Raw genomic sequence first — 144,179 nt, forward strand, 5'->3', positions numbered from 1 at the left:
CTGAGTGATACTCGTACGTTCTTCTGTAGTGCTCTATTACTGACCCTTGTGAATCAACCTTGACATTTTTAAACTGGGAGCAACATGGGAAGATTCACAGAATATCCCTAAACAATTAATGCAAGAGGTAAGGACTGTGCACTCTTTACACTCTTACTAATAGGGAGCTGGACATTTCAGGGCCAATTCTCACAGGCAATAAGAGTAGGTAAAAGGATAGTCCCTCTGTTCTACTTCCTGTACTCATAAATGCTTTTATGACTGGACCACATGGAGTACAAAGCTGCACACTGAAAATAATTTGGAATTTAAAGTACATTTGCATATTGAGTCTAGGTGTCATGGAATTGGAAACCTAGAAGTAGAATCCCTTGAAACACATTTTACATGAACTGAAAGAGCCATGACAGAATCACACTGAGTCCTTGTGGTTTTAGGTGTCAGGTAAGCCTTGTTCAAAGCCACCACAGATAATAGTAGTTGCACCTAGAACATAACACTATTAGGAAAAAAAATATCATCCTGGATAAATGAGTTATTTTGAGCATAGGAACAATCTGGAAGTCCAAGTAAAAATAATGTTGGTATGAAGAATTTTATAAGAGAGGCTAAATGGCAGGATAAACACCACAGATGAAGATCCAGAAATGAGGAATCCATTGAAAAAAGAGGACCTGTAGAGATCTGAATCCATTCCACTTCTTAAGTAGAACATTGTGTCCTCTTTAGAACAATAGAAGAAAAAGCTTGACCTTCAAAGCCTAACGCAGAGTCACATCAGATAGATTTAAGCATAACATACTTAAAATGATGGATGAGCAAAATTAAATTTCTGCTCTCTTGGGAGAGTAAAATTACAAGACCTATGATCTTCAAAATATTGTTTGGCTGAGCATTGGATTCCTCCATGTCTCCCTTTCTCCCTTGAAAATGTTTTCAGGAGAATTTTCCCCCTAAATATATAGGTACCCAATGTTATTTCGTAAAATGTTACAAGCTTCGTAATTTTCCCAAACTTTTCAATGGCAAGAAAAAGATGAGGTGGTAGAGATGCATCTGCTAGACTACATATCACTTAGCATCAATAATATTCATTCAGAAGGTGATGTATACTCTTTCCTAATGAAGTGATAACATACATGAAATATATACAAGTAAAAAACTGCATTAAAGTTAAATATTCTGTCAGTATAGATATATAAAAATAAAACGCCTGACGAGGTCCTACATTTCAAAGACATATTTTCCTCATCTCATATAAAGTACAATTAATTACTACAGAGTACTAGTAATATGAACTGGTTTTGAACCAACAATATATTATTTGAGACATTGATAACTATATATCATGCAAGCAAAGGAGAATATTCCCTACATAAAAAGTAACAGGAGGTAGAGTGACTTACAATAAAGCACTAAAAACACATCATAATCTAGATCTAGGCATGCTTGCCTAATCATCAAATGATAATGGAAACAATTATTTTTATGGTAACCTTAGAAATTGATAATACAAAGAAGCAACTTGCAGCAAACACCACTTTAAATGCACCAAAGACTGGGCCATTACCCATGGTCTATAATATCTATGGCAAAGTGAAGGATATGCTACTGTGGTCTATTAATGTGGTGACAGTACGGTCGAAGAGTAGCATACAAAAATACTGTTTAGGGCTTCAAGACAGACTAATTTTTTTAACTCAAAGTTGTCCATTTTTATTTATTGTAAGCAACATTGGTTTATTTGGACATCAAGAAAACCTTGCATGCATCTGCTGCTTCTGGACCTGCTTCGTACCATCCAGTTTTAAGTAGATAAGCTGATGTAGGGGTATTCTATAAGAGGGACCTCAAACATGCCATCATGATGGTTGACCCAATGATAACTGGTTAATGTCAGAAATGGGGAAACAAATTGAGGAGGAGGTATCCTGTCAACTTATTAAACTCACCCCATTTAGGTCAAAACACAGTTCTGAGAGAACCTCCTCTTAACCTCGGTAGCTATGGCACAAACAGAAGGCAAGTCCCAGAGTAGTCCATGCCAGGTTCAAGTTGTGCCAAGAGTTTTAAAGTAAATAACACAACATAATAAATATCCAAAACCTATTTAGAAACATAGAACATTTTATTGACCAGAAAGAAAGGAAGACCATCCAAACAGTGTAATGGGAAACAGAGATGTGATTTATTTAAGGCCACAGCAAATATTTCAAGAAAAGGTAAAGCATGAATCAGAAGTCAAGTACATGGCTGACCAGGACCTAGGTGTCATTTCAGTCTTACGGTAATGGAGTGGAGGTTGGATACACCAAGCGAGTCATTCCAGTCAAAGATTTTCCCTTCTGAATCAGTCTCTGAAATAGAAGTCCACATTTTCCAGTGAAAAACAAAAGGAAAAAATGATGGACGGAATGCTGAAAAAATCAAACATTCACCCACAGTCACAGATCTGGTTCAATCCATTGATTTTTTTGCTCACCACGCCACCTCAGTTTGGACCCAGCCATATGCAAATCCAGTTCCCCATGGGAACAGTCCAGCTCGAAAAGCCACATTTTCCAGTGAGGGCATCTTCCAAGGCTGTAGTTGGCTAGGGTCCTACAAAGTCGAATAACACTTCATTTAATTCCAGGTGAAGCTGTTGGCTTTGGCGTTAAAAGACTCCAAGCAGAACAATCCTGGCTGTTTTAGACACCAAGAGTGCTTTGGCGATCAGATTGAATTACCGCCTTGGTTTAAAGTTTTAACTTTGGTCGGAGTCACTTGTTTGGAAGCCAAAGTCCACCAGCTGGGCACGGGTGAAAGCCATAACTAGGCAACGCTCCATTATGCTGGTACCTTTGCTGCGAGCTCACTCTGAACCAGTTTTCAGCACAGCATAAATGGTCTAGTCCTTCAGACATACAGAAGGTAGCATAAACACTTTCAATCCTGTTAAATTTAAATTTGTCATGTTCCACTGTCACCCATGTACAAATTAAACAAGTCTGGCTGGAAACAGGACCAATTTGAAGACAGGCCTATGCTAATTGCTATCCTTACATACAATTGGCACATTACATAGTCTCTTCCTTTGCTTTTGTGTGGCCCGTTGGTGTCCTCTCCCCATCCTTTCTTATTTCTTAGATAAGGTTCTGTTCATGTTCCTGTTATTAACATCATCTTGTCTTCTTGCCAATCATCTTCCACAAGCAGTTGTACAGAAGATCCTTGGTTCTTTAGGCTATACCAGATGTTTACACCTCATCTAGGTCACCTCTGGATTGGGAACATGCAATAAATGTCACTGTGTGAAGACAGGGCCTGCCAGGAACATTTTATGAAGCTATCGTCTTTAGATGACTGCAATGTCTTAAAATCTTCTTTCTGCCATTCATAACAAAAATCCAAATTAATCAAGAATTTTAATTTAACTAGGAAAATGTAGCAATGACAGATTTTATAGATAGTGTTTTGCTACCCTAAGTTATGCAAATATAATGTTTATTCTTTAACAAGGCCTTCATGAAGGAGCACAGCTGTGCAGTAAAAATCACTTTTGATTGTTTTACTAAGCTTGCACGTCTGCTTCACACTTGGTAAGTATCTCTTCCACCCATTATTCACATTGAACTTTATAGAAAGAAAGCCCAGTTTGAAGGTGACTAAAATAACGTTAGAAGCAGGCTTTTTAAACATTTCATAGATTTCTTTCACATGTAGTTGCTACAGCTTTTGGCCTACAGCAGCTCAGGCTCCAGAGATAGTTCTAATGCAATATATTTAGATACTCCATGTGAGTGGTGCTAAGCCACACTGCATTCCACAGACGGGTATTTGACTTGGATCCCGCTCATACACCTTTGTGTCCCAGTTCAGAGAGGTCACAGCCTGGCAATTCGGGCTGGAGGTTTTCCACTGCAGCAGGGTCAAGACTGATTTGCATAAGGCTGGCTCGATACTGAGGAGGCATGGTGTGCAAAATAACAATGGACTAGGATGCAGCCTGAGTAATTTCCAGTGGCTGAGATTAATTCAAACATTCCATCCATCACTCTTTACATACTGCAATGTTCAGGGTTCAGTGCATATGGACCAAGAGGTGTTTTGCAGCCGCCCTGGGTCTAGTGCCAAAACAACTGCAAATACAGACAGTAAAAAATGAGAGATTATCCAAATAGCTGCATTTTCATACACACAAAAGATATAATTTACTGGGTCCAAACATTTTTATGTGATTGTTCCTAAATAGCAGCCCCCTTTCCATTTCAATCTGATCATACATTGTCACATACTGTGAACTTCGGCCATCTTCACTATCACTGATATTTTTTAACATCTACTTGAGATCCCTGAGATATTAATTAATGTGTGTCACCACTACATTACTGAATTAATTAGATTAATGATCTATTTCAGTTGATGAGACTCTATGCTGAAAAATGTTTTTTTAAATTATCAAAATGACAAAGATATCCAGGTGTGTGGATAGGAAATGTATAGTTCTCAGTAATTAATCACTCATAAGAACTGTGACACATACATGTTGGTACCCAGGCTGCAAATGAAATCCAGGAACAAACCTATTTTGATGATGCATATTTACACTAGGCTGCAGACGTATGATGTTCAGAATGATCATGAATAGGTTCTTTATGTTGAGCCTCATTTTTTACCTGCATCACAACATCAGAAGCATGTTAGAAACACTGTACATTTTGAAATCTGTAAGTATAAATGAGCAATATAGAAAGATCTACGTATTTCATATTCACCTCCATAATCACCATCAGCAAATGCTACTTTTTGAGGAAATTGCACATTAATACCAGAAACCCTTGATCAATCCTTGGTGATCTTCTGTAGGAACTAGGAACCATTCATATTCCTATCATCTCTAGTGTGGTTCTTTGCATCAGATGATTGCTAATGGTGCTATTTTGAGCTCCTTGTGCACTACTGAACTCAGTCCAGTGCCATCCTGCAAATAGAAGGCTTCACACTACAGCTGACTCCCACTACCCCCACTTGAATCTAGATATGACTCAAGGGCGATGCTTTGTTATCAGGAGTAAATAAAGGTGGTTTCCAACTTTTAAGACCAAAGGCGTTAGGCCTAATTCAAAAATAAGAAAATAACCTCAACTTCGTAAATTTTTGAATCACACAGTTCATATAAATATAGATGTGTGTTTTACCATTAAAATACAATTTATGACGGGGGTATGGTCTTGCCAGCACCAAGATGGCTGAGCGCTGAGTGAACTCTGCCGGCTGAGCAAAGGAAATCTGCCAACATCTATAAGCAGTGAGGAGCCACAGCTGCACAGCTGGCTGACCCACACCGCTAATTACCACTCGCATCGGCACTGCTGATCCCAGCGCTCCGGGGGCCTGGGAATGCCGAGAGACTGAGCCCTGTGATCTAAGGGAGAGTGCTGCTGAGACCATGCTGCTACGCCAGCCCAAGAGAGGAGCTACACGTCCTGGCAGAAGACATGGACCGGGACCCGGAGACTGGGCTGAGCTGCCTGCCTGGGCTGACCTCTCCTGCCTGGGGTCCAGTCGCCGCTGCTGTCCATGGAGGGAGTGCAGCCCGTGTTGGGGTGAGCGGATGACTCGACTCCCCGGCGGAGTGGCCTAGCTGTGCACGCGGGCCCGAGGCCTTGCGTGAACCTGGGGCAACAGAATTCAAGATCCACTCCACTTTGGGACGACTGAGCGGGTAAGAGCCTGCGGCGAGGGGCGTTAAGCGCCCTACAACACCACAAGTAAGGCAGCGGTGCGAGGGGAAGGTGGACTGCTAGACCTCGGTGGCCCCCCAGCTGGGGCCTCACACCTGTGTCAGTCACAGGCCGGGGCGGATGCGGCGCCATGGCTGACCAAGGCTCCGGGACCTGGGTGCTGCGGTGCTGGGTGGCGCCATGACACGGGCGGACTCGCTTCCCGATTGCTGGCTGGCTGGCATGAGTGCGACTGGGAGGCCAAACACCACCCTGGGACAATACCCGCAGCTCTGTACCTCCCCCGTACACCTATGCTTTCTCCAGTGTGAGAACAGAGTTCCCCCTTCTCCCCTTTCCATGATCGCAGGCCCTTTAGTGCTGGACTTGCCAGCTTGCTTGACTACTGGGCCCCCCACCGCGCAGATCCTGCCTTGGCCAACACCAACCGCGCAGATCCACCATGCTGAGCCCATATTGAAGGAATGGTGAACCACGGGGCGGTACTTTACTGAATAGGGACTGCCGGGCTAGTGCTCCCTCCCTGCTGCCCCATGATAGCTGTGCATGTAGGGTGAACACCGACTGCTAGGTGACCCGCACATGCTGTGCGACCCCTAACCCAGGAGGGAGGTGGAGGTGCAAGAGGACCTGATGGGTGCACCGCACTGATCTTGTGCTTGCTTTGCAAATAGTGTACGTCGACATTGCTACCAGTCCCACCTGCTGATAAACCACCCTGAAAGCAGCCGCGATGGGAAATGTGGGGTCCTTTAATAGCTCGCCTGGTGAATTATCACGATCTTGACTCTATTCTTCGAAAAGCCAGAGAAATGGGCGAGGTCAGGCACCTGGGTAACACACTTTTGTTCTACCCTGACTTCACTCTAACTCTTCAAGCGGCCCGCAGAGACTTTCTTCCCAATAAACAGCTACTTCAACAGCTGCAATTCACATATGCCTTACTATATCCTGCGAAGGACCACATTGACTCGGGTGATAAACCCAGATTCTTTACGGACCCGAAGGCCGCTCTGACATTTACCAAGCAACTTCAGAAGTCCCTCCCTGTCCTGAACTGTCTGAAGATGGCCGCACCAGCGATAACGATTGACTCTGTGGGCTTGCATGCGATGCTACAGGTGTTGTTTGGTTTATGATTGGCCTTGTAGTTAATATGTAACAGTGACTTGACCACATCACATTGTCTTGCCTCTATTTAACTGTTGTTGCTCTAAATAATAATCATTCCTTCTCACTGCAAACTTTAATGTCCGGCCACCCTGTCTTATTGGCTATGGGGGAATCTGGGTAAGCCCACGCACCCCATAGAGATAATTCCTATGTCAGTTTGGCACTCTCCAAGTTGAGAGTCCTTGGGTGGGGTTTGGCATGTTGTTCAACCTAGTTGGGGGGTTGGAGTAGGTGGGAGAAGGGGGCGGGTAGCTCTTTTGGGGTTTAGCGCAGGGCACCTAGGCTCTTGGGCTTTGTTAAATGGTTACATTTGTTTGACTGCGAATATGATGATGATTGCATTCATTGAAAATCTCACTATGCTATATGACACACTGATCCCTGGCACGACTATGGACAATGGACAGCACAACATTGCTCCCCCATTGAACCTTTAGCATAACTGAGGTGACCTTTTTGACATGGAACATCAGAGGGATGAACGCCCACCATCAAGTGCATCTCATACATACATATCTCAACAGACATAAGGCTGACGTGTGCTTTCTTCAAGAAACCCACATGACAGTCACCAACACTGCCAAATTGTGTTTGAGATACTAGGGGGAATCCTACTCTTCATTCTATTCCAATTACGCTCGAGGCGTCACCATACTATTTAGGAAAGGCCTGCCATGGTGTGCTACGCAAACTTACATTGACGCTGAGGGTAGCTATGTGGTACTGGCCAGGATTCTTTATGCCCAGCCGGTAATTCTGCCAGCAGTTTATGATCCAAATACTGACGACCCGGAATTCTACACCCATATGTGGAGATTAATCTCCTCCATTGGCCCCCTCCCGCTAATACGGGGCGGAGATTTCAACATCGCACCCCTGGGCGCAATTGATCGCTCAGGCGCTTGCATACAACACCCCCAGGCCACTGATCCACTGTGCACACTTATAGAAGACAACATTCTGATTGATGCCTGGTGACGCACTCACCCTGACAAACACAAAGGCACTTGTTTCTCCACCACACATGGCTCCTGGTCCCAAATTTATCTGTGGCTGGTCAATTGGGATGTCGCGTCCTGGGCCGCGTCCGCAGACAATCTGGCATGTACCCTATTGGACCACTCGTCGGTGCGTTTGGTTCTGCTAGTCCCAATGACCCCCCCACCGCATGTTTGCATGACACCTACCCCCTCAAGTGCTCTGCGACGCAGCATTCAGAGAGGAACTGCTCGGTGCCATTGTTGAATTTTTTATGTTAACACCAGCTCGGTGGAGTTGCCCCAACCCTCTGGGAGACCTTTAAGGTCGAGATCTGGGCGAGAATGAATTGTTAGGCAGTCTGAGGTGCTCAAACCTATCAGAGGTACCTTTGAACGGCTGGAGTCAGAAATCAAGCTGCTGGAACAACGACATATCTTAGACCCTAAGCCTGCTACACTTGCATCAGATTAAAGTTGACCAAAAAACCAAGAAGAGGCCAAGAGAGAGATGGCATACCTTGGCAGAGAGGCACAGGCCCACTGATATGGGGAAGGCGACCACCCTGTGAAAACTCTCACAAATCTATTGAGGAAGGCGCACGCCTCCTCATACATAATGGAGCTATGTGATGACACTGGGGGAAAGACCACGTCCCAGAATCTTGACGTTCTATTCTCAATTATACACTGCCGGTGCTGAGACACCCCGCGATGTCATAGAACAATGTTTCGACTTTATTGAGCTCCTGTGGCTCTGTGACAATCACCACTAATACCTTGACGAGCCATTTACCATCAAAGAGATAGCAAAAGTTATTGCTGGCTTCTCAGGTGATAAAGCACCAGGATTGGACGGGCTGACTCCTGTGTTCTACAAAGAAAACGTGCCTCTTCTCATCCCCCACCTCGCCGAAATGTACAATGAATCTGTCACGCTCGGCAAATTTCCCCCCACTCTCCATAAGTCATTGATCACTCTTCTTCTCAAACCCGACAAAGCACCTAAATGTTGCCACTCGTATCACCCCTTTTCATTAATAGTCACAGATAATAAGATATATGCCAAACCATTGGCTAACCGGCTCCTCCCTCATATACCTCTGGTGAACCCGCCCAGACCAGTCTGGCTTTATACGAGGCTGTTTCACATCCCTCAAACTGTGCACCATCTGTTCTATATTGCACCAGACCAACCCTGCCTTGCCAGCGGTGGTGGCCCTGCTGAACACCACCAAGGCATTTGATACATTAGAGTTGCTCTTCCTCTTCTCACTGCTCTGTTGTCTGGGCTTCAGCCCTGCCTTCCTTAAAAAAATTAACCTACTCTATCCAATGCCATCAGCTCGCATTAAAATTAATGGACAAGTCACAGATCCCCTAACCATTATCAGGGGCACCAGACAGGGTTGCCCATTATCTCGGATGCTATTCGCTATTGCCATTGAGCCTTTTGCTGCACTGCTGCGATAGCACCATATGCAACATGGCATTGGCTTCTCGACCCACAGCTTGGTAATCTCCATGTATGCGGACGACGTCTCATTGTATACACGCGAACCACAAGAAAATCTGGCTTCGATGACCTACTCTGAGGTGCAAATAAATTTGCATAAATCTATTCTTTTTTCCCACACCGAGGCGACACTGCCCTTCCCCATGGAATATCTGATAAAATGGGCCACGGGGCTGACCAAGTATCTTGGCATATGGCTGAGCAGAGACATGGAAGAACTTTGGAAAGCAAACTTTGGTAAAACTATGGAGTGGGTTGAAACCAAGGTACTGGAGTGGAAAAATCTTCCACTCTCCCTGGTGGGCCGAATCGCAAAAGCCAAGATGATTGTTTTGCCTAATTTTCTATACCTGTTTTTAAATATCCCGACTCCACTCACCTTGCACTTTTTAAAAAAAGACTATGCTCCAAAGTGATCACCCTGATCTGGGCCAGCCAACTACCCTGCATTGCCGATGAAATTCTGACACTACCCTTTTCTTGCAGAGGGATGGGAGCTCCAAACTTTACGTGTTTATGCACTCTGTGATCAGGCCAGCTTCCTTCACTTCTGGGTACATCCAACGACCTTTCAGCCACACGTGGCGGTTGAGATGGACCTTTCCTCCCTGTGGCCATTACAATCAGCACTGTTTCTGCCGTACAAGGCCCCTTGAGTTGAAATCAACACAGTGGAGTGTATGCGCTGGGCGTGGGAGGGGATACAAAAACACATAGGGTACAAAGGCCTGTACGCACTGGCGATGCAACTTGCAAATAATCCCTCCTTCCCACCACTGCAAACTGCTGGTATGGAATGCCGGGCTGCAACCCTGGGCAAACAAACCAACCTAACCTCTATTCCAACAGTAAATTCATCCCTCTCCCCGAGAACACACCACTTAACAACCTGCTATATTAGCAAATCAGAGCGACCTGCAGAAACCTTCATGACACATTTCCGGACGCTCCCCAGCTGAATGCAGCACTAGAATACATCCACACGGCGCCATCCTCAGGCAAGCTCGTCACTAGGCTGTATGCATTCATATTAGCGGCTTCCCCTGTAGACACTGAGCGTGCTCGCTGTGCATGGGAGGCCGACTTAGCAGAGGGCCCTTCACCAACATAGTGGCAATACTGCTGTAACCAATCTAAAATACTCTTGCCCAACTACCGGCTGCGTCTGATTCACTTCAAATTTCTACACCGGCTCTACCGCACCCCAATGGCACTTCATAAAATGGGTCTGTCCAAGGATTCGAGATGTGCACCCTGCGAGACACCGGCTGCAACATTTACACAGCTGGCTTGGTCGTGCCTAAATGTAGCGAACTACTGGCAAGACATGTGCAAAATGATTAGTGACATAACCTCTGAAACCATCATGCCTGACCCTCTCACTTGCTTACTGGGACACGTCAAGGACGTTTCCGATGCCAGTCGCAGAACTGGTTGCTATGCTGCTGATTTTGGCCAAAGGCAGGGTGGCGATACACTGGGGCCGCAGACCAGTGCCACAGTCCAAACATTGGCTAGCAGAAGCAGCGTAATGCCAGACACACTTAAGTGAATATTGGAATTTAATGCCCATGGTGAGTAGGCCACATGATACTTGCGCTCCCCTGGTCTTATACCTCCACCAAGCAGCTAGCTCTGAAGAACCCACCGGCCACGCCTTGAGCCCTGCGGCCCTGGTCACGGATGACACCCTAGACAGAGACAGTCCCACTAATGCACGACAGGGTGATACCATCCCTTATGCATAAGCCAGCGGAAACTATTGTTTACATGCCAAGAGTAACGCTATGATCCATGCATTGTATATGTGCCGATGAAACGTTAATATCTGCCGGAATCTAGTTGTCAAAGTGTATAACTGAAGGCATTTTTGTACCATGCTTTAATTTCAATCAACAAATTAAAAAAAAAAATACAATTGATGACAAGAACAATGTAAACCACTGGCTATCAAAGGTCAGGGAAAGCGGTTATGTTGCATTGATCAACATCTTTTCTCACTTTTCTCAATATGATCTGACAATCGAATAGACCAATTAAATGCATTCATAAGTCAAAAACATAATGTGACCACCACCGTGATAAACAGCTGCACTCAGAACATTATTCTATTAGTAAAAAAAAGTCACAGTGCCAATTGATATGTTGCAACAACATTTCTGAATGTTGTTCAAAGTATCAATTACATCACCAGCCAATGCAGCACCCCAATTGTTTAATGATATATCAAGCCTTTCCTTCTGTTCCCTCCTAAGCATTGTCCTCAGGGCTTTAAGTGGGCCGGGTCTTGCCGGTGCTGAGCAGTTCTTAAAAGCAGGTGCCGAGACAGGTCACTATCAGGCTCTCCCTTTTTGCCCTCAACATGAAAAAAATAAAACTTATCTTTGCAGCACTACTACTCTTCACTGCCTTTGATGTAACTTCAAAGAAACACATGATAGTTCTTTCATAGTCCCACCTTTTCAGAACTGAAGACATTTCAAAATGCTATACTTTGAAGGGATGGTTGCTGCTTATTTATCTTATGCAACTTATAACCATTGACAAAGCCAATAGTACTGGCTTGTTGTAAGTGTAATGTTACTTGCTGTATTATATTTGTGGATGTAATGACAGAAATAGCAAAATATCAGTGGGACAGCACACAAAACTAAGCATTGATTTTCAGCATAAGTGCTTTTAAGCCACACCCTTAATTACATCAGCCACGCCCCTTTCAGACACCCTCCAGTTTTTTAACCCCACTTAAGGCCCTGTTCGTCCTTGAGCATCAAGTGTAGGATTTGCAGCTAACTGTTAAAGCTGCAATAGGCAACTTCAATAACCCCTGTTTTATCCCAAATTGGGCTTGGTTGTGTTTTAGCCCACCTTCCCAAGGACAATCAAACCTACACTCATCACATGCACTTTTTCGTCCTACCAAGCACTACATAACTGCGCGTCTCTGATAGCAAGCTTATCTTTATCAATACATACAAAAAATATAGCCCAACCTCAGAATTGCCTCTTAGTTGACTTTTGCACTCGTACCTCAACTCTAGACGTGGTCATGTGTCTGACATGGATGATCTTAGCACAAAGACAACACACAAGATATTTTCTTCTTCACAGGGACCATTTCCTTTCCTTGTGATGGCTGAACAATATGAACTTAGATGGCTTCTATTCCTGTCTTTCATCAGCCACTGCAATTTCTCATTGACCGCTCTCTGTTCTTCAAGAATCATATCAAGGAACAACTCAAACAGAATGGATTTAGCTTTCCCTGATGAATATCACAATTTCCTTTCTTCAATCTAACGAATATTTACTCCACAGTACAGTCACTTGTTTTATGAAACACTAACAAATGTAATTAACTGCCCAATATACTCCAAACATCCTGACAGGTAAGCAGTTCTTTCCTTCACACAATAGTGTTACTAATTGCTAACCACAAAAGGAAGATTAGATGCATCTCTGAAGTGAGGAACCACATTGGTTTCTAGTCCATGCCAGAAGCCACTTCAAAGACTGTTGGGTGATGCATAAGAAACAATATTTGAGTGAACCAGGTGACATTAGCTCTAAGTGCAGCTTGTCAAGTGGTGTCTGTATTTCTAGGGACACATCCATACTAGACAAGAAATCTGCACAAGCAAACAAGAATGCTTTACATTATTACCCAAGGCTGGCATAAACTCCCTTTGCACCTCATACTTAGGGTATGATTTAGAGTTAGGTGGACTGGTACATCCAATAGCACTTGTAATATGGCAGATGGGATATCCATCGTGTTTGTGGCAGAAAACTCTGTCCGTCTAACTCTGAATCAGGCCCTTAGTCCTTTGTTGTTAAACAGGAAAAGTCACAAAACCCTTCTGATAAGAATCATTCACCCATTCTAGAATTCATTCCTTCAATCTCCCATCTCATTGTGATGTATTGTGATGTATTGTCATGTGTCAAATCATTCTTGATTTTAACAAGGGGAGAGAATGTGGTCTAAGGGCTAGGGTATAGACCTCTGAGCTAGGGAACCAGGTTAGAGTCTCAGCAGGGACGCTCAACATTCTGTGATTCTGGGAAAATTGCTTAATCTCCCTGTGCCTCACACAAATGAATGTGTCCCTCTGAAAGGTGATTGGTGCTCATGTAAAGCGCTTTGATACCTTCGGGTCTAGTTAGCGCTATATAAAACTCTACTAAAAAGACAAACAAGCACGGTAGCATGACTTACATTGCAACATTTCCTTCCCGAAGACCAGCACCTTTAAAATCATTACTATTGACAAACCTCGATAAAGACCTGGTGCACAGGTAGGGAAAGTTTATTTCATCCATCACATCTAACAGAAATTCCCCGGTCATCCAAGTGAAATATTTTGTAAGAAAACAGTGGTCGTCAGCTAGTTGGTAGCATTCAGGGCCTGAGGAAGAAATTAATATTAGAGTATAGCCTTATATGAAAACTTTCAGATGTGGTTAAATACATAAGTGGATATTTCCACCAAGTGTAAGGATACAATCTACTTAAGAATCTTAAAGTAGGTGCTTACAACATTATGGACCGATAACCCCACAACAAGTTGGGGCTTTGCCAATGTTTAGGGATAAAATGAAGTTCCCATGACTGAAAATCTGAGAGAGAAATTATCTACATATAATTGGATAAAACAAAGAAACTAGTCTCTGAGAGGTCACACATTGAATGTGTTTTAAATCTCTCATCTTTTATCTAGCTCAAAGTTGATTTCCTAACACCAGAGGCTCTAGTTATGATGCTTGCATCTATCCATAAGCTTATACCTGTCTGTCGGTCACTGTGTATATTTGTGTGTTCTCCAACTCTATGCAGGATTTAATGTGTGTTTGTCTGTGTTGTATGTGTCTGTGTCTGTGTCTCTGACAGATTGATATGTGTGGATGCATAGAACTATATCTGTTGATCAGCATGCATAGAAAACTGTAGGTCGGGTGGTTTGAGTGGCAGGTTACTTACATGACTGGTGGTTGGTATGGATAGTTGCAGAGTAAGTGTATTAATCCGTGTTGTTGTTTTTGTCTATAGGAATGTTTGTTCTGTCTGCTGATATTCATATATAAGTGAACTAGGTCAAGCTTGCACAGAAGGGGGCGTGGCTTGGCGCCCGATGTGGATGGCAGCGTTCGTGTGACGCTCAGCGGAACAGGCTCGGATATCCACAATGTTAACCTCCCCTGCTGTATTTGGTGAGTGGTCTTCGAGGTTGGAGGATGTCCTGACCCTCACTGACTGCACTCCATGAACTTTCTTTGCTGTTTTCCATCCATAATTAATGCGACGCGCTCGGCTTTCCTGAGGCGCCGAGCGCGTCTGCCATCTTGGATTCATCGTCTGGCACCTGAGGAGAAAATCCGGTGAGGAGAATACTCGGCGCTTATGTTCCTGGCATTTAGTTTTTTTTTCCTCTGGCATTTTGGGCAATAAACACCATGCGGTCAAAGCACTTATTGAGCCTCTTGCCCTCTAGTACTTGCCTGTGATGATTTGTTAATGCCATCCATGATTCTTTTTAGCTTCATTTCTTCCAACTCACGTTCTGGTATTCAGTTTATGGTGCAACGCTGACTTCCTCATTCCGCTGGTTTTGAGGTTATCACCATATGTGTCGCTTTTTAGTTGGACACGGTTTTTGTTATTCTGCTCTCGCTGCTGCGTCACAACGAAGCCCAGGCAATTGTTTGAGGAGAAATTTATTTATTTGATATGTTTTCAAGATCATGGGCAGGCCTACTATATCTGGAGGAAGGAAAGCTATAATTGTCAAGTCTCTCATGGATGGCAACTCGTCTCCGTTATTTTACAGGGTTGAGCACAATATACTTTTGTTGTGGTTCATATGGAAAGACTGAAAAAGCTGGGACCCTCCACATCCCATATAACACACATGTTCATAAAATATTCTAGAATTTTCTCTGAATTCGCCAAGATGGAAAACTCGCTGAACACCGCGCCTAAGGCTTCTCCTCCTTAGAATGCGAGTAACTCTACAACTGGTAAAGTCACTACCAAAAGCCTTGAAAGAGATCCACCTTCCCCATCTAATGCTTCCTCGCCTGTTTCCTTGGAGGTTCTGTTGGAAGAGATAAGGACGCTTCGCCCTTTTATGGAAGATACCTCCACCAAGTTGCAGTTTTTAATAGAAAATTGGTCTCAGATGAACAACCGTCTTACGACAAGTGGAACAAAGTGTCTCCTCCTTCTCTCATACAAATGAGAAAGTCAATACTCTCCAGTCCCAGATTGTGCCACTGCAGCAACAAGTTGAGGATTTGCAAAACAGAAACATAAGAAACAACCTTCGTATTTATAGTCTGCCAGAGGGTTCAGAAGGTTCAAACCCTTTATCGTTCTTCAAGTCTTTTCTTCATAAGTTGCTTCATTTGCCTGAGGGAACTTCACTTAACATTCAACAAGCCCATAGACTTGGTCAACAACGCACTGACACCTCCTCTCGTGCCTAAATGTAGCGAACTACTGGCAAGACATGTGCAAAATGATTAGTGACATAACCTCTGAAACCATCATGCCTGACCCTCTCACTTGCTTACTGGGACACGTCAAGGACGTTTCCGATGCCAGTCGCAGAACTGGTTGCTATGCTGCTGATTTTGGCCAAAGGCAGGGTGGCGATACACTGGGGCCGCAGACCAGTGCCACAGTCCAAACATTGGCTAGCAGAAGCAGCGTAATGCCAGACACACTTAAGTGAATATTGGAATTTAATGCCCATGGTGAGTAGGCCACATGATACTTGCGCTCCCCTGGTCTTATACCTCCACCAAGCAGCTAGCTCTGAAGAACCCACCGGCCACGCCTTGAGCCCTGCGGCCCTGGTCACGGATGACACCCTAGACAGAGACAGTCCCACTAATGCACGACAGGGTGATACCATCCCTTATGCATAAGCCAGCGGAAACTATTGTTTACATGCCAAGAGTAACGCTATGATCCATGCATTGTATATGTGCCGATGAAACGTTAATATCTGCCGGAATCTAGTTGTCAAAGTGTATAACTGAAGGCATTTTTGTACCATGCTTTAATTTCAATCAACAAATTAAAAAAAAAAATACAATTGATGACAAGAACAATGTAAACCACTGGCTATCAAAGGTCAGGGAAAGCGGTTATGTTGCATTGATCAACATCTTTTCTCACTTTTCTCAATATGATCTGACAATCGAATAGACCAATTAAATGCATTCATAAGTCAAAAACATAATGTGACCACCACCGTGATAAACAGCTGCACTCAGAACATTATTCTATTAGTAAAAAAAAGTCACAGTGCCAATTGATATGTTGCAACAACATTTCTGAATGTTGTTCAAAGTATCAATTACATCACCAGCCAATGCAGCACCCCAATTGTTTAATGATATATCAAGCCTTTCCTTCTGTTCCCTCCTAAGCATTGTCCTCAGGGCTTTAAGTGGGCCGGGTCTTGCCGGTGCTGAGCAGTTCTTAAAAGCAGGTGCCGAGACAGGTCACTATCAGGCTCTCCCTTTTTGCCCTCAACATGAAAAAAATAAAACTTATCTTTGCAGCACTACTACTCTTCACTGCCTTTGATGTAACTTCAAAGAAACACATGATAGTTCTTTCATAGTCCCACCTTTTCAGAACTGAAGACATTTCAAAATGCTATACTTTGAAGGGATGGTTGCTGCTTATTTATCTTATGCAACTTATAACCATTGACAAAGCCAATAGTACTGGCTTGTTGTAAGTGTAATGTTACTTGCTGTATTATATTTGTGGATGTAATGACAGAAATAGCAAAATATCAGTGGGACAGCACACAAAACTAAGCATTGATTTTCAGCATAAGTGCTTTTAAGCCACACCCTTAATTACATCAGCCACGCCCCTTTCAGACACCCTCCAGTTTTTTAACCCCACTTAAGGCCCTGTTCGTCCTTGAGCATCAAGTGTAGGATTTGCAGCTAACTGTTAAAGCTGCAATAGGCAACTTCAATAACCCCTGTTTTATCCCAAATTGGGCTTGGTTGTGTTTTAGCCCACCTTCCCAAGGACAATCAAACCTACACTCATCACATGCACTTTTTCGTCCTACCAAGCACTACATAACTGCGCGTCTCTGATAGCAAGCTTATCTTTATCAATACATACAAAAAATATAGCCCAACCTCAGAATTGCCTCTTAGTTGACTTTTGCACTCGTACCTCAACTCTAGACGTGGTCATGTGTCTGACATGGATGATCTTAGCACAAAGACAACACACAAGATATTTTCTTCTTCACAGGGACCATTTCCTTTCCTTGTGATGGCTGAACAATATGAACTTAGATGGCTTCTATTCCTGTCTTTCATCAGCCACTGCAATTTCTCATTGACCGCTCTCTGTTCTTCAAGAATCATATCAAGGAACAACTCAAACAGAATGGATTTAGCTTTCCCTGATGAATATCACAATTTCCTTTCTTCAATCTAACGAATATTTACTCCACAGTACAGTCACTTGTTTTATGAAACACTAACAAATGTAATTAACTGCCCAATATACTCCAAACATCCTGACAGGTAAGCAGTTCTTTCCTTCACACAATAGTGTTACTAATTGCTAACCACAAAAGGAAGATTAGATGCATCTCTGAAGTGAGGAACCACATTGGTTTCTAGTCCATGCCAGAAGCCACTTCAAAGACTGTTGGGTGATGCATAAGAAACAATATTTGAGTGAACCAGGTGACATTAGCTCTAAGTGCAGCTTGTCAAGTGGTGTCTGTATTTCTAGGGACACATCCATACTAGACAAGAAATCTGCACAAGCAAACAAGAATGCTTTACATTATTACCCAAGGCTGGCATAAACTCCCTTTGCACCTCATACTTAGGGTATGATTTAGAGTTAGGTGGACTGGTACATCCAATAGCACTTGTAATATGGCAGATGGGATATCCATCGTGTTTGTGGCAGAAAACTCTGTCCGTCTAACTCTGAATCAGGCCCTTAGTCCTTTGTTGTTAAACAGGAAAAGTCACAAAACCCTTCTGATAAGAATCATTCACCCATTCTAGAATTCATTCCTTCAATCTCCCATCTCATTGTGATGTATTGTGATGTATTGTCATGTGTCAAATCATTCTTGATTTTAACAAGGGGAGAGAATGTGGTCTAAGGGCTAGGGTATAGACCTCTGAGCTAGGGAACCAGGTTAGAGTCTCAGCAGGGACGCTCAACATTCTGTGATTCTGGGAAAATTGCTTAATCTCCCTGTGCCTCACACAAATGAATGTGTCCCTCTGAAAGGTGATTGGTGCTCATGTAAAGCGCTTTGATACCTTCGGGTCTAGTTAGCGCTATATAAAACTCTACTAAAAAGACAAACAAGCACGGTAGCATGACTTACATTGCAACATTTCCTTCCCGAAGACCAGCACCTTTAAAATCATTACTATTGACAAACCTCGATAAAAACCTGGTGCACAGGTAGGGAAAGTTTATTTCATCCATCACATCTAACAGAAATTCCCCGGTCATCCAAGTGAAATATTTTGTAAGAAAACAGTGGTCGTCAGCTAGTTGGTAGCATTCAGGGCCTGAGGAAGAAATTAATATTAGAGTATAGCCTTATATGAAAACTTTCAGATGTGGTTAAATACATAAGTGGATATTTCCACCAAGTGTAAGGATACAATCTACTTAAGAATCTTAAAGTAGGTGCTTACAACATTATGGACCGATAACCCCACAACAAGTTGGGGCTTTGCCAATGTTTAGGGATAAAATGAAGTTCCCATGACTGAAAATCTGAGAGAGAAATTATCTACATATAATTGGATAAAACAAAGAAACTAGTCTCTGAGAGGTCACACATTGAATGTGTTTTAAATCTCTCATCTTTTATCTAGCTCAAAGTTGATTTCCTAACACCAGAGGCTCTAGTTATGATGCTTGCATCTATCCATAAGCTTATACCTGTCTGTCGGTCACTGTGTATATTTGTGTGTTCTCCAACTCTATGCAGGATTTAATGTGTGTTTGTCTGTGTTGTATGTGTCTGTGTCTGTGTCTCTGACAGATTGATATGTGTGGATGCATAGAACTATATCTGTTGATCAGCATGCATAGAAAACTGTAGGTCGGGTGGTTTGAGTGGCAGGTTACTTACATGACTGGTGGTTGGTATGGATAGTTGCAGAGTAAGTGTATTAATCCGTGTTGTTGTTTTTGTCTATAGGAATGTTTGTTCTGTCTGCTGATATTCATATATAAGTGAACTAGGTCAAGCTTGCACAGAAGGGGGCGTGGCTTGGCGCCCGATGTGGATGGCAGCGTTCGTGTGACGCTCAGCGGAACAGGCTCGGATATCCACAATGTTAACCTCCCCTGCTGTATTTGGTGAGTGGTCTTCGAGGTTGGAGGATGTCCTGACCCTCACTGACTGCACTCCATGAACTTTCTTTGCTGTTTTCCATCCATAATTAATGCGACGCGCTCGGCTTTCCTGAGGCGCCGAGCGCGTCTGCCATCTTGGATTCATCGTCTGGCACCTGAGGAGAAAATCCGGTGAGGAGAATACTCGGCGCTTATGTTCCTGGCATTTAGTTTTTTTTTCCTCTGGCATTTTGGGCAATAAACACCATGCGGTCAAAGCACTTATTGAGCCTCTTGCCCTCTAGTACTTGCCTGTGATGATTTGTTAATGCCATCCATGATTCTTTTTAGCTTCATTTCTTCCAACTCACGTTCTGGTATTCAGTTTATGGTGCAACGCTGACTTCCTCATTCCGCTGGTTTTGAGGTTATCACCATATGTGTCGCTTTTTAGTTGGACACGGTTTTTGTTATTCTGCTCTCGCTGCTGCGTCACAACGAAGCCCAGGCAATTGTTTGAGGAGAAATTTATTTATTTGATATGTTTTCAAGATCATGGGCAGGCCTACTATATCTGGAGGAAGGAAAGCTATAATTGTCAAGTCTCTCATGGATGGCAACTCGTCTCCGTTATTTTACAGGGTTGAGCACAATATACTTTTGTTGTGGTTCATATGGAAAGACTGAAAAAGCTGGGACCCTCCACATCCCATATAACACACATGTTCATAAAATATTCTAGAATTTTCTCTGAATTCGCCAAGATGGAAAACTCGCTGAACACCGAGCCTAAGGCTTCTCCTCCTTAGAATGCGAGTAACTCTACAACTGGTAAAGTCACTACCAAAAGCCTTGAAAGAGATCCACCTTCCCCATCTAATGCTTCCTCGCCTGTTTCCTTGGAGGTTCTGTTGGAAGAGATAAGGACGCTTCGCCCTTTTATGGAAGATACCTCCACCAAGTTGCAGTTTTTAATAGAAAATTGGTCTCAGATGAACAACCGTCTTACGACAAGTGGAACAAAGTGTCTCCTCCTTCTCTCATACAAATGAGAAAGTCAATACTCTCCAGTCCCAGATTGTGCCACTGCAGCAACAAGTTGAGGATTTGCAAAACAGAAACATAAGAAACAACCTTCGTATTTATAGTCTGCCAGAGGGTTCAGAAGGTTCAAACCCTTTATCGTTCTTCAAGTCTTTTCTTCATAAGTTGCTTCATTTGCCTGAGGGAACTTCACTTAACATTCAACAAGCCCATAGACTTGGTCAACAACGCACTGACACCTCCTCTCGGAGAATGAGAGGGGTTATAATGTACTTTCTCGAATATACAGATCTACTTAAGGTGCTCTCGGCTGGCAAGTCTATCCAACACATTTCTTGGTCAGGTTCTACATTATTCTTCGTTCAGGATTATCCCACATCTACAGCTAATAGACACAAAGAGTTTTTGAACATGAGGCCTGCTTTACGTTCCATGGGCGCTAGATATGGCCTCTTCCACCCTTGCCTCTTCAAAGTTACTTGTAACAACAAAACAATGACCTATGAAGATCCTGTCAAACTGCGGAGTTTCATCAACTTTAGCGAAACCGAGTCTATGGACATTTCTGGAGCTTCATCTTCAGAAGCTGTTTAATTGGTTCTTATGTTTATTGAATTTAATTTTCTTATTGGTTTTCATGGTTCCAGGCGTTAACATCAATCATATCTCTTTAAAACATTGGTTTGTCCTTTGCCATTTGTCTAGTTGACTCTTTTTTTTTCCTTTGTGTTTTTCTCAAGGCATTTTATCTACATTGTGCTTATCCTACTTTTCTTTTCTTTTGCAGTAATAATTAGTGTTACCCCTTGTTTTTTTCCCTCAACAGGTCCCTGGATGTTTGCAATCATTATGTACCCTCACCTTATTTGATTTGCTGTGGCATGTTCCCGTCCTCGTTCCGTTGAGTCTGGACGTGCCATTCTTACCTCGTGGCTTCACCTACCCCATCCCTTTGTGATATCTGTTGAATTAGGTAAGTTGTCTCTCCTTTATTTTTCATCCCTTTTCTCCCTCCTTTCTCTTCTCTTCTCGTTTCCTATCCTTGTATTACATCTTCTTCTCTTACTCCCCTTTTTTGTCTCCGCTCTTTTCTGGTTATTCATCTTATCCTCAGACGAATATCTATTTTCTTTACTAACCTTCTCTCGGTGTCTTTCCTACTTACATAACTCTCCTTTGTCCTCTTTTTTTCTTTTCTCTTTCTCCTTTGTTTTTCTTACTACCTTTATTCTTCCCACTTAAGTCTCTCACTTCTTCCTTTCCTCGGCTTCATTCTATTTCCTTCCTTCAACATATATTGTTCTTAATTTTTCTTTATCATTGCATTTTGTGCTCATGCAGTTGGAATGTTACGATTCTCACCTTTTATTCTCCAATGGTCTTTAGTGACCTCTTATTCCTGGTAATTTTATTGTTGATTCTATGTCCTTGAAAATCATATCTTGGAATGTTAGAGGTCTGAATTCTCCCATCAAACTACAACAAGTTTTCACACATTTATCTAAGTTAGGAGCTGACATTGTTTGTTTGCAGGAATCCCATTTAAATGCTACTGAATCTTTGAAATTAAAAAGAAGCTGGCTCGGAGATGGGTTTTTTTCTCCGGGTGACGGTAAACTTAATGGGGTTCTTACTCTGGCATAAATCATTGAATATTAATTTGCTTTCTCAACAGTCTGATGATGAAGGTAGATAGTTATATACTAAACTACAAGTGAGGGGTATACCGTTATCTTTGTCTAATGTTTATGCACCCACTAATGGAGATCCTCTGTTTTGGTATTCTTTATCTCAGCAAATTTCCTCTTGTATTGATGATAACTTTACCCTCGCTGGGGATTGCAATCAAGTGTTGGATCCCTTCACAGACCGAAGTTCATTGGTTTCCTTCAAACCACACAAAGCCCATAAATTATTTGTTCAAACTATTCAACAATATAAACGTGTCGATGTCTGGAGAATTTGCAATCCCACTACCACAGAATTCATGTTTTTCTCCCCAGCTCGCCATATCCAATCCAGATTGGACTATTTTTTTGTCTCGCATGATATATCTCAATCTTTAAGAAGTGCCGATATTGGTTCTATTTTAATCTCAGACCACGCCCCTATTTCCAATCAATTCAATATAGTTCCAAAATCCAACTTACCTAGAAGATGGAGATTTATTAACTCATTTCTTCTTGACAAAAATTTTCATTTCTCTTTTGTCTCCTTTTCTAATGAATATTTTTCATTAAATCAGACTGACAATCTTCCCTTTTCCGTTGTTTGGGATGCATTTAAAGCAGCCGCCAGGGATTTAAAAATTTACTTTGTTTCCAGAAAGCGTAAAAATGCCCGTCAGATTACCAATGATCTTTTGGCTGAGATAAAGAGGCTAGAACATTCTTACTATTCTTCAAAATCCCAAAATTGTCTCTCACAACTTATTGACAAAAAATTTCAATTTAACAAGGATTCAACGGATAACGCCTCATTATATCTGTTGAAGTCTAGTGCAAAGTACTATGGTGGCCAAAATAAGGCAGGCACACTTTTAGCTAATTATTTAAAAATTAAACACAACAAGTTTGATATTGAAGCTATTTTTGATGATCATAATATATTACACACCAAGGATCCAGAAATATTAAATTAATTCCTTCTTTTTTATAAATCATTATACTCTCCCGAGACAACACCATCAGACTCTCATATTACACATTTTCTTTCAGGTGTACACAAGTCTTTTAATATTCAAATTGATTTTACCCCATTAGAAGCTGACTTAACACAACAAGAACTTCTTAGTGCTTTACATTCACTTAAGAAAGACAAAGCCCCTGGTCCTGATGGATTTACAGTAGAATTTTTTACTCACTTTGCCCCTATCCTTCTTCCTAAATTACTCAGTCTTTTAACTCTTTTTACACAATCTGAAAAATCTTCAGGATCCTTTTAAGAAGCTCTTATTTGTCTAATACCCCGCACCGGCCCCATTCTTTAGCTGCAATAGCCTTAAATGCAGAAAAGGCGTTCGAGCATGTGAATCTCTTTCATTCATTGAAATGGTTGGGTTTTGGCCATTAAAATATTTCTTTCATTTCTATCCTTTATTCGGATCCTCGAGCAGCCGTCTTTGTTAATGGTATCTCATCTCCGTATTTTGAGTTAAAAAGAGGGGTGCGTCAAGGTTGCCCATCATCTCCATTCATTTTTAATCTAGCATTGGAACCTTTTTTGTCTAGGATCCGTCAGAATGTTGACATAAAAGTATTTGAATTCAAAGATATCCAAGTTAAGTTATCAGCTTATGCTGATGACATTTTATTAATTCTTTCTGAACATCAGTCATCTGCTCCTGCTTTTTTAGAGGAGGTAGAACTTTTTTCTACTGTCTCTGGTTACAAGCTCAACCACGATAAATGTGAAATATTGCCTCTAACCAAATATACATTCAAAGATGACTTTCGCTCTCCTAATTTCACCTGGAACTCACAGCATATTAAATATTTGGATCTCCACTTTACTCCTTTAATTTCTCCAAAGCTATCTCTTTGCATGGAAAATTGCTTACAAAAAATCTGCTTTTTGACTACTAAATTGCACTCATTATACCTCTCCTGGTGGGGTCGTTTAGATACCATTAAGATGATGCTGCCTCCATTAGTTTTATTCACCATTTCTAATATCCCTATTCCGATTCCTGTCAAACTTTTTACAAAAATTAATTCTATATTATCATCTTTCCTGTGGAACAAAAACCTCCACGCATGTGCTTGTTGTGCCTAATAAAACCTAAAGAAGAAGGAGGGGTTTATTATCCCGATTTCCCCACCTATCACAGATCTTTTCTACTTCACCGAGCTTCGAGATGGCTCTTTGATTCTTCATTCGATTGTCCTATGTGGGTTGTGCTTGAACGCTCCTTTCTTTCCCCTTTTTCTTTTAAAGAATTGTGTTCCTTTACTCGTGGACCATCATCTTTATCTACTACTATTTCCAAGTACACATAAACTTTTGGGTTTCTCTCCACCTCCATCTCCCATTGATCTGGATTCTTTTCTTCACTCTTCTTTATGGCATAACACTTCTATTTTAATTGGTGGGAAACCTTTTTATTGGGAGTTTTGGAGAAATAAAAGTCTAATCTGGACTTATCAACTATTTTCTCAAAATAAGATCTGATCTTTCCCCTAGGCTAGACAAAAATTTCACTTACCCCCTTCCTTCCACTCTAAATATAATTTAATCTTGCAAGCCCTTTTAACTGCTTACACTCATATTCAAACACACCCAATAACTCCCCCGGTTAACAGTTTATGTTCTTTTCTACTTACGTCTCCTAAAGCTTCCAGTACCTATGCTCATATACGATCCTCGCTGCCCGTTAGAGCAAAGACCAAAGTTGAATTGTCTTGGGAAGCAGATCTTGAGATTGATTGGCCTTCTTCCCTATGGAACAAACTATGGTCTAAAATTAGGAAAACGTCTAGAGCGGCAAATGTTACACAGACATTATTCTTTATCTATAACAGGCTTTTGCTACATCCAGCTGTACAACACAAATGACATGTCACAGTACCTGACACCTGTTGGTCCTGTTCCTCTTTACCTGCTGATTTAAAGCACATGCTTTTCACTTGCCCTCACCTACATAATTTTTGGATATTCATTTGGGATCAAATCAACTCTAATTTCAACTCTAATTTCCCTTTCTCTGTCACACACATATTCCTGGGTAGCTTATCTACTATCTGGGTAGACCATATTTCCAACATTAAGATTGTAGACTTGTTGTTGGCAGTTGCATTTCAACATATCACAAAAAATTGGAAAAACTTTACAAAGCTATCATTCCAGGCTTGGTGGTATGCACTATGCTACCATCACAGGTTGGATACAGCATGTGTTCATCCCATTCATTTAGCCATGAAGCACTCCATTATATGGTCACCTGTTACACTGTTCTTTGATCGTAGTGCTAAACGCTCCTTCTCTTTATCTCCTACTCTACAAGAGGTTGCCCGCCCTCCATGATGTTCCATATCTTTGACATTCCTATTCTATGATATGCTATTATATTTTGGTTTAAGCTATATTGCTGCATGGTTGCTATCTGTAATTCAATGTTATTTATATATATATATATATATTGATATTTTAATGCCTTTTTCATTCCAACCTAGATATGTTTATATAATACATTTATAATTTATGTTTCCCTACCCCCCCTTATATTGTATTGTACTGCATCACCTGTTTTCTTAATAAACTTACTTACTGAACTAACAAAAAAAACCTTTGCACAGAAATCGCTCTGCGAATGCACTATTCAAAGGGCAAAGCTATTGGCTTTGTCAACGCTTGCTTTCTGAAACAATTTTCATTGGGGTAGGGAAGGGCTGGGTCACCTTTGCGGCGGATGATAACTTGACAAGTAAATGGATTGACAGATATTGATGGACAATCTTAATATTACCTACTGGCGGTCGCCAGTAGGTAGTTATAGTTAGGACCCTGTTTCCATAGGAAATCCGCAACATTCTATTTGGAATAACTTTGGCGCCGGTCGACGAATCCTCGCGAAATTTTCAAAATAGGTGGGGCGCTCCGCTCCGCTCCTACCCTGAAAGTCTCGGGGGGATTCGTCAAGCAGGGGCCGAGAAAAAAGGGGGGTCCCAAAACGCGTTTTCCCCATGCATTTTTCCATAGGACCTTTAGACACAGCTACAGCCCGAACGGCTGAACAGAATTACTTGAAATTTGGCAGAGATGTAGCCATAAGGTCAAGGAAGTGCCTTTTGCAGGTCTGGTGTAAATCTGTTCAGTATTTCCTGAGAAAATAGCATTTAAAAGCATATATATATGTGGGCGGAGCCTAACCACACATCTCATCCTGAGATCTGATTGGCTGTCAGCACTTCATCCAAGAAGTGTTGGCAGCCATCTTGGGACCAATATACATGATAGCACCTCATTAAAAAGCATTGTAGTTAATAGAAGGTTTTAAGACTTTAGTTACATTATAAATCATTTGTTGATGGTACCATACTCATTTTAGGAATTGTGGTATGTTCTAAGGTGATTTCACCATGTGAAAAAGCCTTCTGCTGGGATATCATGATTGAGAGAAAAATATTTTCTCATGCTTTTACCACAGAGGTTTGGAAGGTGATCTATAGGCTAAACTGAGAGCTTATTTTCTGTAAATTCACATTATCTTTCTCAGTCATGTGAGAATGAAGTCTGACATTCTCAGTAAAACATGTACATCCAACAAGGGCAGAGACTGTCAGTTGATTCCTTTGTGTTCTACTGCAGCTTCCCAGAGTGTTCCAAAGAACTACTAGAGCGCTAACAGTCCTACTTATGATAAACGTATGGCACACCTGAAGCCATCTTGCTTGGATTAAAGTGGTAACTCTTAAAACATTTAATTTAAAAAGGAACAAAATGAGGGGGTTCATTTTTCCATAAAAAGTACGATTAGTGCTGCAGAAAAAAAAATTAGGGCACATTTTGAGTGACTTCTCAAATCCTCTTCTATTTCATTAAAACATTCTGACATGCAGACTGAAACATGCACTTTCAATACCAGCAGCAGTTTTCCCTGGTGAGCAGTAGCTTTACTACAGTGATCTAATGAGCAAAAAGAGTGCTAACATTCTGAATTTATGGCAAATGTGTGACACATCTGAATGCCTTCTTGATGGAATCAAAGTAAAAAACTGAAAGTATTTCCTACTGAGGAGACTGCAGTAAATGAGGAAATTAGGAAACTTCATAACAAATAAGTCTCCCAAGATGGCCACCAGAGACAAAAGAGCCCAAATGTAGCCCAAATATCACCCAGATGTAGCCCAAGTATAGCCCAATGACAGAATGTCCCAGAATGTTCTTAAAAACAACTAGAGCGCTTACTGTCTTCATTATGACAAAAGTAAGGCACACCTGAAGCCATCTTGATTGGAATAAACTGGTAACACTTAAAACATTTAATTTAAAAAGGAACACAATGAGGAGGTTCATTTTGCCATAGAAATTATGATTAATGCTGAAGAAAGAAAATGAGGGCACATTTTGAGTGACTTCTCAAATCCTCTTCTATTTCATTAAAAAATTCTGACATGCAGACTGAAACATGCACTTTTAATACCAGGAGCAGACTTCCATGGTGCAGTAGTTTTACTACAGTGATCTAATGAGCAACTAGAGTGCTAACATTGAGAATTTATGGCAAATGTGTGACATATCTGAATACCTTCATGATGGAATCAAAGTAAAAAACTGAAAGCATTTCCTACTGAGGAGACTGCAGTACATGAGGAAATTAGGAAACTTCATAACAAATAAATCTCCCAAGATGGCCACCGGAGACAAAAGAGCCCAAATGTAGCCCAAAATCACCCAGATGTAGCCCAAATATAGCCCAATGACAGAAGTGTGCAAAACACTTATTATTTTGTGTTTTTGCAGTGTTATATAGTGCAGACTTGTCAGGTATTGGAGTGCTTTACATGAGCATTGGTTACATCACACAAGAACAAATTCATTTTGGTTGTAGACATGGGGAGACTAAGTGATTTGACCAGAATCACAGAATGTCGAGCTGAAGCAGAAACTTCAACCTGGTTCCCCAGTTGCAAAGTCCGCAGTTCTGGAAGTAACACCACATCCTCTCCCCTAAGTGCAACATTTAATCAAGTGGTCAACTGGATAAAAAAACATAAAGATAACAAATAATTTAAAAGTGCTTTGTCGCTATTTGAAAACTCTGAAAATATGTCCTTATTTTAGTCTTTTAGAGCACTAACCATAATTTTGATGCCAATAAGACCCTCTCATATATGTAATTTCTAAAGGAAATGCTCTAGGTATTACAGTTTTGATTACATCAAGATGATGTCAGGCGTTCCACGCTTTTGTAATAAATATAGAATGTTAGCAATCTAGTTGTTCATTAGGATACTGTTGAGAGGCAGAGGCCAGGGGCACGGACTCTGAAAATTGAAGGCAGGTAGGAGGGTGCAAAGGCAACAATTTAACCACACTGAGCAGGCAGGAAGGGCCGTGGAAGCACAACAGACTATGGAGGGCAGTGGAAAGGGGGGCAGGGGCAACAAACCAACAATACAGGACTTGCAAGAGAGGCTGTTGGAGGGAAGATCTATTACGGGTCAAGGAAGCTAGGGGCGGTCCCCAGATCCCCGGGAGCCACCACAGAACTGAGCAGGAGAGTGAGTCAGGGACAAAAGGGGCACCTTAATTTGAGCCGGGGTGCCTAGGAACGCTCGCTCCAAAAATGAAGAAAACAGACATATGAGACATGGAATTGGAGGCAGAATACAATGGCAGTTTAATGAGAAGATGCAACTTCAAAGAAACCGCAGAATAGAGACATAAAGTACAAAATACAGAATCCAGATAATCATACAGCCGTCATAATATTCTCTGTATCTCAATTAATGTACTGACAGAGAGAGAGAGAAAACACATCTATAAATGCATCATGAGAAACAAGTTACACCAAGGAAAATGTTACCTAGGAACACTCACGTTTACTCTTAGAGCAAGCATTCCTGCAATTACAATACAAAATCTTTTAAATGCAAAAGTAAAGAGAACAATGGTTAAACATAACATGACATTTCATATAGGTAAAATAGAATAAGATACTTCAAGCAAAGCAGAGCAAGACATTTTAAGCAAAGGAAGACAAGAGCTCCCAGCTCTTGGGGAAAACCTGCACTGCCTGTTAACCTACATACAGACGGCGAGGTAGTCCGTCGATATCTGTGGGTGCTCCCTTTTTATATCATTTTGTGGGCTCCTTTGCACGCTACATCTACCTACGTATGCTACCCAAAAGCTTCGTCTGCAGATTTTACCAGACATTTCGTCATTTACCCACTTAATGCTGACAATGGACTGGGTGAAAAGGTCAGTCTCTCAGGCCAATCGCTTATCGTAAGTTCCATAGAGCAAGCAGAAAATAATGGGTATTGTACGGGAATTCAATATATTCATGTATAAAATCTCCTCAGTTCTCCTAACTTGACGCTCTGCGGTTGCCACTTCCTTAAAAGCGGGAAACCTGCCCAGGAAGCAAGTACCAGTCCAGGATGCAGCCTACTGTATGTCGACAGCTTCAGGGGGATGTTGAACTTTGATACCGAGCACGGAGCACTCGGGTAGGGTGGGGGCTACTAGTTTGGATCAGAAGGCCTCGCAGACCTGCCTTCAGACTGCTATACACTAAAATTGCAGAGCTATGGTCAATTTAACAAAGAGGCCTACATATTGAACAGAAGGGCCTACACAGGGGTTTTATGCTGGCTGAGTGGTAAGGATGTCTCAGGATAATTATATAGCAACATAGGACCCGCTGGTCAATTTAATACGGCCTACAAATGCAGCTGGCAGGGCAAGGACAAGGGTCTCATACTTCAGGTGTGGACAGAACGGGCCAGGGGCCCCCTGTGATACAAAATCTACCCTCCTTCAAGGCTGTGGCAATGTAATAGACCATTGTGGGCAGAAGGAAGAGGCAATGGTAGTACAACCATACATGCCAACAGACCCGATTCAGCCAGGAAACGTCCAATGTTTTTAAGCTCAAATGGGCTTTATTTGATCTGTCTCCTGTCTACAATATCCTCTTTTTCAATGTAACTCAAAGGGGAAAATCAATACCCCAGTTTTTTTTCAAAATCTCCCTCTTACCAAGTTCAAAATGTTCGCAAGTATGGTACATTGGATCATGGAAGGAAATGGGATAGGGACATGGACTTGGATAACAGAGGACAGGAGGGACATGGAGAGGTGCACCAAACTGACCCTGCAGGGCAGGCATCAGGGTTTGCAGCAGCACAATACACCACACAGGGCATGCAGGACGGGAGTGCAGCACAACAATCCATAGAAAGCAAGAGGGAGGGGACAGGACCATGCACATGGACAACAGAGAACAGAGGGGCAAGAGGCAATGGTAGCTAGCTGACCATAATGGACAGACAGGAGAGAAAGCTGCAGTATAACAGACCATAAAGGGCAGGAGGGACGGATCAGGGGCATTACAATGGAACAGACAAGCCAGGAGGGAGGGAGTAGGGATGGGGGCAAGGGGGCAGGGCAGGAGCAGCAAGATAGCCATGGAGGTCAGGCAGGATGGGCACTAGAAGCAAGACACACCATGAAGAGCAACAGTGAGACTGTGATGGCATACACACAGACCATGGAGGGAAGGTGGGAGGGGGTCAGGGGCAGCTAACTGACCACACAGGGAAGGTGGGAGGGGCCATGGCAGCACAGAAGACCATGCATGGCAAGTGGGAGGGTTAGTGGCAGCACAATGGCTATGATGGGCAAGAAGGAGGGTGGAGGGGCATGCACAAAGGACGATGGAGGATAGAAGGAAGGGTCAGGACCTGTGCACAGACAAGAAAGTTCAGGGGAAGGGACCTCACAACAGACCACACGGGGCAGGCAGGAGGAGCAGTTGCAGCACAACAGACCAGGGAGGGCAGAAGGGTGTGGCAGTACAATGGACCATGTAGGACAGGAGGAAGAGGATAGGGGCATGGCATGTGGACAGGCAGGGTGGAGGTGGCAGGGACAGGTTACAGTCATCTGACAATGCTAGGCAGGTGGGAGGGGAGTGGCAGCTCAACAGAACACTCAGAGTAGATAGGAGTGGCAGGTCCATGGGACATGGTGGGCAAAAAGGATGGAGCAGGGGCATGCACAAAGACATCGGAGGGCAGGGGGAAGGAGAATAGGGGCAGCAAGCTAAGCACAGAGTTTAAGCAGGAGGTCAATGATGGGGCATAGAATTGGGCAATGGAGGGCAGGAGGAGTGGACTGGTACATCATACTAAATTGAGGGCAGTGGCAGCACATCAGACCATGCATGGCAGGAGGGAGGAGGCTAGTCCATGGATTCACACAACAGAGGATAGGGAGGAAGGGGATGGGGCAGCAAGCTAACTGTTCAGAGAAGGCGGGTATTAGGAACTTTATTGTTTTTAAAACATTGTGTCTGTGCGAACTACTTAAAATATGAACAAGTATGCAGCATAATCTCACTTTTATTCAGGAAGAAGAGGACGTTTGTGACTGTGACTCCGGGCTCACTTGGCAGAAACACCCCCTGACCCTCCACCCCCTATCGCAAAATGTAATGCCCGTGAAAAGGGTAGGTGAACACAGTGTTATATAGAACATAGTCCTGAGAGCACGATTAAAAATGAAAACTAGATATAGTGTATGGTATAAACTATGCACCAAAAAGTGTGATATAAGATGAACCGGGCGTGAAATATAATATGCAATACATTGTGCGCAATGACAGATTCATTGGAGAGCGCGAGATAGCACAGGCACTAGCGCGTGCTATGCGATATGCGCCTTGGAGTGTAATATGCACAGGGCAGTGTTGTGTAACCTAACTAGTCTCTAAAGTTGTAATATAAAATATGTGCTGGGGAGTGTAACGTTGCATATGCACTGTGACAAAGATATGGATCCCAGATTGTAATATGTATGGCATAGCACTGTGCGTTATAACATAGGCATCGAGAAAGGCACGTTAGATGGGGCAATATAACCCGTGCGAAGACAAGTGTGGCATGACATATTCACGGGGTGGTGTTACAGTGCACATGGGCTAGAGAGTGTCATAGCATATGCACTAGCTAGTGGAATACAACACAGAGGTGTGTGGCACTCGGCAGGCAATGGTGGGTGTAACACAGCATTGGGCTCTGTCAGGAGCACGCTGTGACTCTCAAGTGATGTTCGTCCCCTTTCCAGAGAGTAAAATAAAAAGTATTACACATCCGGCAGTGGATGTGTGTTTTATTAACCGTGAGGGGGGTTTCTTGCATAGTTTTGGTCGAATTTTTGTCGAATCCCCTGTGAATGGCTTGGTGTGCATGTGTATTAAATGTGCCCGTCAATAGCTACCCATGTTTGTATAAATAAACGACAAGGGTGTCTACCAGGATTAGGCACGGTAGGGCATCAGACATGTCAGAGCTTCACTAGTGGTGTAAATACATTCCACGTGGATTCATTGCATGCATAGTCGCCTTTTAATGAATATCACGCAAATCGTCATGGTGATAGGTACGTACGGTTTGTCCAGCATGTCCTAGGTGTGTCTATAAATATATATTTTTTAAAAATAATAAAAAACAGTGGCCGGCCCTGGGGATTGGGGTCAAAAAAATATAATTAGGAGACTGGCCCTGGGGGATGGGGTCATCAGGGCCAATAAATTAGAATAAGAAGGGGAACCAAACAGCCCCCCTTCTTAAAAAACTAAAATAAATAAAAGACTGGCATCGTGCCGGAGGCCATGCCCCCTCCGTGCAGCACTCTGCAAACGCGCCCCCAACAGGCATCTCCAGTATGCGCCAGGGAGCTGCGCTGCAGCCAGGTGTTCTGAGGCCAAGCCCCTTTTTACACCTCTCTGCAACGCAGCTCTGTGGCGCTTACTGGAGGTACCTAGTGGTCTAGTTTGACCCTAGGGACCCTTAGGATTCAGGGGGACTTAATCTCTCAACTTAGAACAGCCACAGGGCGCGTTTACACAGTGGTGAAGGGAGGGGACGGGGCCTGAGGTGACGTGTGCAAACACGCACTATGGCACGTTTTAAATTGGGGATATAATTTCCCTTCAATACTGAGGGCCCCTGGGGGCTAACTAGCCCACCAAGTGCTTCCAGTAAGCGCCACTGAGCTGCATTGCAGAGAGGTGGTCCAGGCCGTGCCACTTTTTACACCTCTCTGCAACGCAGCTCTGCGGCACTTACTGGAGGTACCTAGTGGGCTAGTTGGACCCTAGGGACCCTCAGGATTCAAATGAACTTAATCTCCCAACTAAAAATGGACACAGGGCGTGTTTACACAGTGGTGAAGGGAGGGGACGGGGCCTGAGTTAACGTGTGCAAAAACGCCCTGTGGCCTGTTTTAAGAGGTAGTTTTAATCCCCATGCCCTATTATACACTAGGGGCTTACAGAGGAGGTCATGCTAATCACAGGGGGACCCCAACGCATAATGTTCCCTAGTGTATGTAGGTGTTTTCACTGTATTCTAAGTGTCTTTTAACATAGCACTGGCTCTAGGACTGGTTAGTCAGACTCAGTTACCACCAGTATCCGTCTGAAAAAGTTGAGGGTACAGGATGATTTTGCAACAAGGCTTCTTTCTGCTCTTCTTTTTGTTCTTTCTGCACGTTATCCTTCTTCCTGCACTTATCTTCGTATTTGAGGACTTCTGTTGCTTCTTTCTGCACTTCTTTTGTTTCTTTCTGTGCATTTTTTCTTCTTTCTTCACATGTCCTATCTCTGTAGGCATAGTTAGAAATTAGCATTTAAAAAACCTTTGAAATTCACAGAAAAAACCATAGGTTTCAGGCACGTTATAGTTAGGAATTAGCATTTAAAAAACCTCAGAAATTCACTGAAAAAACCATAGGTTTCAGGGGTGTTATAGTTAGCTGGACTTTTCACTTGTACAAAACCATTGAAATTCCCCCGTTATAGTTAGTTCAGCTAACTATAACTCGCACGCCCGCAATGCACTGCTGATGACGTCACATATTACATCACTCATGACATGGTCAGTGACATCACTCATGACATCACTGATGACATCTCAAATGACATCACTGATGACATCACTGATGACATCATCCAGTGAATGTGTGTTTTTCTGAAAATTAAATATGTTTTATATATGTATATCTCAAGGTCGATGGAAGAATAAATGGGTATATAAGTGTCTAAATGGATGATTTGTTTTTGAAAAATTGATTGTGTAACTGACTGATTAAGTGTATCATAGTGAATACATGGCTTAGTGAGTAATGTTTAAATATGTAAATATCTGTATCAGTCTCTCACTTTGTGTATAAGTGGCTGCATGGGTTGGTGAGTAGCTACATGGGTGTCTATATAGGTTATTAGTTGGTTTTTTGAGTATCAGTCTGAGTGTCTGCATGGTTCGGTGGGGGGTATTACGTAGTGCATAGGTGCATGAATGAGAGACTCACTGTTTGTATGTGTTGAACACAGCATGTGTGCAGGACTGTATGGGTGGATGAGTGTGTGTATGGGTGTGTTAGTGAGTGAATGACTGTCTCAATAGTGTCTTTATGAGTAACTACATATGTTTTAAACTAGTATATGTGACTATTGGTGTATATATGTGAGTATATGTGAGAGATTGAAAGAGTTCCTGTATGAATAAGTATGTGTTTCTATAAGTGATTGTTTAAAAGACTAAGTATGTGTAAGTTTCCGTAGAAGTAAGTATGGTGGTGTGTGTATAACTGTATATGCAAGTAAATGTATGTTTGATTCTTTATTAGCATGAGTGACTATGTGTGTGAGTAACTCTATGGATGAGTGGCATTGTGTAACAGGATGTATAGGTGTATGAGTACATATGATGAGTGAGTACATGTATGAGTGACTGTATAGGACTGTTGGTGAATGAGTGGATGTGTATGTGGATCTTACAATTACTGAAGAGGTTGTTGTAACTGGTATTGGTATGTCCATTGTTTTGAAAATTTTAGTCTCTATTTTTGAATGTGTGTATCAAAGGTTATATTAGGGTGAGAGGAGGTCTGCCACTCTATCACAAGGATGATGTCATCAGTGATGTCATCAGTGATGTCATTTGAGATGTCATCAGTGATGTCATGAGTGATGTCGCTGACCATGTCATGAGTGATGTAATATGTGACGTCATCAGCAGTGCATTGCGGGCGCGCGAGTTATAGTTAGCTGAACTAACTATAACGGGGGAATTTCAATGGTTTTGTACAAGTGAAAAGTCCAGCTAACTATAACACCCCTGAAACCTATGGTTTTTTCAGTGAATATATATATATATATATTATCTACTGGCGGTCGCCAGTAGATAGTTATAGTTAGGACCTATTTTCCACAGGAAATCCGTAACATTCTATTGGGAATATCTTTGGCGCCGATTGACGAATCTTCGCGAAATTCTCCAGACTTTTGGCCAGCTCCGCTCCGCTCCTACCCTGAAAGTTTTGCAGTGATCTGTCAAGCGGGGCCGAGAAAAAAGAGGGGGTCCCAAAAGGCGTTTTCCCCATGCAATTTCCCATAGGATCTGTTGTCGCAGCTACAGCCCGAACCGCTGAACAGAATGACACCAAATTTGGCAAAGAGGTAGTCCTCAGTTCGGACTCGTGCCTTTTGCATATTTGGTGTGAATCTGTTCAGTAGTTCCTGAGAAAATTAGGGTAAAAATGTTAGTGATATCTAACCCGCACCGTAAGCGCACCCTCCCCAAACGGAGCGCGCACCCTCCCGATCGCGCACTGAATGCTAATTGGCTGTCGAGCGTCTCTCTACATTCGAAACCAGGAACTGTTGGCGGCCATTTTCTGCCTCGGTAGAAGCGAGGCTGAAGATGGAAGGGGAATAAGTGTGTAAAAGATATAAAGGGGGCAGAGTGGAAATACTCTGACCCTCTAGATCTGCTTAGGGGGTCCCAGAAGGACCCCCTGTAGCCCCCCTTTTTTAAAAAAAAAAAAGCGGCAAAATGCGCGCAAGGTGTGCGCATCCTATCGCGTTGGATGCACGGATTCTCTCGCGGTGGGTGCGCGGATCCACAGCAACGTTTTTTGAAAAACAACAAGAAATCATTGGTTGTATAACAACTTTCTACACTGAAAGGTAGGGTGTATATTTTTGTTTTTTAAAGGTATGATTGTTATTGGTTAACAAAAACAGATTGTAAGGAACATTATATATGATAAGCTGATATGTTGAAAAGTCAAGCACACTTCCTGTCTTGTGTAGGAACATTGTGTGCTGAACTTGTGACCTGTGAGCTCAGTGCAGTGTTCCATGACCTGTTTCTATGGTAACAGGCAGAAGGCAGATTGGGGGAAGGGTTGAAATGTATTTCAGTTGGAAAGGGTTGAAATGTTTAACCAATAGAAATGTGTGTTTGCTTTTGAGTTTATGTGCGTAGGATTGTGATTTGATGTTTACATGTATATGTGTGGAAAATGAAAGGGAAACTTTTCCATTCTTTGCTTTTGCTGAGAGGTGCACAGTGCAGAGATTCTGTAAAAGAAAATATGGTGAGTGATTGATATACTCCTTAATCTACAAAATAACTTGAAAGATGAGTTATTTAATTGTGAGGGGATGTATGTAGACTATTTTGATTTTAATCAGACTAATGTATTTTTCCTGCTGAAGTGTAGGGAGTACTTTGAGAGAAGCATTTGGTAATATCGTGTATTTGCTGACAGATAACTGTTTTAAAACCAGTCAGGTTGTCAAGTTTTAGTAGCATTAGAAGACAGTTATGGCTTATGCTTTCATTAAATGAGTGAGGCATTGACAGTAAATTGCAGTCGTGAAATATGTAGATTGTGTGCAGTTCCCTTACCACTTGCACTGTAGTGAATGAGTTTTGGTATCATAGGGATAGTGGTGCTTGTCTAGAATCACACTGTGAGTTAGTGTGTATTTGGGATCAGTGTGAGAGAATCATTTGGTAACATCATGTATTTGCTGACAGATAACTGTTTTAAAATCTGTCATGTTTTGAAGTTTTAGTAGCATTAGAATCCAGTCTTTGCTTATGCGTTGATTAAATGAGTCCTGCTTTGACACTGATGTGCTGTACTTAAATATGTAGATTGTGTGCAGTATCATTATCTCTTCCAGACTAGTGAATGAGTTTTGGTAAACTCCTAGGATAGTGTTGCTTGTCTAGAATCACATTGTGAGTCTGTGTGTATTTCGGAACCACTGTGAGAGAAGTGTTTGGTAACATCGTGTATTTGCTGACAGAAAACTGTTTTAAAACTTGTCATGTTGTCAAGTTTTAGTAGCATTAGAAGCCAGTCTTTGCTTATGTGTTGATTAAATGAGTCAGGCATTGACACTAAAGTGCAGTCGTGAAATATGTAGATTGTGTGCAGTTCCCTTATCACTTCCAGTGTAGTGAATGGGTTTTGGTAAACTCCTAGAAATACTGGTGCTTGTCTAGAATCACACTGTGAGTCTGTGTTCATTTGGGAACCACTGTGAGAGAAGCGTTTGGTAACATCGTGTATTTGCTGAGAGAAAATTGTTTTAAAACCTGTCATGTTGTCAAGTTTTAGTAGCATTGGAAGCCAGTCTTTGCTTATGTGTTGATTAAATGAGTCAGGTATTGACACTAAAGAGCAGTCGTGAAATATGTAGATTGTGTGCAGTTCCCTTATCACTTCCAGTGTAGTGAATGAGTTTTAATAAACTCCTAGGGATACTGGTGCTTGTCTAGAATCACACTGTGAGTCTTTGTGCATTTGGGAACCACTGTGAAAGAAGCGTTTGGTAACATTGTGTATTTGCTGACAGAAAACTGTTTTAAAACCTGTCATGTTGTCAAGTTTTAGTAGCATTAGAAGCCAGTCTTTGCTTATGCGTTGATTAAATTAGTCAGGCATTGACTCTAAAGTGCAGTCGTGAAATATGTAGATTGTGTGCAGTTCCCTTACCACTTCCACTGTAGTGAATGAGTTTTGGTAAGCTGCTAGGGATATTGTTGTTTGTCTAGAATCACACTGTGAGTCTGTGTGTATTTGGGAACCACTGTGAGAGAAGTGTTTGGTAACATCGTGTATCTGCTGACAGATAAGTGTTGTAAAACATGTCATGTTGTCAAGTTTTAGTAGCATTAGAAGACAGTTATGGCTTAGCTTTCATTATATGAGTCAGGCATTGACAGTAAATTGCAGTTGTGAAATATGTAGATCGTGTGCAGTTCCCTTACCACTTGCACTGTAGTGAATGAGTTTTGGTAAACTCATAAGGATAGTGGTGCTTGTCTAGAATCACACTGTGAGTTAGTGTGTATTTGGGATCACTGTGAGAGAAGCATTTGGTAACATCATGTATTTGCTGACAGATAACTGGTTTAAAACCTGTCATGTTGTGAAGTTTTAGTAGGATTAGAATCCAGTCTTTGCTTATGCGTTGATTAAATGAGTCATGCTTTGACACTGATGTGGTGTACTTAAATATGTAGATTGTGTGCAGTACCATTAACTCTTAAGGATAGTGTTGCTTGTCTAAAATCACACTGTGAGTCTGTGTGCATTTGGGTAAGGATTGTGAGAGAAGCATTTGGTAACATCGTGTATTTGCTGACATATACCTGTTTTAAAACCGGTCATGTTGTGAAGTTTTAGTAGCATTAGAAGCCAGTCTTTGCTTATGCTTTGATTATATGAGTCAGGCTTTGACATAAAAGTGCAGTCCTGAAATATGAAGATTGTGTGCAGTTCGCTTACCACTTCCACAGTAGTGAATGATTTTTGGTAAACTTCTAGGTATAGTGGTTGTTGTCTAGAATCACACTGTGAGTCTGTGTGCATTTGAGAACCACTGTGAGAGAAGCATTTGGTAACATTGTGTATTTGCTGACAGATAACTAATTTAAAACCTCTCATGTTGTCAAGTTTTAGTAGCATTAGAAGCTAGTCTTTGCTTATGCAGTGATAAAATGAGTCAGGGTTTGACACTAAGGTGCAGTACCATGTACTATTCTGTTCACTGTGGCAGAACTGAAAATTTAAAAGTTTTACCTACGCACTGTCCTAGAAGTAGTCTGATTATTTAGTCAGTTTCTAAGTATCAAATAGATTGCTTCAAATAAAAGTGTTCTGACATACTATACACTTGTCTTTTACACCTTCAATTCCCTAGTCAGTATCCATACACTTCCAGGAAACATCCTGTCACTTCCTTTGCAGTCCTCTAGAGACCCATTCAACAGCATGTACTAATCCATTGACTGTGCCAAAACTCAAACACTTATAAATTCACCTAGACACTCTCTTTCCAGTACTCTAATGATTCAGTCACTGCCTAAGTATTCATGCACTGAGCCAGGTTGTAGCACATGGACTACGTCAAACCCATATCCACAATGTATGCAGTCCCCTAACCACCTACACACTTGTCTTTCACACCTTCAATTCCCCAGTCAGTATCCGTTCACTTCCAGCAAACACCCTGTCACTGCCGTTGCACTCCTCTAGTGACCCATTCAGCATCATGCACTAATCCATTCACAGCGCCAAACCCTAATAAATTCTCCCAGGAACTCTCCTTGCAGTACTCTAATCATTCAGTCAATACCCAAGTACTCATCCAGTGACCCAGGCCTTAGTATATGGACTGCTTCAAACCCTTATCCACTATGCATGCAGTCCTCTAACCACCTACACAATTGTCTTTCTCACATTCAATTCCCTAATCAGTATCCATACACTTCCAGGAAATACCCTGTCACTTCCTTTGCAGTCCTCTAGTGACCCATTCAGCACCATGTACTAATCCATTCACTGTGCTAAAACCCAAACACTTATAAATTCATAGAGATGCTATCTTTGCAGTACTCTAATCATTCAGTCAGTGCCTAAGTATTCATACACTGGACTGCTTCAAACCCCTATGCACTATGCATGCAGTCTTCTAACCACCTAGACACTTGTCTTTCACACTTTCAATTTCCTAGTCAGTATCCATACAGTCCAGCACTTCACCCTGCCTTTGCACTCCTCTAGTGTCCCATTCAGTACCAAGTACTAATCCATTCCCTGTGCGAAAAGCCTAGCACTTATAAATTCACCTAGGCACTCTCCTTGCTGTACTCTAATCATTCAGTCAGTACCCAAGTAGTCATGCAGTGAGCCAGGCCTTAGCACATGGACTGCTTTAAATGCCTATGCAGTATGGATGCAGTCCTCTAATCACCTACACAGTTGTGTATCACACCTTCAATTCCCTAGTTAGTATTCATACTCTTCTAGCAAACACCCTGTCAGTCACCCAGTGTATCTCCTTATAGTACTGTAATCATTTAGTCAGTTAGCATGTAGTCTTTAGTGATGTAGGCTTTAGGGCATGAACTGCTTCAAAGTAGTATGCACTATGCATGTAGTGTTTTAACGATCGTCACACTTGTGGCTCATGGCTATAGTTTCTTAGTCAGTTTTTATATAAAATGTGTTTGTACAGTAATGGAATAGTATAAATTTGAAAGTTATTAATATACATTTATTTGTGATTCTTTTTTACAGATACAGAACAGGAGTGTTTCTCATCTGTTTGCACTCTTCTCGTGCAAGATTGTTTGGATGAAGGGTCCTTAGGTGTTTCATCATACTTGCTGTGCCGCACGAGTATTTTTTGTTAGGATCCCCTCGTAACAGAACTCTTTGGCAAATCTTGCGAGTGAAGAAGGTGGCATTGGTCTTTGTTTGCTCCTTGGAAAAAGTGAAAAATGTCCTCACCACTGAAGAAAAACATTGTTGGTGTGGTGCCTTCTGCAAAACATTTTCTTCAGATTCGGCAAATATTTTAAAGCGGCAACATTTACAGTTTTTGTAAGTTAAACTTATAACATTTTGTTAGCTGTATGCATTTTATATATCTGTGATTTGTTTCTTGTGGTATTTTGTTGAGAATACCATGTTGTTTTTTTTTTAACAATCTTTCTTATTTTCCAGGTCTGTCGTCGACATCCATTGTCCCCACAGTAGTGTTCAGTCTTGTTGTTTTTTGTTATTGTTGTTACAGTTTGTTTATTAGTTTATTGTTCATATATATGTTAATAAAAAAATAAAGTTTGAAAATAGTTTGTTGTTTATATATTTATTATTATAAAAAATAACGTTTGAAAAAAAAATTAATAACGTTTTTGGTTGTTCTCTTAACTGCTGTGTGACTCTTTCTTGTTCTTATTACTGTTATTTGATGGAGTCCACCATGGTGTTACATTTTGGGGCACTTATCGCTGGAATACTGGTGATATCTGCAGTTTGCACCAACTTCTGAATAGTGTGTTAGATTTATCTCTACTTTACTTCCGTTAAAGTGCTGATAATGAAATGGAGAGTAGCCGTTCCCGTGCAAAAAGACACGAGGTGCACCTTTGCGATTTATTCTAAATACTAAAATCCTGTATTGTATTGCACTGAGGTATTGGCTGCACTTACAGTGTACACACAAAATCTATTAAGAAATCTCATTGTATTTATATTGATTGGGAATAGTGCGTCAGGTGCTGGATCTTGACGAGATACACTGCTCAGTTCGTATATTGTTGTGCACACGAAAAAAATCACATCACAACTTTCACACCAATTGCAATGAAACAAATTCCGGCGATAAGACACGATAGCACCAGGGATTTTACACCTGCTTTCTGCTGGTGTTAAGCAGGACAACTACCTGCACCATGAAAGGGAACACAGCCAAGAGCCACACCAGAACACCCACAGGTGCCATAGAGTCAATGAGCATGATACAGGGATACCCATGAGGGCCAGAAGACTCATCTCAACAACTCCAGGACCGCCAATGCCCCCCAAACCCACATCTTAGTAAGTGTGTCCCTGTGGTCATTGTCTTAGCATGATAGGCACGAGCCCTGCAACATCACAGTGTGCTGTCACCTCAGCGTTGGCAGTGAGCCTGGATGTGTAGCTATGTACGCATCCTCCTGCATGCACAACTGGCGTGTGATGGTCTGTTGTTCACAGGTCAGTGCAGGGGTGTGCCTATCTGGCAAGGGGAACGGGGTGTCTCGGACATGTCCGTGTACAGGAAGTGCGGTAAGTGTGTCTCTGTGTTCTGGTGTGGCCTGTTACAAGAGCCGCAGCAGTCGATGTTGTAAAGTGGCATGCACCACCTCCAAACGGCACTGTGATGTTGTAGTTGGAATGTAGCAGGACATGCGCAAATAGGCATTACAATGGCGTGCCATACGAGTGCACGAAATACAACAGCTCATCGTACAAAAGTGTGGGGGCTTGTGGGAGGGAGGAGCAGCCGTTTGGCAACATAACACACAGTTAACTCGACCATGTGTCACATGCTGGGCATCTCATCCATGATGACCACGGTCGCAGACATCCCACAACACCAACGACTGGCCTTTGTACACATCCTGTATGAATGCAGCGTGGTTTTCACTTCTATGCTCGTTCAGTGGTGTGATGTTGGCAGGTTGTGTGACTTGTGCTCCTTGTTGGTGTGTTTCATTTTGGCCATTGTTAGTCTATATGTGTGTTATACTTAATTGTGCATGTGTGCCATTCTGCCCATCTCCCCCTCCCCCCACTCCCTGCTTCTTCCTCTTCCTAGTGCTGTTGTGTCTATAATTTTGTTGCTGCACACATAAATACATGTAAAGAATAAATTAGAATAGTTCCTTGATTCTTTTAGGTTTCAAAACTTCTCTATTGGTTTCTTTTTAATTTTCCATATGAACCGTTTTTTTAAATATTCAACAACACATAGAAGTCAGAAGTGCAACGTATTCTATCAACACACTTTCTAGAACATTCTACAATACATGCAGGTTAAAAGTTCATAAATTTTTTAAAACTTTACAATATTTTTTTGTAACATTTTCTTGAACATTTAACGACACGTGCAGGTTAAAAGTTGATGATTGTTTTAAGTTCGAACAGTGCCTTCCAAATGCAAGTAGCAGGTGTGGTTGAGCTGAGCAAATTTTATCCTATGATATATACTCCACGTTGAAACTGCTTTTTCTTAACCAATCACAAAGATGCTTTTCACAAAACTAATGTGCACCCTACTTTTAAAAAAGAATGGTTTTCATGATATCTTCAGAGATAAGTTATAGATAGGAATTGGCATTTAAAAAACCTTAGAAATTCACTGAAAAAACCATAGGTTTCAGGGGCGTTATAGTTAGCTGGACATTTCCCTCGTACGAATCCCTAGAAATTCTCCTGTTATAGTTAGTTCAGTTAACTATAACTCGCGCCCCCGCAATGCACTGCTGATGATGTCACATATTACATCACTCATGACATGGTCAGTGACATCACTGATGACATCACTGATGACATCTCAAATGACATCATTGATGACATCACTGATGATGTCATCCATGTGATAAATTAGTGCATCTTCTCACACCCTAATATAACCTTTGATACACCGACTCAAAATTTCAGACGGCCATTTTGACAACCAAAGATACTCCAATACCAATAACTACTCACCCACTCATTGACTTTTAGGTCTACAGACATGCCCACTCACTCACCTCTACAGTCACTCATACTTACAGTCACTCTGTACATTTATACACCTATATAGACACTCACACACCGCCAATCATCCATTGAGGTACTGACACATCTAGTCAGTCATGCAAATAATTAATCACAGTCCAATTTACTCACCTATACAGTTAAACACACTCAAGTTCACTTACTCATAAAAATACTAACAAATTCTGTGTCTTCCTGAAGAAAAAACAAACAGCACATGACACAGATATCCTTGCACTATGGCGTATACAGCCACTCCCAAAATCTCACACACTCAGATATAGATAGTTATATACTCTTATACACATATACACTGCGTTTCACATATGTAGTTACTGACACATGTACAACTGAGATATACATTCAATCACTAACACACCCATACATACACTCACCCAACCATACAGTCCATCACAGATGCACTCTCAAAGCCATGCACCCAGTGAATCACCCACTCACTCATCTAGTCACAGAGTCACACACACCCTACCCACACAAACACTCAGGCACCCATACAGATACTCAGACAACTAATCAATAACCCATATAGACACTCATATAGCTATTTACAAAACCATGCAGCCACTTATACACCAACACACAGACACATACAGACATTCACACAGTTTAGTCACTAGTCTGCAGTAAGATACATTTAATGACTCACTTATAGAGTCAGTTACACACCTAGAAAATCATCCATTCACACACTTGTACACCCACTTATTCTTCAACAGGCCTTTCCCTATATATATTAAACATAAGAAAACTGTTCAGAAACACATACTCAATGGATGATGTCATCAGTGATGTCATCAGTGATGTCATTTGAGATGTCATCAGTGATTTCATCAGCGATGTCACTGACCATGCCATGAGTGATGTAATATGTGACGTCATCAGCAGTGCATTGCAGGGGCGCGAGTTATAGTTAGCTGAACTAACTATAACAGGGGAATTTCTAGGGTTTTGTACCAGTTAAATGTCCAGCTAACTATAACGCCCCTGAAACCTATGGTTTTTTCAGTGAATATAGATATATATATATATATATATATATACTCAGATAGATAGATAGATAGATAGATAGATAGATAGATAGATAGATAGATAGATAGATAGATAGATAGATAGATAGATTAAAAAAACATGCGTGAACAAAGAAGGAAAAGAAGGACAAATAAACAGACAGGCTGACTTACTGACAGACTTTGCAGTGAACTGAGAACAGAAACATAAAATTATTCCTACAAATTATTTGCATTGTGTGTGCCTCCAGGAAGTACTAATTCTGTACACTCCAGTAACGCCATCCTAGCAACCTCGGCTCCAAAGGTCACTTAGAAACTTGAAAGTGCGCTTGTTCTGTCCACAGAAAGAAATCTTTGAACCAGAAGTAAGTAATCACTTGACAGACAAAGTACCCTGACTTGTTTGATAACCTTAATTAGTGTTCCTGTAATTGGGGATCATGTCAGTTGTCATGTAACTCCCAGCATTCAGGAGCAGCACATCTGAATCCCTATTCTTTCACCCTGTCTCCAGCACTGCCATTCATCTAGGTGACTGCTCATGCATAATATTATAGCCCAGGGGTGCAATTAATTTTAGCTGTTGAACAACTTAATAAGAAAGAAGCATTATCGAGCGCGCACCGAAGGTCAGATGATGCCACAATTTACACCTTTGTTGCGAAAAATGAAAATGAGCAATTAACACAAATACACTGATTAACATATGGATAGTGTGGCCTGATGTTGTGACGTCTTTAATAATATTTTGCCATATGGAAGCCTGGGAGTTTCTAATTGTGTTTGAAAGGGGATTACCAATTGTATCCAAGCGTGCCCTGTGACTTGGGTCTTTCACGGCCAGAAGGGATCAGAATGAAGCTGTTCTGAGTTGCTGACAAGTGATTTTCGATAACATTTCTTCTTAGGGAAAAACTCTGTCTTTTGTATTCATCTCATGCATTTGCTAACATGAGCCCGGGAAGAATCAGAAACAGGATATTATTTCCAGCGACCGTGGAGTGTTTAATCTCTTAGCCAGGGGGACGCACGTGATTTGATTTCCCTTCTCCCCCCTGGTCTGTGTACACGCGGCTCAGGCTCTCTTTGAAAGAATTAAAGGGCCCTTCACTCGCCTCAGTAATATACGCTGGCCCACCACACCCCTGCATTTGCCTCAATGGTTCCTGCTACCTATGATCTGCATATCAGTCTTAAAGTGTGTTCATCCTTTTCACTGAAGCCAACCTACAGGTCTGCGGCACGTTAACACACGAATGCTGCACTATATCGCAGGAGAAGGCATGAACAAATAGATGTGCATGCATGTAAGGTCAGCGTATCATCTGCCAGCATATACATCCTCTGCAGGATCTAGAAACAAAAATGTGCGAGTTTTCTGGCAGGCCATACCATAGTAATTAATTGTGTTCTCCCTTTGAATGGGATTACTTATAGAGTGTAGCATAACGAATAGAGCGAATAGGACACGCTGGGGAATACAGCAGAAATATTAGGTGGAACAAGCCCCCATAGCACTTAGGTGGTACGTTCTCAGGTGGTTTTAAAATATGAATTAATAGTTTTGAATACAGGATTTAAAAATGTTTTTAAACTTGCATTTTTGATAGAGTTGTTATTTTATAATACTATGTATGAAATGAGTAACGTGTTAAATTGTAAGTTTTTATTAACCGAAGAATAAAAAATCTTCTTCTTCTATAAACCACTCACCAAATCTAGTAATCCACGCTACAGACTTGATGAAGAACGATGTGTCTGTGCATAGGTTGTAATTTACTTCTAAGTTACAGAAGTCACAGTCCATCAAGGAAAGATGGTTTGAGAATCGGCCCTATATAGAAGGCTATAGACAACTGCATGTCACCAAGTAAACAATGCCCCAATCTAGCTGTTTACTTTTACAAATCATTGTTTTTGGGTGTGTTTTTTCGGTTGGAGTAACTGGTGTGGCCCAGGACTACAACTCCCATAATACATTCCTCGTTAAACAAAAACCTAGAACAGGAATACTGCATCCTAAGTGACATGGAGCCATTAGGGCAACTGTAACTAAATTATTGGATTCGCTTTAAAAACGGGTAACTGCAGTAAATTCTACAAACCTGACCCTGGCATGCTTGCGTCAGTGGCACAAAGCACAGTAAAATATCAGACGAAAAAGGCACAGTTCGAAATCAGTCTATGACCCTCATTACGAGCATCCTTGTTAATTGTGACATGTGAGTCAATTCCGCACTCGTAAAAAGGCAGAGAGGACAGTATGTCCAGGTCCTGCTAGTCCACGTATTGTAAGCCTTGTTCTTGTGAAACACTTGACTGTGCTGTTCTCACCCAGCAGCAGAAATGAAATAAGACCAATTCACTTGGATATTAACGACATCTCTTATTTGGAGTGCTTAGAAACTTCGGAAGCGAGATGTGCAGCGCTGCACAAAAATATTGATATAATTACTAATATTACTATAGTGCTTTCTTAATATTACTGTCTCTGAGTGCCTGTAAGACTGTTGAAGGGCCACTCGTGTCAATTAAACTTGCCTATTAATTTTGAAAGATGGCTGATGATTCCCACTAATGCCCCTTAGGATTTGCTAGGCAATGATCATATGTACTTTAACCCCTTCGATGCTGCGCAGATTCCGCCGCTGTGCTGGCGGAATCTTGCGCGGGCGTGGTCATGACGGAATGGTTCCGTCATGAGCACAGCTCAACCGTGGGTCATGACGGAACCATTCCGTCATGAGCACCGAAGGGGTTAAACCATCTTTGTGAGAAAAGCCCATCCGTGATCAAAGGGTAATATCAGCCGAGTCTTTGCTAAGGGTCTGGTCTGAAGAGGTGCTTCTAGCACATTCTTCCAGAAACACTACTCATACAGCTTGTTTTGGGTGTGCATCCGATGTGTCCACTTAGAAGACTTGTGAAACAGTGCTTGTTGGTAAGCCTGGACGGAGTTCGCAGAGTTCTGCTACGCGGAATTCCGCGAAGTGCAAAAAGAAAAAACTCCACCGTGCTACACGGAGCTCCACAAGCGGCGGAGTTTCTTTAGATAAATACCGTTCACGGTGATTTTCAGTGCCAGGTGCTTGTCCACACTGCAAAGATCGCGAATGGCACCATGCACAGTGGGAGCTGCTTCCTTTCTGCCACTCGGTGTAGATTTTTACTCGAACTGCAGCTTTCGCAACTCGAACGGACGGTTTCTCAACACGAGTAGTAGCAAGCATACACGACCACTCGGAATGAGAAATCTGACCGCCTGCGTTGAGAAATCTCGCCGGGAGGTTGATTATCTATGTTCGCCCTCACCAACTTGATGTTGACAATTGCGAACGAGGAAAATTCTCACCAGGAGGTGAATATTCCACGCTCGCCAACTTGACATTTATGAATGCGAGTGAGGATAAAAACTCTGTGAGCTCCGCATAACTCGGAGTGCGGAAAACTCCCAGACTTACTTGTTAGCAGTGACGTCATATGAGCCAGTCCTGAGCAGGACATGTAATTTTTCACCATTGCCCTAAATCTTACATAGTCAAAGCAAGAATTGTCAGTGCAACCGGGTGCAAAGTGAACCCAGCTGAGCATTGTGTGTAATATGCCAGTTTTGCTCTAAGACTTTCTCAGTACCTACAAAAGAGCCCACCAGTAAGTTTGCTACATCATTCTGAGGACACACATCCTTCTTTGACCTGTGGAAGTTCCCAATCTATTCTAGAGCATATATTCATTTCAAGAGTTTTCACTCTAAGCTTTTACTGAGCTGATCAAGGATTTGGCATCATTCTTGGACACTTGGCCTTATTTCCTGCTTCACTAAAAGCTGCGGTTAAGCAAATCTAAGACCCTTAAAATCATTGCAGGCATTCACTGTGACCTGATCCCACATTAGCGAAATGACCTCCAGAATTTCTTTGAAGTGCAATGACAACTTTTCATATCATCCAAAGGCACACAGAGATATAGAGGGTCTTTTTCTATTATTACAAAACACGTTCAATGGGTGCTCAATATACTCTTTCCAGCAGGTCCATAACCAAAGGCCCTTCTGTACAGAGAACAAAGAGGCCTTTAGAAAGCCTTTGACTTTTAGAGTTGTAGAAGTGCATTAAATCCCGAACTCCTCTTTTACTCATATCCTGCCAGTTATTTATTCCTTGCCATAGTTAGTAGAAGTAGGTCACATAGAATCACAGAAAAAATATTTGTACAAATGGTTCTAGCAAAATGATTTGCAGTAAATGAATATTACAGAAATATAGAGTATTAAGAAAAAATGATCCAACGCGAGTTTCATTGTATAGTGAGCACTTAGGTCCTGATTACAAGTGCCCTTGAGGTAAAGCTGGAATATATTACACCCAATGAAATCTGACATCCTGGGGTTCGGAATTTACTTGGTGTGATAAAGTGCACCAACTCAGATATTTTGTGGAATAGCTTGAACATTTCTGAACCGAAACCTACGTTATGATAAATTCTGAGCCTTTTTCCCCAGGTTTGACATGCCGAAATTTAATGTAAGGTGTGAACTTGGGTGTAGAAAATATTGCACCAATTATAATTGCGATCTCTGCATAAACAGTTGTTTGTATACATATTGCAATTTAATCGGCTACTTGTAATCAAGCCCTCCGAATATTATAATTTGAAATTAGGTAGTGTGGATGGTCGAACAGCCTACCACTTAGAGCTGCAGGATTGCATTGCAATTGATATGCCTTCAAATTTGCAACCACGCATAGGGAATGTTGAAGAGTTGTGATATCAGATCATCTGCTCAAACTAAAATTTGTCAAAGAAAAATGATTTAGTCTATGACACACTGGGGCCAATTCACAAACTGTAAATTTATAGAACTACAATAGCACTACAAATGAACTGCAAAATGCTATCACAAATGTACGTGCAGAGTTTCCACCTCTACCTCTCCTATTTTTTTCTGTGAGATTTCCACCCATAGTGTCACAGCACACCTGGTAATGAAATGAGTGATCATTCTTAACTCCACTACTCATCTAGAGCAGAATCTCATTTTAACAGCAACCAATCACAGGCAGGCTTATCACATTAGAAAGAAACCACACACCATATCTCTTTTCTTGCCTTTACTATGTTGGTGGACATCTTTTAGTTTACCCCTTCTTTTGAGGGGAACTTATTTGAGCAAGAGGAAGGAGAGGGTTTGCAGGCAAAGGATCATCACCTTGGTAAGTCCAGTTAAGCTGTCATAGCCAAATACTACTTCTCACCTGATGTAACCCTGGAAAATGTTGTTGATTGAGAGCTAGAACTGGAGTCACCTAAAGTCCTCTCTCAGGTAACCTCAATCAATGTTAAAATACTAGCTGCACTCCATTTCATGGCCACTGGATCCGTCCAGAGGGTATCGTATCACAATGGTGGTATCTAACAGGCAAGCCAGCTCAGACGCTTCCATTAGGTACTGAGACGCATCAACAGAAAAGTGCACCCGTTTATTATCATGCCACAGTCACTGGCAGTAAGGCAATGAGTGGCAAGGTGATTTTATTGTTCCATCATGTGCTAGGTGTAATTGATTGAACGCTCATGACTCTTCAGCCACTTTACGGCACAGCTCTCCTTTTCTGCAACAGACACTTTTGGCACTCAATCAAGATGCAGACTGTCTGCGATGCCAGGGGCTGCTTCACTGCTGATATACTGCCATTGTTTGCATCACACACAAAAGTCACATGGCCCGACAGTCACCACTTGCATGTAGTTTGGTTGATGGGGATTTTGGTGGTATGTGACTACATGCTTACACTGGAGCTACATTTGTATCTGGGGTTGCATCACAAACATAATCAAGAATAACTACAACACAATACACATTACCCAGGCACACACTGCATACAGGTAGTCATGATATAGTAAAATAGATGCCCCTTTGTTAAAACAATCACATTCCTTTTATGCCTGTTAGGTTTGCTGATAATTGAATAGAGTTTTAACACTGCGTTCTATGTGTTTTTACCCGTTTAAAAAAAAAAATGTGTTCTGGGAGCTTTGAAATTTACATTTTACTGTTGGGAGTGTGTTATTCTCCTCGTAGCAGAATTGCACCTTTGCAACTTTAACTTGTTGATCGCGGGCGGCCACGTGTTCTTGGCTGGTTAGCGCATCCGATGCGGATCGGATGTGCAGCGCCTGCTAGGTTTGCTGATAATTGAATTGAGTTTTAACACTGCGTTCTATGTGTTTTTACAAAAAATTTAATCTGAGTTCTGGGGTCTTTGAAATGCACATTTTACTGTTTGGAGTGTGTTATACTCCTGATAGCAGAATTGCACCTTTGCACCTTTAACTTGTTGATCGCGGGCGGCCATTTTGGGTTGCTACACGTTCTCAGCCAGTTAGCGCGCCAGCTTATGCACGCCGTCCTGCCATTATTCTATATAATGGATGCGGATCGGATGCGCAGCGCCTGGCATGTTTGCTGATAATTGAATTCAGTTTTAACACTGCGTTCTATGTGTGTTTACCGGTTTAAAAAAAAAACCCTGGTCCGATCAAGAGGACTCCTATAAGGTATTCTTACAAGCAGCTGATAGATCTTAATAGTGTATTATCCCCCGGCTGTGAGCTACTTAACCCTTAGTTGATGGTTTTTAACTGCCCGTGCTGTAGCATTACATCTGATATACACTCATATAAAGGATGCAGCTCTCTAACCACTCCTCCAAGGATTGATAAGGTCCAGGGCAATGTTCCCATTAATCTTTATAAATCTTTTGACAAAGATTATATATTTTTTAATATCAAATGTCGCTCACTCCCGAAATACAAGTCAGACATTTTTGACCTTTTGGTCAATGAGCAGCCTGACGCTATTTTTCTCACAGAAACCTGGATGCAGGAGTGGTCTGGACCTGATATTTCATTTGCGTTACCTTCTAATTATACGATAGTTAAGAGAGACAGGAGAATTAAAATGGGAGGAGGTATTGCAATCATTACAAAGACTCCTATACATGCAAATTTGAAGATTTTTCTTTTGTGGGTTGTGAGTCTGCATTGTTTAAACTTACCATAAGCCCACAGGTCACCTTTTCTGGCATTTTGCTGTATCGCCCCCCTGGGCCCACTGGGGTATGGGCTGACTCTTTCCCTGATTTAATTGCTCCCTATCTCCTGGACGCTGCGAACATCACCATACTGGGTGATGTTAACTTGCACTTTGATGACCCGGCATGTGCTACTAGTGTTGCACCCATCTTAGATCTGGCAGCTATGAACAGTTTGCTTTGCAATTCGGGATCTACCCACGCTGCTGGCCATGTATTGGACCCTATCTTTTCTAATTTGCCCAACATCAGCTGCCTCTCAGCACTTCCAGTACTCTGGTCTGATCATTTCCTGGTGGGCTTTCAGGTCAAAAAAGACTCAATGAGCATGGTTCCCTAACATGTTTGGCCACAAGTCAAATTTAAGAAATTGGGGTAAACTGAATATTGAAACCTTTAGTAAGCTCCTATCTAAGACTGCCCCTATCTCCTGCCTCCTATCTCCTGCCCAATTTCTATAAAGGAACCGGATGCCATACATATTTGGATACTTAACTCCATTGATGTTTGTCTTCTGTCTTCTGTTAAGAAGGTGAATAATCACCGGCCACCCGCCCCTTGGTTTTCCGAGAGTTTAAAAGCAGAGAAAAGTAAATGTAAAGCGTCAGAGAGACGCTGGAGAAAGAACTACGCTTCAGATACAAAATTAGCCTATAAGAAGGCAAAAAGAGATTACCACTCACTTTGTAAAGCTGCGCATGCGGAGCTTGTGACCTCTACTAGTTCTAAGGCACAGAACAACGCCAAGACAGTGTTCAAGCTTGTTAAAGAACTATTGGGTGCAGCTTGCCTACCTAAATCCCCGGATCTCACTGAATCACAATGTGATGATCTCGCTATGTTCTTTCTCAATAATGTTGAAAGTATATATTACACACTTAATAAATCCCAACCGGCTAATGGACAACCGCAAATGAAGAATTTCTATCAGTCAATTAAAAGTACGGAACCACAGGTTAGAACATTCTTGACACCCATTAGCAATCTAGAAACTTGGGAGCCCTTAGAAATTAATTCAATTAGGCGAATTCTGGATAGTCTTAGATCCGGTTCTCCTAGGGACCCAGTTCCCATTACTGTGCTCCAGAAATTCTAAGAGTCATCTCTGTTGTTAATTATGGAGTTGCTTAATGCCTCCTTAATGGATGCAAAGGTACCATCTGCTTGGAAGAATGCGATGGTTCTTCCACTTTTACAAAAAGTTAACGCTGACCCCGTGCAACTGTCTTACTTCTAGCCCATTTCTTTGCTTCCGACCTTTTTAAAAAATTTGGAAAAACACGCCAACATCCAACTGACATCTTTTGTTGAATCCCAACATTTTTTGCATGGCTCACAGTCTGGCTCTAGACCAGGTTTTTCAACAGAGACTACGCTGCTTGGAGTCACAGAAATGTTACGTAACAGTGTCGATACCGGGGATACTGTGGCTCTTATACTCCTAGACTTAAGTGCCGCGTTTGACACGGTTTCTCATACTCTGCTCTGGTGTGTCACTTAATTGGCTTAAAGATTTCCTGGCTGATCGCACATTCCAAGTCTTCTCTCCTACATCCAGTTCAAACACTTATTCCTCACCCTACGGGGTTCCTCAAGGCTCGATCCTTAGCCCTCTATTATTCAACATCTATGTCAGGCCTCTGGCGTCATTTGCTGAAGATTCTGGGTTGTCTCTTTTTTCCTACGCTGATGACACCCAGATTGTTTTCTCTTTATCTGCTGAAAGGGCGTCCAAACCATCCTCTCGTCAGTCTGGGTTGAGGAATATAGCAGGCTGGATGCAAGCCAACCTGCTTAAACAATGGTTAAAAGACAGAGGTGATGACACTGGGCAAGAATAAAGATCTGTGGGGCCCTCAACATTGGCCACCTGAAATGGGCACCTTGCCCCAGCCTAATCAGCAGGTCCGAAACTTAGGTGTTATAATCGATGACCAGCTTTCCTTGAGGCAACAAGCAGTGAAAGTGTCTTCCACCTGCTTTGCTATCCTCAAATGGCTTAGGAAAAATCCTCTGGATGTTGGCTTTGTCTACGTAACGTACCGTGGCGCATGCTCTCGTTACTTCAAGGCTGAACAACGGCAACATTCTGGTCTTAGGAGCAAATAAGCATGTGGCACGGACATTACAGTTGGTACAAAATGAGGCGGCTAGGTTGCTCTGCAAGGTCCCAAAAACAGCTTCCATCTCAGGCGCCCTCAGAGATCTTCATTGGCTCAGGGTTGAGAACTGTATGAAGTTAAAAACCCTGAGCTATATGTTCAAAATCAAATTTGGTAAAGCGCCCCAATATCTGAATGCTTTAGTTCACCCCAACCTCCCCGCACGTTCCTTACGTTCTGCCACTCAGGCGAAGTTTATGGTGCCCAGGACCAGGCTGTCACGTGTAGGCAGTCGGTCCTTCTCCTGTCTAGGTCCCTCCTTTTGGAACTCCCATCCCATGTCACTTCGGAGTGAATCATATATGAGAATTATCGTAAGTGCTTAAAAACCTGGCTTTTTAAGAAGTAGAATTTAATCTTCTCTCTGATGGGCGATGCCGGGAAACCCTTGGGTAGCTGTGCGCCATATAAGACTAAAATAACAAAAAAAATAACATGCAGGTGAGGCTGAGTAGGCTGTCTCGCCTCATCTCCTTATACCCTACAGAGTTCCAACCCAAGTATATCTGCAGAGGTACAATAGGGCACGCATACATTCACAAGCCATTATTGACTGCACCTTTGGAGTCCTCATGTCATGATTGAGATAGATTGTAATTGTATTGTAATTGCATTTGTATAGCGCTTACTACCCCTGACGAGGCGTCAAAGCGCTTTTTCGGCAAGTAGCACGCTACTCCGGGACCCATAGAGGATTAGTGTTGAATTAGTATAGTGAAACATGCAAGTACATTTTAAGTGGTGGATAGGTTAGTCAGTTATTTGTATTCAGAAGGATAAAAGAGGAAAAAAGGTTTCTATTTATGCAGCGTTTGTTACCCCTAATTGAGTGTTGAAGCACGCTACTCCGGAAACCCCTAAAGGATTAATGGTGAATTAGTATGGTGAAATGTGAAAGTAATTTGAGTGGTGGATATTAGTCAGTTATTTGGAGTGAGAAGGATAGCAGAGGGATAGAAGGGGAAGAAAGGTTTGCATTCATATAGCACCTGCTACCCCTGATGGCTGTTGAAGCTCTTTTCTGGCGAGTAGCAGGCTACTCCGGGACCCATAAAGGATTAGTGTTGAAAACTGGTATAGTGAAAGATGATGTAATTTAAGCGGTGGATATGTTATTTAGTTATTTGGATAAAGAAGGGTAGGTGGCGGGATAGAAGAGGGAAAGAGGTTTGTATTTATATAGCGCTTTCTACCCCGATGGGGTTGTGAAGCGCTTTTTTGGCGAGTAGCTCGCTACTCTGGAACCCATAAGGATTAGTGTTGAATTAGTATGGTGAAACATGAAATTAATTTGAGTGGTGGATATGTTAGTCAGTTATATGGATTGAGAAGGGTTGGGGAGGGGTAGAAAAGGTAAAAAGGTTTGCATTTATATAGCGCTTGTAACCCTGATGATGTGTTGAAACGTTTTATTTAGCGAGTAGCACGCTACTCTGGAATCCATAAAGGATTAGTGGTGAATTAGTATAGTGGAATATAGAATTTGAGAAGTGAACATGTTAGTCTGTTATTTTGATTGTAAAGGATAGTGGAGGGATAGAAGAGTGAAGGAATGTTTTTTTTCTTTTTCTTAGGTCATAGCAATAGAAGGAGGCTTTTGGATGAGTAAAAAGGGTTTTTGGAGGGGACGAGTCAGAGGAAGTTTAGGAAGGTTTGTTTTAGGAGATCAGCATAGTAAAAGAGATGTCAGATGATGCAAGGAGGGGTACAGTAGGAGAGAGTCTAGAAATGATTATTTTGGGGATCATAGTAGTTTGAGATGAGTCAGAAAGTTGGGCTAGAAGATATATTGAGAGAAGTATAGGTTGAGAAATAGGGTAGTGCATTGGAAATGCCAAATTAGAAGAAAGTGATAAATATATAGATCCATAAGTACATTGAAAGTATACAGATGCATAAAGGAGGTAAGTATATGTAGATTAAAGATATTGATAGAGGTACAGGATAGGGGTAGTGCATTCAATATGCTTTTTCATGAGAAAAGTAACAGACACACAGATCCAAGTACATGGAGGTACAAAGATGCACAATGGAAGCAAGTACATTTAGATCAAAGATTTTTTTAGGGGATTATTTTTAAACATAATTATTCTACATCTTTATACAAAGCAATACATAAAGATAGGTACATATCTACAGTGAAAATAAATGCTTATATACAGAGGGATATGCTGTAAATTTCTGTTTGTGTATGGTGCTTATGTGGGGAAGAGCCAATTCTTGGGTAGTTTTATGAGGATAAGGTGGTTGTTGGTGGAACTTATGTTGTGGGGTAAAGAGTTCCATAGTTTGGCTGCTTGATTAGAGAAGGATGTGCCACCCATGTTTTTTACTTGTATCTTGGGATTTTGAGGCCAGATGCCTCTTTAGGGCGGAGGTTCCTTTGTTGAATGTGTTTGGTGATTTTATTCCTGATGAAGAGCAGTCCCATTCCATGTATTGCTTTGTGGGTGATACAAAGTAGCTTGAATGTGGATCTTCTGGCAACCGGTAAGGCAGGTGAGATGTGGTCTCGTGGTTTGATATGTAAGAGTAGTCTGGCAGCTGAGTTCTGAATCCGTTGTAGTCTTTTCATGGTCGTTAAAGGTGATCCGTGGTAGAGGCTATTGGTGTAATCGATTTTGAACAGAACAAGGGAGATGGTAGCTTGGACTTTGTGTAGAAATCCCAAATGAGGGAAAATTAGTTGCAGCTTTTTTTATAGTAACAAAGCTTGATTTTGCTAGTTTGTCCACTTGGGCATTCATTGACAGCTTGGAGTCCATGGTCATTCCGAGGTTTCTTCCTTCCTTCAATACTTTAGGCGGTGATCCCAGTTCATCAGGCCAGGTGGCAAGCGGGTCATAATGTTTCCAGTTTGCCACACGTGAGTATTTCCGTTTTGGAAGCATTCAATTTGAGATTGCTCCAAGTCATCCACTGATCCACGGCTCTGAGACAATTGAAAATTGAGGATTTTCCAATGTCTTTGGGGCATTCCAGTTGAAGGAATATTTACGTGTCATCTGCATAGTTATAGCATGTGAGATGAAATTGATTGATCAGTTCTGGTAATGACTTCATGTGGATGTTGAAAAGCATGGGCGAGATGATAGAGCCTTGAGAGACCCCTGCTTTTGTGGAGTATGGTTTGGACGAGAAAGGTGGGATATGGATGACATTAGCTCTGTTTAGTTCTGTTTAGAAGGTAGGACGTGATCCAGTCTAGAGCAGTTCCCTCTATGCCGGCTTCATAGAGTCTTTGTTTCAGAGTGTCATGGTCAACTGTGTCAAAGAAAGGCAGCTGAGAGGTCCAAGAGGAGTAGTGCAGCAATCCTGTTGCGGTCTAATGTATTCTTCAGGTTTGACTGTACGGGTGTGCTTGTGTACTCCCCAGACGTTGTCTGCAAGATTGTTGCAGACAACATAGCTATACAACTAAGCTCACATATAGAAACTGACCCTAATCTATGGCCATATCCAGGTACCCAGGGTGGGGTACTGAACAGAGGTCAATGTATGCAGGTGCCGGGCTGGTGGTCAACTAATTTTTCTCTCGAGCTGCTATTTTTGCTGCTGCATTTATGTGGTTGGACAGTCTCTTGTCAATGATTAATGATGAACAACTAACACACTGTCCATACATAGGATGCTGGGACAACTCAGGATAGTTTACATAATGTCACCAACTAACATTTACTGTTCATTTTCCCAAACATTGTGACCATTTTCAAGACCAGCAGGTAATTGCACTATCTCACATACTACATTCATATTTTAGGGCAAACATTATAAAATCATAACTTTACACATATATATTAGGTACACAAATTATCCTGGCTTTGATTCTGTCACTGCGTCAAATTTGGAGTTCTTGTAGTACATGCAGGGTTTCTTTCTCCTGCATCAGAAGCCTTCCCCCTGAGTAAGGAGGTTCTCCTTTTCACGCAGGGCAGAGACTCTGCACTCAGGTTAGAGATCTCTGTTGGCCCTCAAAAAATAGGAAATTACATACAGTAAGATGACGTTTGGCCATTGTGTTTTCATTCTGAGCCATCCTCTGCTGCAAACACCTTCGTCCTCCATGTTTCAGACCCTTTTCGCAATCTTGCCCTCAACCTAGCTGAGAGACTTGACATGAAAGCCACCACCCTATTTTCAGCAAGTGAATTGTACATCTTCACTGAGGGGGTGCATTCACACATATCTCAGCTTTATGGGGAACCTGATAGACAGCTGAGCAATGCAGCTTGGGTTCAAATCTGTGGGGCATTGCCATATGCTGTAGAGCAGTGGGTTCCCACACCCTGCAGGGGAAGCTATGTTGTAAGTGCTGAAAGGACCTTTGCTGCTGGGTTCATATTAAAGCCCAGGATTTTATGGGACTGTCCTCCCAGCCACTTGTGCAACACCCCCACATGATACCACTACACCAAAGGGCCCTGAAAGCTGCCATGCCAACCCTCCATGCTCAGGTGAAAGAGTCTAAGCAGCAGATAAATAATAAGTAAGTGTATATTAGTATTTGGCATGTGCTGTTTGAGAGCAATGTCCTGTCAGGTGTTCATTGTAACCTTTGTCATAACCTTACATATTCTATTTAACATGTTCTGTTGTGATATGAAACCACTGAAAGTTCAACTTCAATTCTGATTTCGGATTTTCTTTGCCTTGGCTACTATTCTGATTTTGACTTTATGGAAATGCGGAGTACCTGTAGACTGCATCGGTTAAAATAGTTTTTCTCAAAAACCTCAGCTATTACCAACCCTTCACCTTCTTTGAATGTCTGATTCCACAACTATATTGCGAATTTTCAATGTTCAGAATTTTGAATTATCAACAATTAAGTATGAAAACACAGTGTAGTGAGAAGTTTCTAAACGTTTCTACATTATCAGCACTTGTACAATCAGCAAATTATTTCCTTTTAGATAAAATTATGCAGATTATTGACCAAATGAATTAACAATGTCTCTTTTTTTCACTTCTCTGTTCAGCGGACTAGGCTGGCCAACAACCGTCACTGCAGAGCACAGATCCTGGGCTTGAAGATGGACGTGCTCACTATGCACAACCAGCAATCAGGTGAAACCTACCTCCAGTAGGGGTAGTGTGCCTGCCAAGAGAATAATAAAATCTGACTCTAGGAGTCTTTAGATGGAGGCTGAACAGTCACCTGGTGGGGGAAGGAATGAAAGTGAACACCACCACCCAGGGGGAAGAAAGTCATGGGTCTCCTCCTAGCCTTGAGCAAGACCAACCTGTGGTGTCCCACGAGCATGCACCATCAACATTTGGCCTTATACCCGACCCCTCCTTACCTGCTGAGACTCCTTTTTCATTAATGCATCTAGCTGCAGTTCTTGCCCATGCATCACCTTTTCCTCTCAGTGCCTGTATATTCATCTACCCTTGTATGAGAATGAGTAACCTCAGCAACTACTGCAGTCAGAAATGCAGATTTGGCAGCTTAACCCGCCAAACAATTCCCTACAACGTGTGTTCCAACACGCTGATGGCTCAATTTATGAATAACATGAGCTAGTGGTAACCTATCTTTAAGGTCCACCAACTTCACCCAAAGCAATTTATTCTTTATAGTGTTTCCTATAGAATCTCTCAATCCACTCTGGTGCCAATGAAGCACATTGTCATTAAAAGACTGGACACAATAATACGAATCACACAATATGAGTGTGGGAAATTCAGGATCCATATTTTTTAGTGCAAGAATTAATGCTTTCGGTTCAGCCAACAGTGCAGTCACCTAAGAACTGTGTACAAGTTATTTGTGGCTAGAATTCACCATCCAACATTACACGATGAATAGAGGCAAATGCAATTGAATATTGGTGTTTGGTGCCTAAAGCAGGCTGGGCTGAACCATCCAGAAAAACAACATATTTATACTGCTCAAAAGGCAAAAGATTGCTGGGAATGGTATATATATGTTCATATTGGAGAAATTATTGTGTTTGTAGAGGTGGGTCAAAGACAAAGTCTACGTCCGTTGCCATTAAAGAGGTTGCCCATTGTATCCAAGAGCTTTAGCATTTGGTACATTGGCTTTTGTGACAGGCTTTAAGGCTGGAATGGGAGTGACAACAATAATGTGTTTCCCTTGTGCAAGTGGTCGCTCTTTGATGACAGCCATCTGAACTACAGTCAGTATTTTTTCAGTGGAAGTTAAATAAATTTATGCACTGAATATAAATGTGATTTATATGCTATCAGCACTGTCTCACATTCATTAAAAGTGACATATGTAAAGCCAATGCACCCACGATTATACGGATGACCAGGTTTGTTGTATTGACAAGTGTATGTAAGTTTTGCGTAGCAAGCAAGTCAGATTGTAGTGATCTGAGTATGTTTGTATGGCCTGATGTCCAGTATAAGTTAGAAAAGTCAGGATACATGAATTTATATAATGGTTTAATGCCATTATACATAATCTGGGATATATGCTCTGCCAAGATAAGGGAATCCTTATAAGTGTTACAATTTTTCAAGTGTATTTGGTGGTTGTAGCATAGCACACTTTTCTAGGAAGTGTGATGCAAGGCTCTTTTCCTAATGGCAAGTTCATATCTAAGAAAAAGGACACTTAGAAATTCTATATTTGATTTCCTAAAGTTGTATTACTAGCCATGTTCAGCAAATCTCAAAATTATGAGATCCAGCCTCGCTACGTCATCATCTGTAAGGTAGATATCATCTATGTAGGATAATGCAGCAGAGTCAATATCATGTAGAATTGGCACAATGCATGCATAAAGCAGCTCAGGACTGTTCTTATACCCCATAGGTAGTCAGCAAAAGTGACAATGCAAGCCTAGCGCTAAGAAAGCAGTCCAATTTCTGCTTTCAGGTGCTATATATTGGCAGGAGACACCACTGGAATTATCCAAGATTGTTTTATATTTCTTATGGACTGTATTATTGGTAAGTGCTGTATTCTGTGTATTTTGTATCGTAAATGTGCATGTATGACTATTTGAATGTCTATAGTCTAAGACTATATGGTTTGAGCACTGAAAAAAGAGGATTATTTATCTGGGAAACACAGGACTCAATGACTCCCTGGTATTCTAATTGTGAGAATATTTCTCTGGCAGGTGCTTTAGCATCTCTATTTAATGGGTCATTGTGGTTGTACTTGTGGGGACGGACCGTATGGGTATGACACGATGAACAGAATCCTTATCCTAGGCGACATGATTGCATTATAATACAGGGGCCGGTAAAGAGCCCATACTGTTGTGTAAGCTTGCTTGACTTATTCAGGTACAAGCACAGAAAATGCTGGTAATATCACATCCTCAGCTTGGTGGGATCTTCTTAGTAACTCTGGGAGCCAATCGACTTCCACGAAAAGAATTAAAAATGTTCGCAGAATATTACCTGAATGGTGTGCAGTATGTCGCCCTCAATTTGTATATCCAAATTATATAATCTGCCTGAAGGGCTCACACGATGGTCTGGGATTTCAACTTCAATGCATTTATTAGTTGCTTTCACCACCAGAACCTCCTGGAGATTCTGGTGCACTGTAGTGCTCTCTGCTACGCTGTTGAGGAGAGTCACCACCCTCCTCCTGTTCAGGAATAGAGTTTTCAGTGTTTGAGGCATATCCTGTGGTAACACACACAACTTGGGGTTTAGGTTGCTGAAGGTTTTTGTCCTTCTTTATCATCCCGTCAGATAGATGAGCGCTGTGAGCCTCTTTTCTGTTTTACACACTCATCCTGTCTGCTTTCAGAATACCTTCCTTTCTTGTATAGTTTATTCGATGAGTACTGAAAGGAACGATAAGGACGAGTATCAGAATACTGATGCTGATCTGTTTTTTCAATTGTGTGCAATCATGCAAATTTATTTATTTTATTTGCAGTTTTTGTAGAGCGCAACACTCATCCCAGGGGATATCACGCCACTTATACCAAGCAGAAACTACTAATGACTGATACTGAAAAGTTTAGAAATTGGAAAGAGGTGGGTTTTCAGCTTTTTCCGGAACAGGAGATAATTTGTGGTATGTATTAAGTCGATAGGAAGCTCATTCCACCTCTTTGCTGCCAAGTAAGAAAAGGAACAGCCACCTGTTTTAACTTTATAAATACGTTTAGTCCTAACCAATGCCGATTGAAGAGATCGTAGGTTCCTAGTAGGGACATAAAATTCGATCTTCCCTTGAAGAATAGTGGGACCAGTCTTATGCAGAGCCCTATGAGCATGGCTGAGCAATTTAAAGGCAGCCCTCTGGCGCATCGGAAGCCAATGAAGTTTCTTCAAATGTTCCGATGCCGAGTCTAGCTTGCATTTGTTGCAAATAAGTTTGGCTGCCGAATTCTGCAATACCTGTAGGCGAGAGAACAGATGTTCATTCGTCCCTACAAACAGTGCATTGCCATAGTCTAAACGACTAACCAATAGGGCCTGTGTGACCGAACGTCTACAGTCCAGAGGTATCAAGGGAAATAACCTAGCAAGACGTTTTAGGATGGCGAAACCTTTGCCACAGAGGGATCGCACATGCTCCTTCATGGACAAGGCGTCATCCATGATGATCCCCAGGTTCCTGGCATGTTGTTTTGGAGTGGGGGCCAGACCCAATAAGGGTGGCCACCACGAGGTATCCCATACCCGTTTGGCGCCACCAAACAGAAGAATCTCAGATTTTCCTGCATTCAACTTCAGGCAGTGTGAATGCATCCACTGGGCCATTTCTGAGAGGCAGTCATGTAATTTGGTTTTAGTGATATCGGTGGAGGATCTGACACTGTCCGACACTGCCAGCAACGTTGCCTCGGTGCTGTTGTTAGCTCTGAAGCCCGTCTGGGAGGGATCCAGGAGGAGGTTGGTTTCCAAGTACCTTGTCAGTTGTACATTGACCAGTTTCTCCAGAACTTTGGAGAGATAAGGAAGCTGGGAGATGGGTCTATAGTTCTCTGGGTTGAGAATGTCAGATCCAGCTTTCTTCAAGAGGGGGATCACCGAAGCGTGCTTCCAAGCATCAGGGAAAATGGCAGTTCTTAGTGATTTATTAAAGAGTTGTGTGATCAAGGGACAGAGCGTGGACGCAATCTTTGAGAACACAAAATGGGGGCAGGGGTCCAAGGGGCAACCGGATTTGACTGTGTTCATGGCTGCTAAGAACTCGTCCACTGAGAGTGGTTCAAAGCCAGTTAAAAGGGGTGTAGTTCCCGAGTCTGGCGGGGCTGTTGGTGCTTCTGTTATGATCGCAGTGTTGGGGGGTTTATCTGTGTTACTGTGAGCATGTTGGGGGTGAAAGTAGAGTAGATTATCTTAATTTTCGCAGCAAAGAAGGTGCTAATACGGTCACAGGCCTCAACCGAAGGTGTGAGTGTTTGAGAAATGCTAGATGGTTTGCTAAGCTCCTTCACTATTTTGAACAGTTCCTTAGCTGAGTTACTGTTTTCTTGAATGCGCTGGGTAAAATAATCTTTCTTTGCATTTTTTACGGCAAGGGTATACAGTTTCCGATTAAGGACATAATTTAATCTGGCTACACTATCCTTGGACTGTCTCCAAAGATGTTCAAGTTTTTGACATTCCCTTTTAAGATTTTTTAAATGGGGGGTGTACCATTTCTCCGTGATAGCTTTTTTCCTAGGTTCCCGCATCGGGGCTAGTTTGTTTAACCCCTCCCCTGCTCATGATGGAGCCATTCCGTCATGAGCCACGGTTGCCGTGTGCTCATGACGGAGTGGTTCCGTCATGCCGTGACCGTTGGCGGCCGCTCCGCCCACGCGGCGCTGTTTCCCCGCCTGTGCGGGGGGACAATGCAACTGGGCGGAGTCATGACGGAACCACTCCGTCATGAGCACAGCTCAACCGTGGCTCATGACGGAGTGGCTCCGTCATGAGCACAGCGCCACCGCGCTGCCCCCGAACTCCCCCCAGCGCTGCGGCGGAATTCCCGCCGCAGCGAAGGGGTTAATATTTGCAGTATTTCAGTGTCTAGTAAGGTTACATCAGTACAGACAGAGGAATCCTCCGGGAATTTAAAATTGGCCTCTTGAAAATAATTATCGAAATTAGGTTCATTAACTAACCTCCAGGCTTGTTTAGAGATGTGGGGGCCTGCTTTCGGTTTCAGAGACTTGCAGGGAAGGTCGAGTGAGAAAGCTATAAGGGAATGGCCCGTCCAGGAAAGAGGCTGGACCTCACGTATGTTAGTGGATTCAATGTTGGTAAAAAGTAGGTCCAGTGTGTGGCCAGCTGTGTGAGTGGGGCCCACTACCCACTGCTTAAGGTTAAGGATCTCCATATCATATTCCAATTGGGAAGCTCCCAGAGCATCTATTTTCTCATAGTGAATATTGAAATCGCCAACAATTAGGTAGTTTTTATATTTTAAACAGAGTGGCAGAAGTTGGTTGAGTAATTTAGCGCCAAGATTGGCTTGTTGTCCAGGGGGGTTGTATATTACTGCTCCAGCTAAGATGGTGAGACCCTCATGGAGTACTCTAAAAGGTAAGATCTGATGTTCGTTGTGGGCAACTATTGGTTCCGCAAAGCATGCTAAATGCTCCATAAATATCACAGCGACCCCCCCTCCTCTTTTACCAGATCTATCTTGCGTAATAATTTTATAATTAAAGGGGAGGGCGTTAGCTAGATCCGGGGCATTAGTATCGGATAGCCAGGTTTCAGTAATGAAAACCAGGTCCGGGGTCTTGGATGTAAGTAAGTCCCAAATGTCCAGAGCATGTCTAGGTAGGGATCCGGCATTGAGGAATAAACAGTTGAGGTTCATGTGATTGTTAACATGGATTATGTGATGGCCTAAAGGAGAATGATCCATGCTAGACCAACGACAAGCGAGGCAGGAAATAGGTCCATAGGATGATCCTGGGCCCGTTTGAATACATAGCCTTTCATTATTGCGCTTTTTATCAGCATAGGCTAGCAACTCGCTACGAGAGTAGCGGATGGGAGTGGAGAAATTTCGAATGAAATCAGCAGGGGATATGGCCCCTGGTCCCGGCTGGTCGCGGACGGGCGCAGACGGGCTTACCTTAGGCGCACCTTCGGCACGCCATTTACGCGCCCGCTGCGCCCATCCGCTGTGCCTCGGCCAGCACATTGGAATAAATAGGGGGGGGAGCGCGGGCTCCTGACTCCGCCCTCTGGCTCGCAGAGGCTGACCCCTGATTGGTCTGCCGGTCTGCCTAACTCCCCTTTGGCTCTCCACGCAATCGGCACTCAGCCGTGGTGGAACGGAGCCTGGGGATTGGCAGCCAGAATTTTTAGGGGAAGAGGAGCAGCCTAACTCGCTGTCGTCCTCACAGTATTCGTGCAAATCAGAATTTAAAATGCGGGCAGGTTCGAAATGCGGGCAGTGCAATAAACAATTTTAAAAGTGACCAGAATCGGTGCAGGTAATCAATTTTAAAAATACGAGCAAGGTCAGTGCAAATATACAATTATAAACAAGCATATAAACAAACACAGCCCTGCAGCTACAGTAGCGATTCCACAGAGGTATGCTGCGCGACTGCTGAGGACTACAGTTAAATAGGGGTAAGCGCGGGCTCCTGCCGCCGCCCTCCAGCTCGCAGGGGCTGACCCCTGATTGGTCTGCCGGTCTGCCTAACTCCCCTTTGGCTCTCCACGCAATCGGCACTCAGCCGTAGTGGAACGGAGCCCGGGGATTGGCAGCCAGAATTTTTAGGGGAAGAGGAGCAGCCTAACTCGCTGTCCTCCTCACAGTATTCGTGCAAATCACAATTTAAAATGCGGGCAGGTTCGAAATGCGGGCAGTGCAATAAACAATTTTAAAAGCGACCAGAATCGGTGCAGGTAATCAATTTTAAAAATACGAGCAAGGTCAGTGCAAATATACAATCATAAACAAGCATATAAACAAACACAGCGCTGCAGCTACAGTAGCGATTCCACAGAGGTATCAAATTATAGCATCTCTCCGAGGGTTTTGGTTGCGGAGAACTTCCCTGAGAGCTAGCTTTTCTTTAGGTTTCGGTTCGTCCCATGTCTTTTAGCAAACTTTGTGTTGTGCTTGACATTGTCATTGTCGGAACTAGGCTTGCCAAGTTGTGGTTTATTTGGTCTAGCCACCAAATTATTGCATCCTATAGGGGTATATACCTCAGCAATAATTATAGGTAGCACACATCCCTGATCGACTGGTGCAACCTTTGGAAGCCTTTGGCGTATAGCCAAAGCTGCTGCTTCACCCTTAATGTTGACTAGAATAATTGAGGATATGGTGGGAAAACTACCAGTTAGTTTCAGGCCCAAATCCAGGGAAGAAGCTTCCCTGTGTTCATTTTGTATTTCTTTGAAAACCTCTCGCAAGACTGCATAGATGGTGTAACATTTTTATTTAGAAATCTGTTTATTAGAGTTGCAGCTGTAATCATACAATACATCTTGTCTTAGTTTAGTGCACATTTACAGTCAGAGCATGGCATAGATTCGTAAGATTGTACAAATAATTGCAGTACTCTGTATCAGTGTAGTGGCATGCAGCATTGTCTAAAGCGGTAGGCTCATTGACAAGTGAAATTACTCCTGTATCGCATGTTTTGATGGTTTACCCCATGTAGAGATCATAAAATAATAACCTTGGTTACTATACATGTGCTCTCCGGTTGTTCCAGCAAACAGATAACCAATTCTTTTCAATAACCCTTCTCTGGAGTTGTCTCCTCCACAAATTAGCAACTAAAAGAACAACAGCAGCTCTCAACATGTGTCTAGTTGCCCCCCCTCCCCCCAACTCCCCTCCTACTGAGCTCCCCCCTCTCCCACCCCTCGCCACAGAAAGTGTCATGCCTATGATGGCCTGCGTGCTCCCATGGCTCACCACCTGTGTCAAAGCTGCAGCACCCAATGTCATGATACCCCACCAGGCACATTAGCCCTTCAACGCCTAACGCAGCTCCCTCAACTCGTCCCTATCCTCCGCCGAATTTGCCACACCCAATTGTATCAGGGCTTGTAGCATCTCCCCTCATTGTGATGCGATGGGCGTCATCCTGAGTCCCAGTGTTTCCTCCCTCCGAAGGGCCACCTCCTCCCCCTTTGCCCAGACCAGGAATGAACTACGCGACGCTCGCACATGTGGTGGGGTGTCCGCCTTCCAGTGCTTAGTGAGGAGCCATTTCGCCACCACGATCTCCAGGTCTATAAAGCGAGAGGCAACTTTAGCGGAGGACGGTCTATGGAAAAGGTGCAACAGATAAATAGTCCACTCAGAGGGAAGCTCCCGACCCGTGCACTTGCGAAGCTCCTCTCGTATTGCCTGCCAGTAGGTACCCAATGCCGGACAGCCCCACACCATATGAATCAAGCCAACATCCGCCTCCGCACAACGGGGGCAGCACGCGTCCGAACGATGGAAATATCTATTAATAGCGGCCGGCGTGAGGTATGCCCTGTGTAGGATGAAAAATTGTATTTGGCGGAATCTCATGTTCCTGGGTACTATTCTCGGACCCAGTAGTACCCTCTCTCATTCCGTATCAGTCAGAGGGCGAGCTAGATCCCCCTTCCATTTCTCACGCAGCATCCCTAGACTCAACGCTGCATGCGTCCGTAACGCTGCGGCAAACCATTTAATCAGGCGACTCCCTCGTCCCATGACATGAAGATACTGTATCACTAAGTGTTGTTCCGGCTCCTCCCGCAGGTCTCCCCAGTGGCCCACTAGTGTCTCCACTAGGGCCCGATGACGGTGAAACTGGCCCCGGGCTAGCCCTGTCTCTTCCGCAAGGGTCACGAATGGTAGAAGAACTCCATCTCGGTAAAGATCCTTTAAGGTATAAATATCAGCTGCATGCCATTCCCTCAGTTCCACAGCCCCAAGTACTCCCTGCCCACTGGGGGAGCCCTCCAAAGGAATGGCTGGTGCATAGGGGACTCTCGATCTGGTGAGTCGGAGACTTCTGCGATAACATTCCCAGGCCACTACTAGCAGCAACGGCGCCGGCCTCATCGAGCCCGTCGCCGGGTGAAACATCCTAAGTAGCTCAGCCAACGACAGTGGGGGGTCTGATGCCGTCGCCGTATCATCGCGGCTCCTGACTGCCAGCCAGCGAGCTATCCACTGCAATTGCGCCGCCAAATAGTAGTGCTCAAAGCATGGCATTGCAAGCCCACCCTGGCCTATGGGGAGATTAAGTTTGGGCAGTGCGACCCTGTGTTGCGCTGTTCCCCATATAAAGTCACGAAGGGAGCGAGTGAAGCCAGAGAAGAAGGATGCCGGGACGTATAGAGGCAAATTGGCAAAATAGTACAGCAGACGGGGCAAGACTACCATCTTGACCAGTGCTACGTGGCCGGTGACCGAGAGGGAAAGTGTGCACCGAATTTTCATCTGAGACCTGATCGCCGTTACGGCTCTTCCCAGATTGCCCTCAATCAGATCTGTCGGTCGGCGGTATATCTGGATTCCCAGGTAGCGAAAGGTGTCTGGTTGCCACTGTACCTGCACTCCTCCTAGGCGGTAACCGGGGTCCGGAGCGTCTGCTCCAAATGCGTATAGGCAGGACTTAGCTGCATTTACACGAAGCCCCGAGAGCGCTGCAAAATCGGACAGAATGCGTTCCAACCGCACAGGAACACAACTCAAGTCTCTGACAAACACCAGGAGGTCGTCTGCATAGAGGGACACCTGGTGTGTCGCATCCCCCAGTGGGATGCCATCCGCCAACTCTTTACGGATCGTCGCCGCCAGCGGCTCCATCGCAAGCGCGAACAGGAGGGGTGACAGCGGACAGCCCTGTCTAGTGCCACGGCCGACCGGGATGGGGTCAGACATGTACGGGCCATTTTTCACCCGCACCGTGGGGCCCTTATACAGAAGAGCCGCAAGTTGGAGAAAGCCAAGCCCCAGCCCGAAGTGTGACAGCGTCGCCACCAGGTATCCCCATTCCAGACAATCAAATGCTTTTTCCAGGTCCAGGACCAGACAGCCCGCTCTAGGCCACTGCTGAACACTGTCAGTCGCCACTCGAAAAAACCTCCGCAGGTTAAGAGAGGTGCTGCGCTTAGGCACGAAACCATTTTGGTCGCTGTGAACCAGTGTTGGCACCACTGGCGCCAACCTTTCCGCTAGTACCTTCGCCAAGATTTTATAATCCTTGTTGAGCAGGGCAAGCAGACGGTAGGACCCCAACTGGGTGGGGTCCCGTCTAGGCTTAAGTAGGGAAATCAGATAGGCCTCGCGCATCGACCCAGGCAGAGCACCCTCCTCCAGGGCGGCTAGATAAAGAGTATGAAGTTTAGGTATCAATGATTCCCTGTAGGATTTATAGTATTCTGCCGGGAGGCCATCCGGGCCCGGCGCTTTCCCCGTAGCTAGAGAGGAAATTGCATCCCCTATCTCATCCGTAGTGGGGGGACACTCCAGAGACTCGTGGTGTGCCACCTGGACCTCAGGTAATTCCACGGCCTCTAGGAACTCGTCCAGGTCACATGCCCGTCTCCTTCCCGTTGACCGATACAAGGAGGTGTAATGTGCCGTCAATGCCTGGTGAAATTTCCATTGCGTGTATACTAGCGATCCGTCAGGTCCACATATAGCACTTATGGGGGCATGAACAGATTCCCGCCGTATCAACCAGGCCAGTAATCTCCCAGTCCTATCCGATGTAGCATGTATTCGGGCCGAGTGGGCCGCATAGTTATGGCATCGCAGCCGGTCTAGCAAGTCGGCATGGCGCGCCCGGAGCTCCATCAGGCACTCCGAGTCCGATCCACCACCTTCTCCATGCAATTCACAGGAGAGTAGACGGGACTCCAAGGCAGCGAGAGCACCCGCCAGCTGTTTGCGAATGTTCCACGTCGCACCCAAGCAATGGCCCCTAATGCATACCTTGTGGGCGTCCCATTCTAACAGTTCGCTGTCTGTAGAGCCCTCATTAAGGTCAAAATATTGTTCTATCGCTGTACCCAAGGAGGTGCGAAACTCCACATCCTCCAGGGACGCCGTCTCAAGGCGCCACGTAGGAACCGGAGGTCTGTCAGGATGCCAACGGAGTCCCAAAATGAGAGGGTTGTGATCTGAGTGTGTCCGGCCCATGTACTCTGCACGGATCACCAATGGAAGCAGTGAGTGGGTACCCACCACCCTGTCTAATCTAACATGGAGGCCGTGTACTGCCGAGTAGTAGGAGTATATACGGTCGTCGGGGTGCAGAGTGCGCCACATATCTAGCAGAGCCCAGTGTGTCAACCAGGTGGTTAGAGCTTGTGCATTTGAACCTACCTGTGTACCCTGGAGTGGCGGGAAAGATCGGTCCATGTGTACGTCAAGTACCGAGTTAAAGTCTCCCCCCAGGAGCCAAGGAAGACCAACGTATGGCACTAGCACCGCAGACAAACTAGCCAGGTATGAGGACTGCTCAACATTCGGCGCATAGAGGGAACCCAACAGCACCTGCTGTCCATCCAGTCGGCCGTGCACTAGGGTATATGTCCCGCCCGGGTCAGCCAACGCCTCCAGACAGATAAACGGAGTTCCCTCCCTCACCCAGATCAGTGTGCCCCTGGCATGTGCTGAACAGGTAGTGCCATATACCTGTCCCTTCCAGCATGTGCGCAGCCGGTCCAACTCCCTCGGTGTCATGTGTGTCTCTTGCAGGAGAGCTACGGCCACTGTGTGTCTTTGTAAATATGCAGAGTATCTACGCGCAGGGGTATAAATACCTCAGACATTCCATGTGATTATGTTTGTAGTGGCCATGCGAGACTTTTATGTTTATACCTGTGACAGTGCCCAGGGATACCCACCCAGGGCTGGGAGCAGGGGGAATTCGCAAGGCGATCCAGAGAGCTGCATTAACTAACAACAAAACAACGATGCACAAACATGAGACCGTGCATATGAAAGAGTCAAAAGGGCCATTATAACTGTCGGGGAAAACCCCATTACGGGTATTCGTCCAAACCATGAGTCAACGCTCACAAAGTGTGACTAAGCCCAATGGTGGCTAGTGGGGCTAGCGTGTGCTATTAGCCGTGTGGGGGTGCTCCCTAGCCATGGTGCCTGTGCATATGTAGTGTAAGGGACTCCCTTAACCGAGACCCAGGTCAGGCCAGAGGGGCGATTGGGCTGTGGTATGAGCCTACGTTGAATAGGGCACTTGTACCTCCCCAGGTAACTACTGCCAGGCCCTCCTCCCAGCTTCTCATTTCTTTCAGTCCCTCAGAAGTCCACCCGCAAAACCCTTTCTCCCCTCATCTCACCACTCCGCCATTCTCGCAGTTCAGAGTCAACAAGTGTCAATCTTCAGCTTCCAGGGACTGTTTTCTGGGAGCTACGTTCCGCAGCGAGTACAGGCCCATCTTTGGTTATATGTTACATTATATGTTCCGAGGTCGGGGGGGTCACCAACGGCATCAGCTGGTCATCAGAAATTACAGTAGACGGGGAAGACGAGCCACTGGTCTCCGGGTCACCCCGATCCTGGGTGATCTCCCCTCCCGACCCTCAGGAGATCTGAGTGTGGCCACCGCTGCCAGCGCTTCCTGGCGTTCCAGTCTGATCCTCTCCGAACTAGGGGCCACTCCCAGTCTCGGTCCCTCCTCTCCTCGGGGTCCTCTTCCTCGTTGCCGCTGAGATCTCCTGCCTCGCTGTGCGATTGGCTCCACGTCTTGCGGCCGCTGGCCAGCGCTGCGTCCGGTCTCCTCCAACCAGTCCCATACCTCTGACGGGGTATCAAAGAAGCGGGTTCCTTCACTTACAGCCACTCGGAGACGGGAGGGGAACAGCAGAGCGTACGGGATCTCCAGGTCGCGTAGTCGGTGTTTTACCACCAGATAGTTGCTCCAGCGCTTTTGCACCATTGCGGTGTAGTCCGGGAAGAATTGCACTCGTCCGCTGCCCACTGTGATTTCCCCCATCTTCCTGGTCTCGCGGAGTACCACATCTCTGTCCCGATAGTTAAGAAGTTTAAACAGGAAGGGTCGGGGTCGGGCTCCCGCGCTGGGCCTCTGTGTTGGAACTCTGTGGGCCCGTTCCACTGCAAATTGCGGAGAGAGTTTCTCGGATTCCAGAAGGGATCGTAGCCACCCCTCCACATATTGCTCCGGCTGACGCCCTTCTTTGCCTTCCGGCAGGCCCACCATGCATACATTACTGCGCCGAGAACGTCCCTCCGCATCCTCTGCGCGATCTTCTAAGGCATGGACACGGTCTATTAAGTCTTGCAGAGCGGCTGTGTGGGTATTCACTATAGGCTGGACTTCTTGAAGGGTCTGCCCTTGTAGGGTCACCTTGTCCGCTAGTTTGCAGTGATCCGCATGTAGCAGGGTGAAGTCCCCTGTTACCTTATCGATGCGGGCCTCCAATGATGACCTCGTCTGATCAAACGTGGAGCTAATCCGCTCCACCGCAGCCAGCACCGAGTCCAGTTTAGCTGCTAACATCTCGGTTTGTGGGGCTGCACCAGGCTCTCTGGTCTCTGGCACGTGGCCCGGGCTGGAGACCGGCGCCTGGCTGTCCCTCGACGCGTTGCGCAGCCGGCCCATGACCAGCTGCTGTGCCATAGGCATCCACCAAGAGTCAGGGCCACAGGTAGGCAATCCAAGTCCAGCAGTTATAGGCCTCCACCCTCGCCAGCGCCGGCGTCACAAGCCCTCTGCCGCCCTCTCGGATCCGAGGTCAGCCGGAGTAACAGTTCGACCCCGAGTTTGGGGTGTACACCCTTTATTACTCCCTGGCCCACTGGGCCACAGCAGCCGCTAAATGTCACTTCCAGCGCGCCTCAGGGCCTTGCCGCGGCCCTGCTCCTCCGCACAGGCATTGTCGCAGCCGCGGCACCAGCCGCAACCTGCGTCCCGCAACACTGCAGTCCACAGCTCGAGCTGCTGTCCCATTTACTGCCAGTTGCGCCGCAATACCTCCAGTCGGTCTACAGCAGCGGTCCTCTCCAAGCTGCTCCTCAATGCCAGGTGCGGCAGGATTTCCATCAAAATGGTCGCTGTTTCCGGGCTCTGTATATCTCGCCACGTGTGGTCCCCCTCTCCGCCACCTCAACGCACCAGCCGATGGTCCGTGTAACCGAGGGTCAGGCTTCTTCCGCTCCTATGCGCCTAGTACTCGCATTCGTCTCCACGATGCCTGGCGCCACAGCCTGGGGTACGTTACCTCCTCCACCACCCCCAGGGATCCGTATTTCTACCGCCTCGTGCTCCAGGGCACTTCTGGTTGGAGAGACTGGGGGACCCACTCCGTTCAGGTCGGGTCGGCGTGCCCTCTCTCCGAGGCCGACCGCCTCCACCTGTGTATGTTGCAGGGCACCGCCCTCTCCACTCCTCCACCAAATACGGGCCGCCTTACTGGCACTGCATGGACTCACGGGGCGCAGATCGCCTCAAATCCGCAGCCTCGTCTCGGGGGTTCGCTCACTGCTCACCTCCGCGCCACCCGGAGGCGAGCTGGTCGCATCCTAGCGTTTCCGCTCCCGGCATCTCAGTCGCCGCGGCCCAGGAGTCAATCGGGAAGCCGCGGTGTGTAGTCCTTCGCGCGGCCGTCTGCTGTGCTCCTACGCCGCCCCGTGGTCACCGGTCACAGCCGTCTTTCAGTGGCGCCGGCCCGCACATCATTCGCGCGCGCTGATTTTTGCACCGCTGCTGCGGGGGGTGAACAGACTACACCTCCTCTGGCTCACAACGCCCCTTGCAGGATAAATGGCAGGAGAAAGGCACCGGCCAATCGGAGCTTCACAGGCTCGTGGCCATCTTGCTTGCGCGCCAAGCCACGCCCCCTGCATAGATGGTGTAACATGTTATGGTATAGACTGCAGCAAAGGCTGTGCACAAAGTCACTCTTTCACCTATTTGGGGAACCATCCCAAAGGGTAAACACAAAGTTTATATACTATGTTTGTCTTGTAGTCCACTAAGGGGAAACACAGCTCCAAGTTCATTAATCCGTTGAGCCATCCAAAAAGGAATTTTGCCACTTTTTGAGGGAATTTGACCGTAGTTGCCCTGCTTGTGCTGCCCATGTGGGGACAGCAATCACGGTGTGTGAAAAATACTGAGCTAAAAGTCTATATAGTCTTACTAGACCATGATATAGTGTCCGCAGCTCGTTAGCATAGAGATTTTGTCTATTAGGGATTAGTGTGTGACCAAGTAGTGCTGGCCATGTGGCCCCTTCATTACTAAGGGGGTCAAGGTGTACAGGTTTTAGCAGGTGTATTAGGACACATCTTAACCAAACTTGAGGCTCACAAACAGAATTGTAGTCTTAAACCTCCAAGAAGAAAATCGAGCTTCTAGACCCGTGGCTGATGTTGTGGACACTCAAAGACCCTCAAGGAACCTTTCAGAAGGAGCTCTGCAAGTATGAAAACTTTTTGACAACTTTTGGTAAAATATCCAGAGCTCATCGTCATTGACGATGAAGACAAAGACCCCCAGGACTTACCGAGGCATCACTCTGCTCCAGGCCACAGCCGTCCCACTGAAACCCAGATCATTGAAGTCGATTGCTTGAGGTCAAGAGAAAAAGCTCCACAAAAGTGACTAAGTCAGAGGGTAAAAATTTGCCCTGGCCATACCGCTCATCATAGCTGACCCATGCTCCATCGTGGTCAGCATGAAATTTTGACTTTGTCCTAGTCCAAGGTGACCAGCTAGTCGGAGTTGGTGCTTTCAATATTTAGGAGCTAGAAAGCTGAATTTTCCATTTAAACTTTAAAAAAATCATATTTCTGGTTCCCTGTATTGATTTCTGTCCTTTTGATGTCATTTTAAAGATAAACATATTTTCTATTATTAAAAATTGGTGTTGTAGTTATATTGTGCTTGATGTCTTACTTATTTATGTTTTGGTGACATTACACCTGTCTCCCGAGCTGGTTTGTCAGCCAAGCTATCAAGGGTTGGGCAAGGATTCATTTATTGGGACTTTGCTGGACCTTATTTCTGATTTTGGTATTATCACTAGCTGTAGGTACCTACCTGCATCTGCTAATAAACCACTTACTAACAAGTGTGCACTGCTGTGGTGTCTGGTATTCTTTTAAAGCCAGGCCTGCAAAGCTGGCTGTTCTTAAAATAAAACTATGTTTAAATTCGACTTTGGAATTAAAAGAATTCTGAAAGTCCAAAACTACCTTTTTATTATTTATAGGTCTGCCCTTGGTGCCCCAAGGGTAGGGTTCATAGTTATAAAAAGCAAGGACAATATAAAAGATGATTTAGGAGACCTAGTAGGGAAAAACAGCCGAAGTCGTTATCCCTATTGTAGGGCTAATAGCACAATAGGTTAACATGGGGGAGGCTTTCTTAAACATAATAGTTCTAACTTTTGATTGGAGCTAGCTAGCAATCTGATTCAATGTATCCAAATAATGTTTAGAATAAATCCAACAACTTAACAATGTCGGATTTATTAGAACTATTACAGGAAAGTTGTTTTAGAACTCAGTATCCTAACTAACTAAAGCAGCACTGTAGCTGCCTCTTCTGATTGGCCAGCCTTTGACAGCCTGAGCCAAACTGTTCCCTGAATAGGTTTGAAGAGGCCTGGGGTTGAAACAAAACAACAATTTGGTGGAAAGAGATTTGCTTCTTGGAGAAGCCAGGGAGAGGTAGGGACCTGGGGAGATAAGCTCGACTTCAAAGACAGTGGAACAAATGTCACAGGCCAGCCTCCATTTCCTTGATCCCCAGCCAAATTGGAGCCCCCCTAACTAAATTAGGATAGGGACTGGAAGGGAAGTATAGTGAGTTGCTAGCCACACCTTTTGGTTTGGTTAGACAGACACACACACCTAGGAGAGATGTACTCCATTTTGATTTTTTGTGAAAACTATGCATTCTGGGTCAAAAATGTGCCACACTTTGCAGAAATTGGTCACAGCAGAGGAAGGTAACTTTACCCTTACTGGTTGGGGTGTCCTCCCCTCTTGATAGACCAGAATGGAGGATAAACACGGGTGAGCTGCAGGAGCTCCTCAGAACACTGTCTGGAAGAAATGTAGAAGAAAACCGCTCTGCTTGACCCTTGGACTGCACCACAGAAGATCTGCACTCAAAAGAACTGCACCTGCTGCACTCTCAAGGCTCCACAAAGAGAGGACTATGCTTGACTCAGAGGAAAAGGAGTGGACTCCTTGATGAGCAACAGGTACAACAAAGCTGTAAGAAGTCACCTGCAAGCCTAAAGAGAGGATCAGCCCATCTGTCCAGTTACAACTGGATTTTTACTGGACCATGCAGATGCATTAAGAAAAATTGAGTCCTAGACCCCAAGAGGCAATCCAGAGTCTCTAGGGACTTGAACTAGTGGACACTCTTTTCCCCAAAGCAACCAAAAAACTTCAAGATTTAAAGGTTTGGAAACTTTCTGCAAGGTTTTGCAGAAAAGCTCTAGGAGGAGACCGTCTCGACGTCGAGACTCAAGCTGCCAGTGTTGACTTGTAAATCAGCCTGACCACGTTGGTTTGTTCTGTTGAAAGCTGCAGAGCTCCTTGCTGTCAATGTCAAGGACAAAGACTGAGGCAGCAGGCTGCTGTCATCATATCGAACGCCTGATCTGAGAGACCCAAATACTTGGCATCGAGAGAAAAGCTCCAAGACAAATACTTAGGGGTTGATTACCACTATGGCAGTCCAGTCCATAGCTGTGGTGGTGGTGTGGGCACTGTCGCACCGGCGGTCCAACTGCCCTATTACGAGTTTGGCAGTTGGACAACCAAAGAGACCCTGCAAGCACTGGGATTCCAGATCCTAGGTGGTGGCACATTGGTCTGAGGCAAGCAATATGCTTGGTGTTGCTGTTGTTATAATCCCACCAGCTGAGTGATACCAGTTCATACATGATTACCATTGCCAATAGAATCGATTATAACAACAGCATCACTGACATCTGGGGCAAGTTAGAAGATTGGAAAGACAGGGGTCTTTTAGAATGGGAGGAATACTGTTTCCTTAAGAAAGACCACACTAAACGTCCGGTGATGTACATGTTACCTAAGGTTCATAAAGACAAAACTAATCCCCCAGGCAGGCCCATTGTTTCCTCCAAAGGGAGTGCACTGGGGAATGTATCCCGCTATGTTGACCATTGTCTGAGGGATTTCGCAATCACTTTCCCTATTATGTAAGGGACGCAAAAGATTTTTTGAACAAGACCAACAGCTTTGTCTGGCATACCGAGTACATTCTCATGACCATGGATGTCAATTCTCTTTATACAGTCATTGATCATGAACAGGGTGCATCTGCTTGTGCGAAATATCTGGCATGCAGATCAATCAGACACTTGGAGCACAGACAGATGCTACTGGACATGATTAAGTACTATCTAAACTACTTTATGTTCAATGGTCTTATATACAGACAGACCCTCAGCACCGTGATGGGTACGTGCTTCGCACCAAGCTTTGCCAACTTGTTCTTGGGGTCTTGGGAAGAGGAAATCAGGAGGGACACTAATCTTCAAAATGATCTAGCCAATGTCATCCTTTGGCTCATTTACATTGATGACCTGTTTGTTGTCTGGAAGGACAGCGAGCAGGAAGCCCATGATTTTGTGACCAAACTTAACTCCAACTCTCTCAACGTGAAACTCACTAGTGTCATCAGTAGAAATGAGGTTGAGTATCTGGCCACCAAGGTGGAGGTAATTTTGAATAACATCCATATCTGTTTGTTTACAAAAAGTACTGCTGGGAACACCTTGCTCCATGCCATGAGCAGTCACCTGATAACCACAAGTGGAGCATCCCCTATGGGGAACTACTCAGAGCTAAACGTAATTGTAGCTCTGAAACATCTTTTGCAACTGAACAATAAAACACAATTGAAGATTTGAGGGCAGGGCTTACCCCAAATGGGTTCTTAGAAGAGCCTTAGACAGGATCAAAGGTATTGACAGGAACACCACGCTTGAGGAAAAAAAACAACCACGATCAGGTTGATAAAGACATTACCAAAACCAGTGTTATACTCATGTACAATGGCAACTCTGACAGCATTAGGAAAACCATTGCACGTAATTGGGATTTGCTTAAGGAAGATTCCATTATTGGGAACACCATCCTATCCAGACCCAGTATCACCTATAGAAGGGGTCAGCATTTACAGGATTTGCTAGTGCACAGTGACATCTCTGATACGGAACCAAACAGGTGGATCAATCTTCAGGTTTCTTTCCCTGTGAGCACTGTAAGGCCTGTGGTGCCAGAATTCTTCAATACTAGCACCAATAGTATGATTAAGATCAACAATTCCTTTGATGCAGCACCAATTTTGTGGTGTATGTATTGGGATGCCCATGTAAGCTGAGATATGTGGGGAGCACCACACATATCGCCAAGAAGAGAATTCTTGAACAACTGAGAGCAATAACTAATAGGGACCAGCAGTATCCAATTGTTAGACATGTCGAGACACACCAATTCTCAAACAGTTCTAAGCTTATCTATTATGCCATTGAACAGGTGACTAACAACATGAGGGGTGGTAATCGTAGACTCAAACTCAGACAACATGAGTCTAGGCATATTATAAGCATGGGCACCCATTATCCAAATAGACATAACATCGATGAGGAAATGGCTGTTCACTTACATGAGTCTTAAGCTGGTTCTGCTCAGAGAAATATTATTGTACCGCTGAATGATATGTTTTTCTCTATTCCCTTTTTGTTTGTAACAGTACATGAATTAATCTTTTCTTCCTTCTTTATCTCCTTTGTGCTTCCTACCAACAGGTTTTTATCAGACAATATTATTGCTGCAGAATTTTCTTTCGAGAAAATAGTTTTTTACTTCTGATACTTGAATATTTACTCATTCAGAAATCCTATGCTTTCTAAGTCCTGACTCTTTGACTCTTTTATTTATTTCAGGAGGAAAGGAAGGGATCCTCGCTGTGTACCTGTCACCATGGGGTCCCTACCCTTTTCTTTGTGACATCCTTGTGTTGCATCGCATCTCACAGATAAGAGAACTTCACACATTTTTATTGTCTACATTTTGGTTTGATTATCAGCACTTTTATGAAGTTGCATTAGGGTGTATATATAACTTCATGTCTTTACACTTTTGTGTACAACTTTGGTTTACTTACTTTCTATGTACATACTTAGCTTCCAATGATAGTACTCACAGCTACTAGGGCGTATTTCACATCAGTTGCCACTTTCAAGTGTGTTCGGTGAGAGGCCTCCATATGTGCCACTTTGTCAATGTTGGCTACTAGAGCATTAAGGGGCATATTATCAAGACACGGCGTTAAAATTATCGCCTCTTTAGCGGCAGAAAACTGCAGCTAAAGCAGCGATAATGGGCTTGATAATATGCCCATGAGAATTCCCATAGAAGCCCATGTTCTGGTGTCAACATGGGCTTCTATTGGAATTCTCTGCGGCATATTATCAAGCCCATTATCGCCGCTTTAGCTGCAGTTTTCTGCCGCTAAAGCGGCGATAATTTTAACGCCGTGCTTGATAATATGCCCCCTCGTGACTCTCACTGGGTCTTTGACATTTCTCAGTTAGACTATTAGACCCTTATTCACCACTTTTGGTTTTCAGTATTCATACAAGAACTTAGGCAATAGGCCAGTACTAACGGCGCTGCGGATCAATTTGGGCCAGTAGGTTTTAATTTTCCCACTACATTGACCAGAAAGCACCACTTGGCATAATACCTTTACGACATGTACCCACGTTTTACGTACCTGTCTACTATGGGGCCGATTCCGATTTCGGACGGACTCAGGTCCATCTGACATTGGTCAGGAGCCGTAACCGACTGACCTGCTGTCGTCGGTTACGGACCTGCAAGTACGGTTCGGTCGCACTCATATACTCCACAATGCAAGCATGCATTCTGAGTGGAATGCATGCTTGCATTGTGAAAATCAGGGGTGCAGTTCATCCCTGCAACCTGTGGCCGGCACCCCAAGGTGCCTGCCACAGGGTGCAGGGATCCACATAGGGGCACCGTAGGTGCCCCCAGGCTGCCATTCGGCAGCCTTGCACCCAAGGGGGCCCTACTGGGGGCCCCCGAAGACAGTTTCTAACTGCCTTTTCGTGCCGGAAAGACCGGCATGAAAAGGCAGTGTAAAACTGCCATCGTACTCCCTCAGTCGTACAGAGGCGGCCGGGGGAGTACTGAGGGATTTCCGGACGGCGGACGGGCTCTCCGAGCCTGTCGTCAGCCATCCAGAAATCCGAGTCGGATTCCTTTCCGACTGAGCCCATTGGAATGGCTCGGTTGGAAAGGAATCTGGATGACACGTTCCGATTCGGTCGGAAGGGCTCCGACCATCGTTTGGTGCCCTTCTGGCCGAAATCAGAATCGGCGCCTATGTGTTTCTGCACAGCGCCCAATGCCGTAACTTATCGTAACACATTTGCAAGGAGAGTCTTGAATTTGCCTTGTATATTTATCACAAAGTATGTATTATACATGGATCTGCTACATATTGATATCATGCATTTGTTTTACATTGTATTTTCTGTTGCAAGTATGCACTCTTTACACTTCCAACATGGTGCTTAAATTTGGCAAGGAGATGCCAGTTACTGTATTCATATACAAAGAAAAGGGGCGACCCGGTGTCCCTCAGAACCTGGGTATAAAGTTTATCAAGAAAATGGGTTCTGTAGGGTGCTTAAAGAGTTATTTCATATACGCACAAAGTATCGCAAAACCAAACTATTCATAAGACATGGATATCGCCCACACCTATACACATGTATACATTGATCGGAAATAATCACGAAAAACATTGAATGCATATCCACTTTGCATTTTATCTGAATTAATTCATTCAAATATATTCATTTTACAAAAATTAAAGAGTGCGACTGTTTGCAATGGGTGAAATATATGGTGCTCTAGTGACATATGTGCTCAAGTGGAAAAACAATTTGTGCAATATATACAGGGTGGTTCAGGATTTATATACCGGGGACAGGACGTTTCCACCCACGAGGTGCTCCTTTCGGTAGTCACTACGGGTCTTCATCAGGACTGTGTGTGGGGGTGGGGATGGTGTATATATTGCAGCCCAGTCTGGACAAAAGTTCTGTCTGCAAGTGTCCCGAAGTGCCACTTGTCTGAAAATTCCGTCAGCAAGCGAATGGCTGAAGTGTAAGTCGGAAGGTGGGGTGAATCGGCAACGGCAGAGCAGGTGTCAGTCCTGCTGCAGCTCAGGTGGTGAATCTTGTTTCGTTTGCTGACGGAATTTCCAGACAAGTGCCACTTAGGGACACTTGCAGCCAGAACTTTTGTCCAGACTGGGCTGCAATATATACACCATCCCCACACACAGTCCTGATGAAGACCTGTAGTGACTACCTAAAGGAGCAGGGCCGGACTGGGAACCAAAACCGGCCCTGGCAAATTGCTCGCCGGCCCTCCCCGGGGCTTGGGGGTGACGTCGAGCTCTTTGCCAGGGCCTGTTTTCGGCCGATTTTGTTACAGGGACGATTTTGCAGCTATGCTGCAAAAACGGCCCTGTAACAAAAACGCCCCCCAGGTGCCCAAAACCAGCCCCCACCTGTGCGGCGCACCGGGGGATTGGCCGGGGCCCACTACAGCCAGTCGGGCCCTGGAAAGGAACACCTCGTGGGTTGAAACGTCGATGATACACCTAGGCCCAGATAAACCACGGCCCTGCATAACAAAAGGAGCATTAATAGCAACCAGGGCTCATGGTTATGAGGCTGGCCACTAAATACATAACCTTGTCCTGTCCCCTGTCTATAAATCCTGAACCACCCTGTATATACTGCACAAATTGTTTTTCCACTTGAGCACATATGTCACTTGAGCACCATATATTTCACCCATTGCAAACAATCGCACTCTTTAATTTTTGTAAAATGAATATATTTGAATGAATTAATTCAGATAAAATGCAAAGTGGATATGCATTCAATGTTTTTCGTGATTATTTCCAATCATAGTTACTGTATTCAGTCCTCTCTCAATTGTGACTTAGGAAATGGATGTATAAACATGATTATTTTCACTCCGGTGTGTGATCAAGACCTTTCGGGGTCAAAACGCGTCATGGAGGATTTATGATGCCTAATAAATCTCATTTTTGCTAATTGTAATGCTTCCTGATTTTTTACCTGAGAGCGCAAATCTACTCTATTGCATGTTGGATATATGTGTGTGTAAATATATATATATATATCATATCACTCCATTTGCCAGACTCCAGGAAGCGCCTGAACGAGGGCGTGTCAGCTACAGCCGCTTTCCAGCAACGCGGCTCTTACACGAACACAAACTCCGGTCTCCTTCCAGAAATTGGACACTGAGACAGGGACTCCAACTCGATTCAAAATGTAGAAGCTTTCTTTATTTCCTTCGGTAACGCGTTTCGCCTGCTTCCGCAGGCTTGTTCACACAACAAACGTCATTACATTGGCAACCATTTAAAAACACATGCTCCCGATCATATGGTCTGCTATCATCGTCACAATGGAAGACAGAATATACTCCAATGCGTGATCAAAACAGATATTGCCAAACTTTTGTGTTTAAATATTTCAAGAATAGTGATTACATTAATTTCATGCCTCAGCATATTCAAAGCGAATTTATATGTTTGTATATGGATTTTATTATGTCCATATCAAAAAACATGAAGTCAAATAGTTTGATATCTCCCCTCATCACTCCCATTTGCAATTCTTTCATGCTAACAAGTTTTCCCCAATACTAGATTACTTGGCAAGTGCCCAATTTTACCAATTTAATTACATTGTATCAAATGGCATCCTCCTATCTAAAGCATAGCGGGACACTATGGCTCTCCATCCTACATGTCCATTGAGAGTTAACATGTACACATGGGGTTTGCCAATAAATATTTCAATATTAAAAACCTTAAAATATATATGAACTTCATACATATTTGAAAAGGAAAAAAAAATTAAAATCTTTAGGGAGGTCTTTCAGACACATCAAACTGAATAAAGTGCAAGTACATTGTAAACAAACACAGTTTTTTTATTGTTCTTTGGGATAATGAATGATATCGAAATTGCTATGGCTCATCAATCAATAATCCAAGCATGATCAAGTGCAAGTGCTTTTCTCCCCCTACACAATATCTTCTGTAAAGTGCTAGTGCAATACAGTGCCTATATTTGTTAAAGCAGTAGCACATATATATATATATATATGACCATGTCTCCATAGGAAAAGCATTTTGTGACTTGCCTATATCTTTGCACTGTTTGACAAATCTGCCCAAACTTTTCCCCAAAAAGTGTGCCAGTGATTCTTGTTGCACACAAAAGGTTTTGGGCTCATTCGTCAAGCGGGGGCTGAGAAAAAATGGGGGTAAAAAGGTGTGTTTCCCATGTTGATTCCCATAGCAGCTCTAGGCAAGACTGCAGCCCGAACTGCTGGATGGAATTACACCAAATTTGGCAGGAAGGTAGATTTTCGTCCGCAGATTACACTTTTTGTTATTTGGTGTAAATCCATTCAGTAGTTGGAGAGAAATGTAGGGAAATCCATATTTGTATATCTGAGATCGTGCCTAATTCGCGACTATTTTGTGATTAATCATGAATGCGTGATCCAATAGGAATTCCATGATTAACTGGCCGCAACTTGAGCAGAGAGTCACCATTTTATGTAATCGGAGCAGTCCCTGGGGGGGCAAAACAACTTGTCAAAAGTGGCATAAGGGGTTAGGTTTTGTGTGCCCTTACCCCATGAGAGGAATATAGGGGTGTTCGAGTAGCTCCTTATGAGTAAAAAAAACAAATTCCACTTGTGATATTTGTGATATTTATTATTTTATTATTTCAGTGATATTTGTGACTTTGCCGTGAGAACATCAGGATGAATTCACCAATATAAGTCATGTTGAATTCACAAATATCACTGAAATAAAGAAAAAAAAATGTTTGTACACTCACCCTCAGTTTCACTTAGGCATTCAATACCCAGTTAGCCACCCACTCAGAGACGGATATGCCTACTGACAGACCGAGCCAGAGACTCATGCACTCACTCACAGATCCACTCAGAGACTCATATGCCCACAGCCCACAGACACCCAGTCATACCCTCATTCACCCACTCACAGACCCACTCAAAGATTCACACACCCACTCACAGATCCACTCAGAGACTGATGCATCCACTCACAGATGCACTCAAACACTCAGGCTCTCATTTAGAAATCCACTCATATTCTCATGTACTCACTCAGAGACCCATACAGACACTCATACAATCACAGATCTATTTATATTCTGATGCATTTGCCCACAGACTTACTCAGGCACTCATACACCCATTCAGAGACCTACCAAGAGACTCATGCATTCATTCACAGATCCTGTCAGAGACTCAAATACCCACTCACAGACCCAGTGATACTCTCACACGCCCACTCCCGGACCCACTCACAAAATTATGCACCCACTCAAAGAGTCACTCAGAGACTCACATATCCACCAACAGACCCACTCTGACTTTGAAACACTCACTCACAGACTCAATCAGAGGCTCATGCTCTTACTCAGAGACCCAAATCAGAGACTTATGGGTCCTCTCACAGACCCACTCAAACCTAATACACTCAGAGAGCAACTGAGACACACATGTGTCTACTCACAGACCCAATCAGAGACTAAGACACCTACTCTCAGACCCACTGAGACACCTATGTGCCCAGTCACAGGTCTACCCAGAGACTTATGTACCCACTCACCAACCCCATCAGAGAACGAAAACGCCCAATGACAGACCCACTCACAGACCCACGCACTAACTCACACACCCACTCTCAGACCCACCCAGACATTCACACACCCATGCACAAAGCCACTCAGACAGTCATGCACCCACTCACTCACCCAGTCAAATGTTCATGCACCAATTCACAGACCCACTCAGACACTTATGCACCCACTCACAGACCCATAGCACCATTAACAGCCACTCACAGACCCACAAAGGCACTCATACACCTCCGCACAGACACCTAAAATACCACTATCACACCCACTCAGAGACTCATAGTGCTATTCACAGACCCACTCATTGACCAATACATGCACCCACACACCCAATCACACACCAACACCCCCATTCACCCTCCCACAAAAACACTCACACACCCACTCACACATCCATTCACCTACCTATAAAGCCACTCACACAACTACTATCAAAGGTTACAGGGTACAGTTAGTAAATGCAATTTAAAAAAACATTGAAATACACAGGAAAAAAACATAGATTACCGGGACAACACAGTTAGGAAATACAATTTTAAATCATTTTTTAAATTCACTGAAAAGCCAAAGGTTACAGGGACATTATAGTTAGGCTCAAAATTCACCCACACAAAACCATTGAAATTCAGCAGTTATAGTTAACTGAGCTAACTATAACTTACGCTCCCACAATGCATTGCTTATGACCTCATATATTACATTACTCATGAAATGGTCAGTGACATTACTGATGACATCACTGATGACACCTCATATATATCTTATTTCATTGTTGAGTAAAAGAAAGATAGCAGCATTCCAGGCATTTGGGATGTCCCAATTAGATTTATTATGATAGACAAGATAAAGATGACACGTTTCGGTTGTTTGCTTCTAACCTTGTTAACAACACTGCGGACCATCTTAATGCTTTCATTTATAACATCACATTATCTTTAGTTATAAAAACTGAAAAAAGATAACACTGTTTCATACATCTATACGGTCGCCATCTTATAACGTGCAATTCAGTGCTTAATGTGTTTCATAGTGCTCATAAATACAGTGAGTGATTTTCCATGCTTCTTGCACCATCCTAATGTTCAATTAAAATACAGGGCATATGATTCCTCGCCAAATATTAAGTGCACCAACCAAGGTATTCATGTTACTGTATTACATAATACTCCAACAGCAGTCCTCCAACATCGAGGACGGAATGAAAATAGATATCGTGAGAAATCCCATTCATTCTATTTACTTACAGGGAAATCAATGGTCAACATCGCATTCACAGCTATATAATGTACCACTGACTCAAGAACATTTCATTGCAAGAATTTCCCATACATCTTAGCGTCATCATAAGATTCAATCATTTTGTGAATCTCATACTACTATGCAGTGTTACAATTCATATTCAGCACAAAATGTAATGCTTCGACTTCTTCTTACTAAAACCACTTTAAAGAATGAGCAATCTAAGTGGCAGATTTGTCTGTAAATATTGCATGAAACCCTAATGGTTATCCAATTAAAAACTCCAAGTGGGTGTAACTAACAGATACCCTGTAACTCATCAATCACACTAAAAACATTGTAATGCAGCCCCATTGGGCACCTGAATGGAATAATTTTGGTCTCTAATGCCCTTAACCGCTACCCACAACATTCAACGCGATTCAATTATAATATTAAAAACCCTATGGTAAAAATTATATAAGGAGGTGAAAACTCATGATGTATTTTCACTCAACTCCTAATTCCTAATCAATCTTAAATTCAGGTCTGTGTGTGTGCAGCGCTAGAGAAAGGTGCTAACAGGCTGCGGGCATCTAATGTAGGCATGTATGCATCTCTTTGGCTGCATTGAGACCATACGGCTCCATGCTGTCTAGGCCCAGAATGTATTAGGTTTCTAACTTACAAAGCTCTTTCTCTCTATCCCTCCCTCTTTTTTTATGGGGATCTGGGATAGACAACCATATCTCATCTTAGTGTAGTCAATTGCGTGGAATTTCTCATAATGTCTCACAACCGTATAACTGTGGTCATTATTGTACTGCTTGGACATGTTGAAGTATGCATTTATGGACCTATAAAGTTGTACTGCCTATGTAAGTCTTCGGGCATTGGCACTTAAGTACATACATTACAAAATGGCTCTTACAGGTGAATCTTCCTCTTATTTTGAATAACTTTTTTAATGGGGTCTTGATGTGAGTCACATTTTCCCTATGCTTGAATTCTTTACACTTTAAGCACTTAATGAAACACTCCCTTGGTGTAAGCCACATTTCAGTTTCTGTTTTAGAATCAAAAGTGCTCCTTACTAGGTAATCTCTTATTGATTTTAGCTTTCTATACCTGATCTGGGGGTGACTGGTCACCCTCTGTCCTATAAATGGATCCTGTCTGATTAGATGCCAGTATTTGTGTAGGGCGTGTCAGACTTTCCTGTGTTCCATCTTGTAAGTAGTAATGAATCTATGTATCTCAATACCTTTCTTTGGATCCTTTCATGTGAAGTGGTCAGTCTTCCCTTTTTGTGCCCTTGCTCTTGCAGAAGCTGCCTTAAAAAATATATATATATGCAGAAGCTAATCCCCGCTTCGCAGGCAGGAAAAACGAGCCACTCCAGTGTGGGGGTGAAAATGTACGGGTTTATTAGGCAAACAAAATATATATATGAAGAGTCAGCACTCCAAAACAGGAGATATTTCACCATTTTAATGAATCTAGCTGTTCGGGCATAGTGACACGTTTCTGCTGTGTAACAGCCTTTCTCAATACAAAAAAGTGACCTTTAGGTAATACATTCATACTTCTAACGCAGCAAAACATAAACAAAATACTTTACGCAGTGAGTCTCCAAAACATTCCATTCATACAATCATAATGTGCAAAAACATTTTAACATTTTAAAAGTATTGACTTAATCATTTTGAGCAGCTTAGTTCAATACTTGATTTATAAATGGCTAAATGTACAAAATAATGCCTCTGAACATTGCGTATTTCGTTAGTATGATCCTGATCAATTATGCTGCCTTACATCATTACGATCACTTTTCAAAATAGAATGAACATTTATCCATTTGGCACTTTTTAGATTGAGAAAGGTTGTTACACAATATTTTTATCCATTTGGTTTTTTTTTTATAAATCAATTATTGAACTAAGCTGCTCAAAAAGTTTAAGTCAATACTTTTAAAATGTTAAAAACCAAAGGTTACAGGGATGCTACAGTTAGGAAATAGGATTAAAAAAATCTTAGAAACTCATTGAAATAAAGAAAGGTAACAGGGATGTTATAGTTAGGCTCAGATTTCAATCATACAAAAACATTGCATTTCAATAGTTATAGTTAACTGGGCTAACTAGAACTTACACCTCCACAATGCACTACTTATGACCTCACATATTACATCACTTATTACATAGACAGTGTCATCACTGATGATATCATCTATGGAATCACTCACACACCCACTCATACCCCCACACAACCTCTCATAAACCCACAAACTTACTTATCCACAGAGCCACACCCACTCACTCACACACACAGCCGCTTAAAGGTTTTTTTTATTCTATTTTCTAACAATAACTTAACTGAAAACTTTGTTTTTTCAGTAAATATATATATATATATATTTTTATATATATATATATATATACACACTCACACACATGCATGTCTCTCTCTCTCTCTCTCTCTCTCTCACTCGCTCTCTCTCTCTCGCTCTCTTTCAGGATGTGGTGACAGTCAGGTTCTGGATTAAAAAAACACAACATTCACTTTCGCACCCATCCAAGTAGCACAATAGTGCACAGCAACATTCATATGCACAAAAGCATTGATTCGAGGCTGAACAAGATGGCACTAAGAAGCATTACAAACTCACAATATTTGCACTGTTCCCTACAAATGAATCCATCTAAAAGTAAGTGAAAAATCTGATGAGAAAATCCAAATAAACTAAAATCCACAAAATAACAACAGTGAAGTGTTTAAATCAGAGACTTAAAATATACAGTTAATTAATTGCGTTCAATAGACACAGCTGCCATTGCACCTTAGGTAAGGTAGCCAATCTCCTAGAGATTAACTTAACAGAGTGTCTAATGTGGTGGTCTCCATGACGTGTAAGCACACATTTAAATCTTGGCAATGTGTGGTATTGTTTTGTAGTTCACAATAAAAATACAACTGCACATACATTTTACTGAAAGGCTTGATTTTGGTGGAACAATATGAAAGTAATTTCTGATGTGAATTGTCATTTTCTAGTAAAGGTGCTAAACTGGGCCTCCCTAAATCTTGTAGTTTACCATAATTGGGATGCAGAGTGCCTGTCATCTCACTGACACCCTGGGCTCCCATCGTGCTGCACTAGTGAGAGATCTGGGGCATACATCTGGGTATTTTTACACAGTACTAGCATCTAGTACGATTAAAGGCACTGATTTTTCTTTGTCCATTTCCTGCAAGTTACGTTTGATTTGGAAAATCTCATAATATGTATATGCAGAAGAAGTACATTGTTATATTGTACACAGCCCTATTTTCAGTATGCAGAGAAAACCTTGTTTGAATATCAGAATACTCTTCATGGCACTGTCAAACAGTCCCCTGCATTCAATACAGCGGGCACCCCCATCGGGAGACTACATTTCTCTCAATAAACCTAAATCACCTTTTTTAATCAAAGTTTCATAATTTTGAGATACTCCTTTGAATCAGTGGCACTCTTCAGTTGATGGTCTAACACTGTGGGTAGTTCTGACCTGTGAGCTGTGGGTGGCCTCTAGCTTTTTCCCGAGCACTGTATGAGAAAGATGTGTTCACTGATGGGGTGGGCGATAATGTGCTAAAATATATTTATGTTGAAAGCAAAGGCTATACTGAGATCTTCAGAATGTAATTTATTAACTCCTTTATTTCGGTCTCAGAGGATCATAAAAGGTACAATACATACAGGCATATCTCATATATATCAATTAAAATGTAATATACAATTATAAATAATGTGAGCAAACCACACATCTAAGTTCATGTAGTGGAGACAGGGTTTTGTCTGCATACATTGCTATGTTAGCATAAGCGTTTTAGATGTTAGCACCATCTTGCCACTTTGCTGCTTTTGCACACAGGTAGTTGTTATTACAAGTAAAACTGCTTGCTTGCTTTTTCTTCACATGAGAATGGTCTGTTTTTCACATCCTTAGATGTGCACTGTGACCTTAGTCTGAACACTGTGTGCAGAAACCGTCAAGGTCAAATAACAATGTATACTGTTGAATTCAGGTTGATCGGCCCACGCTCTAGACACAACAAGCACATAGCTGCAAATATCTGAAACTCGGGTGCCTTTAATATTGCATTTGCATGCATGATTCTGACACTCTTGGAGAAAACCTTTCCAGACACAGATCAGTGCTGATCCTGTTATGTGATTCAACTAAGCTGATCTTGGAGGTATGGGGTTCCCCATTCAAACCTAGAGACCTTCTATTATTATTATAAAACTAGCTTATTAGCCAGGGGAGTGTTGTACACAAGGTATTATAGGACCTGTTTACACTATCATTGTAATATGATTTCTCCCTTTGTGTTTTTACGGTATTGTAAACAATGCTGATGGTTTTATTTCTAATCATTTGTCTGCTTATGTTAGCCAAAGTACTGTATCTTAGAGCACGTAGTTAAAAATAACCATTTAAACTTTTCCGTGTCTCTGATTACTCATGTTGTGGACTGATATGAGAATAATAACGAAAAGGTGTTCTTGATTCCCACCATTCCTGAGAGTACTCTAAGTCGCTTGTTCTGAGTTGTCTAATCATTGGTAGCTTCGATATGATACGGAGAACAAATGAGACACTGATGCTAGTCGGATAGGGGTTCTGGGTACTGAGGTGAGTTTTTTGGTACACCACAATTCACTGAGGTCCTGGTTTCCTGCGCATAGGTCTGTGCATGGGCAGAATCCCTGCAACATGGTGCACCCAACATTTTGGTCTTATGATTGAGACACCTTAGTAGTGCTTATATTTGTCCACAACACCCTCACTCTTGTTCCCGGTTGACGGGAGTGATGGTTTAAACCTAACTATATGATTGACTTATAGGTTCACTCAAGCTTGACAATTAAAAAGATTTCATTTTGAATTACGGACCCTTTTGTGCTACGGTTTAATATAGATTGTTTTTCTTCTCTGCATCCTTATGGCTGAAGTTGCTATTACAGCGCATAGTCGCGCACCTTTCCGACATCATTTGACGCAGTTCGGGGTGCCAGACGATGGAATGTCTATTATCTTCGTAGTGAGTGCCGATGCATCGTTCCCCTATGAGCTGTTTTACTCTTGGGTTACTTTTCCAGAGGTAAATGCGGATGATAAGACGTTTCACGCATACACTCCTACGGCAGTCCCAGATAATTACATGCCATATAGGACACAGGAAATTCCCATTTCTGCTTGGCAGCATCGTATTTGATTCAATGGCGCCCTCCCCCACACCGTAACTCCGGTTCGGTTAGGTCCCTTGTCCATTCCTGGGGCCACTTGGCCAGTCTTGGCCCGGTTCACACCTCATCCACGATATTTGCAAGCCCCGGCGGATGACTTACGTCAACTCCATACCCCCTTGATTGCGGTACATAGGGCTTTAGTGCAATACATCTCTCGCAATGTCCAGGTGGGGGCACCTGGGGCTTCGACGCAACCAGTTGGACCGGCCGGGATCACTATTAGTCACATCATGGTTAATTCGGTAATGGGAAAGCGCCCCCAGAGTAAGGATGATATGCCTTATTGGCTGAAAAATTTGACCAACTGGATGCTGTATTTCCAAATTCTACTCCTGTGGAAAAACACAGGATCCTTACAATTAGTTTGCAGAAAGACTTAGTCCCAGAGGTACCAGATTGTGAGAACTGGGGTAAAGTGTTTGCAGCGGTCTACGCAAAGTGCTTCGGCACACCGTCTATGACTGTATTGCCCTCCGTGGTTAAGCGTGTTCAGGATGAGCACGGTCCGGAGGCGGCGGTCGAGTTGGGTATGGGGCTTGTCGGTGTGTTCGACGTAGTTGCTGATCTCATCCTTGCTGATGTCAAGGGAGATGTGGTTAACTTTCAGGTGTCAAATGCGCTGCGCCTCGTCGACGACATCGATAAACCCCGGCAGATACCAAAAATGATTGTGGAGGCTTATAAGACCATTGGTCGCAATGGTTTGGGGGTTAATCCTTTTGCTAAAACAACAGCGCAACCGCAAACTCAGGCGGTTAAGTCTACTAAAGACTACTCTACGACCGTCCAGCTTTTCCTAAACAAAATTGGAAAACTAAGAAACAGGGGAAGCAGCAACAGAAACAGATACAAGCGACTACTGAACGCACTTACGAATTGCGCGATCACACAAGAATTAGGTCTCCTGATAGATTTCAGGTTCCTGATCAACGTTCTCCTTGTTCTTCACAGGTAACATCGGTCTCACAGTCTGGTGGAGGTGAACGTGGCAGAGGTCGGGGTGCCCCACAAGGACGTGAGCAGCCCCGCCCGGCTGATGGTAAAGGCAAGCAGGATGACTTTGCATGTCAAACACCTCCGTTTCAGAAAAAGAAATTTGCTGCACTAACAGCGAGATATGCCACAGATAGTGAGAACACAGCTTCGGAACCTGACATGGGCACTAACGCTGCTAGACAGCGCAGCGGAGGTTACAATAGTGCGACAAGCACTGGGTCCATATCTGAAGGCTACAACAACTGACACATTTATTACTGTAGAAACTGCTGACATTAGAGTGGCTCCCCTGACAGACTATATGACATAGTCCTTTTAATTGAAGGTGACATACAGCGTACCATAAAAGGGATTTTTTGGGAAAATCTGACCTCTACATATGACATCTTGTTAGCAGAGGCAGACTGGCCCCCAGCTTTTGTTTTGGCCACTCCTAGAGGGAAGGAGGTAATCCTCCCATCTTTTGCGCACACAGTGCCGAAGGAGCAGGCTCAAAACTTTGCAGAAGAGTGGGCAAAGGTGCTTTCTCCAGCATTGTACCGTACTCAGGTTGGGTGGAATAAATTATCACCAAGCCATGAGATTCCGTTACAGTCTATGCCACAGCCACAACCCCATTATCCCATGCATTGAGAGGCTAGATCTCACGTCGCAGAAATTCTTGAACAATTGGAATATCAAGGTGTAATTGAAACATGTGTGTCACCCATGAATAATCCTTTTTTCACTGTAACCAAACCTCATTGGTCGTACCGCCTAGTTTTGGATTATCGGCATTTGAACTCTCATTGTCGAACGTGCGCAGTACAAAACACCCACAGTTCTGCCCTCGTAGATAGTCTTGTGAGAAAAAGGTTTAAGATCACACTTGACATCTCCAATGGCTTTTATAGCCATAAACTGTCCTCTATTAGTAGTCAATGGACAGCCTTTACTTCTGGGGGCAAACAAAAACAGTTTAAAAGATTAACCATGGGCTACAAAAACAGTCCTGGTGTCTTTGCCGCACGTGTAGTCTCTCTGTTAGAGAGCATTGACCCTGATGCGTACTCGTATGTTGATGATATTTATATCACAGACAATGAATTATGGCCGCATCTGTGTCGCGTTAATCGCATCATTGTCATGTTTGCGGACTTCGGTTACAAATTTAACTTTGCAAAATCACACATTGCAGGGTATACAGTGTTGTTTTTGGGCTATGAACTCAATAACGAGGTCGAGGTTTAGCACCAAACTTGCTGGAGAAATGCGCATGTCTGCGCGCTCCCACAACTCTGAAAAAACTACAATCTTTGCTGGGTTTTTTGAATTTCAGGCATACTTACATTCCCGATTCTGCCCAGCGTATCAAGCAGCTATAAGTCTTGGTACACCCTACTTTTTCCAAATCGAGCTGGCTGTCAGAACATTCAGCTATCCTGCAATCTATGCAGGCTGATCTTCTTGCTTCTAAATACGTATTGACGCGTGATAACCACACAAACCTGGTAATAAGAATTGTGCCTGGCGCAGTGGGTTTCACGTACTTAACGTTTAATGAGGGAGACACAGTCCCTATTACTTACAAGTCACTTTTGTACACTTCGGCTGAAATGCGCTTTTCAACTGTCGAAAAAGTTTTGACTGCAGTGCAGAGAGCGATTCTGAAAGAGAGAGCACTGTCGCAAGGGAAACGCATGTTGGTTGTCACACCCTATCCTGCCCTAGAGACAGTGACAAAGGCCAGTGTACCTAATTCTAAAGCTTTGCATCCATGTTGGATACAATGGGCCACTTCTTTGAAGTCTCTGGATGTCACTTTCATCTTTGATGTCTAATTGCAGACTCAGGAGTACTTGCAGTATGCATTCATTCATCCAGCTCCTCTGTCTTTGCGCCCGCTTGAGGATTACCATTGTATCATTTACACTGATGGTTCGGCGCAACCGGCGACGGATTCTAAGCATTCTTATTCTGCGGCCTGCGCAATAGTGGCTGGTACTTTTGTGAATGGAGAATTCAAGTCTGATGTCGTGCATACGCAGACTTTGGGTGATTGTACCGCCCACCAGTTGGCAGAGCTATGGGCTCTTGTGCTTACACTGGAGTTTGCTGATCCTCGAGTGACTCATACTACTGTGTAGTCTTTTAACGTCAATTTGTTCTTTTGGTCTCAAAATGAATATCGTGATTCCAAAGGAAGCACAACTAAACATAAAATTATTTGGGTTTGAGTCCCAAAACTTAAACAGCGTCTGCTACTCGTGAATGTAATTCACACTCTTGGTCACCAGCGCGTAGGGGTACACGCTGTTGGCAACAGTATAGCTGATGAAGCAGCGAAAACAGCAGTGAAAACATATCTAGTAGCAGCAGAAACAAGATCCAAAAGTAAAATTGATGATGACATCTTGGCAGCCATTGCTGCAACAGAGAAGGGTGATAATTACCCTCGAGGTTTCTCTTCTAAATACTTTTAGCATTTAAGTCCTGATAAAGTTCCCTATGTGAGAATTAACGACGTGGGTGACAGATTGATTCCTAACGCGGACCGCAGAGTTGCTTTGATAACAGCCGCTCACAAAGGTATGGCCTCTGCCCATGCCGGCGCTTCAGCGACTGTTATTATCTTACAACAACGTTACTGGTGGCGCGGATTGTATAAACAGACTCGTGATTATGTCCTTACTTGTGACATTTGCCAGCAGATTAAAACTTCTACTGCTGCACGTCCGCCTCAAACACAGTTGTACATATCTAATAAACCACTTGGTTGTGTTTATTTGGATCACTGCGGTCATTTCTCCTCTGATACTGCGTATAAGTACATCTTAGTTGCAGTGTATTCTTGCACACGTTTTCTATGGGTCTGGCCACAATGGAGTGCTGATGCTCGAACTGTCGTTAGGGATTTGCGTGTCTTTGTGGGAATTTTTGCATGCGGTACCCTCCATTCAGACCAGGGTCCGTCGTTCGCCTCTAAGGCGTACAAGGATGCCATGAGATCTTTGGGGGTCCAAGTCAAATTTTCACCTCCATACAGGCCTGAGGGCAATAGTGTTGTGGAACGAATTAACCGTGACTTAAAGCAATCCTTGACAGCTAGGGTTTTAGGTACTGACAGGAACTGGTTGGCCCATTTCTATAGCATTCAACGTGCACTTAATAATCTCCCTAGAAAGTCTCTGGGTGGGCGGACCCCATACAAAAGGCTCTTTGGCATAAAAATGTTTGTCCAGGACCTTGATGGTCTAGACATGGCGGTGTCGGCCGCACCCTTTGACGTAGATGATCATTCTGCTGTGTTACAGAATCTACAAGAGACTCGAGACAGTCTTGCAAAGAAACACTTGCCCTCCACAACCGATGTTGCACTTCAGATTCCGGTAGTTGGCTGGCTACCTTGAGTTGGTGACCCGGTCCATGAGAAGGTGGAGAACAAGAAGGAGTTTGGCCCCTCTTATCGTGCACTGGTTCCAGTGCTTGGTGTGCAGGGTACAAGAACAGTCATTTTACCTCCATTTCCTGGTCGCGAGGATAACAGGTACATCTCCATTGACAATGTCAAACTACAACGAGTGGCCAATTCTTCTTAGTATGACTCCAGCGGTCACTTGTCCAGCAATGCTGAGAAATTCTGTTTTGGCTCCGGCAAATACCAACAGGCCTGACATTGCCATCGAGATGCATACACTTACTAATCCTTTATTGACTCCACCATCTGGTGGTGCCATTGAAGATACTGAGTATACCTATCCCACAGATGTGCAGTTGACCAGTCCCGTTTTTCATTTGACACTAACTCTACAACATCGAATGCCCCATCGAAAATTTCTATTTTTGCTGTTTGGTTTAAAAGACATTTTTTAATTCCCCCTTGGACATTTGGCTGGTGCTCATATCTATTTTTTTGTTTATGTGTATTGGATTTGTGGTTGTCTTTTTTCATCTAGTGAATGGACATTATCTGACCGAATGATCTGCAATTAGATTGATTGAGGGAACTTTGGCACCCCACTCCTCATCACACATCATGAAGAGGGATGAGACTTTTGTTAATATTACTGCCTGGCCTGTGTTAGATGGGATTGTATGGGATGCTGTTAAATTTCTAATTCATAGCCCCACAGAGGTGATTAAAGTCCCCAATGTGCTTCGTGTTTCTATGGGAGATGTTGTGAAACAAAACATACGCTCTGATGATTGGGATGTCCAAGCCGTTGAGGCTCTTTTTTCTGATTTGAAATATTATGCTGCTTTTGATGCTGAAGATTTGTATTTAGACTCAGCAAATTATGGAGAGTTGTTTTGCTACCAACACTATGGCAATCATTTCCTGCATAAAGCAAACACATTTAGAAATATTGTTAATTATACACAATGGGAACATTGTCCGGCTCCCATTGCTGGCAGTTCCAATACTCTAGTGATAAAATTTACATATTTTATCGATTTCAGTGTATCAAAACCTGAAGCCTTTTATTTTAAAATGTGTGCTGAGTCAGCTTCCAAAGTTAGACTTACACACACTTAGGGGCATATTATCAAGCCAGGCGATAAAATTATCGCCGCTTTAGCGGCAGAAAACTGCCGCTGAAACGGCGATAATGGGCTTGATAATATGCTCTATGGAATTCCAATTAAAGCCCATGTTAAATGTGAAGGACATCTAACATGGGCTTCAATTGGAATTCCATAGAGCATATTATCAAGGCCATTATCGCCGTTTTAGCAGCAGTTTTCTGCTGCTAAAGCGGTGATAATTTTATCGCCTGGATTGATAATATGCCCCTAAATTACTGTACTCAAAGTCCTTTATGGATGAATTGGCTATAGTGGGCTATGAGCTGTTGAAAAATACCATTGATCTTAAATCTGTTTGGGGCTCTAAAACTTGCCAGGTGCAAGGCTCTGAGGCTTTGCATCGTGCGTGCCTTATCCCGAACCATATGTTATTTTTAAATTCTACTATTTTTCAAACCACCTGCTTTGGATTGGCTACTTCTAAAAAGATGAACGCCCCTACTAGTCCTGCTCTGGGTGCTTATCCTTCCTGGGATAATCACACAGATCTGTCCATGGATGAATTGCAGTCACTGATTACAAATACATCGTTCAATATTTCCAGCTTAGGTCCCCAAGGTTGGTAGATATGGCGAAAAACTTCTGACTCGTGTCAACTTCGTTTTCTGGGGCTGAGATCAGGCTACACACAGGTTAGGGTTGACCCCCGGTTTGATACCTCCAATTCGGTTACTACCTATTTCGTAGGAAAATTATGTCAAAACTGGCTTCAACATTCCACCTTGGCATCAGTTAAACTTAATTTGTCCAAATTAAATGACGATGTAGATTTGAATGATTTTGTTAAGGGCCCCGTGGGTGGTAGGTCCAAAAGGTGGGTATATGCTATTTACAACAAGTTTGGAAATTATCTCAAATTGAGGGTGCTTCTAGATTGAGAGCAATTGATCAAGCGAATTTGGAAAACGTGCTTGCTGTCATTGATAATAGCATTAAAACCCTTTCTTCCAGAATTTACTTCATTAGATAATATTGTTTCATCTGTTGTGGATATTGTACAGGATGATATGTCTGTTTTATACAATGGTCAAAATCAATTGCGTTCTATAATGCAGTTTGCATAGACTTTACAAACATTGAAGGGTGGGAAAGTTCCCTGGGACTACATGAACACATCATCTTTATTCCTGCCGTTTAATCTGACTGATAAAAGCAGTTCATGTCCATGAAGGATGGAACATATTCATTATAGCATATTGAAAAGTTGGAACCTTTACCATTCTCTGTGGCCGAATCTAACTCAGCTGTGTGGCTTATCCATGGGTAATCACGCTGCCTTTTCCATTGTTTAAGTTTACTTCATGTATGAAACACTATGCCTTAGGCAGATATGAACCACTGGGTACCGCATTCCTACATGAAGTTTGGTCGCTCCCATTTACATACTGGTGCATGAGAGAGGTTAAAGAGGTTTATTTAAAAGGAGAGGATTGCACTTCAACACCTGATCACTCAGTAGTTTGTAGGAACATCCAATTGCATGTCGCATGCAACGTTCACGCACCGAATTTAGCTTGCATTCTAAAGGGAAATCCTGTGCCAGTGATTACACCCACTTTCACGTTTTTAGCTAATGGTAGCTATCTGCTTTTAAATAATGAGGCATGCTGCGGGATGCTAGTAGGGATTCCGTACATTGTAACTGTCTCACAACGAGTAGTCTGTTGTAAGAATGTGCTTTTCCCACCCCCACATGGGAGACTCAATGTATCCATCTGGCCTTCCATACCAACCTTGAAAGCAGAGTTCAACAACATGAGCAGAATAAGGGCTCTATTGTCTCAAAAAGAAGTCGCCCTAACTTCCTCTCGTGAAACATTTGTCCTTCATGTAGCAAACACCCGCACCGAGGTGCATGCTCTTTTAAATACTGACCTCCCCCTTCATTTTGGTGCTCTGATTCACACTATATTCTATGCCTCGTCAACAACTGGCTTGGCGCATTTTTTCAAAGTTGTGGGCTCCGGCCTTGTGACCTCGTTCCAAACAATACTTTGTGTGATACTGGCATTTTTTCATTCTATTTTTTCCAGCGTCTTCTGCGGGCTTCCATTAATCCTCGCCTTGACTGCTGGTCTGCTGCTGTTGATTTGTTTGCTTCACAATGGCTGCACAATCTGCGTCACGCGACAGTCTGCCCCGGCTGCTCCAACTGCACAACCGGATGCTTGAATACTATGGAACACTACCTCTGGCCACTTTGAGCGTAGCCTATAGATTATCCCTCCGGTTCTCATACTTTACTTGCGTGCAACCTGTTTTCCATTGCCTAGATTGTTCATTTGAATGGACTCTGGATTTGTGCCTGTCGAACACAGCGTCTCCTGCCCCAGATTATGATCGACTGATGAGTCCCTTATTGGCTCATGAGTTAAACTGTTCTGGTATCGGGATTATGGCCTGGGCAACTGCACATGGAATCCTAGGAAATTGGGATATATATGCAGCAGCTCATGACTTCCTGGCGTTAAGTTATCTTGAAGAACACGCAAGTTGTCCTCTGATGGTGCTAGAGGCTCCGGTAATCGAAGAACATGTGTGTTCCTTTAGTTTATTAGATTGGATGGCTGACTCATTTACTGAAGATTACAATGACTTCCTCTTGTAGGCTGTTGCAACATACTGTGCCTATACGTTGATGGATTAAATTGGCAGGTCTCCATCTTCCGCACATACAAACAGGAATTCTTTATTTTTTTATTTTTGTTGCTTCAGAATGGGCTATTTAGCGCACTTGATTGATTTTTTATACATTTATCTTTTTCCCAACAAACTTTTCGAACTTTTCACTACCAATTATAGGGTTTGGCAATATATGAACTTAGTTCTGTCTCACTCGAACTTGAACTCTGAGTTCCTACATTGCTTCCCTATTTTGTTTGTGGTCCGATCAAGGGAGGGTGTAGTGGAGACAGGGTTTTGTCTGCATGCATTGCTATGTTAGCATAAGCGTTTTAGATGTTAGCGCCATCTTGCCACTTTGCTGCTTTTGCACACGACACTACAGGTAGTTGTTATTACAAGTAAAACTGCTTGCTTGCTTTTTTCTTCACATGAGAACGGTCTGTTTTTCACATCCCTAGATGTGCACTGTGACCTTAGTCTGAACACTATGTGCAGAAACCGTCAGGGTCAAATAACAATGTATGCTGTTGAATTCAGGTTGATCAGCCCATGCTCTAGACACAACAAGCACACAGATGCAAATATCTGAAACTCGGGTGCCTTTAATATTGCATTTGCATGCATGATTCTGACACTCTTGGAGAAAACCTTTCCAGACACAGAGAGCAGTGCTGATCCTGTGATGTGATTCACCTAAGCTGATTTTGGAGGTATGGGGTTCCCCATTCAAACCTAGAGACTTTCTGTTATTATTATAAAACTAGCTTATTATGCAGGGGAGGGTGGTACACAAGGTATTATAGGGCCTGTTTCCACTATCATTGTAATATGATTTCTACCTTTGTTTTTTACGGTATTGTAACAATGCTGATGGTTTTATTTCTAATCATTTGTCTGCTTATGTTAGCAAAATTACTGTATCTTGGAGCACGTAGTTAAAAATGAACATTTTAAACTTTTCCGTGTCAAATAACGAAAAGGTGTGCTTGATTCCCACCATTCCTGAGAGTACTCTAAGTCGCTTGTTCTGGGTTGTTTAATCATTGGTAGCTTCGATATTATACGGAGAACGAATGAGACACTGATGCTAGTCGGATGGGGTTCTGGGTACTGAGGTGAGTTTTTTGGTACACCACAATTCACTGAGGTCCTGGTTTCCTGCGCATGGTTCTGTGCATGAGCAGAATCCCCACAACATTCATAGCAACTCTTGACGGCAGGTCAGATGTCTAACAAAGAATAATACGTTGTAATGTCAAGGATCAAATTCATACAAAAGAGTGATGAAGTGCACTATAATATTCTAACAGCTTGCAGAGTTTAAAAATATTGTGTGACAATAACAGTTCCTGACAGGAAGTAAAATATCCAACAAGAAGAAATGCATCTCAATGTCAAGAAACAAATTCATATATGAAAAAGTGCTAAAGTTCAATATAAAATATAACAACTCCTGGATGTCAACAATGTTGTGTAACAGCAATTTGTCAAATGAGTTATTAATAATTATTGAAGGGATGCAAAGATACAATAATGATTCACAACTAAGTTCTGAATGTTACCCAAAGAGGAGAGATATTTGCAATTTTAACAACAAGCCCTGTACCATGGCCAAATGATTGGTGTGGCTACAGGTGCTCGACTAAACACTTATTGCTTCTACAGCACATGCCTGAGAGACCAAAATCTCTCCAGAGCAAATACAATAGGTTCAGAGGTATCAATCAATCAATCAATCAGGGTTTGTGAATTGCAGCTACTCACCCAGAAGGTTCTCAAGGCGCTGGGGGGAGGAGGGAAGGGGGCGCATGGCTCCTAAGCCCTCGTGGAGAATCATCAGAAGGCTAACATAGCCCATCACAGTGCGTGTGGTGCCAGACGCTCATGGTGATTCATCGAAGAGCCAGGTCTTGAGGTCCTTCAGGAATTTGGAGAGAGTTAGTGTCTGACGGAGGTGGACCAGGAGGGTGTTCCATGCTTTGGCTGAGAGGAAGGAGAAGGAGTGGCCAGATGCGTGATACTGTGGCGATGGAGAGCTGGGCTGAGCGGAGGGATCTTTGGGGCTGCATGGAACGAGAGGCTGTGGTTCATGTAGGTGGGGCTGGTGTTATGGAGAGCTTTGTGGGCATGGGTGAGAAGCTTGAATGTGATTCTCTTCTTGACGGGGACCCAGTGTAGTGCCAGCAGATGTTGGGTGATGTGGCAATGACGCTGTAAGTTTAGGACTAGTCCGGAGGTTCACGTTTTGGATGTTCTGGAGTTTGCGGGTGAGGTTCTTGTTGATCCCGGTGTAGAGTGTGTTGGCGTAGTCCAGTCTGCTGCTGATGAGGGCGTGAGTGACAGTTCTCCTGTGTTCACGGGGGATCCAGATGAAAGTTTTACGTAGGAGACGGAGGGTGTGAAAACAGGAAGAGGTGACTGCTTTGATCTGGCAGTCCATTTTGAGTTTGGAGTCCAGGATGATTCCGAGGTAGCATGTGTGGTCCGGGTGGGGGGGCAACCAGGTGTCATTCCAGGCATCAGGATGTGGACCTATGATGAGTACTTCGGTTTTGTCTGTGTTCAGTTGTAGGCAGCTGTTCTTTATCCACCTGGTGACTGATTCCATTTCAAGTTGTGTTTCGAGATGTTGGGTTCATTGGATATTAAGAGGATGAGTTGTGTGTCATCTGCGTACAATACAATATTGAGTCTGTATGCTCTGGCGATGAAAGTGAGAGGGGCCATGTAGATGTTGAACTGGGTGGGGCTGATGGAGGATGCTTGGGAGACTCCGCAAGTTCTTGGCATGGGCTCTAAGATAAAGGTAGGAAGTCTGACCCGCTAAGTTCTACCGGAGAGGAATGAGCAGATTCAGTCGAGGGCTTTGTTCCAGATTCCTGAATTTTGGAGTCTGTTGGCTAGGGTGCGGAGTGAGATTGTGTCGAAGGCTGCGGAGAGGTCCAGGAGGATAAGGGCCATATTCTCTCCTCTGTCCAAGAAGGAGCAGATGTCGTCTGTTGAAGCGATGAGGGCTGTGGTTGTTCTTGAAGCCTGATTGGGAGGAGTCTAGGATGTTGTTCTCGTCGATGAAGGAGGCGAGTTGGCTGTTGGCAGCTTTTTCAATGACGTTCGCCGGGTAGTAAAGTAGGGAGATTGGTCTGAAGTTCTTGAGGTCAGTGGGCTCCACTGAGGGTTTCTTTAGGAGATGGTTTAATCTCTGCGTGTTTCCAGTCATCATTGAAGGAGGCGGTCTCAAAGGATCGGTTGATGATTCTTTGTAGTTCGGGGGCGATGATTTCTGCAGCTCTATGGTAGATGTGGTTGGGCTGCTCTCTTCCTCTTTATCGCCGTCTCTGGGGAAACTGTGCATGCACGCGTGCCTGCACATGCACAGTTTCCTTAGAGACTGCGATGAAGAGGAGGAGAGCAGCCAGGGGACGCCGCAGCCAAGGTAAGTGGTTTTCATTTACTTTAAAAGTAGTTTTATTTCAGTATTAAGCAATAGTTAATAGGGGGTGGGAGGAGGGGGCTGCCAACTCTGCTCCGCTCTGGAGTGTGTGGAGATTTGCCTTCTCCGCGTTCTCCGCGGAAAGCGGAGTAGGCAAATCTCCGCAGACTCCGCGGGCGGAGTGGAGGTCCCTGCCTGGGGTTAACGTATAGGTGGTTCTTACTGATGGTGATGTACTTCCAACAGATAGTCTCAAAATGAAACATCTGGTCTATAGTACCTATAGTCTTGTAGAAGCCCACCTGCAGATGTGACAGGGCCTGATGCTCTTCCACTCACTCCTGCAAACGAAGTAGGACTTGCCTACAGAAGATTTTCCAGGTGCTGTCAATGAGGCTAATTGGCCTGTAGTTTGCAGAAGTGGCTTTTGGGCCCTTTTTATGGATTTGGACAATAATGGCAGCACACCACGCCTCTGGGAGTACCTCCCCATACAGAACAGCATTCTTTAGCTTGTTCAGGCAGGGTACCCAAATTTAAGGCTCGGATTGGAATAAATTCACTGGAATAGTGTCTAGGCCAGGAGCTTTCTCCTTCCTCATATATGGAAAAGAGAACCTAGTTACCCCTGTTGAAAACTCTATGAGAGGGATGCAACAAACAGGAGGGGCAGGTAATGCTTCCACTGGGCTGTCACCCAGGATCCTCTGTGAAACTCAGCGTGGCCCCGCTGTGTAAAACAGAGGTAGATCCACAAATTTGACCATAAATAAAAAAAAATACAAATACTTGCTGAGCCTTGAGATACTCATACATCTACTAACAGACACTCTGGCACCCAGTCAGATACCCACACAGACGCTCCAATACCCACTCAGTGACCCTCTCACATACTCACCCACACACCCAACTAGACACTCTTGCACTCGCTCACAAACCCAGAAATGTATGCACCCACTTAGACACTTGCGTACCCACTCACAGACCCACTTGCAGACTCTCACAGCCACTCATAGACCCAATCATACACTTACACATCTAATCACAGACCCACTTACATAGACACACCCAGACACAGACCCTCTCACACTCTGACACACCAACTCAGACATGTATGCACCCACTCGTAAACCCATTCACATACTCAAACACCTACTCACAAACCCACTTACACTGTCACAAACCCACTCACAGACCCACTCAGACACTCACACAGCCATTCACAGACCCAGTCAGACACTTGTGTACCCACTCAAAGATCCATTCACATACTCGCACACCCACTCACAGACCCACTCACACTCTCACACACCCACTCATAGACCCACACTGACATAAACCCACTCCCAGACCTTGAATGTATCTGCACATTCACCATGAAGTTACATGAGGGAATGTGCTGAGCACCCCCGCAGAATCGCAGATTCATGGAAAAACTCAACCAAATTGGGCTTCATCATAGAAAACATGGAAATGGTAAAGAAATACTGACCATTTAGAAGCAAAATAATAGATGAAAGGAAACCTGCAGTGTAGAGCAGCATAAGTAAGAGTACATGGTGAAGAGTAGCCATTTTAGCTGCTGTTTTACTGAGAGTGGGGGTGGATTGCCGATGTTTTCAATGGAGATTTGGAATAAAAACTGATGTTAACAGATATAGAAATAAAATTGGAAGAACAGCAAATAACTTTTAAAAGTTATGTTAATTAGGTTGTAGTATATAACTGTATATTTAGTTACAAAATTGTGAGTGTGTATAAACTGAAAGAAAATGTATACTAGAAGGGAATATTGAAGGAAGCTTAGATGAGAAAATTAACTAAAAATATAGTGAGCAAGAAAGTAGAAAGAGAAATTTGTATAATGAAAGTATAGTAATTTTATTAAGCCAGTACAAATGAATGTGTTTGAAATTAGATGTGGGTGTTTGCTTATAGTATGTAATTTAATAGTATTAGTATATAATTTGTACACAGTTAGGCTGTCACTTATACACCCAGTTACAATCCCACAAAAGCACTTATGTACCTACCACATATATAGTCAGACGGTGACTGCAACAGTCAGTCACACACCCATAAAACCATTCACACACCCATTTACTCACCTATAGTTCCAAGTTTGAGGACTAGTTCAGCCTTAGAGCCTAGGAGAACATCCACAGAATGCAATCTGCACCACAGGAAGAGTTTCAAGAGGACTATTTCAGCACTCTTGGGAAGGGAGAACCCCTGATTTTAGTTCACTTCCGAATCAGAGCCCCATGGGGTAGGGCTCTGAGAAGGAGGGAGAGGAGCAGACGAATGACTGGGCAAAGGTTCCACAGGGGAAAAGGAATCCCCCAGAGAGAGAGTTCCTTATTGGATTAGATGCAGGAAGTACTGTCCCCTCCCAAACCCAGTCCCCTGGACCTCAAGGACAGACAGGCAGAGTGGGACTAGAGGCTGCAGCTGGCCCAGCTGGCTGCAGAGGTGAAAAAAGCTGAGGCTAAGAGAGCCTTAGAGGAGAAATCTTGCTGGCTCATTGATTGAGTGTCAAAGAGCTGGACTTGAAGGCCAAATATCTGTTAGAGTCTAGCATAAATGGTTGGAGCACCACTACTCTGTACAGTGTAGAAGAAAGAGTCCATATACCAGAGACTTGGTGCCTGACTTTAAGCATGCAGTGATATAGACATGTGGTGTGGAAATATGGATTTTTCTGGTCAGTTATGTCCCCTATCTTGGACCCCAACGGTTCTATGTGCATGTTACAAGTACATGTATGTTCCCTCCAGTTCCAGTTATGAAGACGCAAATACATGTGCGTCCACCGTTAACATGTCCTCTGTCAGATCCGCCATGAATAGGCCGGATATTCCATTCCTAAGTATGAAAGGCCACCGGCTTTATATGGTTCACTTATGCCATTTTACAGTCCAGGCAAGTAGGCCCTGATTCTGTCATCAAACTCTTCTTGCCTTCTGCCTCTGAAAGCTCCAGTCTGAGCCTGCATCTGTGACCATGAACTTTGTCTCATTCTCTGCGCGGCTCACGAAGCCTGACATCAGCCTGCTGCCTGCCAAAAACTGTATTTCACCTTCGAAGTTATCTGCTCCGATCCCTGCCCAATGCATTCCTGTCTAGTAGTTTAAGTAAACATTCTGCCAGCTACCGAGCAAAGGCCCGGTTTCTCTGTCTTCATGCAAGTAATTCATAGCCCTATTACTATGGAAGATTCCGCCCTCGCATCTAGTATAGACACTTAGACGCTTGTACACGCACTAACAGTCAGTATAGTCAGTATAGAATAAGATTCTACTCGAAGAGACCTCTCTTTTGGATAACTTAGTTCTTTAAACATAGGATGTTAGATATGATTTGGGATTAGGTTGACTTGACCCTCCAGACTTCTGTCGCCACATGTAGAGCTAAATGTCAAGTCCCCTTCACCCCCTAGTTGCACGTCAATTACACGTCATGCTGCTGCGCGCGCATATCTGCCAAGTATTTCTGCTGACATTGCGAAATTCTTTCATGTAACCACCCTCTTATGACATCACATCTGATGACGTTCTTTAAATCACTCCCAGTTACGCCTATTTTTGCTACGTACGAATATATTATCACCACTATCAATTGTTACGCCTCTTGTATTTGCCTCACTCTAATGCCTATTGTATAAAAGTAATTGATTGTTAATAATGTATGTGCTTCACTTCCTGAACCTTCGTGGTGATGGAACCTGGAGCAACCGATTATAATCGACCACTGGAATAAAGCCCATTCCGAACCTCTAATACCACGGATTCTGCCTCTTATTTACTGAGCTATTTTATTATGTTTCTGTATCAAATTAAGTCCCGGTAATTAAATTATTTACCACATGAATGGCGCCCGAATAGGGACACTTTCTCATCTCACGCGCCGGCGGTGCGTTGCAGGCCCGGTCTCCTGCCACAGCTGGACGGACAATAACGCGTACCAGCAGGATTTCCTGTATCTCCCTCCGGTCAAGCGGGGGCGACTGAGGCTGCGATCAACACCCAGACGAGGCGGTGAGAAGTGCGAAGTATCCCGACCAGAGCCTAGCTGAGAGAGCAAGATCCGAGGTATACAGAGGCCCACCAGTTTTCCGAAGTCCCAAGTCGAGTCCAGTGTCCGAAGTGTTCGAGTCGAGTCCAGTCCGGTTCAAGTTCAGTTCAGTTTCCGAGGCCTTCCGTTCCGAGCTACCCGGTGAGTACCATTACTGGGGAGGCGTTCTGGCGTGCACATAAGTTGTGCCGGTCCAGACGGTTTTGGGTACACAAATCCGGTCTGCACTGTTTCAGCAGTGTATCTGTACTGTTTAGCAGTATATCTAGTATATCAAGTATATAAATTCAGAATAATTCAGTTCAAGTCGAGTATTATGTTTAGTGATTAAGTTTTTCTTAGATCGTCATCATCATCGTTGCTCAGTTAAATGTTAAATGTTAAATGTTTTAATAACGTTCTGCATATTGTGGTGTGAATGACTGTTCATTATTGTGTTTAATGTATTAAGTTTGTTCAAAATCAAGTATCAGATCAGTTTTCAATATGCCGCTCTTTTCGAAATTAAGACAGATCACAACAAGAAAAGGGGTACTCGAAGAAGCCGTTCCTATTCCTCCTAGGGACACTCCAGGGCACTTCATGTATCATAAACATGGCTTAGACGCTATATTATTTCTTGATTTATGGGTAGACTACACTAAGGAATTACCAGAAAGTCAGAGGTGGCCCGCGGCTGGGACCTGGGATGCAGAGTGCATCGTGAAAGTAGAGGAAGAATTATGGAAAAAGAAAGCTAGACAATCACAGAAAGACGCCATTGAATTATGGCGTAAAGAATCGTATAGACGTACAGAAAAAGCACGTAGACAGGAAGAGAAGAGTAAAGAGAATTCAAATGAAGTCCGAGAAAATCTATTAATTGAAGAAGGTGCACGAGTGAAATCAGAACAAGTAGACAGACAAAGAAATGCCCTTCTGAATGGTATGTATCCCCTTCTGGCTGAAGGATTACCTAAGGCTACTCCAGGGATACCAAAAGACTTGCCAACCCCATTATTTCCAATAAAGGTACATCCTAAGGGGCATCCTAGAACCGCAGAAGATGTTTTTCTTTCCTCATATTTAGATGACGCAGCTCCCGAGTATGCTAATCCCGCCCCACATAGACCGCCTGCCAGGGAGGTTCAACACCAAGATCCAGTACCCGTATCCCTACAGCAACAAGTTCTGACACAAGTTCCGGCAAGCACATCTGTTTCTGCATCTGTTCCTACAGCTACTTCTATAGCTGTATCCACACCTATAGTTGCTGTATCACGTTCAACGAATCCTTTCACACCCGATACCCCAGACGGGGCTACCGGAGGTGCTACCAATATCTTTTCTACGCCACCTAGAATAAATAAACTCACTTTTCAAGAGTCAGCACATTCACGTACCCCCAAACTCATAAATGCCCGTACGCTTAAGGAACTTCTTATAGATTGTAGATATGACCCTGTGCCCGGAAAAGAGGACGAAATGACCCTAGCATCATTACGTATCAGACGAGCCGCGGTGTATTTAGGGAAGTTACCAGGAATGACTGCGCATCTAGATAATATATACCATTTTGTCCAAACAGGGCGAGATTCTGAATGTATTAACAGAGCTATGGAATACCAGAAAGTGGAAATACAGGGGGAACTGTTACGTTTCCTCATAAATTGTGTGATCAGAAATCAAGACCGACCGGGGGTAGACCCGGAAGCAATGCAAATTCTTACCAGATGGAGCCAGAATATATCAGAAGGGAGACATGATAAGCAAAACTGTATAATAGCCATGTGCCGAAAGATCCGTAAAGAAATAGAACGCCTACACGAAGAAAGATTAGCGGTAGACCAGTTCGAACAAAGCGAGGAAGAAGCATCAGGACTGTCCACAGGACAGTCAGAAACTATAGCCTATGTAGGTAGAGGAAGATCTTGTAATAGTACTAGATGTCTTACTGATCCGATACGTCCGATATGTCTAGAAAATAACAGGAATTTTCAAACACCAATAATAAATATAAGGTCTAACGAGCATTCATTCCAAGCCGCTGACAAATTACTGCGAGAACGAAGGGGTTATCATTTTCTCGATTCTATTGATGAACAAGAATTAGCCAGGTCAGCTGTCCATTGGGTTGACAGTCCCGGAATGTATGGTGATAATACAGTAGCACACACATTTTTGAATCTCACCCCAGATGAACAGCGTTTAGCTGGGATTTATATGATTCAACAACTTCTTATACTATATAAAAGCCAACATTCCGATCCTGGTCCCTTACCTGATATATTGACTGAATTACTCACGAATAAATGGAGAGGTTCAGGTACTAAGCTAATTAAAGAAATACTAGAATCAAGAAAGCAGTACATTCTTTTTGTATGTCCAGGACATGTCTCACTGCCCATTAAGGAAAGAACCACGTATTACATGGACAGACAGAATCCCTTACGAGAAGTACACCCAATAAAAGGCGAGGACAATGAGTTTAAACGTGTATTTGTATATACACCCATATCGAAAATAGAATTGTTAGAAATGAAGAAAGTGGTACCCAGTCATGACAAAGACCCAGCGGGTTTCCACCGAGAAATTAAAGACATGTTACTCATGGGAGAGTATACCTATCCCGACATTATGACAATATTAAAGGTATTAATGCCTGCTGGCATTTATGAAAAACTCAAGGAAAAAGAGTGGGAGGTGGGAGACCAAAAGATAGATTGGACAACATTAGAAAATGAAGAAAAGGCCCGAGGTCCAGGTTCGGGGCTTGGGGACAAAACTAAAGCACTACCAGGTTTACTAGTACAGGTACTGCCACGTTTATTAACCACGAAAAAGGAAGACTGGGGTGCAATTTCAGCCTGTAAACAAAAGCAAGATGAAGACACTAGTGATTTCTATGCACGATTTGAAAAATGTTTCGGTATAAATAGTGGCATAAAAGCAAGTAGCGAATCATACCCACATCTGTTTGTGACAAAATTAGTTGAAAATTCCTTGCCCCAAGTGAAGAATAGAGTATTAAAATTCGAGAGTACCTGGCAAGGTAACACTCCATCACAAATGTTACAAATGTTACAGTATCATCACAATAGAATTAGAGAGGAACAAGATCATGAACAAAGACGCATGAAAGACACGAAAATGAAAATGCTAGTCTCCCAGACAGTTCCAGCTGAAGGACATAAAAAGGGTACGACACATTCTGGCGATTTAGCAGGACCTGTAAAAGGGACATGCAACTATTGTAAACAACTAGGTCATCATGTACACGATTGTCCAGTCCTGAAGCGTAATATCGCCACGGGTATTACAAGGAGCCTTGCAGCATGCACAGTCCATGCCAGCTCCACAACAGACTATACAGTTTGTGCCAGCTGCACCAGCGCTGCCTGTTGCTGCCACGCAAACCACGACACGACAACTGTACCAGACCGCACAGTATGACTATCCTGATTATCAACGATATGCATGAACCAGCCTAGAGAGGGAAGTTGACTTACCCCTTATCGAGATCCCTGTAGATCAAGAAGGACCTTATGTACATAGTGAATTATTAGGCCAAGACAGAAAATTTTTACTCGATACAGGGGCAAGCCGAACAACTATAAAACGTAGTGAAGTTCCAGGGGCACCCCTCTCAGGCTCACAGAATATTTCCCTTGGTTTTTCAGGAAAACCTATTGTTAATGAAGTGTCACAACCTCTTCCACTTACGATAGGACCTTTGACCCGAACTACAGATTTATTGCTTACTAAATCATGTCCAGAAAACCTGTTAGGAATAAAGACATTGAAAGCTCTAGGAGCTATAATATGTTGTTCTCCGGAAGGAGTAAGATTGTTTTTACGTGATTTTAAAGGTCATTATGTGTCTAGAGACATGGATCCCCGATTGCAGACTTTACCTACACATCTATGGGCACAAGGCCCTACTGATGTTGGTTGCATGAATATTACACCATATCGAGTTACACTAAAGGCAGGAGTGGTACTACCACGAATGCGACAATACAAGTTACCACCAGATGCTGTAGTGGCTTTACTACAAATCATTGACAAGCTCATTGCCCAAGGAGTGGTTGTAGAAACAGACTCCAATGTATGTAATTCACCGATAATTCCGATTCTCAAACGAACAGATCCGAAGGCTCCGCCAGTATATCGATTGGTTATTGATCTGCGCGAATTAAACAAGTGTATTGTGCCACAATTCCCTGTGGTCCCCGATATCTCATCATTACTGACAGCTATTGATTCCGAAGCAACATTCTTTACTGTAATTGATCTCAAAAATGCCTTTTTCAGCGTCCCAATAGATCCGGAAAGCCAATATTTGTTCGGATTTAGTTTAAATGGACGTAGCTTCAAATTCTCACGCGCACCTCAAGGATTTACAGAAAGCCCCAGCATCTATAGCCAAGCACTGAAACGAGAACTCGACAGTATCCACATGCCAGTTAACACTGCCTTGCTTCAATATGTCGATGATCTGCTGATCACCGCCAGAAGCGAACCTGAATGTGAGAAAGCATCACTGACAGTTTTACAATTTCTAGCCGAAAAGGGGCACAAGGTGTCCCCTTCTAAGCTGCAATTCTGTGTCCAGCGAGTTGTTTATCTTGTTTATCTTGTTTATCTTGGACACTCGCTGTCCAAGGAGGGAAGGCAGCTTACACCCGACCGCATTCAGTTAATAGCTAACATGCCAATACCCAAGACACAAAAGGAGGTACGGGCTTTCATAGGCCTCACTTCATATTGTAGGCAGTGGATCCCTCAGTATGCATTTCTAGCAAAACCACTCATTCAGTTGACAACACAGGAGGCAGCCACATCGTCTGTTCTCCCTTGGACTCAGGAACATACACAAGCTTTTGAAAGCTTAAAGAAAGCTTTATGTCAAGCACCTGTTTTAGCAACACCATGTTACAGTAAACAGTTTACACTCTTTATTACAGAACGCGAAGGTACTGCCTTGTCAGTACTCACACAGGAACAAGCAGGAGCACACAAACCATGTGCTTATTTTTCTAGTACATTAGATCCCGTAGCTCAGGCTCTGCCTGCGTGCCTGAAATCAGTGGCAGCGACAGCTTTAGCAATCAGACAAAGCGATGCCATAGTGTTAGGACATCCATTGACAGTACAAGTACCACATGCAGTGGAGGTTCTTGTGAATCGAACGCAAACACAACATTTGACTATAGCAAGACTTACAGGGTATGAACTAACACTGTTTCAGCCACATATAGAAATCAGACGTTGTAACACATTGAATCCTGCCACACTTTTACCTGTAAATGGAACAGACCCACTAGCCCATGACTGTATTGAAGTTATTACAATCACGACGAAACCCAGACAAGATTTAACCGATGTCCCATTATCAGACCCAGACCTGACGTTGTATGTAGATGGTTCATGTATGAGAAAAGGTACAGGAGAACTAGTGGCCGCTTACGCAGTCACAACAGACACTGAAATCATTGAAACTAATTGCATAAATACCTTGTCCGCTCAAGCAGCAGAGCTCGTCGCTCTGACACAAGCCTGTATTCAAGCCACAAATAAAAAAGTCAACATATACACTGATTCACGTTATGCATTCGGAGTCGTACATGACTTCGGCGTGCTGTGGCGAGAGAGAGGTTATTTAACTTCTCACGGTGCCCACATTCAGCACGGACCCCTCATTCATGCTTTATTAGATGCAATACATCTACCCACTGCAATATCAATTATGAAATGTAAAGCTCATACGAAAGTTACTGATATCATTTCTCAAGGCAATGATTTAGCTGATAGAACAGCTAAACAGACTGCTCAAACTCAAACATCCGACATGACAAAGACAATAGTCCCGACGCCAACACATTGTATGACGGTTAAAGATCCTACTCTTGACGTAATTGACATACAGACACATGCTACACCAGACGAAATAAAGAAATGGACTGAATTAGGAGGGATCCAAACCGATCAAGGATGGATGATGAAGGAAAAGTCTGTGTGGTTCCTTCCTGATTCAATGGTCCAAGTTATAATTAACACTGTACATAGTCCAGCACATCTAGGAGAAAAAGCTATGCTAGATAGCATTCAACACATTTGGTTTAATAAACATTTACGAGCTGCAGCCAAACAAAAAGTTCGTACCTGTATGATCTGTTGCCAGTTCAACCCAGGAAAAAGCGTTCCCGTAGAACAGGGTGGATTTCATCCTCCTGATCATCCTTTTAAAGTCCTCCAGATGGATTATATCCAGATGGAACGATGTAGAGGATTCAAATATGTTCTCGTAGTTGTGTGTGCTCTTTCCCGTTGGACGGAGGCATACCCGGTTTCAGATTACACTGCCCCGACTACTGCCAAACAGTTGGTTCGAGAATTCTTCCCACGATACGGTTTACCACGTGTTGTTCACTCAGATAACGGCCAGCCGTTCTCATCCGAATTAATGAAACACGTTTCACTTTTGTTAGGCTATCAGTGGAAATTCCACTGTGTCCGACACCCCGAAGCAGCAGGTCTCGTAGAAAGACATAATCAGACTCTGAAAATAAGATTATCCAAAATATGCAGAGAGAAAGGTGTCGACTGGGTAGTAGCATTACCAGTTGCACTCTTTTACACAAGAATGGTAGCACACTCTCGAACAGGGCTATCCCCGTATGAAGTGATCTTCGGCAGACCACCAAATATGTGGGGGACGCCTATACCACGCAAAATAACTGATATTGACTGTAACATGCTGACAGATTACTTGGCTTCCTTGATGTCTGCACTACAATCTTGTCGTTCACAGGTAGCTGCAGCTTTTCCTGACAACACTGAGGTGAAACCCCATGACGTGGTTCCGGGAGACTTGGTCCTCGTGAGGAACTTTGATCGAAAGACTCAGCTGGAACCTAGGTGGAGGTCACCTCAGCTGGTGTTGCTCACCACAAGAACAGCCGTGAAGATCGAAGGCAGAAAAGGATGGATTCATTCAAGTCATATCAAGAAATTTCATGGACTAAAATCAGATGTGAATACCACACCTTGTGTGTCCTCACCCATTGACTCAAAACTTCCTTTTGTGGAAAAAAGTGATTCCGAACATTATAAATTAAAGCTCAGGCCCAATCAGTCGAGCAATTTGATTGTTTAAGTCCTCTCCAAGGTGAAGCGGTTGAATTGTCTCTGACATGTATCCATTGGACCTGAATAGAGAAAGCACCCGAAAAATGTTGAAACGACAGGCGTACTGTAAATCACTGCGTAGTCATTGCATAGTGACGTTATTAATTTTGTTTTTCTCAAGTCTTTTAATAATTACTGCAAGTATATTGTTGCACATATATTATCCTATTTCTAGACATGTTTACAATGTTACTGCTGAACATTCTTTTAGTGAATTACCTCCGCTTGAGTTGTCTTATAGATTTGCACTGCGCAATAACACGTTTATTAGTATGTTGCATCATTCCCATCAGGTTAGCAATGCTACAAATTGTTGGATATGTGGCCGACTCCCTCCCTATCAGAATTATAAAGGAATTCTACCTCTCTTTCCATACCCGTTCACACACAACGGCTCCTGTGGAGCATGGTTTAGTTTAATTAATTCTCTAGATTCGAATTCTGCAGTTTATCAAGATAACTGGGTATGGGGAAATTTGAACTTAGTTTTGCTTAAAGTCTGCCACCCTAACAAGGAGGGACTTCCCCAGAGAACAAGAACTGATCTAGAAAATGAAGTGTATGGATTAGGTAATTTTACGCTCAATCTTATGATCCTAAATGTCGAATCAGAAGCTACTTCAATTTTGCCCGCTATGTCAATATTTCCAGTAAAAGGTGAATTATGTATAAGAAAGAATGGTTCCATACACATGGGCCATAGTAAATGCACCACTGTAGTAGAATTTAGTGATCAAGGCAAGTCTACATTTAGAGCTTCCCGCCATTCCTATTTCATATGTGGTCAGACGGCATATGTACGTTTACCTCTAGATTGGGATGGTACTTGCTATATTGGATTCCTTTTGCCACCTGTTTTTCTAGCTCCTGCTGATTATCACAGAAATATTCATTTAGTATATAATAGAGTAAGGAGAGATCTCCCGATAGTCGATTACACTGAAACAGCATGGGAAAAATACACAGATTTCAATAAAGGTCTCTTTCCCTATATAGGTACCGTTACTAATAGTAAGCTGATACGTAGATTAACTAGAACCCTTGAAGCAGTAGTGAACGAAACTATTTCCGCCTTAGGCAATTTAACAGAAGAGCAGTCTGCTATGCGGATTGTTGTGCTTCAAAATCGTCTTGTCCTTGACGTCATCCTGGCCGATAGGGGCGGAGCTTGTAGGGTCATCGGATCAAGCTGTTGCATTTTCATACCAGAAAATTCGCCATCTGTATATAAAGCCATAACTCGTCTTCATAAGATTGTAAGCCAGATACACCAGAATCCAGACACCTGGACTTGGTCCGGTTGGTTGTGGAGTGTATTATCTACCTTTGGATGGAAGGTCCTATCTTTCCTAGGTATTGGCCTTCTCATACTATTCAGCTGCTGTCTATGTCTACAATGTGGACCAGCGATTTGTGGTCTGTGTGCCACATCGTGCATTCCACATCAAGATTTTCATTCAAGATCCCGGAAGAAGAAAGAAGAACAAATGATGCTATATGAACAGATCAATGGATTAATGAAGATTGATATCTCTTAACGGGCAAGTAGGGGACAAGGAGGGAATGTGGAAATATGGATTTTTCTGGTCAGTTATGTCCCCTATCTTGGACCCCAACGGTTCTATGTGCATGTTACAAGTACATGTATGTTCCCTCCAGTTCCAGTTATGAAGACGCAAATACATGTGCGTCCACCGTTAACATGTCCTCTGTCAGATCCGCCATGAATAGGCCGGATATTCCATTCCTAAGTATGAAAGGCCACCGGCTTTATATGGTTCACTTATGCCATTTTACAGTCCAGGCAAGTAGGCCCTGATTCTGTCATCAAACTCTTCTTGCCTTCTGCCTCTGAAAGCTCCAGTCTGAGCCTGCATCTGTGACCATGAACTTTGTCTCATTCTCTGCGCGGCTCACGAAGCCTGACATCAGCCTGCTGCCTGCCAAAAACTGTATTTCACCTTCGAAGTTATCTGCTCCGATCCCTGCCCAATGCATTCCTGTCTAGTAGTTTAAGTAAACATTCTGCCAGCTACCGAGCAAAGGCCCGGTTTCTCTGTCTTCATGCAAGTAATTCATAGCCCTATTACTATGGAAGATTCCGCCCTCGCATCTAGTATAGACACTTAGACGCTTGTACACGCACTAACAGTCAGTATAGTCAGTATAGAATAAGATTCTACTCGAAGAGACCTCTCTTTTGGATAACTTAGTTCTTTAAACATAGGATGTTAGATATGATTTGGGATTAGGTTGACTTGACCCTCCAGACTTCTGTCGCCACATGTAGAGCTAAATGTCAAGTCCCCTTCACCCCCTAGTTGCACGTCAATTACACGTCATGCTGCTGCGCGCGCATATCTGCCAAGTATTTCTGCTGACATTGCGAAATTCTTTCATGTAACCACCCTCTTATGACATCACATCTGATGACGTTCTTTAAATCACTCCCAGTTACGCCTATTTTTGCTACGTACGAATATATTATCACCACTATCAATTGTTATGCCTCTTGTATTTGCCTCACTGTAATGCCTATTGTATAAAAGTAATTGATTGTTAATAATGTATGTGCTTCACTTCCTGAACCTTCGTGGTGATGGAACCTGGAGCAACCGATTATAATCGACCACTGGAATAAAGCCCATTCCGAACCTCTAATACCACGGATTCTGCCTCTTATTTACTGAGCTATTTTATTATGTTTCTGTATCAAATTAAGTCCCGGTAATTAAATTATTTACCACAGTGGTTTCAGGCATATTAAGTAGCTGTAGAGCTACAGAGGACCTCTGAGGAGGCTTGGAGAGCTGGCTTTTAGAGTCATAATTCTGGTGATGGGAGGGACGACCTACTGGTCCTTGAGAATGGAAGAGGTAGAGGTATCCCACCATAAAGGTTAAGTTCACCCCAAATGAGTAGAGGTTGAAATTCAGGGGTAGTCAGAAACTGTGTCACCAGTCCTGAGAGGATTTTGTGGGGTACTTTTGAAATGTTTGTAAAAAGTATTGTTATTAAGGAGGTTTTTCAAACAGTTTTATTGTTTTTCTTTTGTTTTTTAAAGAGAACTGGGAAGCAGCCACTGGCTTTAGACTGAGAAAAACCTAAAGGTTCAATGGGGAACTAAGAAAATAATTAAATATTTCTGCTAACAGTACTTTCCATAGCTATATAATTGGAAACATAGTACTTGCTGCTTTTAGGCTTTTTTCCTCAGCGTCTTTTGAAATGTGACATGTAATATACGGTTCTATGAAAGAAAGCACAGACTCATCTGTACCTGTTCCAAATTTAGATGCATCTTTCACCAAGTAAATCATATGAATATGAGGACCACCACTTGCTTGGTACTCTTTTTGCAAAAAGAAATCAGTAATAGGTGGATTTTTGTTGCAGATGAAGGAAAGCATTGTTTGAAATCCCTGCTTAAAGTACTTGAAAACTATTGTCAGATCCAAACAGCAAAACTCTCCTGGTTTCTTGAAATTAATGACTTTAATGTTACAGTTTGTTTGTCTCAAAATGTTATGTAAGTCATCCCATGGATATTCTGCACAGCTCAGAGTTTGAAGCCAAGTTGGTGTTCTTAGATTTCTCCATCATATAATTACTTCCATACACATAGTGTGCAACGTTTGTTTTTTCCACAATCTTTATGATCGTTTTTGCATACTGTTCATTGATGATTCTTTCAACAGTACATCAATGTTGGTGTGTGAATATAGTATAAAAGGGAAAAGCACCCACAGAAGACATTTGTACGCTGACAGGCATGTGTCATTTTGCACAGTGAGTGAGTATCTCACGTAAATATTTGAAGGCAAGTGGTATTGAAATGACTGCAGTGGATGGTGGTTCTCCCAAGGGGAACTGTCCAGCTGCACCTAGTTTCACCCGCATCATTGAGTTGTGGTCCTTTTCTGGAATTGTTTTTAAGTGCTACCCCATGGAAGTTGTCCCATGAAAATTATTGTTTGTAGAGCCCCTGGATAACTGCTTGCCACAAAGATTACAGTACTGATATTCATCTGTAACCTTCTTTTCCTTTCACAGTATTGTGAAATACTTCCAAACATCACTTTTTTGTACTTCCTGAAGTACGTATGCACAAAAATGTATCGCAAACCAGTAAATATGTTATTTCATGTTTATTTGTTAATTGTTTGGTTTAGATTGTGTTATAATATGTTATTAACACATATTTGTTAACCAATAATAATGTATATCACTAATATAACTAATTGGTCACAAACATACCAATACAGGTATTTACACACGAATTCACACACCTACAGAGTCATTCATACAAGTACTGACACATCTACACATACACTCATACACCAAGTGAAAACCTCAGACAGTCAGTCACACACCGTTTACACATGCAAACAGCTACATACATAGACTCTTACAACCATACAGCCATTCACACTGGGCGCGGCTAGTGCAGGTAAGAGCGCTGGGGCCTGGTGGGGGGATCTCGATGGACGGTGGCGAGGGAAAATTAATTATTTATTTAATTTCCCCACTTCATCATTCATCGAAATCCCCCCACCGGGTCTCACCACTCTTATCTGCACCGGCCATGGCTGATTCACACAACCACTCACATACTCATACAGTCAGTCACACACCAAGCCACACACCGAGACAGTGACTCATACACCAAGTTATTCACTGAAACACCCAATAACACAGCCACATGCATACATCAATGCACCTACTCACACACCGTGCCACACAGTGAAAAAAACACACAGAGATTGTCACATCAATGCACACACCAATACAGCCATTGGCACACCCAGACACTCACCAATACATCCACTGACAGACTCAGGCTCACACCTATACAACCTCTAGCACACCCAGGGATACACTGATGCAGCAACTGACATACCTAGACACATACTGATAAAACTAATGATACACCCAGCCACACTCAGATACAGTAATGCACCCAGGCACATACTCATACAGCCAATGACAGTCAGTCAAATATCGATACAGCCACTTAAACAATCAGCCAAACACTGATACAGCATCTCAAATACCCATATACATACTGATACAGCCAGTTACACACTCAAACACACACTAATACAGACACTAACACAGCCAGCCAAACAATAATGCATCCAATAATATACTTAAGCACACTGATGCATACACGGACACACCCAGCAATACACCACTGCAAAGACAGAGACACAGCCAAGCATACATCAAAGCAGACACTGACCCACCCAGCCACAGCCTAATGCATCCAATAACACACCCAGGCACACAATGATGCATACCTGGCCGGGGTGCAGTTCACTGAGTTTTGACACTTAAAAACACAGAGTTAGCTCTTTGAGCCTATGGCGGTTCTAAAACAGAACCATGTTTTGTTTCTAAAAGTGTTTTTAGGCGTTTTTTGTTTATTTTAATTTTTTTTACAAAAAGTGAACAGGGAAGTGAAGGGGTAAGGATGAAGAAATGCAAAGAAGCAACTTGCTTCAGTCTTCAAAGAACATTACATGGTAATTGGAAGTAAAGAAAAAAAACAGCAATACTTCTTCACTGTATTCATCCATACACCCACAGAGGATATTTTTACAGCAACAAGCATGTGACACTTCGCACAGTGAATAACCACCTCACTCAATTCTTCACAGGCAGCTGGTATTGTTATGACTGCAGCAGATGATGGTTGTACCAATGGTGCTGTAGAGGTGGGCTGTCCTGCTGCACCCGGTTTCTCCCACATCATCCGGTTGTAGACCCTTTCCTGAATTGTTTTTTAGTGCTTCCACGTGGAATTTGTGAATACTTCTTTGCAGTGTCTCTGGATAACTGCTTGCCACAAATATTGCACTGCATCTATTTTGCTGTTACTTCTTTTCCCCAGAATGTATTGTAAAGTACTTCCAAACATCACTTTCTTTTCTTCGAGGTGGTGTATCTTCCTCCTCATCCTCAAGAGGTTGTGGATGTTCATCCTGGACTGAAGATGTAGCTTCAGCAATTCTCTGAAAACAGAGCACCACATGTTCTCTAGAGACTTCACTGGAGAACCAACTGTTTTTCGGTGGGATTTTCTATTTACATGGGTGGGGGTCCTAATATATCCAATCAAAATGAAACGTGTGGGTGTGTCATTGGCTGAATTTGTGAATCTGGCCGTAGATTTGCTGATTAGCAAAACTCATCAAATTGGTAACTTTCTTGAAACACAGATATAGGGTGCCTTATATATACTTGTAAATATGTTCAATCTGATGTCATTAATGAAAATGGATGAGTGTACATATCTAAAATAATTTATAGATCTTTGGCATATCTCTGGATTTAGATTCGTAGATTCATTCTGTTTACATGATCGGATTGAAAAAACATAGAGTATTGGTCCAGTCTATGTTTTCGAACAAGAGGAGGTGCAGCGTAACTAAAACATAATTTGAAAAAAATGTTTAATTACATTGACAAAAAAGTATGTCTTTTAACTTAGGTATATATGTGATGTTTGTTCCTTTTTAAATGCATATAAAGTATATTCATAAAAAAAGAATGTCTGCAGTTCAAAGAAAAAGACTAAATAAAAACATTTATTACATTTTAGTATGCTTAGTATCAAAAATAAACCCTAAAAACTCACTAAAAAAATCTAAACATTACAGGACATAATACTTTAGAAATAGAATTTGAAAAACCTGAAAAAGACTAAGGTCATAGGGACGTTATCATTGGGAAATAACATTAAAAAACCTTAGAAATTCACTCAAAAAAAACAAAGGTTACAGGGAGGTTGTAGTTAGGAAATAGAATTAAAAGAAAACCTTAGACATCACTAAAAAAAAACAGATGTTATTGTTAGGAAACAGCATGTTTTTTTAAACTTACAAATTCACTGAAATAAACAAAGGATACAGTGATGTTATAGTTAGGCTCAGATTTCACCCTTACAAAACCATTAAAAGTCAGCAGTTATAGGTAACTGAGCTAACTATAGCTTACGTCACCGCAATGCACTGCTTATGACCTCATATTATTACATCACTCATTACATGGTCAGTGACATCACTCATGACATAACTGATGACATCTCAAATGACATCACTGATTAATAATTGATACAATACTGATACAATAATTGTAGCTCATGTTCCTGATGATGCATGGGAACAGCAACCAACAGCTGGCGCAGGGCTAAAATTACTGCTAACCCGCCAACGTTTCTAAAAGCTATCAAAATGTTTTCAAATTTTCAGTCACCTTTATTTCCAAATCAACCACTGGAGTGGCTCCAGGATCTGTTCAATTTGATTTAATGCTTCTGATAACATTGCAAAATAAGGTGTGGTATGTAAAGTAGTCTAATGACTCACAAATACAGTTCCCCACACAGTACAGGTCTGATACCAATGGAACACACATAGGTAATATCCTATGCTTGTCTTCAGGTGTAGTGTGAGGATAGATAACTTCCAGTTGCTTAGTTTTGCAAGCAATCCAAAATGGAAATTCATATTGCTGTGGATGCGCTTTCTCCACAATTGCATTATGAGTGTGGAGACTAATTATCTGCACTGGAGCATGCTGTTGTGAAGCAGCAGCAGGAACTAACATCTGTAGGACATATTGTTGAAGTCTTCCATAAATAGCCTCTAGTTCAGTTGGTAAATGACTAAATTCCAAGGCAGTATAATTTCTTGCATCCTGATGTGAAGTATAACCATATGGGTGAAGTAGCTCCTGAAATCTGTAAAGGATCCATTCTAACATTTTCCACTATTGTAGTTAGTACCCACCAAAACAAATTTGAATGTTTCTCATATCCTATCATGATTTCTAGCTTTTTATAGTGTTCATTTTCAAGAACATTAATGGACACTTAACCGTAAACATATCCAATTTGTCGGATTTGGACATCATCTTTGAGAATAGGTGTTTTAGTGATATTATTTTGAGAAGATGATTTGAATATTATTAAATTGTAAGAATATAGTTTTTCAATATTGAATCTTGTGTTTTCACCCACGAACATTCAGGTATGCCCCTTTTTAGGGCAGGGAAGGAGCAAATAACTTTCCTAACAATGCCATTAACCCATTGGAATTTAATATTAATTTTTATCTCTTCCCATACATTCTTTCCCGAGTTTTTTGGTCAGAGGTGTGTGTTGCACAATTGATTACCTACTTATTTCGGAGACCATTATTCCTATAATGAAAGATTGTTTTGCTAGGGTCAGCCCATTCAGTGACCACAACCCTTTAACTTTAATATTGGTAATGAAATGTTCTTAATATAAAGGCTGAGATGGAAGCATGTGAGCAAATTCCCATTCAGGGGGTGGCATAATTATTGCTAAAGAAATGATCATAATGAAGACCTACCAGAGGTTAGTAAATGTTTGCAAGAATCTTTTAACCATCAGAAGTTTTGGATACTTTTGACAGGTTGACTGCTGTCATTGAAGGAGTACTTTAAAAATTTCAAATGAGCAGCAATTCCAAAGTCTCACTCAGAAGGTTTAACACAGCATGTAGTGAAGGAAATACAAATGTATGCTCTGTATGATGGCTAGTCCAAAGGATCTTGATGAGGTAAATATGGACAGAATATCATAGAATTCTACCATGAAATGCAAAGATATGAGCTGTGAATCAGAGCCTTTGAAGATGTGTGAATTATAATTAACTATCTCAATCAGATGATGAGGGGGTAAAGAGTGTGGATGCCGCCATTCTTCCAGATTTGTGGCTAAATCATTTTAAGGTGATTTATGGTGCTTCATCAATGGATAGCCAAAACTATTAACATCCTGGATGTACTCTGTGAGCATATGCAAATAGCTGTTTGAATACAGTGCCAGGCTTGGATGGGATATTAGTGAAATTCTTCAAAGCTACCCGAGGAGTGTGGGCCCCTTAGCTAATTAATATTCTTAATGCTAGATGTGTGTCCCCCATCCCGAGATCATGGAGAAGAGCCATCTCAATTTCTATTTACAAGAAAAGTGGCTGTTCATATTCAAAGTCCTACAGGCTGTTCTCTCTCCTTAAGTCGATTGCTAAAGTAGTGTAGAGAATTTTACTGGAGAGAATTCAAATATTGGCCACTGAGAAGAAATTCTAATTGAAGTTAAATATGGAATTAAACAGTGGTTGAGCACAGTTGAACAATGCCTAAATGTACATTTACTTATTGACAAATATGTACATGCTTGAGGGGAATCGTTGCATCTTGCATTTATGGATCTAACCTCAACATTTGAGAACATAAATAGTAGGTGATATTAAAAGATATAGGAGTGGATTATCACATAGTGGACTATTAAAAACCTCATCATGAGGACCTATTTGCTAGTGTATGATATGGCAAGAATGGAAAGCTCAGTGAACACTTTTATCTCCAGGAAAGCTCAGTGAACACTTTTATCTACATAGAGACGTCCGCCAAGCCTGTGTCCTTGTACCATTTTTATTTCATTTATGCCCCTATAACCTGAGTTTCATACTTTGAAGTTTGAGATAAGACACACCCAGATAAGGATGTATGTTCATTCCAGTATTATTTCATGACAATGAAGTTGCCTTGCTCTCACATATTGCCAATGGTTTAAAGAAGTATGTTTCTTTCATGGATAACTTAGATCTATTGACAAATTTTGCTAAGTCCCCCTTTTAACTTTAGGTTCTAATACAACTAAACCAAGAACCTTTTTGTCATTCAATTATTCATGTTTGTGCTTTGACAATACTAACAATTGATCAAATTTACTGATGCAAAACATGTCGCTGTTTTCCAGGCTGTCATTTAAAGAAAAAAAAGAATTATTTTGTAAGAAAACTGGTGAGAAGTCCATAAATATACTGAGAACTATACACAACAATACATGTCTTTCAGCAGTTTTGTTCAACAACTTTCAACCAGAAGAAAATAGTTTCCTTCGCTTCATAACCGCAATCCTTTCTTCAGCTGTCATATGGAAACTGTTTTACCACACTCAGAGGATCTTATTCATCTTGCTCCACTGTTATTTTTGGTATCAGTTTGGACAAAACCAGCAGCCAGTTTCACCTAAAGATAGAGGGGCCGATTCCGATCCTGGAAAAACCGGGTACAAACTGTCGGTCGGAGCGTTTTCTCCCTCCGACTCGTACCCGGGAAAAAAACCCTACAAACTTGCAAGTACGATTCGTACGGAAACACCATTTCCGTACGAATCGGAAAAAAGACCGACCGACAGAAAAATACATACAAATGTGATCCGGGACACCGCGGACGTGACGTCCGGACGGAGTTTGGCAGCTTTTTACGTACCAGCAAGTACGATTCGTACCGACAGCACTCCGGAGGGCAATATTTTTACGGCACCCAAAAAGTGCCGGAAAAGCGAAGTACGCCGCGAAGCGTGAGGAAAAGGGGGTCCGGTATACGCCGAACACCCCCCTAGCCCCCCCATAAGTACGCGCCGGACCCCCAGCCCCCCCGCGGATGGACGCGCCATTCCCCCACCCCGTATGTACGGAGTGTACCCCCACCCCCGTATGTACGGAGCGTACCCCCAGCCCCCCGTATGTACGGAGCGTACCCCCACCCCCGTATGTACGGAGTGTACCCCCAGCCCCCCGGTATGTACGGAGCGTACCCCCACCCCCGTATGTACGGTGCAGACCCCCAGCATGGGGGCTGGGGGTACGCTCCGTACATACGGGGGGCTGGGGGTACGCTCCGTACATACGGGGGGCTGGGGGTACGCTCCGTACATACGGGGGGCTGGGGGTACGCTCCGTACATACGGGGGGCTGGGGGTACGGCGCGTAAACACAGGGGAGCCTGGGGGGGTGTTCGGCACGTACCCGGCACCTGTTTGGACATCTCCATGGTTGCTATGGGAGTTCGCTCCGGACGGTCTTTTTTCCATACAGTTGTACAATCGGACGGATGGGACGGATCGTACTTGCGCATTCGGACTTCAGTTGTCCCATTTCTACGTAAAAATGTCCGGGGACGTGGCGGAGACTTTTCCCGACCCGAGGACATGTGGGGGAATTTTCCCACTGCGATTCGTATGGACTTTTTCCCATATGAATCGTACTTGCCAGTTTGTACGGGACTTGTACGATTCGGTCGGAAAAAACTCCAGATACGATTTGTACGGGGAATATTTTTCCAGGATCGGAATCGGCCCCTAAATGTATACTTCTTGAGCACATGTCCTGCTAATAAAATGTGGCTGTTGAATTATGTGAAAAATAATACTGTAGATCTTGTCTGCATGAACTTATTTCTACAACAAATCACTATTTCTGCTATGTATGAATGTGAGATTAAACTGGATTTTCTTACATCGTAGGCTCTGCATAGAGAATGGAATGAGCTGGGTAAGTCGATGTTTAAACCTCACTACCTTATGCTTCCTACAGTGAGGTAGATCATTTATATCAGAGCCGTCTTCTCACCAGATTTAGATCGGGTTCTATACACCATTCTCTTACTTTTCCTAAACCAAGGTGCACGCTTAATATATGCTAAATAATATGAATTTTGTTTCCATGATGGCAGGTCGCGTCAAAGCAAGTTATATTTTATCGGTTTATAGGCCACCAATAATTTAAATTGTGCTTTTGTTTTGTAAAATTATGGCTCCTTTCATTTTTTGCACACCTCTCCATCAATTCAGGCCTGTTTTGCGATTGATCCATTTTTTTAAAACGTCTATGCATATATGATTACGTTTAAATATTTTCATATTTGGTTTTGTTCCTATATTTCAAAGTAAATCTAATCTCTGTGTATGAGGTTGTTTTTATGGTTGTATGTATATCTAAAAAAAAATTATATTAAGAACACACATAGTTTCATTTTGGATCAAAAGGAGAAGGAAAAAGTTAAAGAAAAACATTTGAATACATTTAAAATACTTATCTAAAAATGCAGTTTAAACACTGAAAGAAGTATACCAAAAATGGTTCAGTTGAGAAACCAACAATAAACTTACTATAAGAACCAAATAATGTTTCATGCACAACCACAAAAAAAGATAATATAAAAATATGTGCTGGCAATTGCCTGTGTGTATGTAGCAAGAAGCGTGCAGGTCATTGGATTAGACATAAATAAGCTATTAGGTATGAGGAATTATTGAATGTGGTATATGATAAAAAAAAACTAACATTTTATGAAAAAGAGGTTAAGGTGATGTTATGGTTAGATTTGGTGATAAGAACTAAATATAAATAATTCACTGACAAACAAAGGTGCAGTTATGATTAAAAACAAAAGGTAAAAAACACTGAAATTCACCGGCTATGGTTAGGTAAAAGAACCATTAGGTAAACTATCCATAATTAGTACCCTGTCATATACTGCTCATGATCTTACATATAACATCACTCATGACATGTGAAATGACATAATGCCTCCCTCCTTCAAAGCACTATCCCCCACTGCCTAAAGTCCGATCAGGTTTACCCCATAGTAAAAAAAACAAATGCAGATCAACCTGACTTGTACAACTTCCGACCTATCTCCAATATTTCTACCTCGGCGAAGCTCCTTGAAAAATGTGTTCACTTTATCCTATTTCACCACATTGATTATTTCTGATTATTAGACCAATTTCAATCTGGTTGCCATCCAGGGCACAGCACCGAATCGGTTATGACCACATAGTGGACGATGCCCTAAAAATGCTGGATCAGACCCAATCCTATCTTTTAATTGTCCTTGACAGATCATCAGCATTTGATAAGGTTAAGTATGACAACCTACTTGACCTTTTGGAACACCATATGGGATTATCAGTTTCAGTCCTTAACTGGCTCACCTCTTATCTCCATAACAATTCTCAAAGAATCAAGATTAATCATTCACAATCATAGACCACGGCAGTCACGTCAGTGGTCCCACCGGACTTCCCACTTCTCCCACTCTCTTCATTCTGTTCATGGAACCTCTTAGGGAAATGTTGAGTTCATCCAACATCCACTATCACATGTAGGCTGATGATACCCAACTTTACTTAAAAGTCTCCAACCTATCAAAATTGGCTAGCATCCAATCACCTCAAACTAAATACTCAGAAAATTGAGGGGCAGATTTACAAGCCCCTTGCATCATTCTTGTGCCACCGTTGGGCCATTTTTTGTGATGCAGTGGTGGAGTAAAAATATGGCCCATTTACAATGTGAGGCATCTAGGGAGATGTGTCATGTTGTAAAGCCCTCTGCCACATTATACCTGCATCAGGTATAATGCATGCAGGGTGGGCATTCCCTCGCAAAAAAGCCTCGTAGAAGTGACGCTGTGAAATCTACAAGATTTCACTGCACCACTTCTAGGGCAACACTGTGACAAAACCCTATGCCTGCTTGGAGCAGGTGTATGGAGTATTGCAGCACAATGAAGATAGGCATCCCCATGCATTGCTGGAGTTGTGTCATGCTTGCGACATGACTCCAGCAATGCATGACTTTTGTGCCAGCAGATGCGTCAGAATTTCTGACGCATCTGCCAATCATTGCACCATGGTGTCCTGTATTGTAAATACAGCACACCATGGTCGCGCAAGGGTTTCTCAGGGTGGCACAGGGAAAGTGACGCATCTCTACTTTCTTGTAAATCTGCCCCTGAATTCCTACTAACCAGTCACCAGTCATCGAAGAATTGTTGAAACATCTAACAGCCCTCAACTGCATTCCACAAGTCGTTGACTCTGCAAGATCACTGGGATTAACTCTCAACAAGAACCTCAACATGCAGAAACACATCAGTGCCACTACCAAAGGACCAAATCGCCAAATGAACATTCAAAGAAAATGAAAACCCTTCCTCCCCCCAGCGACTTCAAGCATGCAGTGCAAGCCCTAGTGATACCCACATTGGACTATGAAAATTCAACCCTCTCTGGTCTGACCAGATCCAAACTGGCTCCTTTGAGAGCCTTGCTCAACTCTGCTGCTAGGCTCATCACCGGCTCAAAAAGAACTAACCACATTACCCTGATCTGAAATCCCTCAGCTGTCTCCCTTATGAAGAAAGAATCCAGCTAAAAATTGTTTACATGACGCACAAAGCCCTCCACTTCAAAATCACTAGATATCTTACTCAGAAACTAGAACTCTGATGTTTCCAGATCATCCAGAAGCTCCAACACCTTACTTCTGAAACCTCAGAGATTCCACAAGAAGAACATTTACAATTGATCTTTCTCTGGGATTGCTCCAAGAATTTGGAACTCCTTGCCCCTTGTAATCAGAATAAATCCCTCAACCTTATCCTTCAAGAAAGAAGTCAAGGTACTCCTTATGAGCAAATGTATTACCTAGATCCTAAGATACCATCACGATTCCTCAATTTTCCTCATTACTACGGCATACCAACTACTTTGTATTTTTGACTTCTCAATCCTGACACTACCCTCACTTTTCTGGGCACTGCATGTTCCTGTAGTTTTCTTAGCTATGATACTTTTGTTTTTATTGCTTAAAACCAGTGCTCTCTGAACATATAAAGATTACCCTTCCTTTCCGGATACTACTTTATTCTGTATTTTTCTTGAATATGATATTATTATTATTATTATTATTATTATTATTATTGCTCTGCTCTCTGTATACTTGTAAAGCGCTCTGATACCCATGAGGGTCATGTTCACGCTGTCAAACTATCAAAATAAATAAATAAATAAATGTATAATATCAATGACGACATCTCAAATGACAGTGAGCAATAATCCCCTAGTAGAAGAAGCCTGCCCTTCACCACCAACTAAAATACTTGATGATAAAAATATATTAGATCTCAGATCTACAAACCTTTGACCAACAGCATGAATCACTTTCTGTCTCACCAATTTTGTTCCTCGCTCCCTAAGGCGCTTTTCTTTCTTATCACTTTCCCTATTGTGTCCTCTCTCCCCACCCTCTTTCCACGTACCTCCCTCTCCTCACTAAATTTACCGCCCTCTGTTTTACCTCTCCTATCTCTGTCTTCTCTTCTCTTTCCATGTTTTCCTTCCTCTCCTCATCAATAATATCCCTTACTTTTCTCCTTCTCCTCGAAACATCACAATCTAGCAACATTTTTTAAGCTCTCACAATAAATCATATCCATCAAGCATTCCCATTCCATCAATTAACACCTACTAAGAGAATCTATTACATCTTGCCAGCCAACACCTGTTGCAATCAAAGAAAACAAAACCATGGCCAGATGATCATGTACAAGACCACCCTGCCTAGAAGAACAGCATAATATAATAAAATCTTTAACCTAATTCTTACACCTCCATCACTGCCCATTCTGTGTGTAGACTCCTAATCACCAACTGAGACCATTGTAATCTCAAAAACCAAAGACACCGTGTATCGCTCAGGCATGTTTCTGCACATGCTCTCAACACAGCCCATATACACTCCTACAACTAATCCAATTTCAAATGTCCCACAATCTGACATCCTAAAACACACAAAGAATCCTTCCTCAGGGGACCATGTACTGTCTAGAAGTCAAAGATTAAGGGCTTTGTTACACGTTTGGTGGTCCTCCAGCAGCGCCTCCACTGTGATATCCACTGGAGGACTGTCAAAGCTGTGGTGTGCCCACCCACTTACAAGTTAAATCCTGGTCGGGCAGTGCTGAGGCAGTCTCATAGGAGAGCCTAACATACAGACCACTGTTCTGATAGTGCCTGCAGCACATTCCTTCATGGTGTGACATGCACCATGTTGTGCATGCCAAACCTTGCAGGATTAGGGGTGCAATTGCAGGGTGCACAACATTCTCTATGCTGTGCCCCAGTTCTCTAATTTCCATCCTTGCATAACAAAGCATCATATCTGCCCCTACTCAACCTAGATAGTCAATCTTCCAGCTCATGCTCTGGTCCTCTAAGCCTCGCTTTGCAACATTCCCTCTTAAAACACCTTCTTTCTGTACCCTCTCTGCTTATTTCCTCCTATGCCCACTAACGCCTTAAACCTCCTTTATTTATTTTCTTTTGATATCTCGCCTTCAATTCTTCTCTCTTTATCACTCTATTTTGCTCTCCTGCTACCTTTCCTATCAGCTGCTTCATTTATCCTTTGTCACCCCATTACCATCCCCGTGTGTCCATGCTCATCCTAGCTCACAAACTCATAGTTGATTTGACCAGGTCCACCACTGCAACCGTCCAAAAGTGTAATGAACAACCAAAGTAATGTTGAATGAAGAAACTCAGGAAACTCAAAATCCCTGGGAACGGGGATCCTAGTTACCTAAAGAGAGATGTTGGTTCAGTGATACAATGAAACAGGGGATACTGAATGAGTGAGAGCACCTGGATAGCATACCCTGAGTAACTCACTACTAAAGAGAGCAGCCTTATGTTAGAATCAACACTCTCTTACGGTCTAACAATATGTTCCTGGAATATCAACGGTCTTTCGTCAAAACTGCAATCTCCAGACATACTTGGCTTCTTAAAAAACACTACATCATTCTTCTCCAGGAAACCTGGCTATCAACCAGCAACCCAATTGAAGGGTACCTGGAATTTATATCGCCCGCCACAAGACAGAGCAAGTTCGGCAGACTGTGCAGTGGGCTGTCTATCTACGCGGCTACCAGACTGTCAGCACGTATCAAACAGCAAAAATTTAAAGTTGACTGGGTCGCTGGCATTGTGGTAGAAAATCCCACATCAGAGAGCAAGATACTACTGCTAAATGTTTACATTTCTCCATGCACTAGTGAGAAAAAATCCAAACTGGACTGCCTGATCGAAATATTATGCAACATCTTAAGCACATATGGCAGTATACCATGTTTAATCTCTGGAGATTTTACTACCAACCTCTTTCACAACCAGTTTGAAGACCTAGGGATCATCCTTCCAGCAGTCCCCTCACATCTCGCCACACAAACATTACCATCAGGACTCAGACCGTCTAAATTGGGCGAATATGCAGTTCTCCAATTCAGCAAAATAGGTTATATAGTAATAAACAGTCGCTCATCCACAGATAACTCCCCCGGCCTGGAAAAGAACTAACGGCCGAACCCATTCATTTTTGGACTTTACATTAGGAAACAGTGAAATGCTCACCTTAATTGAGTGCCATTACATCGCAGCACAGGGGGATAGGGACCATCGACCCCAAATAATAACATTATCTCTTAACATGCCTCACCATCAGGCATTGGCCCATACGATATCAGATAGTCATTCGGAGAACCTAAGGCAAATGAAATGGTCGTCCAGCGTTGCCCCCACTGTTACGGGAATGCCGTGCCTTTCTACGTTTACAATGCAAAAAAGATGTCCCTATCATCGACGGCTGGGAAGCTCTTGTGAACAGTTTACTAAACAAATTTCCATCCAAATCTTACCCCCGGTAAGACCCACCACAACTACGCATTTCACCTGCAACAACAATTTTAATATCTTAAAGAAATGCTGCTCTATGCCAGGCCAGAAAAAGCCCGGGAAACGTAATTTTATTTATCCTCTACCAGCAAGCTCAAAAAGCCTTCAAGCCATCCATGCACAGAAACAAACAATCAGCATCAGACCAGTTCTGGTTGAAGTTAGTCTACGCCAGCAAAAGGTCTAACACAAAGTTATTCTGGTTCCTTGCGAACAGAGGCCCACTAGGAGGGAGAGGACACAGCAGCGTAAATATAAGTGTTGAGTTTCTATTCAATCACTTCAGCAAACATTTAAGCAGGACAGAGCACCTCAGTCCCCATTCAACATCCAAATCTTGGCCACCACTCACTGAAGGCCGCTACACAGGCAACGCCGGGTCCAATACCACAGTTGAAGGTACCCCGGATGCAACAACAATTGAGAGAAAAGAGCCATGAAACTCCAGAGATGCTGACGACACACAGAGTCTTAAGAAACACCATCGCCCGGATAATTAGGAAAGGCAGGTCAGACGGAGCCCCTGGCCCCAATGGACTACCTCAGGGCTTTTTTAAGTCAGACGAAACGTTGTGGTCAGGTGTCCTTGCACCTCTGTTTTTACATTGCTGGCTCAATAACCACATCCCGGATTCCTGGAAAGGTGCTATCATGCATCCCATCTACAAGAGTGGTAAAAGAAATTACCCAAAAAATTACAGAATGATAGCCCTTCTGGATATCGAATTAAAATACTACACCAGCATTTTACTAGAAGAATTGTCAATCTGGGCTGAATCAACACAGCGTCTCCTTTTTAATCAGACTGGCTTCGTAGCTAATTCAGGCAAACCAGCAACCTACTGACATTAACTGTATTGATGGAGAAAGCAGATGTTTGTCGTATTCAACTCCACTGCTGCTTCGTCGACTTCAAGGCGGCTTTTGACCGGGGGCCACGCGTCCGCCTTTGGCAAAAATTAGAGCGCTGGGGTATACCGCCCACCCTCTTACAAGACATAATCCAACTCCACACACGGACCTGGATAAGAATAAATTTGGGCGACGGGTCCCATGTTTCAAAAAAGGTCCAAACAGGAAGCGGTGTTAAACAAGGCTGCGTCTTGGCGCCCCAACTGTTTAACCTGTTCATCTCGGACCTATCCCCCGTACTTGACAAGGTTAACTCCCATCCACCTCAACTGGACGGAATCCGCATCAACAACCTGTTATACGCTGACAACCTTGTGTTACTGAGGCCTGCAGAGGCTTCTCGACGAACTCCTTCCCTACACACTTGACAATGCTCTCGAATTGAATTTGTCAAAAACAAAAATAATTCATTTCAGCAAACAGAAGCAGCGGAAAAGTAGGTGGTTTTTCAACAATAAAAGCATTGATATAGTGCCACACTATAAATATTTGGGAATCTTCCTTGACTCCAGAGGTTCCTTCTCCAAACAAAAAGGTGCCGTCAAGGCTAAAGCACTGTCGCTTGAGGTTGCGTCTGCAAAACTCTCAAAACATCTACTAGGACAAAGCCTAATTCCACTACTCAAGGTGATGAAGGCCAAGATCACCAATTCCTTATCATATGGACACGAAATTTTGATAGGCTCAGCAAACATCTTATTAAATAAATCAACCACCAGAATCTTTAAGCGAGCATGGCGCATGCCAAGGTCTTCATCTCCGGCACAAGTCAGATTAGAACTCGGCATGCTAGATCACAATGGCGTCGAGGCTGGTGCTTTCTTTAAGTTTTGCAATAGACTGCACAATTTCCAGGATGGCAGCCTTGAGGCCAAATTTTGGAATGAAATATCGACCAGCACATTTAGCCAAAAATATCTGCACCACTTGGCCCACTCCCTAAAGTTACTCGGAGTCACAGAATATTGGGGAACAAATCCATCACAACAGGCATTGAAGACCGTAATTAAGCAAAGTGTTCGGCTCTTTTCACTCCGACAGGGCAAAATTATCCAGAAGGAAACACACCTGGGCTGTTTCCGATTATGAACCGGGGGCTGAGTCATCCTACCTATTAAGCACATACTCACTTTTTTGGAAGGCTACGTTCATGGCCCTAAGGCTAGGCGGGTGGCCCTTTTTAAAGCATTTGCTACAATGGGGGCGGCCCAGTCTCAGTATCGAATGCAGGGAATGCGGCTACCACCCCGAAAGCATGGAGCATATAGTCTGCACATGCCCAGTTCTGCTTAACGACAGAAGGACTTTATTGAGAGAGGAGTGGAATAAACTAGGCGCTCGCACATGTCGTCAGGCCATAATAGTGGCTATGAACCCAGAAAATGAAGCTGAACATTCGGTTCATCAAATTTGTCATCAGAGCTGCTAAACTGCTGGCAAAAGAGTAGACAGCAAATCTTCCGCCGGTTGGCCTTGCCACTTCTTTGTAATAAAAATTCTAGCGGCCACTGGCCCCTTCAGCTAGGCCTACCTGGACACAGTCTTCAGTATTTTAACACCAGCTGTCATATTTATTTGTCCCTTCTTTTAGACTTTCTTAAAACCATTCCGTGACTGTTATGTTTTCCAATGAGCTTGAACCGTAAAGACAAATGAATATTCGGATAATTTTTAATTTCAACTTATTTTTATCGCAAGATTACTGCACTTGTTTTGCACTAACCAGGGTCCTTTTTTGTCTTTTTTTAAATTTTAGTATATGTATTCATGAGTTACATGGTTTTAACATTTTGTTATGGTTTTTAGTAATCAAACAATAAATTTGAAAATTGAAAAAAAATGAAATTCACTCTCAACAATGCACCCACCCACATACACATCACATACTCACTTACACAAACACTTACAAATCTCCATGTAATTACAGTGGTATAGTGCACAGCTGGAGGTCTACGAAAGCCCAAGCAAGTGGTTTAACTGACATAGTTGACAAGGGTTAAGCAAGCGGCAAATGGCAAACCACCTGATCCAAATACCCCAAAGAGATAAGCTCAAAACACTTCACTGTCACATGGATTTGGCCATCGGGTAGCAATGGACATTCCTCTTGAATATAAGTGCAGCAGAAACCCCAAACTCGCATTAGCACTACTCATAAGTCATTGGGCATGATCTGTTCACAGGACAGAACAGATAAAATTCAACCTTTTTTTTTGGTTCGACGGTGGACTGAAATTCGGCTAAAATATCGCAATCTGCTCCCCATGATAACAGAGGCTCAAGATGATTTCCAGTAGGAACTGCCCTAAACTCCCAAGCTCCCTAAAACTGCCCGGAATGCCCGAACAGACCTTACTGCCATCAAATGATAATTTTACAGCAGTCTGTGGACCACTGTGAAAATACTTCTTGCAGTTCGCATTTTTTCCTCACTGCAGGGGGATGCTAATCTGACAAATTCAGGCATTAAGGGGCATATTATCAAGCCAGGCGATAAAATTATCGCCGCTTTAGCGGCAGAAAACTGCCGCTAAAGCGGTGATAATGGGCTTGATAATATGCTCTATGGAATTCCAATTGAAGCTCAGGTTAGATGCCTTTTACATCTAGCATGGGCTTCAATTGGAATTCCATAGAGCATATCATCAAGCCCATTATCGCCGTTTTAGCGGCAGTTTTCTGCCGCTAAAGCGGCGATAATTTTATCGCCTGGCTTGATAATATGCCCCTCAGTCTTTGATTTGTTTTCATGAACTACAGACAAAAAAACACAGACACCGCCATGATGACTATCCATGGGCAAATCCACAGCCGCAGACACATGCATTTGGATATAAAAGGGCCAAAAGTGGCGCAAGGGGCTCATAAATCTGCCCCATGGTACATGTGGTCTGGAACACCATAGTTGTTCTAAGCAGGGTGGAATGTGTCCCCAAAATCAAAGACTCTTTCTTATCTTGAGGTCGTTTAGGATGGAAAATGGCTTTACGCCTGTGCCTTTGTGTGCATGATTGTATTTACTTTGATGATTAAATGCCCATGGCAGGTGTCTTTGGGTCGGCTACGGTTAGCTCAGTTTGCAATCTTTAGTTGAGGAACCACAGTCTTTTATCGTCAGCATTAATTCAGTTCAATCTATTGGTTATGTATCCTATTGACAGTGAAAGGTTTGCAGTTTCTTGCATTTTAGACCCCTTTCTCTAGGTGCCCTTTTTCATAGGCACGCTGCACTTGCACATACTGAAACTCACATGGCACGTGGGCAAACACGGTAAATCTGCACGCAGCGTTATTGCACTGAAGGCTTTTATAATTGCCTAAATATTTATATATTCACATGTTCACTAACATTTTACTTATATGCAAATTATTAAACAGTTTTGCTCATTAATCCTCCCATGCTATCCATTCCATTCTCGAATTAGGAGTAACATCCCATTTCAACACCTTCTGAGTGCACTTTCTTCATGTTTTAGACGTCGCCCAAGAGTGTTCCATAAAGCAAAAAAGGCACTATCGGCGTCATCACCTTTGAACTGATTCATTCTCACCTCTCACCCTTTTTCTAAAATTAAACCATGTATCTCAGAGATATGAGGCAGGCAGCGAATCCAATAAAGCAGAGTTGGTTTTCACATGCAATGATTGCGTTAAGACCCCCTACTAGTCAACGACATGCTCGGCCATTTGCTAGGCATCGAGCAGTCAGATGCTCACAGGGACGTCTCATTGCCCAGTAAATGCGCACAATGTACACATTGCTTTGCGGTTGTTTCGAAGGGGTCGCAAAATGTATTCTGCAAATTGCTGAGTATGTTTCGTACATTTTTTAAAACAATCGTTTGCCGTCGCAAAGCCTGTGATTTTTGCAAATTGATTTGCACACTCTTCACATCATTGGAAATTTGAAGTATAACTAAACACATTGCATTAAATCACCACAAGTGTTTTCAAACCCAAATAGATGCAGATCAATTTGTTATAAATGAGTAACCCGTTGGTGAATCATACCTAAGAATACTAACTATAATACAGTAAGGGAAACGCCTCTCTGTTGTATCATTAAATGTTATATTGATTCTATATAACACCTAAGGTGTCCACGAGGGAACGTTCAGATATAGGGCGGAATATATTTGTGCTTCTCAGTGAAGAACATTCATTGTCACCTTTTTGTTGGCCGATAGAGAGTTAGGGGACTCGATCAGTAGCCATCTTGTTATGGTCAGACTGGCAACGAAGGAAGACTGCAGATGCAGCAAAGGTCTGGGCCAATTGAAGCTTGCAGATTTGAATTTTGTGGCGTGATGGGGGCACGTGATGTTGCTAAAGGGACCCTATCATTGACTGATTCGATTTTCTGCCCCCTCATGTACTACTCCTCTCTATTTGCAGCTAGGTTTGTGTTGTATGTCACAAGATGGTAAGATGGCAATATGATGGATCAGTGCTTTAGCGCTTGCCCCATATATCTGCGACATGAAACAAGGCTCTATGGATGTGGGGGAAGTGGGTGGGCACATTCATGTCATTCAAATCTGAGTATGACTATCTTCAGCTTACTGGATTCGCATGTATAGCAGTATTTTGATTTATGGTGGCATGCCAGACTTTTCGACCTTTTGTCACCAGTGGTTAATGGCTTCAGGGTTTGACTGTGTAAAGTGTCTGTCCAGTCCTCTGCAACACTGAATTTAGTATGTATAGACACTGCGTATATGTGTGGTGCTGGGTGTGCAAAGTGGAATGCATCCGGAGTGTGAGTGTCATGGACGACTGTGGGCACAGGGGAATCGATGTTGAATTTCCATTGTAAGTATGGTGTGCAGAGTGGAGGTTGGAGGTAGTCTTCCAGACGAGCAATGCTTGTTGCTGACATTCATGATGCTTGTGGAAGTCCCCAGATTTATTGGTGCTGGGTGACTGTAGACAGTAGCCTCTTTAGGACTGCTGGAGAAACCTTTGTCCAAAATCAACATTGAAGTGAGTTAGTTGTTCAACTCCCCCATGTTAGAGAAAGGCTTAGTTTGGCAACAGAATTGTTTTCAGGACAGTCCCTACAGCCTTGACCATGGAGGATGGAGTCGCTCGATCACTGTGATATGTTGCCTTTCTAACATCCCTGTAATGATTCAGATACGCCCTTACTGCTCATTCTACATTTTTGTAGAATTGTGTGAGGCACGGTTACAGTACTTCTTGACAAATCACTGGATAGATGATCCTTTCTTAGGCAGTATTTTGTGAATCACTTGCTTCTGAATATTTAACCCCACACCAAGTCCCGAGTGCCAAGTAAGCCTGGCACCCCTCACCTCCACCATGAAAGTCAAGTGCTGAGGGGGTGTTCTTGGTGCTTGGTTTTCAGGGTCCAGTACATCAGCTCTGGGACATCAGAGGCAAACAAACCCATTGCCTCCATTGAGGCCTACTAACCTCCGCGCAGCCCATGGCCTTCAAACAGGCGCCGACAGTAACAATTTAGCAGTTCTCCTGATCTATGTTTAATCAACTTATCCTCTCTCAGTGCATTGTACTCTTTGGGCTTCTCTTATTTATTTTTCCTTTCAACTTTTTGGAATTACCAGGCCTCTAAACCCTTTAAATTTAAAATGGTGTTTGCATTCATCCATTGAAGATGCCAATGACAACTTTGTGCTTCCCGGATCCACCACAGTGGGTTCATTAGGTAAGGAGTGGCTCAGACAGATAATAATGAGCCACAATTGATGTAACAATGGGCATGGTGATAGAGAAAACCTTTTCATGCCACTAAAGGGGTCACTGTTATTTGAAGTGCTATGGCCCACATCCCCAATCTGAGCCATGAAATATACCCATCATCCTTTCTTAAGTGGGTTTGCAGGGTAGATGTCAAACTTCCATTCAGCACACTGCCTTATAGAATTATGGCAATGTAGCTGGTAAGAATCACAATTTGTATGAAAAGGACATGGCAGTCTCAACGAGGAACACCCTTTTGATCCTATTGATGTGAATTCATCTGTTAATGTCTCTAAGGCAATGCCTTATTATGCTATAGCCTGGGATGTGTTGTCGGGTATTGGGAATAAAAACGTCAACTTTTATTTTGGTCTCCATTCTTATGATGAAATATTTGAATTTATCCCAATCTGGCTCCACTATCAAAAGGATTTCAGCATTCGCAAAGACCCTTCATAGAAAATCTTCAGGGTCCGTCTATCTTTGACCACAACTTCCTTGACTACACAACCCCTACTGTCCCTTAAGTGATTGATTTGATCCCTCATTTGTTTGATGTAGCATACTTGATTAATAATACCTTTCCAAAAGTGTCTTACATTTGCATGCAATCAGAGTGACCCTCTGATGGTATAAAATGTGCCCTGCAAGGAAAAATGGAGTGTGAAAGTTTCCTATGGCCATTTTACGAAACTCTTTGTTGATTTATCACTTCACCACATTCAAGTATTATTTACTAATTCTGTGAGCCTGTCCATGGTTTAAGACCCAGAGTGGGGCTCTGTGATGTGAAGGGGCAAACCACAGAAATCTGGACCCTTCAAAAGCTCTGGCTAGAAAGACTTAGGGGTCTATTAGGATGGCGGGCGGATCGCCACCGCCCGTCTGGCGGTGGTGATCCGCCCGCCATTTTCTACTGCCCGCCTACCATTTCCCCCCCGCAAAATTTCGATGGCGGTGGGGACCCTGGCGGACGGAAAGACCGCCTGCTGGTTTTCCGCCAGTCGGACAGGCGACCGGGTGGAAAAGGGCTCCAATATGGTGGCGGTGTCTGCAGACACCACCATCCATATCATGATGGGCGGCAGAGCAAGGCTTTCCAAGGCGACGACCCTGCCATGGAAAGCCAGGCAGAGTTCAGTTTCGGGGGCCCGTTGCGGGCCCCCAGGGGTTGGGGGCGCACTTGGGGGGTAATGAGTACCCCCCTCCATTTGCATGCACAATGTGGCAGGTACCACGCGGTGCCAGCCACGTTGTGCATGCAAATGCACGACATTCATATATTGCATTGTGGTGGGTGCTGCTTACAGCACCGCCCACCACAATGCAATATATGCGGGATACCATCACCACCGTGGTGGTGGCATCCTAATTCCCATGGCGGGACCGCCGCAACTGTGGCGGCCAGTCGAGTTTCCCGGTACGGTGTCCGCCCGCCATCGTAATAGGCCCCTTAATGTCTAGAAGCCTGCCCTTTGGAGCTAGGGGCTGCAAGACCCACCCCAAGGAACTTTCCCAGCAGCTGAAGAAAAGTGGGCCTTGGTAATTTTTTCCACTTCCAGAGGGCTGGAAAAGGTGCCTAGGGAGGATGCACACTAGGCATGTAGGAACACCTGATTCGCACAGCTGGGAGCTTCTTGCACTCTGTAAACACGCTCAGCAGGACCTTGTAGTAAAATTATCAAGTCTTGTGAAGCCCTGCATGGCTACAGATTCCACTGGAGGATTTTGCGATCTAAAAAAAGTGACTAAGGCTGAAAGTAAAACCTTTGACTGCAGTGAGGCAGTCTTTGATCTGACTGGTGATTCACCCTCAACTGCCAAATCCATTTTTGTCTCGTCTGGAGCTTTAAGCACCAAAACCTTCAGTTCAGGTGAAATTCAACAATGACGTATCTGACTTCGATGCACCCTTGTCAGTCATATCCTTGCACCTAGCCCTGCAGGTAGATTTTAACATTCATTTGAGAGACCAAGGGCCTAATTTACAGTTTGGAAGATGGGTTACTCTGTCACAACCATGACATATATCCCATTGGCCTTTTTGCAAATGCATAGCGTTTCCAGGTAAAACTGACTATAACAGATAGAACATCACTCAAGGGAACATTTCCTTTTCAGTAGAACCTAGAAAACACCAGCGTTTGCAGCCCTTATACTTTGCTGTGGGTTCAAAGCAGTAAAAGTGCAGTTGCTAAGCAATTTCTCCAATGGATGCTCTTGCTTTCACCAACTTAGGCCATGATAAGCCACTTAATAGGCTTGTTTACCCACTTGGGGGCCACGGTAAGCCACTTAATAGGCTCTTTTAACCATCCACTCCTACTTGGGAGCATAGCTAAACTCATATTGCTTCAGCTCACTGATCCAAGTGTGTTGCTCTATAGTTGCCAGCAGTTTTGCAGCTGGATTGAGAGCAGAGGCTCAGAAAGGACACAAAAAACTTTGTCGCACCTTATTCACTGACAGTGATACTAAGACTTGTTTTCTGAAAATTCAGGTGGTAAAATTGTGCCAACAAACATCACTGTGCTTTCTGATGCCTTTAGGATCATTGTCCTGTACCCAATACTCATGTTCTTATTTTTATATGGTGATGTTTTAAGAATCATGCCGTTAGGAGCCATATATCTTTATACAAAGGACAAGGTCCATATCATGAAATACTTTGGCAATGAGGGAGATGCATCATTCCTATGGTCTTATTGTACTGTAAATGAACTGCCTACTGTGCATTCATTAACAAAGCAGATCTACAAGTTAGTGTATGACCTACAGACTCAGAATAATTAAGAGACTACCTGTTAGGAATCGGGGTCTCTAGTTGGCAGTGGTTTGCACCTTTGTACACGTAATGGCCCTTCCCTCTAGTCCGCATAATGGGGATACACTCCCAAAATTACCCCTGTTCAGCCCCTTGGTAGCTTGGCATGAGCAGTCAGGCTTATCTCAGAGGCAGTGTGTGAAGCATTTGCACATAACCAACAGTAATACAGGGAAAAAAATGCAAGAGGGCAACACACCAGTTTTAGAAAAACAACCAATATCTATCTGTGTAAACAAGACCACAACGAAAATGCAGTTCCTTGAAGTCTGTAGCTCTGTCTGGTGCTGAAAACAACAGAATAGAATCTAACAGTTCCGGCCGACTGCATCGGGGCGGACCGGCGTTAGTATCAGCAGACTCGTAAACAGTACCTTTGGTTCAGGCAGTGGCAGGTATGAGATACATGTTCAGGCTACTTGTGTGGGTGGCACAATCAGAGCTGCAAGCCCACTAGCAGCATTTGAGTTACAGGCCCTGGCACACTCAGTGCACTGTACTAGGGACTTACCAGTGAATCAAATATGCAAATCATGGAAAACCATTCATTGTCACAATTTATACAGTGAGCATATGCACTTTAGCACTGATCAACAGTTGTAAAGTTCCTGGAATTCTATAGCCAATAAAAAAGGGTCAGAAAAATAGGAGGCAAAAGGCAAAATGTTTGAGGATAACCCTGCAGAAAGGGCCAATTTCAGCAATGCCTTTAGAGGAGTAGCCACTATGTTAATTCCTCTAAAGGCATTCATACTTTTCTAAGTGCCTGCTATGTTTTATGAAGCCGCTCAGCAAATGTTTTTCTTTCACAAAAACAATCTTGCAAAGCTAGAGTTTATTTTTATGAAACAATCAAAATGACCCAGACATCCTGGGAGTTTTCTGCGAGTGCGTGAGGGTCATTTTTCTTGGTTTAGCTTTGGGACAGGCACATCTTTCCTGGCGTTCATGAAGAGAAAAAAGCACATTGGACTGTCTGTTCTAAAGAGGGAGAATTGTCTGGTGCACTTTGAGAAGTCTGCCAAGCCATGGGTGTATGATTTCTGGCAAAGAAGCCAGTAGGGGCAACACTGGCAGAATCGTGACTCTAAATAGAGTAGGTAGACTGTCAGTTTGACGGGCAGGGTGCATCTATTAAACTCTTAATCAGGGTTTAAGTCTAAAACTAAACTTTGAAAGCAAACTAGGTGGCAAATCTGCAACAGTGGAGAAGTTTCTTTGGTGCTATGAAATCCAGCTTTGTTTTATTCAGAGGTTTTGATACCAAAATTGGCTTTAGTGGGAGTAAATGGTGACATATCCTACTTCGAAAGACCCTTGCTGAATTCAGCATCCTTCCTTGTCCCTGTCAAGAACTTCGAGAATTTCTAAGTCCCAAAATGAAAAACTTTACTTAGAGCAACCCTCTTGGCTTTCCTGACCACTCCTCCATCAGAGTCAGCCTGAAATAGCACTTTGGTCCTGGTGAAGCTGTGACTTTCAATTTACGCTTTGTATTTTCTTGATGCTTTTTAGACTTAAAATTTAAAAATCAAGATCTCAAGTTCCCCATGTCTGATTTTTTGTCATTTAGCTGTCCTTTAACACATTAGATTGGTCTTAATATTTCTAAAGTGCTTGAGACTTCAATTTTGTTGAGTTTTTAATTTGTTTAGTGCTGTTTGAAATGAACATGTATTTGTCTAAGGAATTACCTGCTGCTTGTGCCACTGCTATCAGGATTAATCAGAAATTCTCTTTGAGCTATGCTGTGACTTACCCAGATAGCACGACTCACGTTGCTGGTGTTAATCCCTCCAAATGTAGGGCCTTATTTATGAACGCCTTACACTGCCGATGCGTCACTTTCTGTGGCATAAAAAAAAGTGCCACACTGCGCCATATTTACAAAAAGACACATTTAAGCAGATGCATCACTTTGTGAACCCCGAGCTACATTATACCTGCAACGGCTATAATGTATGCAGGGAATGCGCTCCGGTGCAGAAAAGGCTAGTAGAAGTGTTGCAGTGAAATCTATGAGATTTCATTGCATCACTTCTACAGCCTGACTGCTTCAAATCCTAATGCCTGCTTGAACCAGGCATAAGAGGTGACGCAGGCCTTTTCACATGGGGCTTGCCTCATGTGAAATTACACATTGCTGGAGTTGAGTCTGTTTCCAGCAATGTGTTATTTTTTGCCCCGACAGTTACGTCAGGATTCCTGACATATCTGTCAATCCTTGCGACATGGACCGCTGTACAGTGAATAAGGTGCATCCATGTTGTCGCAAGGAGGGCACACTGTAAAGTGTTGCAGCGGTGTTTTACCACATTGATGCAACACTTTTCATAAATTAGGCCCCTAATACCTCATTTCTGACACAGCACTATTGTGCTGTCCGAGCTCCTGTGCAAAAAGAACAATTGATGTACAGAATGCGGAACAATGTCATACATTCACCCCAGTACAGAGATCTGGGCCTAAATCCATCGTTTTTTTGCTCACCATGCCATTCCAGTTTGGATCCAACCATATGCAAATCAGTCTTGACCCAGAGATCCTGTGGCATGGGAGAAATGTAACTAACAATGGTAAATTTCCTGTCAAGACTGTGAGAAATTGGGTATGGTTAGAATTCCTTTCATTCCTTCTAGCTAGCATTATCAACTATTTTCTCTTTTCCATGATGGATTTCTGGAATGCATCCTATATATACCTATAGATACATTTTGATGATTTAGAAGTAAGCAGGGACCCTTTGGTCTGGAGGCTTTTAGGAGTATACATTGTCCTATCGTACTTAATACAATACACTCTGCAGGATGCTAACCGAGTACACATTCTGCATTGATTGGAAAGGAGCCCCTCTATTTAAAGCTGTTCATCATTAAGTGTATCATTTTTAACAAAAGTCTCAGATATTACTTTCAAGGATTTATCGCCTGAAAGTTTTGTTTCCTAGCTAACAGGTACAATACTCTCCTCAAACCTGTACTGCATGCA

Source organism: Triturus cristatus, chromosome 10, assembly GCF_964204655.1.
Source record: "Triturus cristatus chromosome 10, aTriCri1.1, whole genome shotgun sequence".
NCBI classification, from domain to species: domain Eukaryota; kingdom Metazoa; phylum Chordata; class Amphibia; order Caudata; family Salamandridae; genus Triturus; species Triturus cristatus.